This window comes from Drosophila novamexicana, unplaced genomic scaffold (genome assembly GCF_003285875.2).
Source record: "Drosophila novamexicana strain 15010-1031.04,08,12 unplaced genomic scaffold, DnovRS2.1 tig00002052-arrow-arrow-pilon, whole genome shotgun sequence".
NCBI classification, from domain to species: domain Eukaryota; kingdom Metazoa; phylum Arthropoda; class Insecta; order Diptera; family Drosophilidae; genus Drosophila; species Drosophila novamexicana.
In genome coordinates, this window is record NW_020824931.1 from 8,141 (window position 1) to 125,426 (window position 117,286).

General features: G+C 42.4%; 9 protein-coding genes and 1 long non-coding RNA gene across 15 annotated transcripts; 6 read left to right on the forward strand and 4 right to left on the reverse strand.

Moving 5' to 3' along the window:
• Positions 1-4,901: 4,901 nt before the first annotated feature.
• Positions 4,902-11,269, reverse strand: LOC115768837 (protein mab-21). Its single transcript, XM_030713534.1, has 2 exons — positions 10,095-11,269; positions 4,902-5,348 (listed from the first exon to the last, which is right to left on the reverse strand). Exons 1-2 carry the CDS (start codon positions 10,840-10,842, stop codon positions 4,999-5,001), a joined length of 1,098 nt encoding a protein of 365 aa, XP_030569394.1. The 5' UTR covers positions 10,843-11,269; the 3' UTR covers positions 4,902-4,998.
• A 14,869-nt stretch (positions 11,270-26,138) lies between these two features.
• On the forward strand, positions 26,139-26,534 carry LOC115768845. The gene is made up of 3 exons (XR_004018626.1): positions 26,139-26,239; positions 26,293-26,376; positions 26,434-26,534. It is a non-coding gene; the product is annotated as an uncharacterized LOC115768845 (long non-coding RNA).
• Positions 26,535-42,192: 15,658 nt separating this feature from the next.
• Positions 42,193-73,014, forward strand: LOC115768835 (probable G-protein coupled receptor Mth-like 1). 4 transcript variants are annotated; one of them, XR_004018623.1, is made up of 4 exons: positions 42,193-45,379; positions 50,946-51,219; positions 71,104-71,256; positions 71,331-71,351. XR_004018623.1 is itself a non-coding variant. In XM_030713531.1 (2 exons), exon 1 carries the CDS (start codon positions 43,345-43,347, stop codon positions 45,376-45,378), a length of 2,034 nt encoding a protein of 677 aa, XP_030569391.1. In that variant the 5' UTR covers positions 42,193-43,344; the 3' UTR covers position 45,379; positions 50,946-51,310. The 4 variants fall into 4 exon arrangements, 1 of the variants encoding a protein (XP_030569391.1); XR_004018624.1 differs by lacking the exons at positions 71,104-71,256; positions 71,331-71,351 and adding an exon at positions 70,239-71,029; XR_004018625.1 differs by lacking the exon at positions 42,193-45,379 and adding an exon at positions 50,824-50,852 and having other exon boundaries at positions 71,104-73,014.
• Positions 73,015-73,548: 534 nt separating this feature from the next.
• On the reverse strand, positions 73,549-75,718 carry LOC115768840 (inositol polyphosphate 5-phosphatase K). Its single transcript, XM_030713537.1, has 2 exons — positions 75,517-75,718; positions 73,549-75,438 (listed from the first exon to the last, which is right to left on the reverse strand). Exon 2 carries the CDS (start codon positions 75,435-75,437, stop codon positions 73,935-73,937), a length of 1,503 nt encoding a protein of 500 aa, XP_030569397.1. The 5' UTR covers position 75,438; positions 75,517-75,718; the 3' UTR covers positions 73,549-73,934.
• Positions 75,719-76,265: 547 nt separating this feature from the next.
• LOC115768846 (mitochondrial uncoupling protein 4) lies at positions 76,266-79,550 on the forward strand. Of its 3 annotated transcripts, none has more exons than XM_030713545.1 (5): positions 76,266-76,295; positions 76,940-77,297; positions 78,122-78,231; positions 78,409-78,897; positions 78,964-79,550. In XM_030713545.1, exons 2-5 carry the CDS (start codon positions 76,947-76,949, stop codon positions 79,136-79,138), a joined length of 1,125 nt encoding a protein of 374 aa, XP_030569405.1. In that variant the 5' UTR covers positions 76,266-76,295; positions 76,940-76,946; the 3' UTR covers positions 79,139-79,550. The 3 variants fall into 3 exon arrangements, with proteins under 3 accessions (XP_030569405.1, XP_030569403.1, XP_030569404.1); XM_030713543.1 differs by lacking the exon at positions 76,266-76,295 and adding an exon at positions 76,334-76,506; XM_030713544.1 differs by lacking the exon at positions 76,266-76,295 and adding an exon at positions 76,531-76,879.
• A 581-nt stretch (positions 79,551-80,131) lies between these two features.
• Positions 80,132-83,051, forward strand: LOC115768838 (thioredoxin domain-containing protein 5 homolog). The gene is made up of 3 exons (XM_030713535.1): positions 80,132-80,380; positions 81,801-82,212; positions 82,276-83,051. Exons 1-3 carry the CDS (start codon positions 80,193-80,195, stop codon positions 82,906-82,908), a joined length of 1,233 nt encoding a protein of 410 aa, XP_030569395.1. The 5' UTR covers positions 80,132-80,192; the 3' UTR covers positions 82,909-83,051.
• A 670-nt stretch (positions 83,052-83,721) lies between these two features.
• LOC115768839 (BTB/POZ domain-containing protein 17) lies at positions 83,722-87,851 on the forward strand. The gene is made up of 4 exons (XM_030713536.1): positions 83,722-84,220; positions 84,377-85,379; positions 85,537-85,694; positions 85,764-87,851. Exons 1-4 carry the CDS (start codon positions 83,906-83,908, stop codon positions 86,016-86,018), a joined length of 1,731 nt encoding a protein of 576 aa, XP_030569396.1. The 5' UTR covers positions 83,722-83,905; the 3' UTR covers positions 86,019-87,851.
• Positions 87,852-89,320: 1,469 nt separating this feature from the next.
• Positions 89,321-103,450, forward strand: LOC115768836 (synaptic vesicle 2-related protein). Its single transcript, XM_030713533.1, has 7 exons — positions 89,321-89,367; positions 92,821-92,834; positions 93,256-93,281; positions 98,989-98,999; positions 101,763-102,235; positions 102,330-102,983; positions 103,053-103,450. The coding sequence occupies exons 1-7, from the start codon at positions 89,321-89,323 to the stop codon at positions 103,448-103,450; spliced, it is 1,623 nt and encodes a 540-aa protein (XP_030569393.1).
• On the reverse strand, positions 90,263-95,883 carry LOC115768842. The gene is made up of 2 exons (XM_030713538.1): positions 95,658-95,883; positions 90,263-94,419 (listed from the first exon to the last, which is right to left on the reverse strand). Exons 1-2 carry the CDS (start codon positions 95,881-95,883, stop codon positions 93,557-93,559), a joined length of 1,089 nt encoding a protein of 362 aa, XP_030569398.1. The 3' UTR covers positions 90,263-93,556.
• LOC115768843 lies at positions 94,345-100,117 on the reverse strand. The gene is made up of 2 exons (XM_030713539.1): positions 99,731-100,117; positions 94,345-94,419 (listed from the first exon to the last, which is right to left on the reverse strand). The coding sequence occupies exon 1, from the start codon at positions 100,024-100,026 to the stop codon at positions 99,784-99,786; it is 243 nt and encodes an 80-aa protein (XP_030569399.1). The 5' UTR covers positions 100,027-100,117; the 3' UTR covers positions 94,345-94,419; positions 99,731-99,783.
• Positions 103,451-117,286: the final 13,836 nt, after the last annotated feature.

Consider the following 117,286-nt stretch of genomic DNA (forward strand, 5'->3'; position numbering starts at 1 on the left):
ACCGAAAACTAAATGCTCTTACCTGTACATTCATCCCATTACATGGCAGATACAATCGATTCTTATAATCTTGGTTAAAATTCGAGGTTCTTTTGATTCTCGAAAGCTGATCGATTAAGAAGAAATTTCGTGAAGACACAAACAAGCTCTAAATTCTTCAGAGAGAGAGAGAGAGAGAGAGAGAGAGATCCCTGCACTCAATTGAGAATCTACCCCTAACTACACAATCTGAAAGAAGTATTCTTATGGTCCGATTGTTTTAAAATTTGCGTATTTTTTTAGATATTTTCCACTTTTGAGTATGCACCAAAAATCTTGGCTGTAAATTCTAATTTTTATTGAATTGATGGAGGCAGGGGGGAAGTATTTAAAAAGTTCCACATGCCTTACGAGAACTCAATTTAATTGTCATGTCCTCAGTTTTCATAAGCTCTGATATCGATATTTATCGAGTTTGAGAAAATGAGTAAAGTAATCGAGCAAAGAGATAAGCATGTTCTTTGCTTGATAAACGGGAAACAACAGAAAAAAAGAAGAAAAGCGACATGAATGAGTTACAGTTTCCCCCAAACATATATATAATAATTTTCGAGATGCGTAATACGCATTACGTATCGTGGAATAACAAATTGTGTGTTCAAAATGTGATTATGAGATGGTCATAAAAATTTGCTTCTGGCCATTAAATGAATATAAATTGCATCGAATTCATTAAGACGCCAAAAACAAGGGCAACAAGAAGAAGACGAGGCAAAGCTGGCTAACAAATTGGCCCCAACTGACATCTGGTGATGATGATGCCAATGGACAGACGACAGCTCGAATGGTATTGCTGGGGCCTAAAGGAGTCAGCTGCCGAGCTGGCGAGCTGAGGGACGGGCTGTGGGCTGCCGGAATTATCATTTATTAATTGTTCTTTAATTTGTGTGGGAAGCGGCAGCAGCAGCAGCGGCCCTCTCAAAAAAGAAGCCCAAAAATCCAATAGCCAAAAAATTAAAATTAAGAAGAAAAAAAAAAGAAGCGGCGACCGCAAACAACAAATATTAAATATTTGTTGGTCATGTTTAAATGCAAATGGAATCCAATAAACAACAACTCATTAAAAAACGCAGCCAGCCGGCTGACGACCCGATCCGCCAGACGCCACCAATCTTGACGCCCCCCAACCAAAAGCGAAGCCAGGCCAAGCCAAGCCAGGCCAGGCCGAACCGCTTGCCGCATAATTGGCTAAAAACGATTGACCGCCCACAAAAATTAGTCAAGTGGCGCAAACAGGTGAAAAAAATAGTTTGTGGTTTATCCGGTTTATGGCGGAATTCAGAACACGAAAGCGACAAAGACGGAGGGACATTGTAGTACGGATATGTTGGGGTCTATTTGAAGAGGTTAGGGTTTCTACTCACAAGCAATGTGCTAAATAATACGATATGCCTGAAGTTCCGGGTTCAAGTTCCCGGTGGACAGATTGTAACTATATCCAATACTTAATATATATATAATATTCTAAGCTGCAATCCGTGCTGGAAAATGCGGCTTTAAGTGCTGGAAAACGGCATTCAAAGCTTATATAAAAAACAAGAAGAAGAACGCAGCCCTGTATGAGATTGTGCTTGGCAAACATGATGTTATGTGTCCATGTGACTCAGGTGTCTGAACGTGGGACTAATAAGCAAGAGGTCGAAGGCTCAAATTCAGTGGCGAGTCGCCGGCTCAAATTCAACTGCAAGCAAATTTGTTGATATGGGTTAGGAAAATGTCAAGATCCGGGTTGGCAATTCGAGTGGAAATGTAAACGTCAGTAAGTGTCTCAAATTCAGCGACCAGTTAATTATCTAGTATGGGAATGCGTGAAAATGTATACGCCTGTAAGTTTCCGAGCGCCGGACTAATAAACGGCAGGTCGCCGGCTCAAATTCAGTAACTTTTTCAATTCATCAGGGATATCTAATTTACCAATTTAGTTAGACAATTGTAATTGTCATTGAGCATTCGATTAGGAAGCGGAAGGTCGCTGGTTCAAACTCATAGCATTTTTTAAATTTGTTTCCTTGATTTGTTTATATGGGCTGGTTAAATTTAAGTACGGAATGGATCTGCATACGTCTAAAGTTGGCGAAACTTTCGCCAACAATTTCGACGGCCCTTGCATTTTTATCATTATTAGCTTCCGCCGGGCAACGCCGAGTAATTTGCTTCGAGTTTTTTAAGTTTTTCAAGTAAATTCATGACGCAAAGCAACTGAAATTTGTCGAGCCCGTGATCTGATTCCTCTAATCAGGCCTGATTTGAGCCCGTAATTGAGCTATAATAAATATATCCTTATGTAGATATATAAACTTAATAATTTAAGCAGCCGTACCAATATAAAAAATATTATCGGTGCAATAAGAGAATACGTGTTTCAGTTATTAACATTTCACTTGATGAACTTGTTAAACCTGCATTATTGGAGCTAACAATAGATTGAAACATTCACAACATGTATATAGATATATGTATATACTATATATTTAAGAACAATATAAATAAAAGTGCGACGTGTTATGGGTAAATTTTTGAATAATATAAAATCAAGGCTCGTACATGCATAAATCAAGAGGAAAACAATAAAAAATAATAATATATTAGAGTATGTACGAGCATGTAAAAGCAAAGAAGCGACAGTTAATGCAATAGCCCACTTTACGGATGGTAAACGAGCGTGCTCGACTAGCAGATGCCCTGTAGTTAGCCACGATCTGGGCTATAAATACATTAAAAACAAATATGGAACAATTCCTGAGCAAGTGTCAAGTAATTATGTTGAAGAAACTCGTATTTTTATCAACCGATCGCCATGAAATTGGATTGTTAAAGAGTTGACATGAAGAACTTAACTATTCCTAAGCAAGTGCCAAATAATTATGTTGATTATTATCCGATCACCCTGAAATTGAGAACTTAACGAGTTGAAATGAAGAACTGAACGTACACAAAAAATTAGAGCAATATCTGTTGAATTTTGCATAGTTTTGAATATTGTCAAATGGCACTTCATATAGACTTCATATTTAACTGCATGTTAAATATGTAAGCCACCCACTTTATAGGTACAGGGAATCATAAACATGAAGAGAATCAACGATGGAGAAGTTAAATAATTTAATTTATGAATGGCATTCAATTTAATTTGACTGTTATGTCTGTTGCCTGAGAACGAAACGCACACGTGATCCAAATGCTGTATGTGCCGTCAGTCGCCGTCAGTCTCAGTCCAATTGTCCACTTCGATGGCTGCTTGGACCGGGCTCAAAGTGGGCCGCCGCCTCTGTATATACTATATTGCATATTATGGCCATGTTGGCGATCATTTTGCGACAATTGATGTAAGGTTTATTGGGCATTTGTTTGCTTCGGACTGCGAAAATTTCTTTAATGCGCCATTAAAATGCGCAACGTGTTGACAAACGAACCTCTGACTGTCAGCCGCAGACATGTTCGACAATTGAAAACCTAGCAATATTTTTTGTTTGTTTCTTTTCTTTTTCCATATCGACCTGAAATTTATATCGATTGCCGAAATTGGCGCACGTCGCCAAACGCAGCACTTCAAAGTAGCGCCCCGGAGCCACCCGGAGCTCGATTATTATTCAAATGGCAATGTTAACTGGGCATGTTATAGTTATGAGACCAGTCACTAATATATTATGTATATTATGGCTATTACATGGATTAATACACGTTGTCTTCGCCGAGCTCTGTTTTCTGTATGCCTAATGTTAAGCAGCTGTTAAGTGCGTTGTTATTAGCATCTATATGTTAAGTAGAGCAGTGGTTAGTGCTAACTGTGATTGACATTGACAGAGTTTGTCTGGCAGCATTTATAAATATTTATGCCTCGCTTCTTAACTTGATTCGACAGCTGTCCAAAAACAGCTCACAGTTATTGCCAGCTGTGAGCTGTGCTAATCAGCTGTTAGATTAACAGACAAGTTATTACAATATGTAACATACATTATGTTAAGCACTGCATGTTATGTTAATTAGCTGTTGCCTGCAACATATGTATGTTAAGCATAGCAGTAATAGACAACATGTTTGTTTTGTTAACAGCACTGCTGTTAACCTACGCTGTTAGTTTACTACGTTAAGCAGCTGTACCCGCTAGTAAATGATCGAGTCATAGCATTAAAAATTATTTAGCTGAAAAAAAGTGAATAACATTTGTTTTAACTCAACTAACAATTAAAACTCAATTGCAGTTTGTTGAAAAAAACTTAATTTTTTATTGACTAAACTCACAAGAAAAGCAAAAAACACAAATAAATAATTTAAACAGAAAAAAAATATATGTTTTCACTTCGTCTTCTACGTCTTCATTTTACATAATTTGCAGCGCTATTTAATTGTTGCTTAGCTTAAGCTAAGTACTTTAGCTAATTTTATTTGCCGCTTGGCAAAATTATTTGCGAAAAAAAAAATATTCATATATATCTAGATATATTTAAGTGTAGTTCAGTTGATATATGTACTTAGGCTTGTGCGTATTTTTGCTGCTGTTATTTGTATTATACGATAAGATCTATTTAGGTATTATATATATATATATATATATATATATATATATGTGTCAATTAAATATAGGAAACTCTGTAAGCGGCGTATACTTTTCGAAAGCACCTAAAAACTAAACAACTTACTATCTATAAAAATATCAAATAGTATTTGGGTTAAAATTTCCGAATTATGTACCTCTCTGAGCGTATACCCCCGTGTTCGGTAGCCCCCGAACTACGACAACTACCAACTAATTGTATTGGGCCACATTGTGCGGCTTTTGTTTCTAGCTCGTTTCCCCGACAAACAAACAAAAAACGAAAAATTAAAAAAAAAAAATATAACAATAAGCAGGAAAGTAACAAAATCATAAAGAAAATAAAAAAAGAGAAAGAGAGAGAAAGAGAGAGAGAGATAGAGAGAATCGTTGTGTAAAACCATCTCACAAATTTGTTGGGATCCCTACAACTCCTCCAGGCAACGCACATTGGTCAGCATGATGCGCGTCAGGCGCCAGACCTGCTTGGCGGCATTCTCGAGAGCACCGGGAGACTTGCCCTTGAAGAGATCCATATTGGGCAGGAAGTAGTGCGGACAGCGACGGCACTGCAGGCACGAGATCAACTGTAGGAATATGCCATTGATCCGATCCGCGATGCAGTTCTCCTCCCACTCCATCTCCCTCGGATGTTTCTCGCATTCGTAGAGCAGCAAGGTTTTCAGATGGTACGATGTTACGGGATTGCCCGGCAGGTCCAAATGACGATCGCGCAGTGTCTTCAATATGCTAAGGCAACGACGGCGACTTGCACCTGCAACAATTGATATACAATTATAGAATAAATATAAGATAATTAATATTAATAGTTGCTACGTTAACTTTTAGTTAAATTATGTGCCGTTAAGTTTTATTTTAGACTTAAGATCTTAGACTTTTCATAGCTGGAAGCTATCAAATTATCATCTATATCTAAGCTTGGCAACCGCCTGATAAAGTTAGCATCCACTTTAGCATATTCGAACATAACGACTGACAAGCAGTTTAACATTTGACTGTTAGTTTCAGTTCTAATGCTAGCTTTTGCTTGCTAGTTATCAATCCAACGCCTTAGGGTTGCCAGCTTATTGACATAGCGTTGCCATACTTACAACAATTTAAACATTTGCTTGACAAGAGCTCAAAAACAAATCTGGTAACATGAACTTTGACAGACAGGATGTAGTTTCTCAAGCTTAAATATTATACCCATTTAGTAGATTAATTTTATTTTGCTTGCTAGTTATAAATCCAACGTCTTCGGGTTGCCAGCTTCTTGACAAAGCGTTGCCATACATGCAACAATTTAAACATTTGCTTGACAAGAGCTCAAAAACAAGTCTGTTAACATGAACTTTGACAGACAGGATGTAGTTTCTCAAGCTCTGGCATTATACCCATTTAGTAGGTTACTTTTGATCAAGCATGTTTATGCCCAATTACTCATTTGAATGGCACTCAAGTGTCCGAAATGTTTTGAAATGTAGAAAATATTTATCAAATTTGATAACTGAGACTTCTTCAAGTACGTGCAATAATTGTGCCGCTGACTAATTGATTTCTTAAAAGTTGTCTTTAATTTGTTGATAATTGATCGAAATAACCCCCTAACAATCAGTTTCAAGGTGCCAAATTTAGGCCTCGAACATATTGTGAGCCGGTTTGATTGATCAACCCACGCCACAGACGTCAGGCAGCACATAAATCATAGTCTTGGAGTGTCAGCACGGCTAATCTCAGACTGTGCCCGATAATCATTTATTGAGTACATTGATATGTGCACTTATTATGGGCTATATAGGTAGCGCTATACCCAATAAACATGCATGTTAGTCAGATTGCAATACTAGTAGTTTCGGAATAGGGTTATATTAAATGAATCGCAAATGGGACTGGATCTAAGGTACTACTCGGACTTATACTTCAACTGCGAATTTAAGAAAAGCTCTGTTAAATTACTCTTAAAAATTCTACTTTTTGGAGACTACAAAATTCGGATAAGATAAGGGTAAGCCCTATGAAATTGGAATCTACTAATTTAAAAAAAGAAACAACAACAAATGAAACCTTAAACGATATCGATAACGATAGAATTGTACATAGAAGTTGCGCTCATTTTTTTTTTTAATTTAAAAATATGTAGACAATAGAAGAAGAAATACTTATCGAAAGTGGAGGAACATATTAGATCACAATAAGCGATAGACGATTTCTAATTGGCAAATTATTTGTTAAATGTCTTAAGAACTTCGAGATAAGAACAAATAACAAATAAAGAAACTTACGGAATGCACAAATACAGATGTACGATGCAAAGAAGAGGCCTTTTACATAATCGATAGACGATATAAGCATATCCTTATTGTATATCTATTATATAAATGTCCTCTTTATTCGATATATACGATATATGTATATCGTTTTCGTATATCGATTATGTGAAAGCCTCTATATACGATATATATTTATATAGTTATCGTATATCTATCATGCAAAAGTCCTCTTATGTGCTTCGTACTTATATTCTAAAGTTGTCAGTTCCTGGATGGATACGATCAAAGCACAGTCGCTTCAAAGCAGAGCACGATCTTATTCGAGCCAATCGTAAGAACATCCTGAAGATGATTACATATCCGATAAGAGTAAGCGATCAACGATAACGATAAATTGATGGGCGCATGCACAATGAAAGACCGCCTCATTAATATGCTATAGAATTTCTAGAATATAGCTAACATGAATATAAGAAAGACTCATCGAATGTGACAATAGAAATCTGATAAGCGTGACAGCAGCGTAATCGATAGACGATAGCAATAACGACATTGTAATAGATACAGTCACACTGACAGTTGGTCGAAGCACGATCGCAGCTAAATTATTATGCGCCAGCGCATTAAATTAAATGTCAAGACGATCGACTAAGATCGAAGATCGAAGATCGAGAGAGTTTCGCCCGAAAGACGGAGCTGACAACAAGGCGCACGAAATGAATGTGAGCAGGGCTTGAGATTTGATTTCGATTTGGGGTCTTTGGTTATAGTTAAATATTGATTTTTATTTATTTTATATTTTCTTGTCTTTTTGGTATTCGCTTTGTCGTCTCTGGTGGCTTTTGGGTTTTTGTTTTAGTTTTTGTTTTGGGTAGCTTCTTGCGGCCGGCGCGCCGTTGTTTTATTTATTTGCTGACTTTATCTAATCGCCGAGATTTAAAATATTTATAAAATCGTTTAGAAATTTATTTATGGCTCATGCATTGCCAATGTTGATATCTACAAAACCAGTTTATTGACTAACCAACTAACCGCTGCGCCGCCTTATAGCGTCGATAGCGACTGCGCCTCCGACTCTGTCTCCGACTGCGACTCCGACTGCGACTGCGTTTATCTGACTCAGATCAGCGGATTTGTGCGCGTGGAGACATCGGCCCAAAGGCGGGCGAATGGGCTATCCAATAGGCCAGCTTTGTCCATTCGATTAGTTTCAGTCAGATTTATGATCGTTGCCGCTCTCAGGTGCCATATCTCAGTTCTTATCTCTTACGCTCCGATAAACGGATGCGTTTTGCTCTGCGAGCTGCAGTCGATTGGCTGCTTAAGCAACTCGACTTAATTGAATTTGATTGACAGCCCAGGTGATCAGTGATCGTTAGAAATATTTAACGTTTAAGCTGATCTATAGACAAATCGACACATTCATATTCAGACACTTGCGATTACCCATCCATAGATACCTGTTAACAGTGTCAAAGACTCTGTTAGAATGTTGATCATAACTAAGAGCTTATTCTGTAAAATCCACTTTAATGTATATACTTTGATCACTTGTTCCCGACTATCAACTGATGTTTGATCACAATTTGATCAGGCCCTTGTGATGTTTGCAAGCACCATTTAAAATATAAACTGATCGATAACTAAAGAATGATCGCGCATAAATAACATCTGCTTAGCCCTTGCGATCAGGTATCCCTAGAAATTTTAACAGTGCCAACTGATCTATATATCTATATAATAGATCTCAATTGGATTTGCAATCGTGCGCTTATTATCAAGCTAAATCAAAACTAAATCAGGGCATTGCGATCGCTTGCTGATCAGCTATCCAAAGATCCATTCAAACTGATCAGTGATCATTGAACAAACCATGTATGAAAAACTATGCAAATAGAGAGCTGATGAATGAGAGATTTTTTATTTGATAACTTATCGATCATGTAGTCGCGATCAGTTGCATTTAGCGAGTGCTCTTTGCAACCCAAGGGGTCGATCAGCTTTTCAAAGCAGCATTCAAACTATTATTAAGTTGACTATTCAAATTGTCAACTGATCAATGAGATACTTTCATTTAATCTTTTATCGATCATGTCGTTGCGATCAGTTGCAATTTACTCCTTGGACTTGGGATCAAACTTAACGTGAGCGTCAATTTAGGTGTTCGACTAGCATGGAGCTATCGAATGGATCTGGGAAACAAACAGCTAAGATTCACGTCGCCCAGTGGCACATATACATATCTTTTGAGTACGATCATTGCCACCTGATTGTGTGTCGTGCTGCCAGACCGAATGCTTAATTTACAAGCAATTATATCAACTACAGTCGCTGATTTGTTGAAAATAAATCAATTAAATTTAAGTGTGTCACTGATTGTAAAAACGTTAGCCGCGCCGTTGACAGGGAGTTGACTTCTTGGCTGTGACTGGCGTGGGAGAGGGGGTATGGGGGGAAGGAGGGAGAGGGCTGGGCAGTACGAGGTGCCCGAATTTGTAGTACCGATTTCTAAATTAATTTACAACCGGATAACATTTATTTTTGTGGCTTGGTCTTAAAGAGCTATTTGGTTTAATCAAAAACTTGGTATTGGGGCTTTTTTTTTATTATTATTATTTTGGGGGTACTTAGTTAGGTCTACAAGAGATACGCACAAATTGGTGTGTACTTTAGCATTGGGTAGAAATAGGTAAAGGTACATTTTATAAACAGTATGAACTCTATTCTTGAAGTATTGCGAGAATTATAAGCGAAGAAACAAGAGATACTTTGAGATTTCAAAAAAATAGAGAAGTTTAGATTGAAATGGAGTTAAAAAAAGCATTTAAGAATCGAAGAAGTATTCCCAGTTAGGATTACTAATTATTGGAAATAGTCTTAAACCAGAATAATTGAAAGTATTTTTGCGAATCGAAAATCAAAAGCAAATGAAATCTTTCCAAATAGGATTCCCAATTTTGTCTGTTTTTTAAACAAAACATTGCCCAAGGAATATTATTATGATCAATGATATTTCTAGTCTCTCTATTTATGCTATACATAGATATGATAATATTTTTACTAATGGAATTTATAAAAATACAGAATCTACATAGAAGTAATTTAATTAGTTGAAAGAACTTTGGAGCTCTTGAAATATATCTTAAGAAGAAGAACTCGTCCGATAATCGGGAGTATTAGTTGGGCTTCTTTTTTGCCGACGGCAACTTGAGTTAACTGAGAATTGGGTAAATGTCGGAAGAACTCACCTTGCAAGAGACGATTCTCGGCGTCTGTAAAGCTGAGCACCCAGGCATCGCCCTCCATGGCGGAGTTCTTGCCCTGGAGCGCAATGCACTCCTTGGAAAGCATATCGAAGCCCTCAGTCTTAACCTCTGCAACAATATTGGGATGCGGCCAGGGTATGCCGGGCAGCGGCCAGTGCGAGGCCGAGCGTGGCCAGAGGCCGGCGCACTTGAAGGCGGGCGTGATTTGCACAATGATGCGCTCCCTGATCCGCAGCTTCACCTCGGTGGTGTCGGCGATCATCTTGACGATGTCGCGGTAGGCGCACTTGTCGCACGCCTGGGCCACCAACGTCTGGAATCTGGAGCGAATCTTGCGCGCGGACAGATAGCCCGAGGCGGTGATGAACTCCACCCAGAGGGACATGGAACGCTTGCGTCCGTCGCTCAGCTTGAGCACGGCACAGCCGGGCAGGGTGCCGTCGTCCACAAAGTTGAGGACGCCCATCTGGTTGAGGTAGATGATGATTTCGAACTCTGTGGGTGAGATCACTTCCAGGCCCTCGAAGCGGCCGTTGTAGTCGTTCAGGGAGGATATGAAGCGGGGCTCCTGCACCTCCACCTCTTTGAGCACATCCTGAACGATGCGACAGACCTCCTGGATCTGTTTGTGGATCTGCGCCTTGCGCACCTGCACACGATCCGCACAATATTTGTTCATTTGATAGACCATCTTGGACTGTGCCGCGATCATGTCCGACGGCACCAGCATTATTGACCCGGGCGACGACGTCGTGACGTTTTCTTTTCCCTCTTCTTCTCTTCTCTTCTTTTTTTTATCGATTACTTTTTGTTGGGAACTGTTACTTAAATATATCTTTGCTTTATGTGGCACGGAACAGTTTTTGCATATTTTAGATACACTTTTCTGCTTCTTCTTGTTGCTTATCTTATGTTTTGTTTTCTCAGGCACACCATAAAAAAATTATAACAAAATGCAATTGTTTCGATATTTGTTTCTTAATATGGACTTAAATACAATTTTATTTTTTTTTCACGTTGCGAACGACGGCGGCGGCTTTCGGTTACTGTTACTGTTACTGTTACGGTTTCACGTGAAGTCACAGCTTTGCGTTGAGTTCGCACGCGTCGCAGTCGCAGTCACAGTCACAGTCGCAGTCAACTCGTGTCGCGTGTACTCGCGCCATCAACTCCAAGACATTGACTGATTTCGTATGGCGTGCACGCCGCAAGAAAAGTATCTTTGCCAGCCACAGCCGCAGCCACAGTCGCAGCCGCAGTCGCAGCGCTGCCCAGTCTCCATCTCGCAACTCCCCAATGAGTCGTCGGCAGCAGCAGCGAGTGTGAGCGAGGCAGCACTATCCATGGCATTCAATTGTGTGCTGCCCAGTTAGTGAGCTCTCCGTCTCTTGCTCTCTCTCTCTCTCTCGCTCTCTCTGCTGAACCGGCAGTGGTGGTGAGAGCGTGCATAATGGCTGAGCGTGCTCAGCAACTCTTACGTGTATATGCGTGTGCGTGTGCATGTGTGCGTTCGCTTTTGTGTTGGTTTCTTCTGTTTGTTTATGCTCTTTTGATTGTTTGTTTGTTTGTTTAATAAAGCGCTATAATGGCGACCACACTGCGTGAGAGCGAGAGACGAGTGAGAGTCTGCCGAGAGAGCACTAGTCTATTGTTATTGCAATTTTACTTTCACTCATTGAAACCACACACACACCCATCCACCCCTTAAATGCAACCCCGTCTAGTCCATCGTATTAGCCTAGTGCTGACGCTGCAAGTTTTCATTTGCTTCTGTTGCCGTTGCCGCTTGGCTCCGCCCCTCATGCGCTCAACCATACACACGCACACCGTTGCAGCCGGCATTCGGCGCTCACACAGATAAGCACCAATACACAGGCAAAGGATTTGCGCTCAGCAGTGTTTTATTTGTGTGGCTACTTGGAGTTGCCTTGTGGGTGGTGGCTGAGCATGGGCTGTTGTTCTTGTTGTTGCTGCTGTTGTTGACTGGCATTCGCAGTTAAACAAATATGTAGCAGCAACAGAGGCCTTACAGTGGCCATTAACATGTGTGATTTATGTTAATATGTCTGCAGGCATTGCTTAGAGCGTAAACACACGCAATAAGTGTTATATAGACATAATATAAGAACTTTAATGCTGTTTTCTTACAAAACTTAGTAAAGGCTGAAAGGGAAAAACAACTTGAAATTAGAATTGATCAAAAATTTTTCAATTCTTAAATTATTATTAAGTATGTGTATATGTTATACATTTCATTGACTTCAAGAATCAAGAGTACACTTTTAACCTTTTCGAATTCTCATTCAGCTTAAAATATAGAATTAACAATCGTTAACTTTTCACTTATTGTATTAAGGCTGAGCCCTTTTGGTAAATATAATATTTTAGCAATTGGCTCTTATTATCGAGCGACCACTGTGTATGTACTATGTACACTATATGCACATTCATAATTAAGGGCTCTCAAAAATGTGAATATTCTAAAAATTCTATAAGCAACCCTGAATTATAAATTATATAATTGCTCGATCAAATATATCTATATATTATCTAAACATTTATCATCATTCGTATATATGTTAAACATTTATAAAAATAAAGCTGAACTGTTAATACAGTATACAATATTACTTATAAATCAGAGATATGCCAAATCAAATACACATTTTATTAAAACTTAAAAACTAGATATGACAGTATCTAAGTTCATCCAAAGCTTTTTCATTATGACAAACTTTACAGAGTCTTTACATACATATGTTAATAATAAAACATAATCTCAAAGCAAGCCTTAAATATAAATTAAAAAAAGTGCTGAGTGTGAAAAAGCATAGAAAAGTCTTCATTTTAAAATTGGGGTATTTCAACTATTGCACATCTTGAGGGTCGACGTGCCATTCCATGTTTCTGCTAATGTCAGCCATTAGGAAAAGCAACATCCTCCTCAATAAGTCCTATATATATATGAGTAATATTCCTTTAGCAGTACCGTATTAATGCATAGCTAATGTGATTAATGGTCGCTTAACACGAGCTGCCAACGTGGCTCTGGCATGGACCTGGCCAGTGGGTGGCGTCTTGGGTTCAGAGGGCAGCACACGACGTGAAAGAGGGGGAGCGAAAGAGAGGTAGAGATGGCTGTCATATCTGGCTTTTTATGCATAGTCGGGCAACATTAAGTTCCACTTTAGAGAGTGGCAAACAAATTATTATGTATAATTCAGTTTGAACTGTGTGCCGGAACCTGCATTAAGATAAAGCTAATTAACACCTCAGCCCTCGGGGCACGGACCCGATGCCGTGCGGCACCCTAATAGCCACCGCCCATAAGTTCAAGACTAGACTGAGATGTTGTTTTATTTTTTTTCTTACCACATGCGTCTATCATTTTTCTTCGTCTGACTACATAGGCGATAAGCGAATGCGGAATGGAGAGCTCTGGACTTAAGCGTAGAAACTAGTTGCAGAGAGAGAGAGAGAGGGATAGGGGGAGAGGGTGAGAGGGAGAGAGATAGAGGCAGAGTAAATGGGTAAATGGAACCTGGGGATCTCTGGTCGTTGTCGTTGCATGTCATCGACTATGGAAATGAGGAGCTGATAATGTGCGAGAAAAATGCGCTGGGAATCACTTTAATGGCCGCGTAAATGTGGAAAATTATCAAAGGGACACGAACTTAATTGCGTCCATTATCGGCTTTAATGGGCATATAAATTGAAAATGAATTATGCAAACGGGCCAAACTATTCCAATAAGACGCCAAGATCTTCATTAGCCGTCGGTCTCAAGGTCGGCTCGCTTCTGGCTTAGTTTATACTCTTTTTTTTTATCGATAAGATAAACCAAATCGATGGCCAGCGATTTATGCGAGTCACGCAGAACCGATCGACCTGCTCGGGATCATTGGAGGAGATCCGAGGAGCACGGGATGTGGCGATCCGTTAAGTGGAGGCTGCACGGTAGTCGTCTCGTTTAATTAAATTGTGTATGTTTGTGTGTGTTATTCTGGCCCGTTGACGCGACGACTTCATTCGCGGCGGCTCGCCCTTATCAGCGGCACGAGATCTGCCATGATGAGCTCCTGGCTCCTGGCTCCCGCCTATGGCATTGCCACATACGCTTTATGGTTCTTGGCCAGGCCAAATGAGCAAATGGCGGAAAATTAAGTTCGCTGCGACAACTGCAGCGAGCGAGAGATTGCAATCGCTGCCAGCTCACAACATACCCTGCCCCTGCTCCTTCTCCTGCTCCTGCTCCTGCTCCGGCGATGCCGATGCCGATGACGATGCCCTCCTCATTGCTGGACACCGGCAGCTGCAGCTGCTACATGGATACAACACGTCGCCACCGCGTCCTACCGTTCCAACCTTTTCCAGCGTTTACCTTTGTGCCTCTCGGCCGTTTTTGTGTGTCCCAACAACTGCTTGGCTACATCTTTGTGGTGACACTTGGACGTCGACATGTTCATTTGTGTTCTTCGCGTCGGCGCAGAGCCGCCAGCTGTAGAGCTGTATGTGGCTGCAACATGTGCCACTCGAATACAAGAGCTTCTAAGTCGCAGCTATTCCCAGTTTTTGCCGCAATGCAACTTCTTGCAACTTCCTGGAAAAAACAAAAGCGTTTAATATATTTTTGTTTTGTCTTATTAATTATGATAAGGGAAGATACAAGAATATATACTTTACGTGTTATCGAAGATTTCATCATCGCGACACATATCCTATGAAAAGTCGAAGAGCGAGATCAAGATCAATTTTCATATCTAAACTCATGGATGATGTGTAGAAAGAGTATTAAGCATATGTATATGAAGGAAACTACTGCGAACCCAGAAATCATCCCTGATGAGGATTATGGAGAAGAGCTGGGACGAATCTACTATTTGGTTGTTCGATAACTTACACAATATCGATAAATATCGATTTTCAAATTTGTCTTTTGAGCATAACTTGAGAATTTATTTACACCAAACTTGTTATAGAGTTGTAGTGTAGACATATGGCAAATATTTCTATTCTTCGATACATTTCCACTTTCGCACCTAAAGTTAGAGTCTTGCGCTTTGATATGTGCACATATTTCATTGTCATCTTTAGGCCCTAAAAATTTCATAAGGATCCCACTATAGAGTGCGAAGGTATTCAAGAACATTCGGTAGTATGGGAAGAAGGAAAAAGTATGAGGGAATCGGCAGGTATATACAGTGTAGCGTCTAGTCCGGCGCGCCCGACTAGAACAGGCCCAACAGCTACTTGTGACACTTGTAATGCCATATTCTAATCTTCTGTTGGGGGACTCAAGAGTTCTCTGGAATCAGATGCTGAGACTGAGAGAAATACGAAAAATAAATAAATAAATACCCAAAACAGAAGCGAACCTTAATTAGGGCAGTGCCCGAAATGCCACCTAAAACCCGACTTATTGACAATATTGCAAGATGCCAGATGAGGAGGAGATGAGAAGGCGAGCGGGGAGCGGCGAGTTGTTCCAGTTGTTGCAATGTCAGTTGGAAGCGAACCCATTTCAAAGCCGGGCACAACATGCAGCACACACAAACCCACACACACACAGGCACACACTCGTACCGATCATCGATCATTTTCCAATTGAGCTGGCCGAGCTCTGATAATCTGCAGAGCTGCCAGCACGCATTGCGTTTCATTGTGCAGTCGAGTTTGTCATTTGATATGATGGCAACGCTGACAGCAGCCCAAAGATGAAGACAACGATTGCAGCGAGAGCAGGGCCAGGGGCAGAGGCAGAGGCAGGGGCAGCGATACGGGGCATGGCGCTTTTGGGCCAACTGGCCAACTGGCGACATCTGACCTCCTGCTTGTCCGAGCCGTTGCTTGTGGCATGTGCAAAGGTCAGCCGGTTGCAAGCACTCACTGCCAGCGACGGCGACAGAGACAGCGACTGAGGCAGCGGCAGAGGGCATTGGCATTAACATTTACCTGTCTGCCGCCTGGCCAAGTGGCGCCTGCATCCCGTCGCGCGTTGTCTGCATATGCGGAATATGCGTGAGCGTGGGGCACACAACCGGCCACAAGCTGCATGCAGCAGCAACAACAACAACAACAAACAGTCGCAGCATCTTTTTCGACAGCGCCAGCTTCATGTCCAGACATTCAAATCAGCGCCAGTTTCCAGCCTGGAGAATTGCGCCGGAATCGGATTCGGATTCAGAGTCGGGCGACAGCGACAGCCACAGCGACTGAGAACCACCGCAGTTGCAGCACCTGAGCCCCCCCACCTGTGATGCACACACACACACACTCGCACACACACACACGCACGCACACTAGAATTCAACGACATGCGGTTAAATATGCTTAAGTTTTTCCGCGGACAACTTGAAATTAAGTATATGCCACAGCAGCAACAACTGTTGCTGTTGCTCGAGCTGCTCGGGCTGCTCGGGCTGCTGCTGGTGATCGGGCTGCAGCTCCAGAACCAGGTGCCAGGCTCCAGTTGGCGTCCCATGCGGTTAGCTTAATTTATATATTGTTTGGCCCTTTGCAAATATCAACGCGCTTCTCTCCCTTCTCTTTTGCTGTCATGTAGTTAATGCAGCTCCTTGGCCATTATCCATTCATTATGGCCATTAGGCCTTTGTACCAGCATCAGTTCCACTCCCCCCCCCCCTCCTCCCTCCCGCTCACCCCCTCTCTTGCTCTTCCACTGTTGCTGCTCTGGTTGCACCATTTGATTAATTTGCCTTCATCCCAGATGACAACAATTGCAACCACTTGGCGTTGTGCATGTCATCGGCCTGTAATCAGTGCTCAGGGATTCTTCTCTATGCACTCTAGGCATATATACTGGCTGGCATTACCCGGCTTTGCCCGTCTCCAGACATTCCTTTCGCACAACTTTGGACTCCCTCTTCTCGCTCTGATGGGGTTTAATGTTGGTAAAAGCGAAGTATCACATAGATCCTAAAATGTGCTTTCGGATCTGATGAAACATCATACAAAGCAATTCTGCGATAAATCTAAAATTCTCCAGATATATAAAACATATATTTATGTATACTACCTTGGCTGATTGTGTTATTTAAAAATCCTTTAAAGGGGCATTGGAAAAACTACTTCAGCGAGTTTGATCGACCTTCTTTCTCATTTTGAATAGACAGAGGTTTATAAATATATAATCTGGCTTGGGTCCTGCGACAAGCACTTGACTAATTAAATGAACAGCTTTTATAGCTTTTATAGGATATCCACGCTTTAATATGGTTTGCAGTTGGCAGAGCTGATGAGAAAACCCAAAAAGAAAGAATGAGTGTCCTCCCATGCAACGCATTCTGTCTGTCGCTTATCTTGTCCCGCATTTAAATTATGGCAGCGAATCCGATGACAGCCTCCGCCAAGATGTGGCTTATTAATGCAATTCTGCGAGGCTCTCCCGATGGAACCATTTTGGGATGGATCGTGTGATAACTTAGCCAGCATCGCATACGGATCGTCTGACATGGCATGGATGAGCCATTAGCCATTAGCTGCTTGTTAAGGCGCCCCTTGCCAGAGGAGAAGGACAACGAGAGGGGGAGAGGGAGCGGCAGAGGGGGAGGGGAGAGAGAGACTGATTGTCGTTTCAGCAGGGCGCTTGCCGATAAGCTGGAAGTTGGCCATAAACATGAATATGCTATTATGGCCAGGCCGTGGAGCACTTTGGGTGTTATCCTCGCTGATTAAACGGAGCCTTAAAAACAAAAGACAAACAAGAGTGCTCGACTAGCAGATACCCTGGTGGCTGGCGTACTTCTTCTTTTTCACCCTGCCCCACACCAAGGCAAATGCGTTCTCAATTAACTTCGCTGTTTGTAGTCCATTTTCAAATCAATTTTCTGTGTGGCTCAAGGCACAAGGCTGTATCTGAAAAAAATGAGTTTCTTTTCCAATTTCGGGGGAATGGGGTAGGTCTTCAAAGAGTAAAATAATTTAATGGACTTAACGTTGACAATGTTCGATTTAAGAATAACAAAGCATGACACATAATCGAAATTTATCGATACTAAGAAAATAGGAGGATACATCGAAAAAAAATTGGAAGTTCGTATATATTTAAAATCTATAGATTTTGTAGACAGCCGGGCAGACTCAGCTCCTATCACATTTAATGGGCTATAAACATTATACCCCTTCGCCTCCTTTTCAATGGGTATAAAAAAAGATGAAGCAAGTATTTGTTTATTCAATTAAAGACTCCATTGAATATCCATCAAAATGAGCGACTGAGCGAGTGGAAGGGAGAGAGAGAGAGAGAGAGGGAGAGGAATGCTAAGCCATAATCTCAATGCCAGATCTGAGATTTCCCAACATAAACTCAACGAATTTATGGCTATAAAAACATGTCTCCGCTCGTATTCTAAAAGTGTTTATTTTGATGGCCACCACAGTCGGGGCGCTAATTAGGACGTGCTGCAAGTCTGCCAGACTGCGCTGCCCTCCACTCCGCTCCACTCCGCTCCAGACCAGACCAGACCTGTCCAGTCCAGTCCAGTTCAGTTCCATGTCCGATCTCTAAGTCCAAGTCCAAGCTCCGACGCGTATCGTTAAAATCAAAATCAAAATCATGCAAACGTTTAACAGCGCCACAAAACTTGTCGCAGCGATCAGCCCATTGATATGCCTCTTGTTATGATCAGCAGAGGGTGGAAGGGGGAAGGAGGAGAAGGAGGGGGGAGGGGGATTATGGGGGATGCTCTATTGGCTCGTAAAAACGCGCCGTTACAAGCAGTTGGCACTTGGCACTTGGCAGTTGGCAGCTGCCTCATAAACTTTATAAACTGATTGGCCAAGTTTTTTTCTTTCCTTTCCATTCAGTGGAAACTTGGCGTTCCAACAGCTTGGCCGGGTATGATGTGCCGGTGCCACATCTTGCCGTCAATTCGTCGGAGCTCTTCTCTATATATATATACGCATATATCTTATAGCAGATCAAGCTTCCGTTCATTCGACTTCTTCTCTATATTTATTTTGTATGTAGCCCATTGCATATCAAGTATCCGTGCCTTCATTCACATTCTTTAATACGTATATAGCCCATATCAGATCAAGTGTCTATATATTCATTCAAATATTGCTCTCTCTATAAATATACTTATATAGTTTATAGCAGTTCAAGTATCCGTCGATAAGATAAATATATCGGGACTTAGATATGGTCACATCGTATATGTTAGATTTATATAGATAAGATAAATATATCTACACATAGATATGCACTTATAGTATATGTAAGATTCATGTACATAGAGATAACTCGAAAAATCAGAAATAGCTCCCATATTTTATCTCAATATTAGAATAGGCAAATAGTATTTCATCTATTAGATTTACAGTCAAAAATAGTTCTTTGAACTGAAAACAGAATATCTCGCAGTCGGAAGCCCAAGTTTTTGCTATTTATTTTTGTGTACATGTGTTTTCTTCCTCTTTTTTTTTTTGTTTTTTTGTCTACAAATGGCTCACAATTTGTAATTGAATGCATGTAAATTGATTTCATCTGCCAACAGTCGTAATGTCAACGATTTTATGGCTCAAGCAAGCGCCCAAACTGACAGAGAAATGCCAGAGCAGCCAGAGCTGAGTCCAAGCATGCTGCCTGCTCGAAAGTTGGTCCAAGCGAAAACAAACTGTTGAGAACTAAGTGATGCGTATGTGCTAAATATTATCGGCAAGTACACTTTAGGCCATTAGCAGGCCATTTAGGAGACGTTCACGACTACATACTTCAACTCCAAATCCAACTCCAAGTCCAAGTCCAAGTCCAGCTCCAACTGGAGTTCGGAATGAGATAATTTTGTGAGAGCTGCGCAGGCTGCTATCTTGAATTATGTCAGTTTTGTAATTTTATGCGAATCTTGTTAAATGTGCATAAGGTTGCCGTCGTTTTAGCCTGTTCGGCTGCCCAAGCCCGAGCCGCGTCCCGCTCGCACCTTGCCGCGGACACGCACGCAACCGGCACGCAACGTATGAAACGAAAGACTTAGGCAACGAACTCGCGACAGACAGACAGCTGCATGCAATGCTGTGGCACAAATGACCATGAAATTGAAATTGAGCACTGCAACAACAAGAGACTGTCAACTCGAAAGCAACGAATTCAAAAACAACAAGAACCCGACTGCAGCGTATTGCCTATCAAAATATTGACAAAAAAAACAATTTAACTAAATTCGAAAACTTTACTCGAGAAACAACTTTGTAAAAAGTTGTTCAAGCTTTCAAGACTTGAGATAATTTAAATAATCTATTACAACTGCACTCTGGCTCATATTACCAAAGGTAAACCCTTTAAATAATTTAAATAATCTATTGCAACTGAACTCTAGCTCATATTATCAAAGCTAAGCCCTTGAATATGCCAGCCAGCCAAGTCAAAGGCAACAAGGGCCCGACTGCAGCACATTGCCTATCAAAATATTGCCAAAAAAGTATTGTAAAGTTCCCTAAATTCGAAAACTATTCAAGAGAAATGTTATTGAAAAGTTGTTCAAGTCCATAAGATTTGAGATAATTTAAGAAATATATATTAAAAGTGAACTCCAGATCATATAATTAAAGCACTTTCAATATGTGAACCAGGACTATAAACTCTTTGCCCGTTGGTTCGCCGGAACTCTCCAAGCAAGTCGCTCCAAAAGACGCTATTTATGTAGCTAGAAACGGCTAAAATTCCCAGCTGCAAACTGTAAATAAATATTTACTAGCCAGATCGCCTGACTATATGGAATTCAGAGGAAGCCGAAACTGATACAGACTTAGCTTAGCTTAATTCTTGGACTTGGTATAATAGCTTATATTAGCTGCAGCTAGTATATAGATTAGTATTAAGCAGATCGGACTAACTACATCAGTTAGCTTGCAGTGACTCAACTCATTTATTGTTTATTGATTGTTTATGAGGCAGGCTAACAATAAAAGCAAGTCAAATGAAACGTAATTGATTTCTTTTCATTGCCAGGGTATTAAAGCTTCGGCACCCGCCAGATATATGTATATATGTATATATTTATCATATTTGTGCATTGTTTGCTTTTATTATGATTATTTTTTGTTTTTATTTGATTTGTTTTTGGCGCCGCCGTCTCAAAATCGCATAAATTGCGGTTATTAACGCGCGCTTAGGCCACAACTCATGTCAAAATGTATCAATGAGGCCCATATGGAGAATATTTATATTTCTGCGCGGCTTTCGACGCGATCCTCCGCCAGCAAAAAAAAAAAAGAAAAAAACCAATTCATGTCCAGCCTGCAGCTGCAGGCAGATATCGGTGCAGTCGGCCCTGCATAGGATAAATTATTTCGGGACAAGCAAAATATCACTTCGATTAATTCAAACAAAGGCGAACGCAAAGCTGGAACCGCTTCGCCTCCAACTGTAGCTCGGCAAGACTCGGTGCTCGCCGCGCCCAATGCAAATAGAGTTGGCATTATCGAGGCACCGGGGCATTCGAAAAAGCAAACCAACAACAGCAAAAAAAAACTCACACGAAAAGAGAGAAAAACCAACACAGGCATTGCTGAAGTCCCGGCGGCCAGAAAAGGATAAAACAAACAATAAAAAAAAGTGAAGAAAAAAAGAACGCAGTCGTACGACTTGTTTATTTGGTATTGAGCTTAATTTGGACATGATAAGTTGCTCGGACGGCGTTGCCGGCATCGGTCGGCTCTGCCTTTCAAGTCTTTTCGGTCTTTACAACCCAATTGATGTTTTACTCCGCCAACTGGCAGCAAGTGCGAGCGAGAGAGCGCCGCTGATCATGCTGATCATCCCGATCATACTCAGGCTGCAATGAGTACGCCCCCAGTAGTTGTAGAGATCGCTGTCGGATTTGCTATTAGGTTCTGTGTTATATTAGTGTTAAGTTCAGCATCTGATCACTTGTAATTATTACTAACTATTTTCATAATTGGTGATCTTCATTACCCTTTCAAGAGCTGATGATGATCACTGCTGAACCCTACTGATCACCCGCAATCTATTGAACCCTTACTCGTGATAATCTGTAGCATCTGATTACTTTAAGCGATCATCAAATATTTTCATAATTGGTGATCTTCATGAGACCCAGCATAGTTCAACGAAACTGTACGACTTGCTTAAGGATCTGGAGCATCTGATTGCTTTCACTGATCACCGACTACATTAACAACTGATAACTACTCACCTCTGATCAACCATCCAGAGTATCTGGATTACTTGTACTGATCAGTTACTTTTCTCATAATTTTTTAGTGATCTTCATGAGACTTTCATCAACAACTGTTAACTCTTATAATGATCACTACTGATCACCCGTTCCCTATTTCAGTGTATGTTAAACTATACAACTTGCATACGAATCTAGAGCATCTAATTACTTTCAGTGATCACTTACTATTTTCATGTTTAATTAGACTTTCAAGAGCTGATGCTGAGCACAACTGATCACACACGCTCTGGTTGCCCTTACGTTAAGCTGATTTAGTGACAGAATCTAGAATGTCTCATCACATTCACAATAAATGGCCTTCATTCGTTTTCTATAAAGCTTATAGTTTTAAGACTCGCACTTGGGCATCAGAAGCTATCACTCTGATCACTGATCGCTTATTTGATAGTCTAGTCTATTATATTTATGCTTATTCTTTTACCCTTTTGATCAATTAAATCGAATAGCTTCTGTATTGATTGTTGTTTTCTGGAAGAGGTGTTCCACGATCAGTAGAGCTGTAATTAAATAAGTATGCACAAATATTCTAGCACCTTAGCAACTGATCGATAGAGAGGGAAGGAAGAGAAAGAAAGAGAGAAGATTGATCTATATAAGTACATATATGCATATATGATGAACGATCGTAGTTGGTTGTGATCGCATGGAGCGCCTCTTCACAGCAAAAGTGTCTTAAATTGCGTACCCGAAACACATGGAAAAAACAAAGCAATTTAGGGCAATTTCGATTAAAATCAATATTTACAAGTCACGAGCGCCATGGGAAGGCCTCTTGACGAAGCCTGGGTGGTTGAGGCACCTAGCCAGCGGACGGTGGCGACGGTGGCGACGGGGGCGACGGGTGGCGAGTTGGGTGGGGCAAACGAGGCCAAAATTACGGATTTAAACATGAAAAGTTATAAATAATGTGACGATGACAGAGACGGAGACAACACGCACACACAAGCATACAGTGGGTATAAGGCGATAGTTGGGTGTGCATGAATGGCGGATACCCTGTAAGTTAATTAATATCATTAATGGATTTTAATCAAATCGAAAGAACACGGAATGGTGAATTTAAATAGAAGTCCCTGGATTTAAAGTATAAGCCATACTTTCGATATTTTGATTAGTATTTTATTAAAGGTTCAGCAAGTATCCACAGATTAGACGGCATTGATAGCTTAAATGCAATCGATTAATTTCTTTGATTATCTTAAAAAGTTAAAATATCATACAATATATATTTTAGACGCTATCGATAGTCTGGATAATTTCGAGAGTTGGTACGTATATTTTTCAAATTTATTGCTGACAAAGTTGTTCCTGGCATCTCTTATTATTAGCCACTATCGATAGCTTAGATATTATCGATAGTAAGCGTATAATCGATATCTGGCAACTTTTTCGATTCTCTTTCAGTTGGCACATGCATGTATCGAAACATGTCCCTCTTCGCACCCACTTTACACTTACAGGGTATTTGGGGGGCGAGTCACTGCACAGCGTCTGCAGGAGACTGAGAGCCTCAGATACCGGTGACTGCTGACAAAGCCTGAGTTGAGTTTGTGTTCTGCGTCTTTCGTGCTGCGATCTGAAATAAACAAGGCGGTTGCCCCAAGGCGGCTGACGTTCAATGTTTGGGAGACAGCGACTCGGCGGGCACGTCGGGCAAGGCGGGCATGGCGGGTTATCGGTTGCGACGTCAGTCTACTAAAGAGCTGTTGATGCGTTCCGGGGCCGGCCTGGTTGCCTGCCTTCCTGCCTGCCTGCCTGCCTGCCTGCCTGTGGATGTTGGCTGGTTGGCTGCCTGGTTTGGTTGCTTGGCTTGGTTGCTTGGTGTCTGGTCTCTGGTGTTGTTGGTTTGCTTTGGTAATCACCTTTTGTTATAAACACTGTAATTAGGGCTTCATTAAAAGGGTGGTCCCCGCTTGTCTTCGCCTGGCAGGCCGAGCGGCCGGTTGAACGTTGATTGAAAACGTCCCGTTCCGTCCGGCATTGTCCGGCATCGTCCACGGTGCCGTTCAAGCTGCTGCAGCAGGGGCCGGTTGGGGTACGCTCATGTAGCGCCGATCAACAAGCGTGCCACGCCCACAGCGCACGCCTCATAAATAATAAGTGAAATGTGCGTGCGGGCCGCACGATACGTACCCACAAGTCCTCAGGCACAGTGGTACCAAGGCGCACAAAAAACAACACCAGCTACTGTTTTTTTTTTATTATTTTCTTTATCAGATGACCTTTCACAATGACCTCTCACCATATGCTGGAACATACGCTAGAGCTCATAGTAAAGCTCAAATAAAGAAATGACTTGGCTTGCTTGTGCTTGGACCCACTGTGCGATCTGGGGAAGCCAGAGTTAAACAAATAGCGAGCCCAACATAATTATAGCATGCACAAAGTGTTTTTTAAGAAAGGGCGGACAGTTGCAGCGCAGTTTATTCACCTGCCGTCCCAGAGACCCACCGCAACGTACAAATTTCACGCCTTGCAGCTATTTGCAAAAAATGAATACAACGAAGCAAAAAAAAAAAATCACAGCTCAAACTGATCTAGCTGACAAAAGGATATGCTAGGACATACCCTGTATAGGGTAACAATATTCTTTTAAGCCCAAATATTTTAGGGTCCTTGACAGTTTGTTGTCTTAGTTTAGTTTAGTTTAAGTATGCTTATAAATTAAGACGCTTCATATAGCTGAAATTTAATTTCCCGCTTTAAATAAGCTCAAATTCTTTCCATGTTTAAAGTAGACATACAACTGGGAAAAGTCGTATACCAAAAGTAATATGTCGCGCTCTTGTAGTCTCTGAGTTTACACAGATCAGAGATCTATAGCTTTTTCTTAACCAATGATATCCTGTATATCGCATTTGTACGTGGTATCACAGCACAGCTCATGAGTTCATGAGTTGCTTGTTGTTTGCGCTGATAAACGCTGCGCGCTTTATCATCATTCGCAGTCGCCATAATTAAAATGCCATCAGGTAGGTTTCTGTGACGTCAGAGCAGCTGAATTAATTTACCTGCGCCAGTTGGCAATTGGTCGCTTGATCGAGTGCATCCGATAAGGTCACAAATGAAACGAAAAAAACAACAAAAACAAAAACTGTCAGCGACATTTTTTTGTTGGGTTTTCGATGAGCAAGCATATGATTTATGCACTTGTCGTTTGTGCGGGCCAAGCTGTTCAGTCCGAAAAAAACGCATCCGCCTGGTCCTAAGATAAGATATGATACAACAGGATCAGGCTGAAGTGTGGCTGTGTCCTTAGGTAACTCTGGTCCACAAACTGATGAGCTATTCGAACTTTGCCTTAAGGTCGACTCTTGTCATCAAATTCTTTCTCATGTATGTACGTATGTCGGAAGTATTGCAAGCTGTATACGATCAGGTCTCAGTTGTTTCTCTTTCGGCTGGATTGAATCCCCAGATCATATAGCTGAACCTAGGCTGTTAATTGATCTCACTTTCGAATACATTCTTCTTGAGGTTCATCAGCTACGAGTTTGACGTAGTCTCTGTATTATTACCTTTATTTAAGCCTCACAGTTGGACACCTTCTATTAGACAAACTATAGTTTTTCTTAGAATATATCTTCCTTTAAAGACAAATGTGCTTCTTTTAAATGTCTAAATGTTCTTCTCAGTGATGTTAATATAGATTTTAAGTAACTCCAGATGACTTTCTTGTCTCAATAATACCCATAGCTATGCCCCAAAAATCGCCAAGCTAACTTTAGCCTAACTCAGTAGCCCGAGCTTATTTATTCCCCTTCAGCCAGATTTTCATGGGAAATCTAAAATGAAAATTCTTCAGTGCTTTTAATATATTTGCACGAAACACATCTGAAATATTTTTGGAAAAAGTGTAAAACACAAAAACCACATTTGTGATAAAAGTGATGCTTCTTCTATAACGTAAGTTTGCCGGACTTATTTAATTGATATACCCTGTAAACTCTTGCTTCCAGTCTCCGCCGTGGGTAGGTTAGGTCTAGGCTAGGTTAGGTCGCTTGATGAGGGTTAGCCAAGAGGCAAAATGTCACATTATGGAGGTAAGGTTTTACTGTATATTTTATTCTTTATTAATCCCAAGGTTCTTCTCTCTACAGAGTGATTACCGTGTAATATGTCGACACTGTTAAATATTGAAATTCGATTAAGTGTATCAAAATTTTGTTGTATTGTGTATGTAAGCAGAAATATATAAAAAATGATGTGAATAAGCGTTTGTATTAACTGGAATCGAGAGAAGATTAAATATATATGTATATATATAAATGGGTGAGTTGTAGATTGCAGTAGGATGTATCTGATATATATTCTTGATGGGCAACAGATCTGATCAACGGCTTGCAGATTGTTGTAGATTGCACTAGGAGATTATTATTATCCGATATATATAAAGAATCTTGATCAGTATCAGACTATATCAATAGCTAAGTCCGAACATACGCTCGTGGAGCATTATCAATTAGATTTTACCTGTTCCCAAGATTAGGTTGGCCTTTTGTCAACTCAACTCTTGAGCTCATTGTGAATGTTGCTGTTGTTGCCTCCATTGTTTGTCTTCAAACGCAGCGGGTCGTCCGCCCTGATGACCCGCCGTTATCCATTGATAAGCGACTGGCGCCTTGATTCACGAGATGATGATCTCTGGAGTTGGTATTGGAAATGGAAACGGAATTGGAACGGGCACTGAAGTTGGTAAATATGGCTAGTTGGTGTTTTGTGGCCCGCAACAAAAACAATGTGTCATTTTAATGTTGTTCAAAATGATTTTTATTGTGGACATTCGCCTGTTCTCTCTTTCCCTTAACCAGGGGCGTTGTCACGGTACTCTGCGGCCCCGCCTCCGCTGCCCGCAGGGTCATAAACATTTATTGGTTACGGCTCATTTGGAGAAGGCACAAAACAAATAAACAGTCGGAACATGAGACATGAAAAAAAAACCACCTGACGCATGCCAGCCGCATGTAAAGTTGGAATAGTTCGATCGTCCGTCCGTCCGTCCGTCGGTCCGTCGGTCCGATCTTCAGTTCATCCTTTCACTTTTAATGAACTTAATGAACAGCCGCATAAATCATCGTTCGAGAAGCCACAAATGTCGTTAGTTTGTCGCGCTCATTAATGGGCCAGCCCTCTAGGGGGCAGCACGTAGACGCCGCTCTTACCTGGCTGGGACCCTCAACTTGCCTATAGCTGCCACGCCCATATTGCAGTAGCATTAGGCCACGGTTCACGCTCACGACAACACAACAGCACAACAGGTCGACAACATTGTGAATTGTATGGCTATTAATCTATTGTTATGGGGCATTCGGAAATTAACTTGCCACATCATTTCTTAGATGCTTGGCTCAATTGCCCGAGCCCTGCTCCCGTTGTGAGCCGCAGGTGCAATCAGCTTGTTTAATTTTGTTTATACAGAGTCCGAAACGAGGGTCTGCCGTTGAGTGCTTATGTGGGGTCACAGTTAATTACCCCCTCTCTCTCTCTCTCTGTCTCTCTGTTTTGAGTAGGCATCCAAGTCCTTAAGATATCTCAAGCTGGGCTCCAGGCATACCACACGAGCTGGACATTGAGCTTTAAAGGGAATTTTATTTTAATAGAACGAAACTTCAAATTGCAGACCGTAATGGATGCCTAGCTACGATAACTCTGTTAGCTGTATGCCTAAGTTAAAGACTTCTAGTTGAATTATTCCACAGCCTGATAATTCCAATTGAACTCAAGTCAAGAAATGGATATTTTAAGCCACAAGAGCGCCAAGCATGTGTACCTGATAATTTCGACAGCTTCAGCTTTCGATTTTGACACACATTTTCCAATAGTTGCCAAGTTGCGATGGAACATATTTGCCAATGTCTTAAGTATTTCTGCTCTATTGTTAAGCTGTTCGATGCATTATGCTATTTATTGTAACAGCTGTGCCAATAACAACAGCAACGCCCCTCCCGTACGCTCCGAACAAAGCGACAAGAGAGGGCGAGAGAGAGAGAGAGAGCGAGAGAGAGAGGTACCGGAACAAAGGTCTAACAATGGTCCATTGTGGCCATTGAGGCTGCGTCAGAAAAAGTGGCAAATGCGAGTGCACGGCAATTGTTTGAGCCATTCCGCTTATCGGGCTTGTTAATCAGTTTACATCGGGCTCGCTGACTTTGCTCAATGCCTCAAGGCACAGCCCCTGCAGAGCCTGCAGACCCTGCTGCCTCACTCCCTCTATGTGTTCCAATGCGATTGCGATGCCGATTGCGATTGTCTACCCTCTGGCCGTACTCGAATTTGAACTTTGGTTTTAAGTTACCATCAAAATGATGTACAGATTTGACACGTGATTAGAAAACATCCAGTTTGACGTAGCGGTACCCTCCGACTCAACCACCCAACGCTCACATTCTATTCCTTACACAACATAGGGTGTGCACACCTTGAGGGCGTCCATTAAGCTACCCTACTTTGTTTTAGATATCTCTAAGTTAGTTGGCTTGGCATTGAGACTTAGGTGTGATATCTGCTTGTGCCCATACTTTTTATGCCATTTCAGCACTTGCTGTCCAAGCTCAGCTCAGCGACCTGGCATTCGGGTACGGCCCATATATGGTTGGGTACAATACGGACAAGGCCGCAAGTTGAGTTGTATCGGGGCGTAAAGCGACATGTTCTTGTTCCACTTAACGATACGCCACGCATACCGCACACACACACACGCACACATACCATGAGGGCTACCGGTAGGGCTACTGCAGCCGGGGTACGGCCAGTGATCCCTGATCCCTGCTCGGGCGCCTGTTACTTTTAACCATGCATTCCAGGCGCAAGTCCATTGGGGCATTGTTATTGTTATTGTTGTTGTATGTAATTGTTTTTGTAGCTCTTGTTGTTTATTTTTTGTTGATTCCGTGTGTTGTCTCATGTCGTGTTCAGTCGCCGTAATGCCGCGTGTGTGTGTGAGTGTGTGTGTTGTGAATGAGCGTGTACGAGGCGAATTTGTTTGTTTTATGGCCGCATAAAATTTAATGCCGCATAAAGTTATCGCCTAACGAGCTCAACAGCCCTTCAGCTCACGTGTGTCGCCCTGTGCGCGCCCAGTCCACCCTGTCGCATCGGGCACCCCTCCCCCCTTGAGCACACCGCGAAGCGTTTTGCTAGCAATTTTAATTTGCAATGCATTCCCATTGTTGCGCAGCTATTTTCAGGCGCTGCAACTCGACAGTTTTCTTCTTTTTTTTTCTTGTTTTTCTCGATTGGCGTCTTGTAATTTGAGCGTAATTCACGTAAACAGCGAATTCCAATGCTGCTCCGCTGCAGATGCCAGTCGCAGGCAGAGGCGTCGCTCAAGGGGATCACTTGGTGAAACAACCAAATCTTGACCAGCTGCTGCAGAAACAGGCAACTCTTGTATACCAACTCTTCGGTATTTTAAAACCTATTCGAGAACTTGAGAAAATTTTTAAGTTGGAAAAAACACTTGAAACCAAGCGATTGGCATTGTTCGATTTATCGATTTAATTAAGTCGATAGGTGTTTTGATTAAGATATTATCCTAATACCAATTACCATGGTTAACAAATTATTAATATAAATTATTATTATTATTATTAAAAAATTTTAAATTTCCATTCACAAGTTATGAAGCAATTTGACTGCTCTGATTTATCGAATTGATTAAGTCGATATGTTCTTCTTTATCAATTATCGATAACGAAAAATCGAACTGGCAAAAGCCAACTGTATAGCTGTATTTGGACACTCGATAAAGCCCCCCTTTTGCATTGCTTTGCTGCCAGGGACGCCGCTGGGCGCGTCGCTTTGCTGGGCAGACAATTTGCTTGACACCTCACGTTCATCAATGGGCAACTGAAGTAGCCGCGTGGCATGTCACTTGTATCCCAGACCAGACCAGGCCAGACCAGACCAGACCAGTCAGTCAGTCAGTCGGTTGGTCCAATGGTCCTTCATGTTGTCCTTGCCGACAAACATATCAATCTGTAGCTGTCAATGTGTGCGTAATTATTCCAGCAATTTGTTGCTGCGCCAATTGCAACTGCATTCAAGCAACTGCCACTGTTTACACTCATGCTCTGTCTCTCTCTCTATCTCTCTCTTTCTCTCCCTCTCTCCGTGTCTCTCTTTCTCCCTCTCCCTTCACGCTCTTACAGCATTTAAGTTGTTTCCTGTAAAGGCTTTCAACTGTTCCCATTTTCAGTCACCTTTCAAATTTCGGGCTTTTCTGAAACATTCTGCGTCCACTGGATGCAGTTGCTCTCAGTCTCGTATTTCTCGCTCTCAGTCTCATATCTTACCCAATTTTGTATTTATTCATTTATTTTTTGATGCTGTCGCATGACAAACTGCGCTGCGCGAGTTGGCGATTCTGAAGCGATTCTTTGAGGATCGTCGCTTAAAGTATTTCGAATCATTCTTAATTTTTGTTGTTCTCGTTTTTTTTGTTTTCGTTTTGTTCTGCGCTGAAATGTGTGAAATTTATTGCCAGCAATTTGGTTGCATGTCATTCCAGGCCAATGCGATGCGATGCGCTGCGACGCGACGCGACGCGCTGCCACATTGCAACGTTGCAATAATTAAAAGCGGAAATGCATGCCACATGCGCGGCATAGAGCTTAATGGGGGAAGGTGGGATAAGGGGTGGAATAGGGGAAGGGGAAGGGGTGGGGCATGCCTTATGTATATCATTAGCCGCTAATGGGCTAATCCATCAAATGATGCACTCGCTCAGAGTGATCCGATCCCGCCAGCCGGATCGGCATTCAGCATAATAAATGACTCGCAATCAATTTCGGGGGCCGCAAAAATCAATTGGACTGGCGATGGTTGAGTGTTGCGGCTAATTGATGGATGCGCCCCGTCGCACATATATCAAAATAGCACCTGGTCGATCAAAAAATACAGGTAGCCAGCGGTACAACGCTGCGATCAGGTAGCTCAACAGTTCAGCTAGCAGCCAACTCTCCAAGGTACTCGGCCCATGGTACTCGGCACGCGCGAGAGTCATTTATCATGCAACCGACTCCCAGCTTCAACTCCAAATCCAAGCTGCGACCCCCGAACCCAAGCCCAAGCCCAAACCCAACTCCGACCCCGACTGAGCGCCCTTGTCTTGTTTTTTTTTCTTTTCTTATTAATATTATTATTATTTTTGTGGGCGACTCGTATATTGACATTTTGGCAACGCCCTCGCTCGGAGTCAAACGGGGGTCAGTTCCGGCAAACTGAGCCAAATACACCCAACGATTCATCCAATTTTCAAACTGATTTATGCAGATTCGTATGCCCTGTAAATGCCTAATGAATGAGGCAGAGTTTAATAGTTCCGAGCAACATTAAAGCTTTTCGGCAAATGAATAATCCTTGAGGTCCGCCTGCCCAACCATATGAACTGGGGCATTAAGCGATCTAAGCAAATTTGGAAAATTTGGACTTTATGCACAAATTGCTACAAATTCATAAATTCATAAAAATATATTCCTGAGTCTTAGTGCACTTTTCTTTAAATATGGAAGATATCTTGAAATAGTCAAAATTGGCAATGAAAGATGTGGTGAGAGTGGGATGGATCTATGTGCAAATTGTGTACTTAAGTCTCCATAGAAAAATGCAGTTTAAAGTGCCCCAAACGTAATTACAGGGTATTCCCAAATCAAAACCTCACGACTCTGCACGAAATTCCCGAACAGCAGCTGATGTCTCTTTCTGCTATCAAAAAGTAGAACGGTATCTCAACGCTTTGGGGCGTTGCTAAACACTGAAACGATCCATAAAGATTACGACACACTCCCAAGCACACTCGCACACAAACTCTCACACAGTTGAAATTTCCCACACAATGAGCATGTTTTGTTTTTAGGCAAATGCTCTGCTGTGATTTTAATGCCTTTTTATGAGCCTGGCGCCAGCTAGAGAGGGCCCGAGCGGAAGAAGATTGGCTGGCTGGAGGGGGGAAACTACAAGGAGTGAAGTAGAAGAGATCACCTGGCTAGCCATAAAGTTTTTAATTATGTCCCATAAAGTTTGCCGGACACAAGATGAAGCCATAAAAAAAACAAACATGAAACATGAAAAAAAACACACACACAAATATCGAAATTAAGTTGTTTCGAAAGCGATTCGAAAATCGTTAAAACTGGCAACTATCAGGCTCGCCCGGGCAGGAGGTATGCGAGCTACCAGCTTGGAGATATGTTAGCATAATAAGCGTATAAAATCGAGTTCAAAGAATCAACCGCAAATCCTTTGATTTAATTGAATGCGTTTAGAGCAGAAACAATTGATAGCGCGATCAATGTGGAGCATCGCACAGGGTCGCATTCGGCGATCCATTGGAACAATCGATGGAAATTCAAGCGTGAAAGCGTGTTTCGGTTAGGAAAAAGGGCTGCCCAGAAGCAGGCGCAGCGCGGGACCCGAGCCAGATTCCAGTGAATCGCGCGTAGAAAACAAAAGCCAAATTCGGAATCAGAATTGCAGCCACAAGGCTTGTTATCATTTTAATCCGCAGACTGCTGCTTTAACTGGATACACCCTGTACGCCGAGTGGCATAGAGGATATATTGGCTTGTCTAACTAAAAAACCCAAACTAGACTCAATATACATGAGTTCGTATTGATAAGTGATACCAAAACTATATTTTATTACGTTCATTTTAAATAAGTTTATTTAATAGAAATGATTAAATATACTATAAAATATAATTGCCTTAATTTGTAATTGAAGACTCAAAACAGGGTATCTTTAAGTCGTGACGGCGTTTTGCAAATGGTTTTATTCCTTTGAATGAAATCTGAAACCGAAAATGCAGCAGCCGCCAGGCACTTGCCTTACCCCAAGCCAGAACCCATCCTCAGGTATTTTTATATATACATATACCCTTTCAGAGGGTAATCTAGTTTTCTCTTGAAATGTGTAACATATAGCAGGAGACAGGGCGGGCCCCATAAAGTATAATGGGCGAGATAATTCCGAGCGGAGATTTAAGTCCTGGTCTCGTCGTGGCGTATGGGGCGAAGGCGGGTTCGAATGGGGCTGCCAGTTCGAGTCCGATAACTTTTTGAATGCATTTGGTGTGGGAAAAAGATGATTCAGGGTATCCACTAGTCGGACACTCTCACTTGTTTTATGTGGACTTTGTTGCATCAAGCGTGACAATACCGCGAAATGCGCTGTCGTCTTCCACTCCCCCTCTCTCTCTCCCTTCCATTCGCCACCTCTTTCTCGCGCTCTCTGCCTCCTACTCCCTCTCTCTCTCTCTCTCTCTCTCTCTCTCTCTCTCTCTCTCTCTCTCTCTCTCTCTCTCTCTCTCTCTCTCTCTCTCTCTCTCTCTCTCTCTCTCTCTCTCTCTCTCTCTCTCTCTCTCTCTCTCTGGCTGGCTGGCTTTTTAAGCGAGAATTCAACTTCAGACTTTTTCTTATTATTTATTTTTTTCCACTCTTTCTTCTGGTTTATTATTTGTCCAAATATTATCCAAAACGTTAACAAGAGAGAGAGAGACACCGAGTGCGAGAGAGACAGAGAGAGAGAGAGAGAGAGGGAGGGAAGAGCGTTAACATGGCAACAATCGCCTCCTGCTGCGGCATTGAGTTATTGTTATTATGAATTTTAACGACACTCTTCATTTGGTCAACGTCTTGCTTTATGCTGCTGTCCCAGCTGCTGCTTCTTGCTCTGACTTAATATTATTATTATTTTTGTTGTTTTAATAACTTTTGTTGTTATTAGCTTTATTGTTATGATCCATAGCCATGGTTTGTCTATATTAAAACCAATTCAAAGGCGTCTTTTTACAAAAGAAACGTCAATTATCATTTATCAACTTTAAAATTTAACAATTTCCATTAAACTAATGCTGCTTCTTCTTCTGTTAACGAGCTAATTCCAATTTCATAGACTCCTTTCAACACTGGCTGTGCACAACTAGTGTTGATAAACGCTGTTTGTCAACCATTATCCATGATTTTCCGCATAAGCCAGGCATCCTTTGCCGTTACCCGTGACTTCTTCTTCTTACCATAAACTAGACCTTTCGCCTCATATTTGTCATATTTCAACTAGGCTAAAAAGTATTCTGGACTCACCTTTGAAAACTCATTAGGTTTATACAAGGTTTGGATCTCAGCTAATTTGAACAGAAGAATGCAATATCTTGGATCGTCTCTGAGAAGTTTTGGAAATCTCTTGCTCAACTAACTTCCAGACTTGATGGTTATCATCTATCCCCCCCCCTCCCCATCTCTACCTACCGTAAGGAAAACTATTTTGTAGTCTAAATAATGCTGATATTCCATCATGCATGCATTATTCCTAATGAATACAGGTTTGCCCGGTAACTCCATTATCTCTGGTAATACCGGAACCAAACCATCCTCTAACTGTTAAGCGTGTCAAAATGCGCAACCTCATCAGCGTCAACAGTTCCTTTTCTAATCAGAGATTAAAAAGCCGCCCCCATTGAAGCAACGCCCACTGATTGCTTCCTTCCGTACACTTAACGCTTCCTCCTGCCGCTCCCCTCATCTCACAGCCTCTCAGTCTCTCAGTCTCTCGTCTACCCGCTGAGTTGCGTAATGTTTGCGTTGTGTCAAAATGCAAAATTCAATTGTTTAGCCCTTTGTCGAGCCGTGGAAGGAGGTGGAGGTGAAGGTGGGAGAGGCTGAGCTGGATGAGAAGTGGAAGTTGCAGTAATTTAGGAAAAATTGACATAAAAATCCATTTGTCAGCCCCTTCAGATTAAAATCAAGGATTTAAAATGTAATTTGATTCATGGTTGAGTCAAGAGCTGGCCGGGAGGAAATGCGATCAAAAGAGCAAAGCGTGACCCCAGAAAAAAAAACAACACACAAGCACAGCAGCCGGTACTCGGAACCGGGAAGCATGTAGCGGGCACCGGGTAGCGGGTATCCAGGCATGATTGCAAGGACAACACCAATAAATGACAACAAACACACCCCCCCCGGTTCGAGGGATGGGTTGCCATGGCACATGGACTGGCACCCGGCTCGGGCTGGGGGTTGTTATGGCTAGAGTGATTTTTGGCGGCAGGATGCGAGGGTGTCCTGCTCGGAGTGCTCAATTCTCCCGAGTGCTATTTTATGCCGAAGTGTGCCAGACACAGACCAACTGCCTCCAGCACACCCCTTCCCATTTACCAGTTGCTGGCACTGCGACGGCGCCGCTTGGCTTGGAGTTACGGGCGAGAGCTGGTCGGCCGGGCTGTGGCTGGGTTTTTCTGCAACCGGTTGAGTCCATTAATCATTTTCTAATTTGTGGAATGCAGAGTGTGTGGCAGAGTGGAATGCCGCCGGCCCAGGAGGGTCGCTCTCTCTGCGCGCGGGTGCGTCCCCACGGGCACTGGGTTACAGTTGTCTCCTGCCTCTTCTTCTCCTACTCCTTCTTCTTGTTGTTGTTCCTCTTCTTCTTCTGGCTGCTGCTCTGACACTCGAAATGAAATTTTCACATCTGTAATTTGTTAAGTGCGTTTGTTATTTCCATCGAATTATTTCACTTTTATGGGTTAAGTGCTTTTTGAATTATGTTGCTTCTGTTTCCACCTCGGCACATCCTTGAGGGTTGCCGCGGCTGTCGGGCTATTAGGCAACTCTGGCAGGAAATATGCGCAGACAGTTTACTTAAATTAGTTGTCTGGGAATTGGCTGACAAGCAAGCCCCCTCCTAGTTCCTCTACCCGCGCCAAGAATTGCTTCACAGGACACTTTCTTCGAATATGGAAATTGCTAGACAAAATTCCGTTCAACTTAATTCCAGGCTTCGGTTAATTAAACACACATCTGAGCACTCTTAACGAAATTAAAATTAGAATTCATTTGAATCTCAAAACTCGTCTGTTTTTTTTTTTGAGTATGAAACTCCATCTTATAAAATATGGCTTACATTTAAGTAGTTCTTCAATTCGAGAAAGCAAAAACATATATTCGATCATTTACTCAAAATTATTAGTCAAAGGATGCAGAAAACGAATACATCCAATCTGAGGAAAGTCAGAAGTATAGTCAAATTTCCAATTTCGGGAATAATGGTTTTTCATCCAATTGATAATTATTATTATTACCAGTTTAAAGTAACTTTTAATCTGCCTTTGGAATATCACTAGATGATATGGCCTTTGTCCAGATCCGGGATCCAATTTCAATTTCCCAAATGGAACACTTAGTGAATCTCCTAAGGACTGAGTGAAATCTATAATCATTTGAAAGAGAGCAAAGGTCGAAAATGAATACTCATTTAAGATCTCATTAGAATCCATGTTTAACCTAAGGCAACTCTTTGTTGTAACTAAGTTTCCTGTAAAAAGAACCGAAGTCAGGTTTGAGCACGGAATAATATCAACTCCTGTCTCACTTTTTAGCTTTGGGTATATCATGTCCGAAAGAAAACGCCTTTAAATGCGGCTTCTTCTTAATGAAGTCCAAACAAAATCTTCAGATGAATTCTGCAAGCAAGTATTCAATAGGAAATTGAAATCTCTTCACGTTTCGGCTGAACTAATTGGACTTCTAGGTTAGAGCTGGAATAAATTTGAGTTTCAGCCAAATGGACTGAGGTACACAGCTCTGCAGATGTCCTGGCGCTTAGCTAAAGGCACATCTGGAGTATTTTTGGTACAACCCCAAGGCGAGTGTGGCAAGTGGCAAGTGCCTGGGCAGAAGGACATGAATCCAAACGCTTCCAGCTCATAAATTTCGACACTGAATTTTAAGTTGATTTCATTTGATTACTTCATTTGCGACAACAAACAGCAGCAACAACAACTAATGGCAAAATTATTGCCATTGATTTTGCGACAAGTGAATATTTTTGCGCATTTGTCTGGCCGGCAGAGGAGTTGCCCTCGCACAGGACGCACAATTCCCATTGTCGAGGGTGTCATTTGGTAATTGTTACAAGCTGCCGCATATTTGGACAGCCAAGCGACCCACTCAAAACAAACAAATGAGCCAAGTCGAGCCAGCATCAACCCCTGAGCACAAAGGAGCACCCACAAGAGATACACGGATACAAGGACCAGACAGGATCACACAGCCTCAGCAGCCGCTCTTGAGGGCGGCCTGTTTGGCTTGTGAATGGCAACTGGAAATGTCATTAGTTTACAGTTGTCTGATTCCATTTCAATATTGTGATCGATTATGACATACCCCCCTCTCAGCACTTCTCAGGGTTATTTAAGAGACCAACTAGCAAGTAGTTCCTTTGCAGTTCCTTTAGCTAACAGAGAGAGAATATGAATTTAAGTTTTTTGCGAAATTCCACCAGCAAACGTGAAAGAATCGTGAAAAAGAGTTGATAAAGTTTTTGTTTACCTTTCAAATACGAAATATGAAAAGTTTCCCACACTTTTCGGCAAATCCACAACTCTTTGGTGGAAATGGGAGTTAAAAAAAGCTGGGTAAAGTTTCGGCTCTACATTTATTTCCAATAATCTTATCTATATCTTAGGTGTTGCACACTTTCCTAAGAATCCACGCCGACTGCTTTGAAAATTCGAATCAAGGTTTTTGCGTTAAAATTTATGTTTCGTCCGATCGGATTTAAACTAAGCCCTGCATGAAGTTCCTAATACGACTTAACTCAAACTCACTTTCAAATAGCTGCTTAAAACATTTTGGCAGGTGTGGAGCTCAAGATTTAAAATTTTCACGAGTGGAAAATGGGTGGAAAATTGATGTCACAGACTAGGCGTGGCCGGGTAACACCAGTTAATCCGTCTATATATTGTCTCGAATTTTGTATAGATCTAGCTCGCAGAAGATAGTCTGAAATTGGTTTAAATCTAGGGTATTATTTAACTTAAACCGATAAATATCGATTTCAGTACTTCTTCTTTTAAGCATAACTCTAAAATAGGAAGAGCTAAATGCCCCAACTTGTGATTTTTATTTGTCACACGCTTCGCTATAAAACATAATGCTTAATGAATACACTCACTCGGTTGTTACATTCGCTTGTTTCATAATGAATAGACTCACTCAGATATTGCATGGGCATTTTGTGAACTTATGATCTGCCCAAAATGGGTCCCCAAATGTAATGCAAGACGTTGCAGTCGCCCCTCTTGAGCTTTTCGAATATGAAAAACCGACGACATCTGCAACTGTTGCTGCCGCTGTCAGCAACTGTTGCTGCTGCTGCTGCTGCTGTTGGGACAAGTGACGCCAGTCGATATGATTTGTGATTTACAACAGGTTTCAATTAACAAGTAGCCACTGCAAGACGCCCGACCAGCCCCCCCCCCAAAGGCAGACAGATATAAAAATATGCCCTAGCCGAGAGTATTTTCATTCTGTTGTGACTTGTGTAACAAAGCGAAAAGAAACTTTGCTTATACAGAAGTAAAACTTGAGTTAAAGTGTATTGTTGCAGTGTGGCAACGCCATAGCCGCATCTGGCAACGCCGCACTATGTGTAAATCAAATACAAATATCTCTATTGACATGATTTTCTTTTTTAAGAAGCTTTCTTCACAAGCTATCTTCAGTGCTGCCAGATGGGCCATAAATTAACAGGGTGGCAGCACTGCAAACAGATCTTTAACTTGCATGGAAACGGGCTAACTTTAAGATTAAATGTCAAAGTTGCTGTCAACTTTAGCAGGCACATTGAAATAAAAAGTTGTCAGTTTTATGTTATTTAAACAAATCAAAGAAACATAAAAACTTTAGAGAAGAGTTAGGGTATCAAGGACTTCGGCTACTCGAAGTTTGTTGTTTTGTTGTTTTTTTTTTGCGTATTGGGAAAATTGAGCAGCTGAGAGGCGTTGACAGGGACATAAATAAAGGTCGGTTAAGTATCAAGTAATGCTAGACGAATAGTTTGAAGTTTGATTTTCGTTGCGAAGAGGGCGCACATCTCGCCCGCTCGCTCTCTCCCCCGCTTCAGCTGTGAGCTGTGTAAGAAGAGAAGCCGCTGCGCTCCCGAGGGGCAGTTGCAGTTGCAGTTGCAGTTGCCGCTTGCTGCTTGCCGAGCGACTAATTGAAGACAAGGCGGCAACGATGCCGGCATAAATTAGACAACAGGCCGAACAACAAGAGTGCCATTAAGTGGATTCCGGTGAATGGGAGGGGGGTAAAAAGAGAGAGGGGGGGAAGGGGGGCTTGTAGTAGTAGCGTGCAGAGGCGAGGCATTAGATAAGGGGGGGGGGGGGGGGGGGGGGGGGGGGGGGGGGGGGGGGGGGGGGGGGGGGGGGGGGGGGGGGGGGGGGCTAAATGAGACCCGTCTGATGGATTGTTAAATGTGTATGAAATGTCGCGGCGACATATTTCAATTAAAAATGCGCCAACGTCGCGATACTTTGCCTATACCCAGAGCATAGCATATACCCTGTAAAATGGCTGTAACTGGGGCACACGCAGCCAGACGAATATACTTGATTTCACTTTTTTGCATGCACTTTTAATTCCCCCCGACTTTAAGCTAACTCAAGCCATGTCTCAAAATCTGGAGGATTCTGCAAGTTCCCGTCTTGAATTTTGGTATGCTTGCACATTTTTATATTATCCATATATATACAGACTTTCAGATAAATCAGTTCGTGAACTCCGAAGTTATGTTGGGCTAGTTTCTTTTCCAGCGAGCAGAGCAGGAAGAAGCCTTGCTTTTCGATCTGCGCCTGGGCTGAGGCTCAGATATACACATATGTAAGGTCTGTGCCTGGGTTATGCCTAGTAAATATATATATATATATATGAATATATTTCTTATAGACTCAGAAAGTCGACATTCTATTCGTTTGGGTCTGAAAGTATCGGGAATAATTCCAAAATAAAAAGTAAAGCCTTTTTCGAGCTGTAATATAACAAGCTAGGAAACAAATAAGGCATTCAGGCAGGTTTTATAGAAAAATAGACATGAAAATACCATCAAATTATTAGAGATGGGGGAATCCAACGAAGTCGAGCATTCGGGAACTCAGAAATAAAGAACAGGGCTACTTTTTAATGCAATTGTCGTTCTCAATTGGAAAAGTGACTTTTCTACACAAATTTAGCAGCGACTTTTTGGTTTTTCTCCGTGTGCTTGCTGATTCCAGGGTAACTGCTGGTCGCGCATACCCGGCCATGCCAACATCTTAATCATGTGCGTAATCTTTGGGCTCATTAAATTCAAATGGAATTCCGTAAAGCCAAACATAATCCGCTCATAAACATTTATTTGTTGCTCTGCTTGGCGGCGCCTCACACCGCACCCAACCCCCCTCTACCCCCCCCCCCCCCCCCCCCCCCCCCCCCCCCATCAAGCACCCAACCACCCACTCTGCACGGCCGCCACTCCCCTTTATTTTGTTGCATAGAGGTGCCCCGTCTCCTTGAACGGGCATATTATAAATCACATGCTCTTTTGAAGGATTTACTCGGGCTCAGCTCGCAAGCCCCAACCCGCCCTCACCCCGCCCCGCCCAGCCATTTGTCTGGGCACGTGTAGCGCACTTAAGACTCGCAACGAATGTTATGCAACACTGGCCAATTTGGCAGCAGCTCCTCAGGCCCCACCAGTCGCCGCTCGCTCAGTCAAAAATCTAATTTCAAGCACCAGAGAGCACCCAAAGCCCAAAATGCAGCTGGATAGTTGGGTGGCTGGGTGGCTGGGTGGTTGGGTGGTTGGGTGGTTAGGTGGTTGGGTGGCTGGGGCGGTTGCCAGGCTATTGTGGAGGTGTAGGTCGAGCAGCAGGTCCCAAGGCCGTGGTGAATTTGTGACCGTCGCCCGGTTCCACATCGCTTGCTTCACGATTTTAACTGCTGTCAGAGTTTCTGTTGTTTGCGCAGTTGATGTCTTAATGCCACAGCTCGCAGACGGGACCCAACCACCATCCAGCACAATGCGCAGCCCAGCCAACCCAATCCACCCCTCCCCTTCCCTACCCTCCCCTGCCCGCGCGCTACCATACACTTTTAATCAAATGGATTTGTTTCTATTTTCTATCCAATTTTCCTGCCGTGCTGCTGCACTCCCCCCAAAAATAGACACTCGTTGGGAGTCGAGAGTCACCAATCAAACCCACCCCCGACTCCCTCCACCCTCCACGCCTGCCCCTACCCCTCTCGCTTGCCATCGCAGCTTCAATATTTTCAAGAGTTTCGAGAGGTGTCAACGATTTATTAGTCTTGTTTTTTTTTTAGCTGAGCTCTCTGGGTATTAACTGGCCTAGGTGCAACAATAACTCACGATTCCCAACTAGATAAAGATTCAGATAACATGTAGATAAATATATGTAGATATATGGAAAGAAATAAAGTTTTGGCCAGGCATTAACAAAAATACACAAAAACCCGAAAAGCGAGCATCCAATTTAATTGCAATAATAAAATATTTCATTTATAGCATTAAATATTATTTTAATTTTAAGTTTTATTTTATATAAAATTTTATATTTATATGATTTTACGCATGCAAGCGGTTCAAGTCTATGCTTAGCCATAATATAGCAAACTAGAAAGGGTTCAAGTCGGTGCTAGCCCATATTATTTAACTGTACCCATAAATATAGCAAGCCTAAGCTCAAATACTGAGAACAGTATGCGCCTAAAACTTTTAGCAGTGCCAACAACCCATGACGAAAGCTTGAAAATATTTAACAATCGCCGCCTGAAAGTATGCCATGCCGTTTAAATATTATGTTCAGCCACCTTAGCTTAGCATATAACCATTTTCTACTAAATAACTACACCAGCTGTTAACATGCTAACAGTGCTGTTAAATAACAAAAACGACGCGCCAAGCTATCGATAGCCACAACAGCACTCTGTTAAGCAGCATCGATACCTGAACAGCAGCGCCGCAACAACATTAATGCACGCCTGTTAAGTTAACAGTCCGGCAGTCGGTCTTTTGCATTCGTTCGTTGCAGACGTGCAGCTCGGCATAAATATTTGTGTGTGTGAATTTTTTTTTTCGAATTATTTTTGCCTGACGCGCTTGAGATTCAATTGTGGTTCGTTCAACTGACGCCAAGAGAAAAGTAAAGGAGAAAAAAAAACATTTTAACGCGCTTATATATTAATGATAAACAAAATATAAAAACGGCATTGAGCAGCCACAGAGCAGAAAAGTGAAAAGCAACATTTTCTGCTACGCTTGAGAACCGAAACGAAACACACAACAACAGCAAGAAGAAGAAAAACAAGACAATTGTAAGACGAAGACGAAAGCGAATAGCTGAAGAGAAGTAGAGAAAAGATCATGCGTGCTTGACGACGACCACGACGACGACGACGACGCTGGCAACGCCACCACATGCATCAGACGAGGGGGGAGAGGGTGACAACAACTAGTGCCAAACACAATGCAAGGCAGACAACGAGAAACGAGCTACAACAACAACAACAACAAGTAGCACAGTATTTGTATTTCCACATAATTGACAACGAGCGCCTGCAAACGTGCGCACAAGAAGCCACACAAGAGAGCCAGAAAATTAGACGAAGAAAATAAGACAACGGCAACAACAACAACAACAACAACGCTACAGCAGAAAAAACCGCTCAGCATTGGCATCTCGAATATGTGTCTGCATGCATGTATTTGTTGTATGTACAAATCTTTGGTGTGTCTTGAAAGCTTTTCTGCATTCAACGTAGAGGCAACAGGCGTCCGTCTATAAACAAAGCTGTCTGCAGCGCAGCCGCAAAGCTTGATTGAAGTTCGTCTTAATAGCAGCAGCGGAAACAGTGTTGTGTGCGGCAGCAGCAAATTCATTTGTTTTGAGTGTCCACAAAAAAAAAAAAAAAGAAAAACAGTGCTGCGTGCAGCGCACAGGAAGCAATAAGGAGGCTCAAACGAAAACAGTGTTGTGTGCAGCAGCAGCAGCAGCGAAGAGTAGTGTTGTGTGCAGCTGCAAATGCTGCAAACATTAGCATAAATACTAATATATATAAAATATACGTAGACAGGAGTCGTATAAAGTGTTTTGTGCGGCAATTAGTGTGAGTTTATTTAAAAAGCGCTTAAATAAACGAAGTCTTGCGAAACAAATTAACACCCACACACACACACAAAGATGAAAAGCTATTGGCTGCTGTTGCTGCTGATCTGTGCAGCAAACAGTCAACAAGAAGAAGAGCTAGTCACAGGCAGCGCAGCAACGCCAACGGCAACAACAACAACAGCGCCAGCAAGCGCCTCGGGGCGACCGCCGCCCCCGCGCGTCCTGCTGAATAAGTGTTGCCACCAGGGTGAATATTTGAATGGAACGACGCTGGAGTGCATAGCGGGCTCCTCGGAGATGTGGGTGCCGCTGGTGTATCTGAAGCAGCAGCAGCGCTTCTTTGAGCCAAAGGGCGCCAAGCCCCGTTTCATCAAGTTCCAGCCAAATGTGCGGCCCAGCTGCCAGGCGCAGCGCCAGCAACAGGAGCTCTTCAGCAGCCGCCAGGCGAACGTGGTGCTCTTTCCCAATGGCACCATGTCGGTGCGGGAGCGTGGCCTGCTCGTCGAGCCGGCCAGCTACTGTGTGGATCAGGATGTGGCCCTCGTCTGCCTGGACAGCGAACCAGCGCCGGCCGCCATGGACAGAGAGCGTGTGCCCGGCTCGGATCCGGCCGGCGAGGCACTGCAGCCAGCCGCAACCACAATGTCGCCGCTGCGCCTGCGCAAATGCTGCGGCAAGTGGGGCAGCTACGACAGCGGCACCAAGGGCTGCACCCTGCAAACGGCCGCCGAGCGTGCGGACAGCGGCCAGCTGCAGCTGCATCTGGCGCCACAGCTGCTGCCGGGCAGCTATCAGACCAGCTACGGCCTGCCCGAGTGCCTGGGCAATGGCAGCGGCTATGCCATTGCCGGCGACTGGCACGAGGCGACGCTCAATCGCAGCACGGGCGATCTCCGGCTGACGCACACGAATCTGAGTGCCGCGCAGTATTGCCTGGAGCATACGGAGCGGGCGGGCGAGGTGAAAATAATTGCCTGCACCCAACACTTTGCCGGAGGGCATCACAATGTGCCGTACGGCGGTGTCGAGGGCAGCCTCCAGAAGGCTGTCCTGGACGTGGGCATTCTTATATCGATTGTGTTTCTGGCTGCCACGCTGGTCGCTGGTTATATGCTGCCCGCGGTTCATCATGCGCTGCACTGGCGTTGCCAGATCTATTATGTATTCTGCCTGCTGCTGGGCAAGATTCTGCTGGCCATCGAGGAGCTGAGCACGGCCCTGGTGCCCGGCACAGTCAGCTGCCTGCTGCTAGCGATCGGTATGCAGTTCTTCTTTCTGTCGGCGTTCTTTTGGCTGAACACGATGTGCTTCAACATCTGGTGGACATTCCGTGACTTTCGTCCCAGCTCGCTGGAACGCAATCAGGAGTCACTGCGTCTCCGGCTCTATTCGGCATACGCCTGGGGCCTGCCGCTCCTCATCTGCGCCATTGCCGCCTGCGTGGACCAGCTGCCGGAAACGGAGACTGCGCTGCTGCGTCCGGGCTTTGGCCAGCTGTACTGCTGGTTCGACAATCGCTCCTTGGCCATATTCGCCTACTTCTACGGGCCCATCGGACTGCTGCTGTGCGCCAACATAGTGCTCTTCATATCGACAACGCATCAGCTGACCTGCGGCCTGTGGAAGCGCGATGATGTCAAGTCGACGACGGAGAAATCGGCGCTGGGCCGCGTCTGTCTCAAGCTGGTCGTCGTCATGGGCGTCACCTGGATCTGGGACATAATCTCGTGGCTGGTCGGCGGCCCACATGATGTCTGGCTGCTGACGGATCTGATCAATGCGCTCCAGGGCGTCTTTATATTCATTGTTGTCGGCTGCCAGCCCCAGGTGTGGACCGCCTGCAAGCGCATCTGCTGTCCGCGTCTAAGGCACGACATCACCAATACGACCAACGGCGTACAGCACTCGAGCAGCTCCCAGGGCCTACCCTCCCTTGCCAATGGCACCGAGTTCACCCAGAACACCTCCATGAACATCACAACAACAACAACAGCAACAGCCACAGCCATGTCGCCAGCCAGCCCCGTTGCAGAGGATGCCCCACAAACTGCAGCCAGTCCGAGCGGCCAGGTTGCCGCAAAGATACCCATGGAGACCATTTGCTAAGGTAGGTGTTTGTCCAATAAACACATACAGTGGTGCTCACATAATTGGGGAAGCTTACACGCATTTATCATGTCATCAAAATCGTTAAATATCGATTTTTATTCATTATTATCATTATATTTTAAGCATGTCGATTATTTTAGGAGCCAAGTTCTAGTTTATTCTCACAGATATCTAGACGCAAATTTAATTAAATTGAACAATAGTAACTCTTTGTATATAAACGTACTTGAATCGGACAATAAACACCGAAATTTTTACGAATTAAGAACATTGGCAAGTAGCGCAATCTAATTATTTTTGTATTTTCCAACACTGCAAACTAAGCAACTAGCCAGAGTGTCACTAATTGCATGGCCAGCACTGTGCGCGCACGTTAAGCTGATAAGATTATGTGCTTTAAAAAAACAAAAACAGACGAACAGGTAAATCTTGTAATCGAGACACACCCCAAACAAATACAGCCGTAGAGCTGTCAATTACCTCACTTTCTCTCGAGCGCAAACAGAACCTAAAAGAAAACAACAAAGAAAATCCAAAGAAAATATATGTTCACTTTAACTGAAATTTAGACCTCGTCAGGTTTTACTCGCTTTTAAGCTGCGAGTTACTCATCGTGCGTCTGTAATAAAATAAAGCAGCTGTACCCAGTTTTATCAGTTGGGTTCTCTAATGGGGTAATACGATCTTGAGACTTGCTGAGAACCCAACAAAAGTCAAGCAAATTAGTCATTAGTCGAACATGAATCAAGTCTTTAGTTAGAAATAGGAAATATATTGGTATATTTAAAAACGATTCCTTTCAGAGGCCCCGATTTTAAAGGAACTTTTTCAGAAACGCACAGATTCTTCCCACTTCAACACACTTTTGATTTGCAATAGATCCCATGCCCGAACGCCCCATGTGAACTCAGTCGGGCTTGAAGCTAGACGAACGAAACTTGCTTCGGATGCTGCCATACTATATAGTCTCCATAGGAATACTAGCTTACAGATTGAGTTTTATATAGAACAACTGATCTCAGGCTCAGCAATATTACCCTGATTTGCGAGCGGCAGTTCTTAGTGTTGACTAAGCCATCGAAATTCGCAATGTGTGTTTATTTAATGAGCGTGAGCCATTTGTAACGCCCACGGGCCGCAGTAAGTGCTGCCGGCATGCGTGCCCGAGCATGTGACTTTTTCACTGGGTAAAAATCAACGGGAATTACGGTGCATATATGCCCCGAATGGGAACGGGAAATTGGGAAATTAAGGAACATATGCACACTGTGACAACTATGGGAATTAAACAACACACGCACACGCACACATGTGTGTTGGGTTAGGTTTTTGGTTTTTGTAAAATGGGAAACTTTACAACACTGGCGGACAAGGCGCCGCGGCGCCTCACGCATGTTATTAACATGTTTACCTTGTTTTTATGGCTGGGTTCTTTTGGGCCGTCCTATCCTTTCCGTTTGGCCCAAATGGTTACATTTCACATACCCTGCTTTGTGTCTGGCCCTTTTTGTTGCGCTGTTTAATTGCTTTACGGCCATGCGCCAAGTTTACAATCTCGTCCGTTTCTACTTTTGCTGCTTCAACTGTTGCGTTGCGAACCACTTGAAAGTGCCATAAAAATAACAACAACAACAACAAATAATGTTAAATGTTTTTCATAGCTTTTCACTGGAAAACACATCGCTGTCCGTCGCCGGCGTTGGCCGCTGGCTATTCGGACACTTCCTGTAGATTTCCACATGGCCATAAAATAATCAGCGCAACCCTTGACACACACAAGCTCTCTCTCTGTGTGTGTGTGTGTGTGGCATCCTCTTGAGACCATTTAAATATTACGAATATTGATAGGCAGCCAGTTCGACAAATGGACACACGTTTTACACACTCTGATAAGAAATAAGAAGAAGCCCGCCCACTGCCCCAATGCCTCCCCTCTGCCCCCGCTCCGAGTGAGTGTCTCATTGGCCTCATGGCTGACACATTGCACAACAGCCCGAATATTCATAAAAACAACAACGTATCAAGTGTGCACGACTGCCAGATACCCTGCAGGCAGCTATAACTCAATTACAACTTTAAAATTAATTCAATTTATTAAGTAAAAAATTAAATTTATTACAACTTTCTCATGATAATTATATTATCTAATATTATCTTCTTGATCAATATAAACAGCTCTCTCTCTTTCTCTTTCTCTTTCTCTCTCTCTCTCTCTCTCTCTCTCTCTCCCCCTCTCTCTCTCTTTCTTTATAAATATATCTCTCCCTCCCTCTCTACTTTACTCGCTCTCCCACTCTCTCCTTTCCCTCTATTCGTCTCTCTCTCTCTCCATGTTCTTCTATTTCCCTCTCTTTATATATTTATATATTTCTCTCTTTATATATATGTATATATCTCTTTCTCACTCTGTCTGCTCTTCGTGTCACTCACTCTGTCTCTTCTTCGTCTCTCTCTCTTTTTCTCTTTGTCTCTCGCTTTATTCCTCTCTTTCTTTTTCTCTTTGTCTCTCTCTCTCTTTATCGCTCTATCTCTTTCTCTCTCTTGCTTTTTCTCTTTCTCTCTCTCTATCTGCCTCGGTTCGTCCCTCTCTTGCTTTCTCTTTCTCTCTCTCTCTCTCTCTCTCTCTCTCTCTCTTATCTCTCACTCTATCTCCTCCTGCGCTTGTTACATACATTTACACAACCTTGTTATACCCCATTGGCCGCATTTGAACACAGGGTAAAATGCGGAAAAGCACAATGAAATTGAAATTGAAATCGAAATCGAAATGAAAATGATGCAAAATTGATTGATTTTTATTATTTGCTGTTGGTTGTTGTTAAACAAATATATGCTATATACATATATTTGACTGCGTCACAGCCTGCACAAACAGATGTTGTTGAGCTGCAAGGCCAAAGGGCGTGGTGCGGGGTACGGGGTGCGGAGGGGTGGGAAGGGGCGGCTGGCATGTTTACCAAGCTAATAATCAACGCGCTCCGAAATGACTGCGTGATGTTGTGTGTTGTGTGTGCGTGTTTATTGAGGTGGTTTTACCCGAAACGCTCTCGGTCAACACACACACACACACACACAGATATAGCAGCAGCTCCGGCTTCAACCTGCCCCATGGGCCATTATCATCGCTCTCGAGTGTTACGCAAGCAACATTTTGGGCAATGCCAGCGACGACGCATCCAAAAGAAAGAAAAACAAAAACAAGCCGGGCTTAAAACTGTGCCGGGTCACAGCCAAGTTAACGACACACACACACACACACACACACGCACACACTCGTGGATACTTAAGATCTGTTTCTTATCGAGCACATGTCGCACATTTCGGTCAAGAACTCATTCAACTTCTCGAGCAACTCTCAATTAACATGCATATCACGTAATTCATGAGATTTTAAGTGCCTGGAATATCATGTGATATCTCTTATTTGCAGTTAATAATTAAAGGGCTCTATTAAAATGGAATTTCAAAATAGCTATAGAAAGATATTCCAGATTTTTCATTTGAGAAATCTTTTTCGTGCCGCTTGTTTTCATTTAGCTCAATAATAAACCAATTTTCATACACTTTAAAAATTTAATGAGTTTCTCTTATAATTTGCCCGATTCTCAGTTGTTTACGCCAGACAATCGAATCTTGAGCAAAGTTGTATGGAAACATCTTTATATATATTACATTTGATTAGCCAAGACTAGAGAAAGCTATCCCAAAAAAAGAAATAAGAAATAATTTTCTAAGATTACAGTTAAATATTATTTATTCTATTCAAATTGCTGAGATTTTAAATAATATTAGAAAATGTTTAAGCAAAGCGTTCTTTTATTCTCGTTTCCTAAAGAAGGAAATTTTCAATTTTGTCTTGTTTACAATATTTTTATATATATGTATACTATATTTATCTCGTTGATTTAGTTTTGTGGCAAGCAAAAAGTCAATTAGCCGAGTAAATTGTACCTGTACTTGTAAGCAATTGTGATTGTCAGTTAACTTTCCAACACTGTTGTTTACTGTAATCAAATGTTGTACAATTGTTTACGATAGAGCGCTGCGACTACTTGGAATATTTGAATTGTTTGTGTGTCGCCTTTTTTTGTTGTTGTTTTCTTGTTTGAATGTTTGTAAACAATTACAACACCTCGATTTCCTCATTTGAATGTAAATATTTTGCATTTTTGTTTAGATATTTCATTTACTGAAACAAATTTAAAGCATGTCTTCCCCAACACTGGTCCCACTGTGCAGCTGCAACTGCAACTGCCACAGCGACTGCGGCTGCAATTTCTTTTGCGTTTTTGCATAATCCCGGCGCAACGTGTCACCGTCACGCTCAGCAGCCGTGCAGCAGTCGATCCGCAGATGATGTCGATTCACGTTGGAGTTGCGCTCTAAATGAGGTATAACACGGCGGGGGTTGGAGTAGGGGTCGGTGCCAGGGGAAGGGGGCATCTTTCGTCAACTGGTGCGCGCATATCAGCGTCTTTTTAATGCCAAACACACATGTATCTATCTGAGTGTGCGTTTGTATCTTATAAATACGAATGTATCTTGCGGATACGACAGCGAGTTTCAGTTCGAGCAGCCGGCGGAGTACGTGACTGTATCTTTCAGTACTTTTTGTCAAATTAGCAAATACAGCAAAAATGCGATACTTTCAGCATACACACACACACACACACACACACTCGCACACTCCGTTCATTAATCGAGTTTAGCAGCAATTTTAATTTGTACGCTCTGCAGTTTTTCAAGTAATAATTGCAATGTGGCCCATTTGGATTTTACGCTCAGCGTTTTAAATACATTCACAGAGTATATGCTAAAATATGCTAATAATGCATTATACCCTACACATACATACATATATATATGTATATACGTATACACATACATAAACTTGGCAATATGGTCAAGCTGAGACTAAGCTAGGTCATTTATTATAAAAATCCAGATCAAGCTATAATATACATACATATATATATTCTTATGTGTACACATATATAGAGCATTAGAAGTTCGTTAAAGTCCGTTTTCGATTTGCGGCTCAAGCGCGTCGTCAAAGTTGTTCTGTGTTCCGCAAGCGAGGTGGGTTTATAAACATATCAGAGGTTTTTTCAAAAACTTGTAATTGCTTTGGTTTTGTGTAAGAATAAAATATATAAACTGTAAAATATTTTGGTGCTCTCTTAAGTTGTTTTTAACACACAGGAAGCCACATTTTCACATAATGTAAACGCTTAGACAGAAGTGTGAGCTTTTCCTTTAAAATGCCAGCAAAAAAGTAGGAAAAAAATAGGAGGTAAAAGAATTTAAAGTTAAACATTCCATGTTGTTCTAACTCATTTTCGAAAATCATTGTAGTACTTCATTGACAATTGACAAAATTGTTTAATTCAAGCTGACGAAAGAAAGATATAAATATATTATTATATATTGAAACTGAACTGCATTAGTATTATAATTATGTGCAGTATTTTGTAAGTTTTCAAATAACTTTTCAAGCCACCCTCGCACGAACTTCAATATGGTTGTAATCATTTGTTGCCCTTTTGTCTCTTCGCATTTTGCAGAAAACTGAGACGAGCGACAATGCGAAAGTAAACCGAGTCCTACAACAACAACAGCAACAACAACAATGGCAATGAAGGCAGCAACAATAAAAACGGCAAGCGGCCAGACTTGCGCAATAGCTGTTACAACAACAACAACAATAACAGCTACAACAACAACAACGAAGACGGCAATAAGCACAACATTCAAGCACGCGCATTGACCGAACGGGCAACAACTGCCCAGCCCAGCCCAGCCCAGGCCCAGGCCCAGCTGGCCAAGCTTTTTCTTAATGTAAGTGTATTGAGCAAAACTGTATGTGCGCATGTGTGTGTGTATCAGTGTGTCTGTGTGTGATTTTCAAAATCAGTTTTAAGCCACAGCCGCACAAAGACGAACAAATTACTTACATAAATACACACATGTATGTATGTATGCATGTATGTACATTGTGTGCGTGTGTGTGTGTGCACTTTTATATGTATTTAACTTGAGCTTCAACACAAAAGAAATCATTTAATTTGTACAAATAACGGTGTGCAATGGCAGCAAGATAGGCGCAGAGGGTGAGAGAGAGAGAGGAGAGGAGAGGAGAGTGTGGGTGTGGGTGTGAGAGCGCAGTGATTGAGAGAAAGAGAGCAAAGGCTCCGCGGCTTGAACGTTTAACATTCTTAATTGAAAAGTCAAAGGCAGTGTTGCAAAACGTGCTGAGCCAGCCGAGTGGGCGGCAAAGGAATGTACATATGTACTAATAACAGAATGGAAGACAAAGCGTTGCCATTGTTCAAAAAATACTTTCAAATGGCAATTCACAAAAAAAAACACACACACACACACATGCACATAAACAAGCACAACAGGCATGTGCTTTCTAAGCATTTGTGCATGCATGTGTGTGTATGCATGTATGTTATGCTGGTATTTTGTTTATGCAAACGCAAGCAGCAGCAGCGACGGCAGCAGAGGCAGCGACGGCACCGCGCCAGTCGTCACAAGGAATTTATTGTTGAGGCATTTTTTCTCAGTTTGGTTTTTATTTCGTTTCTCCTATTTCCCGCCGCAGCTGCTGTGTTTGCTTTCAAGTGGCTCGCGCAGCCACAAAAATGTTTGAGTGTGAGAAAACGGCAACATTTAAATTAGCTGATTCTGATTTGGATTTGGATTGCGTTTGCGCTGCATTTCACGTCAACATCTCACGTACAAAGCGCGCACACACAGCCATAAACAAATCTATGCATGTGCATGTGCATGTGCATGTGTGCATGTGTGTGTGTGCGTGCGTGTGTGTGTCGCTGCTTTCTGTCATTTCGATTGCTCAATCGGTTTGGTATTTATTTTCTTAACGTTTTTTATGGTTTTTTAAGTAAAGTTTTGCGTTTGAAAATTCTTTTATGGTTTTTTTTTTTTTAAAAACTTCCCTTTTTGGATTCAACTCAAATATTATTTAAATTTCAGTTTGTCAATTCTTCTCGTCTAGGGTTTTTTTTATTAACCATTTTAACGACTTCTCAACACTATTTTTCTTTTTGCTGGTAAACATATAATCTATTATGTTATTAATGTTGTGTTAGTATATCAGTGTTTAGTATTTTTCAAAGAGCAATAAATAAATGCATCGGTTTGATGAGAGCCCATTTACATTGGCAAACACTCTTCGGCAAGGTGTCTTGTTCACTTGGTCCAGGGGCTTCTTGTAGGTGTTGCGTTCTGCCTTCAGTAGCTATCGTGAGTGGGCGTGGTCCATTGACTGGACACACCTGAAGCGCCTCAGCTCTCAGCATCGGTGCGTCCGTCCGTCCCTTTGCTCGATAGGAGCAGCACTTGAGAAGTTCCTGGGATTGCCTTTGCTGGTAAAAATAGAACTTCTGGTACATATATGTCCATATTAACAAATCTCATAATAAGAGATTTTACAATTTAAAGACACTGTTTAAGATCTTGGCTTATCCTTGAAGTTCTACTAATATATCGTAAAAAGAGCACTCTTTAAATGAAAAAGCCAGCATGTCAGTGCTGTTTAGTATATTGGTTCAGAAAATGAATTTATTCAGTTTTTATAATGTTCGCTTAGCCTATGGATATACATATATACTTATGCTGTTATTCGTTAACAGCTACAAAGAGAGGGAGAGTGAGTAGCTCGCATATGCCTGTATTAGTGAGCATATAAGTTATTCATTAATGTATGTTCTGCGATGTAACACAATGTTATCTTGGGTAAGTTGCGTTGATCCCGCGCTGCCCTTGATCAAAATATGTTCTCCTTGATCCAGTAATATTACGAAAGATATGTTTTATCGGCAATGCCGGAGCAGTATATTTATTTCGGCGACTTATGTGTTGCGCGCTTCATATAAAACTGAAAACTAGGGGACAAGCAAATTATACAAATACCCTAAGCCTCAATGCATCACGCCATCAAAGCATGGTCGGCAAGCCGACTCAGCATTCCATGCAGTGTCAGCTTACCGCTGCTGGCCGTTCTTAGCGCAGAGCGCTGAACTCAGTTCTGGCGCGTCAGCATTGTTAATACGAAGCTACTTAATTGCTAGGGCAATATATTTATGCTTAGTTGTTAACTACCCCCCCCTCAGGATGATGGCCGTCCTCGGGCATGTCGTATTTGTCAATCGCCTTCTGCATCTGCATGGAGGCTCGTCTTTTCCTTAGCACCAGAAAAAGGAAGAATGAGCCAATTAGTCCGACATTCAGGACCGCGCCAATCGCGAACCAGAATTTAGGCGAGCCAGCCGCAACTACCTCCTCCTTGAAATCTCGAATTGATAGCAAGTTGTTGATGTTCATACGATGCAGGAGTGGTATGCTTAGTGCCGGGTCATGTCCGATGATGTTTAGGAGCGGTGACCTCACGATGCCAGGCTGCTTGCTTAGTGATTTGCGCAGGTTTACAAATTCTGTGCCATTGATAGTTGCAGACCGTTCGAAAGTTATCAGGAAGGTTCCTGAGACGGTTACCTCTGCGTCATCATCTGTTCGGACGCGCGCTGTCGCTTCGTTGATAACCACGACGCCGTCATCTACAGGCATTATCGCTTTCAGGTGGCTAGGTTGAGTGTGGCAGTTGGCGATGTTTCCCGCGTGAAGGGAGCTAGCACAGGTTTCGCGCCGTGCTCGTTCGCAGAAGGTGTTATGCGTAGTTACGGTGCATCCAGTAACTGCAAAGGTATCCTTTTCGCATTCCGCCAACGTGTCTTCGTCGAGTCGCAGAATGGTTTGTTGGTGTGAAACGGGGTAGACGGAGACCTTTTGGCACCTAAACTCAACTTTAGGGTAGGCTATTAATATGTGGATAATATTCTCGGACTGAAGGACCTTGATCTTAGAAGCTTCTATCAAGCTAACTATTGGGGTATCTTGTTCGATAAGTGATTTTAGATCGGTATGATCAAGGATTGTAGGATTTACTATGCTTGCTTTTGCCAACGTTATGGTGAGTACTAAATTTTGAATTTCTGTGTTCAGTATTCTATTTCTTGCCAACAGGGTCTCGAATAAATGAGGAGTGTCAACCAAATCGCCTTTGCGGGAACTGATAATTTTATTGATAGTGTCCGTTAGTCTGTTTATTTGTTTTTGAGTTTCGGAGTTTATTAGTATCTGTTTGGAGTTAGCCTCCACCAACTGCGTCTCTGTAACGCGGATCCTTAAGAAATCTGAAGCATCAGGGGTGCCAGCAACAACCTTCAAGGCAGTGCCTAAGAAATCGAGGCTTCGTGCAAATCTGTGATGCACTTGAAGAACGGACAACAATGTTCTAAGGTGATCTGTATCTACGTCTAGTAGTTTGCGCATATGCGACTGTGGAAAGGAATCGGACAGTCTTTCCGTCTCGTCTATCATACTAACAAATTCGGAAATGTTACTTGAGTGCCTCAAGTAGCTACGTTGATCGAACACCAGTACTTCCCCGTCTAAGACCGGAATGTAGTTGACATGCGAGAAGTCGGTGATCCGAGCATTTACCGCTGCTAGTGCCACAAGCAAAGTGAGTGCAAACCTGAAATGGACGAACAATATAAGACGGTGTTTAAACTCTGAGTTGGCTTACTAGCTAATTGTGGAGGAAAACTTATTTCAGGTTGTCCTTATGGACCACCCTCCCCTTAATGAGGACAGACGTTCCCAGGTCTGCTTCGACCTTTTGTTCTGAGCATAAGGGAGTTAACTTGTTCCCTAGCCTCTTGTTGTTCTTCTGGAACACCTTTTCTCCTACCTCGAAAACGCGGTTTTGTCTGGATGCATTGCACCTTTTGATATTGTCTTGCTGTGCCTTAATTAGCCTGTTTTTGACGTTCCCGCGACGATCAGAAGCTGCTGCATGAACGACCTCAATTGGTTTCTCGAGGGTTACTGAGTGCAAACTTTTGTTGTACTCTATCGTAGCCTTTAAGATTAATTCTGTAGTGTCGCTGATTTTCTTGTCTAACTTGAGGCATCTCGCAATTTCGGTCAGGGTGCTATGAAAGCGCTCCACCTGGCCGTTTGAGGTGCTGTGAAGCGGAGCCGCATTCACAATGCAAATGCCGTAGGCGTTTCGGAGCATCGAAGTGATGGTCTCGGAATTGAAGGCCGCCTCGTTATCGCAATAAATTGTCTTGGTTGCGGGAAAAAGGTTAACAATTTGCAGTAGAGGGCTTGTGACATCGATTATCGTTCTGGATAATATCGGTTGGACGACTGCAAATTTTGAGAATTTGTCTATGCAGGTCAAGAACTGTTTCTTGTCTGTCGAGAAAATGTCAATATGCAACATTTCGCCAGTATAACTTGGTATAGGCGTTTCCCCGAGTTCTTGTTTCTTCGGGTGCCTATCGTATTTGGCTTTAGTGCAGACCCTGCAGTTTGCAACCACTTCTTTGGCCAGACTGGCCATATTGGGAAAATAATAGTCCCGAAGTACTTGTTTAATGTTTTCCTGAGCTGCTCTGTGCGCTCGATTGTGCTCGGCAGTGATGATTTCTAACTGCTCGTTTTTGTCCGTTATATCTTGCACAAGATTTTTGCAATGCCAGAATTGGGTAGCAGGGAAATACAAAATCAGGTCGTGTTGGAAACTTGCCAACGTGGGAAGATCGCAATGTATTGCATTAACGACTCCAGAATTCACAACTTCTTTGAGGGTTTTGAGAATTGAGCTCTTGTCAGTGTAACTGATCAAGTGGCGTGTTTTGCTGCGAAACAGCAACAAGTTTCGCTTTAGCGGAAAACGCGATTCCTCTAGGACAATCTGGTTCCTAAAGCAATTCAAAGGTTTGTCTGTTGTCTCGACCGTGTAGGTCAGGGAAAGTTCGCTGTGAACGGTTGCAGCGTCCGAACGGGGCCCATCTTGCAGAGCATTAATGTTTTGCCTTGAAAGGGCATCCGCCACCAGATTCTCTTTGCCCGGTTTATAAAACATTTTGGCATTGTGCTGGTCAATGTAAGATTTCCATCTTTTAATCTTGGAATTCGTGTTCTTGTCCGACACAGCGAACGTGAGCGGCTGGTGGTCCGTGAAAATGTTAATTTCCCTAGAACCGTACAGAAAGTTCTGCAATCTGCCTAAAGCCCACACAATGGCCAGCAATTCTCTTTCGTTAGTGGCATAGTTTTGTTCGGCCTGTTTTAAGGCGCGAGAAATCATTGTTATTGGCCTATTGCCTTGGGAAAGAACCGCGCCAATTCCACTGGCCGAAGCATCAGTGGTTAAATCGAACGGTTTCTGGAAGTTTGGATACATTAACATGACGTCTTCTGATGCCAAAATACTCCGCAGACGGTGAAATGCATCGCGTTGAACTTCATTAAATTCAACAGGGATTTTCTTTGATACGTGCCTACTAACTGAACCATTTTCCCCTTTAAGTATGTCCGATATCGGACGCGCTATAGCGGCAAAGTCCTTAATAAAGACCCTATAGTAGTTGGCTAACCCCAAGAAGGACCTAACGCTGTAGACATTCTTTGGTTCAGGGAATTCCTGAATGGCTTTAACTTTTTTGGGGTCGGATGTTGCTCCGTCTTTGGTTACAATGAAACCCAGGAATTCGATACTTTCCTTGAAGAAACGAGTCTTTTCGGGGCCTACACGCATGTTTGCGTCGATTAGACATTTTAACACAATGTTAATGTGTTGAAGGTGCTCCGTTTCGTTTTTAGAAAAAATTATGACGTCGTCTACATAGACAAAGCAAATCTTTCCTATATGTTCCCTCAGGATATCGTCTATTGCCCTTTGGAATATGCTGCTTGCATTGCGCAGGCCGAATGGTAGGCGACAGAACTCGTACTTGCCGCTGCTTACTGAAAATGAAGTCTTTTCGCGGTCATGCTCCGCAAGGTAAATTTGATGGTACCCCGACTTTAGGTCGAGGGTAGTGAAGTATTTTGCCTTTCCTAGATTTGCTAAGATCATGGGGATGCTCGGCATGGGGTAGCGGTCCGGTATGGTTTTTTCGTTCAGTTTCCTGAAGTCGATTACCAACCTTTTTTTTGGGTTACCGTATGAGTCAGTGCCTTTTTTATCAACCACCCATGTTGGGCTGTTGTAAGGCGATCTGGAGGGCCTGATTATGCCATCGTCCAGTAATTGTTTGACTTCTTTGTTTATGAAGTCAGAAACACCCATGAGACTCGGGTATCTTGAATACACAGGCTCGTTGTCTACTGTTCGGATTGTAGCGATAACAGCAGTATTAAAAGGGAGAGCTTCGTCTGCATTTGAGAAGGCTCTTTTGTTTCTGAGTATCATGTCCCTGAACTCTTTCTTTACGGAAGGGGGGACTACGATGTCGTTGACATCGGTGAAGTTCACATCAGCACATTGATAGTACTGGAGTTTTTCGGATGTACTCTGGTATTCCAGAGTGTTTTTTGCCAAGTTCAATTTGACTCCGGCTTGTGTTAGCAAGTCGAAGCCTATGATGGCGTCGAAAGAACTTAGGGTATCGAGGAGAAAAAACGGGGAGGTATGTTGGAAAATGTTCATCAAGCATTTGCGCTTGATTTCGGTAGACCCGTGGATCGAGTTTACCGAGAATGACTTGGCGACCGGCGTTATGGTCTTTAGCTCTGTTAAGGGCTTCACATAATTTTTTGCCGCGCCAGTGTCAATCAACATCTTCAGAGTTCTCCCAGCCAACCGTCGTTCAATGTACGGAAGCCGGGAGTGTTCCCTAAAAAATTAATCGAGTCGTCACCAGGTGCGTACTCGTTCTCACTCTCTAGTTCTTCAACTGCCTCTTTGGCCGCCTTCTCGAATTCTGTTACGGCTTCTTTGGAATCTGATTGTACGACATTGTTAACGCGTTGTCGTCTTTGACCTGTTGAACGGTCTGACGAATTCTTGCGTTTTGGTGCGTTGGACTCATTAGCCTGACGCTTGCTGTAGTCGGTTTTTTGTCTAAATCTGGAGGAAGAGTCAACTTCCATGGGCTGTGGAGCCTCAGTTTGATTATCTTTAGGGGCCTGGGGCTGGGGACCGCCCTTTTGGCGTTTCACAAAATGGGGATTTCTCTCCTGATTTTGCTCATCTTTGTTAAATCTGGTTTGCTTGCCTTGGGCACGGTTTTTGTTACTTTCAGCAATTTGCGCTCGGTCTTGCAAGGCTTTAGCGTAAGAGTTCGCGAACATGCTTCTCTCAATGCTAGCTTCTGCCTCTCTGGCAAGGGCCAGAGCGGATGGTAGATCTTTTGGTTGTGCAGGGAACACAACCGCTCTCAACGGCTTCCTAAGACCGGAGATAAAGGCGTGCAAGGCGTCGTCTCTGACCTCCCGGTTGAGCAAATCCGCGCCTTCTTGGTCGTGAGACATTACAATTTTGTTAGTTACGAGCGTGAGTTTCTTTTCGACGTCATCGTAGTATTGCATCAGGGACATTTCGCCCTGCGTAACTAACTCCAAACATTGTCTCAGCAAGCGCAAGGATGTTTTGTCCGAGTATGTGCAATCTAGCCTAGCTAGTATTGCATCGAAATTTAGGACAGTGTTGTGAGACACTAGTAAGGCTCCAGCTGGGCCTTTGATTTTGTTCCTAATGATCGCTACCGCTTGGTAGTGTGCAGTGCTCTTTGGATAGTTCTTGAATAGTTCGTACGCGTAGATGGCTGCTTGCCTCCACGCTACATACTCATCCTGTACGCCGGAGAAATCCGGCACAGATTTAATAATGTCCAAGGGAATATCGCATTTGGCGTTTGGATCGACGGATATTTTCTCGTATGTGACGATTTGCGGCGCCTCCACCTGCAAACTCTGTACTTGTGAAGCTAAAGCGGTTATTTGTGCTTGAAACTGATTTTGTTGTTGCGCTAAAGCTTGCCTGATGGCACCCTCAATGAGATTCTGAACTTGAGCCGGCTCCATTTCTTCAGTTACAACGGTATCTGCAGGAGTAGGATCTACTGAGCAATTGATTTCCCCCTCCCAGCTATCGTCACTATTATATTCGACTTTTATCTCCCTATAATTCCAACTCATTGGCTTATGGTTGGCACTTTTCAAACTTAGGCCGATCGAGAAAGATCGGCAGGTAACGCTGTTGGCAATAGTGGAAACTGGTGAATCTTGGGGTATGCAATATTTATTATAAAAAATTGTTAGGGGTATGCAGCAAAAAATGTAATGCTGCCGAAAGTATGCAATAATTATTCGTTTAAGGTATGCAATGCTTTATTGACAAGGAACGCTGGTAAAAGTATGCAACAGTTTTTAGTGAAAGTATGCAATGATTTAAAGGAATGAAATGCTGGCAGAAGAGAGCAGCAATATTTACTTTACTTTACAATTTTTTTTTTTTTTTTTTTTTTTTTTTTTTTTTTTTTTTTTTTTTTTAAAAAATCACACGTATCGGTACGTGGCGTTCGAGAATAATTTCTTCAAACTGAAATCACTTATGAACTTACATGGTATGGGTTCCTATTTATTGGTTGGGCGCCAGTTATTCATTAATGTATGTTCTGCGATGTAACACAATGTTATCTTGGGTAAGTTGCGTTGATCCCGCGCTGCCCTTCCCTCAGGAAGTTATTCATTAATGTATGTTCTGCGATGTAACACAATGTTATCTTGGGTAAGTTGCGTTGATCCCGCGCTGCCCTTGATCAAAATATGTTCTCCTTGATCCAGTAATATTACGAAAGATATGTTTTATCGGCAATGCCGGAGCAGTATATTTATTTCGGCGACTTATGTGTTGCGCGCTTCATATAAAACTGAAAACTAGGGGACAAGCAAATTATACAAATACCCTAAGCCTCAATGCATCACGCCATCAAAGCATGGTCGGCAAGCCGACTCAGCATTCCATGCAGTGTCAGCTTACCGCTGCTGGCCGTTCTTAGCGCAGAGCGCTGAACTCAGTTCTGGCGCGTCAGCATTGTTAATACGAAGCTACTTAATTGCTAGGGCAATATATTTATGCTTAGTTGTTAACTTATACAGTGGCTCACAGCTTATTTTATGCAGTGCATAATCACGACTTAAGAGGCATGTAGCAACAAAACTATTAGGAATTGAATAAACATTTTGGTACCATTGGAAAGTGTAATATGTCTAGTTTTATAAGGAACATCATTTATTAATAATATATTGTTACTATGTACCTTAAAAATTAAAAAACAAAAAATACTGAACATTTTAGGTCACAGCTTATTTTATGCAGGTAGTTAGGATTGGCATAACTTTACTTATTATGGTAATACTTATATTTTTTAATACTTTGTATGATAGCCTTTATTGTTTAAAACTGATTTAAGGCGATTCTGCATCGATGTCACCAACTTCTGGGTTACTTCTGGTGCAATTTGCTGCCATTCAGTCTTCAGTGCCACTTTAAGGTCGTTTTTATTGGAAATTTTATGTTTTCGAATGTTTTGTTCCAATATCGACCATAAATTTTCAATAACATTCAAGTCTGGTGACTGGGCTGGCGGAGTCATCAAGTGTGGGCAATTATAAATAAGCCACGACTGAACTATTGTAATATTGTTGTTTTATTATCAATTATGTTTCGGCACGTCAGTGCTGGTTAGGTTCTGGTAACGGAATGTTTTTATTCAAAGTCAATGTTATGTGCTTAGACTATGGATACATATATGTTCTTATGCTGTTAATGGTTAACAGCTACAAAGAGAGGGAGAGTGAGTAGCTTGCATATGCCTGTGTTAGTGAGCATATATGTTGCTCATGCAATGTGCTCAGTCGGAGCGTGGGATCTGCAGCGTAAGCATAAACGGTCAGCTAGTGAGGCTAGTAATATGAGACCGAGCCAATACATAAGCTGGCTCTGGGCTTGTTTACGTTATTATTGTTATTGTATGCAACAAAGTGCTGCATACTTTATATTTGAATACAGGGTATTCTGTACGGGCATATACGCACTACAGCATATCTTTTCTTTATGCACTTATTGTGCAACTTATATAATTTGGTTAGTACATTTGCTAACAAAAGAACAACAATTATTATAAGCATAACCGTTATTATTTTTAAATCTACTGAGACAGTTTCTACATTATTAATTACATTTGCGGTTGAATCCGCTACTTTCGATGTGTGGTCTAACATGTTTTCTACTTCTATTATATTATCTTCTTTTGAGATTGCATTCGAAAGCATGAAATTTGAATTGCGGATTAATGTTTTGTTTTTTTGTTAAAGAATATATATATATTTTGTATGATTTATAATTAAATTTTTTTTTCTATTAATATTTTTCTATTTGATCAACGCAGTGATCTCCTGTCTAATGTTTAGTATGGCTTCACAGGCCATACTCTATTACGAGCAACGCAGTTATCGCTCAGTATTACAAATATTTCTTTACATTTCATTTGTGTTTAGCTTATACTTATTATAAAAATGTTTTTTTTTTTTTTATTAACATATATATTTTTTTTTTTTATTATTAAGTTGTTCGCTCTCTCATCCCCGAAGATGATTTAGCTTGGAACGCTAAATGGTGCCGGCGCTGGTCCTCGCACAGGCTGTTGGGGCGCCGGTGCTGGTCCTCTTGAAGCATGTATAGCTGCAGTGCGGCGACTCTAATGGTCCAGGGCAGTCCGTTGGGCATTGTTTCTTCGGTTTAGTGTTTAGTTGTTTCTTCTGTGGCACTGGTTCAAATACTTCAGAGTTTATTAATTTTATATTTTTAGAAGTGATTTCATTCGTAGAATACTGTGGGCATATGCTCATTTCGCATACAACATACTACAGTTTGTTAACTGCACATGGGGAGTGGTGTCTACGACTTCTACTACGTTAACTACATTGGCAGTGTTATCATCTGCCTTTGATTGTTTTCCCCCCATATTCCTATATAAATACTCTTGCTTTTTGATTTGACTACTACCTATGGAGACGTACTAAGACAATTGTTGTCTGCCCTAGAATCGGATGCTCGTCAATAATTGTTTTTATTTTGAAGTAGGGTAGTGTAGACAAGATTATTCCGCTCTCTATTTTAGAACATGAATAGAGTGGACTTGTCACTGTGCCGAATGTTTCTATATATTCGGATTCGAACTCATATACTGATATGAATTCTCTATGCCTTTGCAAAATTTGTATGGCTCGCATACGAAAGTCTGTATAGTCGTTATATACTTTGTTAATCGTGTCCTCGATCATGCTAATTCTTGATCATAATTTTGAATTACCTAATGAGACAAACGGAGCACTTATTTCTTTCCTTCTTCTTCTTCCCTCGTAGGCATAAGCGGCGGTTTGCCTCTCATGCGTCGGTTGACTCTGCTTCCTTAATGCGGCAGGTGCCCTCGCAATGGGGGCTGTAGATGGGGCCCTCACAATCTGGTGGGCATCTGCGTGGGCGTGCTGTTATCTGTCTTGGCGGTGGACGATGATTCTTTGTTAGTGGTTTTATATTTATATCTGAGGGACAGGGCTCGCTCTTTGATTTTAATAACGACTCGAGATGTTCGAGTTCGTCATTTAGTTTCACTGCAGTCTCCCATGGGAGGGGATTTTTGCATTTATAAAGGAGTCTTACGATTTCAGACTGTCTCCGTCTGATTCGCTCCTTAATGCCACTGCGTCTTGGCTTATTTTTTGCCTTAGAACTCATGCCCTGTACTCACTCAGTATATATATTTATATATGTCCGGTTACTTCTGTGCAACTATTTACAAATTTTGATACGGCATCATTTATAGTATTGAAGGTACCAGTGTAATGTGCGAAGTTTAGTTTAAAATAAATAGATATGCACGTCAGTGCAGTTTGAGTTCATGATTTATTCTCCTTTATTCTTTCAGCATAAAGTTCAATTTTTTTTTTCATTTTGTATTTACGCCCGTGGGCGGAGAGAAATTTAATATTAATTCGGTTTTCACTGAATGTACATTTTGTCCTGCCTAGTATTTCGAATGGCTTTACGGGCCAAACGTCTTGCCGGTCGACTCAATTGTCGTCGGGCATTACAATAGTTTTACAAATATTTTAATAATAATTATAATTATAATTTTTTTTTTTTTGCTGTGCGCCCTCTGTGGCGCTGTCGGTCAGTTCACCCTTGGTGTTTTCCAGCGTTGGTACAAGGGGCGGTCTGCCCCTCGTACTTCTTCTTGTTCCAGCGTTGGTACAAGGGGCGGTTTGCCTCTCGTACTAGTTTTTACTCGTTGGTGGCCGCTGACATGTGCCCAGGCAATGTTGGCTGTACAGCGGTCCCTCGCAGTCTGCTGGGCATTCACGTTGCCTTCTCGGGATCGGTTGTGGCTGTGGTCGATGTGTGTCTGGATTAATAAGTTTTCCTCTGAGGGACAGGGGGGGCTCTTTACTTTGTTTAACGACTCAAGATGTTTGAGTTCGTCATGTAGCTTGACTGCAGTTTCCCAAGGTATTGGGTTTTGCGACTTATATAAGAGTCTTACGATCTCAGACTTTCTTTGCCTGATCCGCTCTTTAATGCCACTGCGCCTTTTTAGCTTTAAAGTATTGTTTGCGCATGCCCCCTGTACTCACTCAGTTAATTTTTGATTCGCCAGGGTGTGTGTCTCGTTCCAGATGCTTCGTTGTTTCAGTAGTTGCTGTTGTTGTTGTTGGCACTCCAGTCACATGTCACTTTTTTCCATTACGTTTTAAGTTACGCTGCGTGGTCCTGTCACGGTCGCCATGTAATGTGCGAAGTTTAGTTTAAAATAAATAGATATGCACGTCATTTATTTATTGATTTATTCTCCTTTATTCTTTCAGCATAAAGTTCGTTCTTAGCCTAATGTACCTATATGTTCTTATATAAGTAATCCCGTGTTTCGATATAAAATGTAAATATTTATTAAGCTCAACTGAGCACTTGAGTTTCCAATTTAGAACTGCTTTAAACATAGTTCAGCTCCTGACAACATAACCCATGGCTCGCGGCAGCGCCGGAGCATAGCCCATGGCTCGTGGCAGAGCCGGCAGCAGAACGCTGACTTGGCGCCTCGTGACCGTTCTTGCGGCGATCACTCGACGCAGGCATGCGGGTGTCAGGTTCCGTTGGCAACTTAGTTGCACAAGCGTCCGGTCCAATGACCTGGTCAGCACAATTTGTCTTGCGCGTGTTAACTCCTCTCGGGGCTAAGTGGGAGCCGTCCTCGGATTTCCCCAAATGTGCTGTTTGTTCTATTCGGCGTTTAAGGGCCAAGTGTCGACGAACTATCCAAATGCCGAGATAACACAAGACAAGGGCAAGAGTAAGACAGCAGCTCAACAGCGGCTTTGACATCAGCTCAGATTGGAGATCGCCGATTCGTTGAAGATTTCTCAGACTAAGGTCATGGAGGAAAGGCAAACTCAGGTGTTCTCGATGGCTGGTCACATTGATTTGTGACGTGACGGACACCGCAGGTTTTTTCCTAAGGACGCCTCTACGGTTTACGTATCGTGTGCCATTCAGGGTAATGTAGTCGTCGTAGGTTGCGAGGTGTGTGCCAGAAACCAGCTGACTGATGCCATTATTATCTTCGACCTTGATGGTTGCGTCATTGATAATAATAAGGCCCTCGTCAACCACTGTTATCGGTTCTAGATGTCCAGGGCGAGTGGCACAGTGTGCAATGGAGCCGGACACCAGTTGTTGGGCGCAAGTTGTGTTCTGCAACCTCTTGCAGAAAATGGAGCTTGTAGCGGCTTTGCACCCAGAGACGGCGAAGATTTGCACACCGCAATCGGCTACCGTGCTGTTTTCTAAATCTAAGATTCTTTTTTTACGCTGAACGGGAAAAACATTAATTTTTTTTGTGTTTATTTGTTAATTGTCACCGCGGCGTTGGCATCACGATGCAATTATTACTAATTTTCGATTTTAATCGCGGGTACGCCCCACGTTGGGCGCCAGTAACAAATCCCGTGTTTCGATATAAAATGTAAATATTTATTAAGCTCAACTGAGCACTTGAGTTTCCAATTTAGAACTGCTTTAAACATAGTTCAGCTCCTGACAACATAACCCATGGCTCGCGGCAGCGCCGGAGTATAGCCCATGGCTCGTGGCAGAGCCGGCAGCAGAACGCTGACTTGGCGCCTCGTGACCGTTCTTGCGGCGATCACTCGACGCAGGCATGCGGGTGTCAGGTTCCGTTGGCAACTTAGTTGCACAAGCGTCCGGTCCAATGACCTGGTCAGCACAATTTGTCTTGCGCGTGTTAACATTTTACAATTAGACATATATATATATATATATATATATATATAATTTTTTTTTTTACGGAAATATGTGATATAAATCTATTTTAATTTTTTAGTTTCTTTCTAAATTCATTATAGACTGATTTACGAAAGGAAAATTTGAGTTAGTTAGGGCATACGGTTGGCTGACAATTTTTATTTATACAATTAATAGTCCAACCGTATGTGTTAGTAAAAGCCTAACAGATTTTAGTATTTTTCAAGTAGCGCTTTCGCGCATCGGCTTGAATTAGAATTTATATTTAAAGGCAATTTAGGCATTGGCAGTTTTGCAGCCCTTATTGCGTTGCTTCGCACCAGTACGAAGTTGTTTCTCGATGATTTCGAGATTCTTTAATTGTTCCTTTTTCTCCTGGGGCGTTGTCGCTGTCTTGATGAGATCCTGTAGGAGTCTTCTCTGCTGAAGCAGTTTGAGTTCGTCATTTAGTTTCACTGCAGTGTCCCATGGGAGGGGATTTTTGCATTTATAAAGGAGTCTTACGATTTCAGACTTTCTCCGTCTGATTCGCTCCTTAATGCCACTGCGTCTTGGCTTATTTTTTGCCTTAGAACTCATGCCCTGTACTCACTCAGTATATAAAAGTTGCCGTCTTGCGCTATTAAGGGAAGCACAGTCGGCCGATGTAAACGATATCTTCTTACGATGATCACTTTGGGAGTTTCACTTCACTCTCGTATCGCTGGCCTTGTGGCTCAGTGATTGTATCAATAATAAGAAAGTATTTTATAACGGCAAAGCCGCAGCAATGTATGTTTGTTGTCAAACCGAATGTACAGAACTGAATTGTGGTATAAAATTAAATTGGAATTATACCTAAAACTTGGATCTATAAACTACAAAACTCATGTGTCAGTGGAATATGCTTGCTTGTAAATGGGTCAATATAAGTATTGTGCAAGTTTCTTAAACAACGTTATTTTGGTGCAATTCTTAGCCGTTAGCCGATCAGATAAAATGTTCGGGCTTACAATGTTTGCTTTTGCTAATGATATTGCAAGCATTAAATTTTGCAATTCCATCATCAGCATCCTATTTCTAGCCAATAGCGTTTCATACAAGTGTTCAGTGTTTACTTGTGTGTTTTTCGCGGCCTTGAGAACTTGGTCTTGTACTTTAGAATTAATCTCTATTTGTCTATTGTTTTCATGTATTAGTTGTTGTTCTGTAAATCTTATTCTTTCTAAATCGTTGGCAACCGGAGTGCCTGCTACTACTTTCAGCAACTCCAAACTTCTAGCCACCCTATGGTCTACGCCCAACGCTTCCAGCAGGTCCTGCAGGTGAGCTGTGTCCACCTTTAGGAGCTTCTTCATGTGAGATTGTGGGAACATGTCAAGCAAACTGACCGTTTCCTCCACCACACGTGCATATTCTGAAAGATTCGCCGAGTGTTTAATGTAGGCGAAATCCTCCCACACCAGGATTCGTCCATCCACTATCGGGATGTACCTAGCGTTTGAATAATCGGTGACGCGCGCCGAAGCCAGGGACAGGGACATGATGAGAATTAGTTCAAACCTGTGGAATGGGAATTTTAGCTATTTTTGTGTTTTAATATTGTTAAACCACCACCACCAGAACTTAAACTGAGGGCACACGCTAATATCTAAGTCATATAATTAATTGGAAGAAGCGAGCCAAGCGGCTAAACAGATTGGTATTATAAGAAAAAACTTCAAGGGCCTTATTCTCGTGGTGATTACCTCAAGTTGTCCTTGTGGACCACCCTCCCTTTAATGAGGACCTCGGTCCCCAGGTCTGCTTCAACGGCCTTCTCATCACATAAAGGTGCGAGTTTGTTCCCGAGCTTTCGGTTGGACTTGACCAAAACTTTGTCACCAACGTCGAAGACCCTATTCTGCCGTTTGGCGTTCTCCCTAGCCCTGAGCGCCGTCTGGGCGTCTCTGATCCTGTTTTGTATGTTCTCTTGTGGCTCGTCTGGGTGCGCCTGGACCACGTCAACTAGTATTTTGTCGATGACCGAATGGATCGACTTATTGTATTCACTTGTAGCCAGTAAAATGATTTCTACGCTGTCACTTATAGCTTTATCGATCTTTAGGCATCTGGCTAGCTCTAATAGAGTGCTGTGAAAGCGCTTAACCTGTCCATTCGAGATTCTATGCAATGGTGGTGCATTTAAAATGCTGACCCCATAGTTGTTTGCGAGCATAGTCACGATGGTCTCTGAATTCAATGACGGTTCATTGTCACAGTAAATGGATCTGGCTTTTGGAAAGAAATTCATTAGTTGCATTATATTTGGGGTTTGTTATTCTTAATATATACTTGGGTCCTTGATTTATATATGAACTTATAGTTTAGTTAACGCTATTCATTAACTTTATAAGGTTTGTATTTTGAGTTTATATTTGAAATTTGTTTTTTTTTTCATTTTGTATTTACGCCCGTGGGCTGAGAGAAATTTAATATTAATTCGGTTTTCACTGAATGTACATTTTGCCGGTCGACTCAATTGTCGTCGGGCATTACAATAGTTTTACAAATATTTTAATAATAATTATAATTATAATCTTTTTTTGCTGTGCGCCCTCTGTGGCGCTGTCGGTCAGTTCAACCTTGGTGTTTTACAAGGGGCGGTCTGCCTCTCGTACTTCTTCTTGTTCCAGCGTTGGTACAAGAGGGCGGTTTGCGGTCCCTCGCAGTCTGCTGGGCATTCACGTTGCCTACTCGGGATCGGTTGTGGCTGTGGTCGATGTGTGCCTGGATTAATAAGTTTTTGCTCTGAGGGACAGGGGGGGCTTGTTTGTCTTAATTGCAACAATGTGTTGCTGCTATTTGCATGCTTACATAAAATGTTATGTACAGTATGCCTTCTCTATATGTAACTCATATGTGCATACTACAGTATTTATAACTATTTGTTGTATCTTCAGTAAATTTAACTATTGCATTGCTTTGCATTTACGTTAACAAGTTTTTCTACCTATTGGCTTGTATAGCTTTACGGGCTATACTTCTAATTGAGCGGAGATTGTTCCGCACAATTTTGCAAATTTTATTATAATAATGTTAACTGTTGCTCCAAATGTCCAGTTGTCCTCCGCATCAGCTGGTCGTCGCCGGCTTGGCTACGCTGACGCTCCTCCGTAGGCGAAAGTGGCGGAGTGCCCCTTGCGCTGTTGCCTTCACTGCTGCTGATGTCCGTGGCCTATTGGCTCAGGCGGGGCCGGTGCCGGTCTTCGCACTGGTCTTTGGTCCCAAGCATGTGAATTTGCATGCTGGAGCGTATAGTGGTCCAGGGCAGTCGTTCGGGCAGACGTTAGGTTTTTTTCAGCAACGGCTTTGGAGCTGGTGGTGTTTTCATTAGTTTTTCATTTATAACTTTGATATTTGCTGAGTGAGTTGCGGTATTTGGCTTTCTTTGCTGGAGGCTTTCTCTCAGAAAATCAAGTTCGCCAGTTAATTTTAGTGCCGTTGCCCATGTGGGCGGCGTATTCGTGTATAAAAGCCACTTAATGTGTGCTATTCTTTTGTTTATTTTGTTTTTTCTGGCCTCCGCGTTTGCGGATTGCTCTCACTCAAATGGACGGATTGCCTCTCACACTTGTTGACTGCTGGCCATCACTTGTAACACTTTTCATAGTTGTTGTTGTGTGTTTTTTGTTACTGCCGTTGCTGCTGTCCTTCCATGTCCAGGTCTGTTTTGACCTTAGTCACGGTCGCCATGTAATAGTTAATATTATCGATTCCAAATAGTTCAACACACGGGCACGTCTGTGCCGTTTTTTCTTTAGCTTTTTGAATGTCCTTATTCAATATATTCTTGTGGCTAAGACCACATAGCTGCCGGTTACGCCAGCAGCGGGGCGGCTTCATACATATTTTGTCTTATCAGCATAATCGGGAGAGAGAGAGTCTTAGGTACAAATTATTATTAAGAGCGGTCTCCCACGTTGTATTGTTCGGTGAGTATGCGTGTGACTTCCGCGCTGTTCTCCTTGATATATGCAAATCAATGTGAATGTGGTTATACTACTCCTGATGTCCCACGCAGCAGTCATATACTGTGTTGCATTCAGGGAAGATTACGTTGGGTTAAGGGTTAACTGACCCTCTATTGCTAGTCTTTGGCTTAGACAGTAATAACAATGCGCTTCACATAAAATCTGAATATGACAAACAAGAGTGCTTAGCTCTAGACCCAAGTCTGGCACTCGCAACGCGCCACAATGTCATGGTCGGCAAGCCGACTCAGCATAATCATAGGCAATAAGCGGAAGACTCTTGCGACATAAACAAAAGTGTTCGATTACCGCCTCTGACCATTGCAGCTACAAAGTCCGGACAATTATGCTGACACTTGGACTTTCCGTTAGCCAGCCAAAGTATACAGAGACCGGCTCGGATTTCGGCCACTTGTTGCTGTTGCTGTTATCTAACAGTTCTGGCTAACAGTAACATCTTAACAGAACGCATGGGGTCGAGCACAGTGCCAGATCTTGCATTCTCATGTTTTCTCATCAAAAACTTCTGATAATATCTTTAAATTAAAATACATAAATTAACACAATTGGTGACAAATTTGTTTTTAAACACATAGTTATTAACCCCTAGTTGCGCACTACGCTCTCTTTTAACATACAAGTTTGGATATTTCTTTTAGTCTTCTCTTCGGCTATAACGTCTATCGACTATCGAATCCGATTGAAACGCGTGGATTCCGTTTGTTAGTCTGTTGCGTGGAACCTGTGGAGCCCGTGTCAATGCGTTGGATTCTCTGCTAGCTAAAGGCTGAGGCTGATGCTGTAACTGTAAACACTGGGATATTTTACTTTTATGTCTGCTCGTGTGCATGTGCGTGTGTGTGTGTGTGTGTTTGTGTGTTTGTGTGTGCTTCTTTTTAGGGGCGCACAAAAAGCGCTCGTTTAATTAAACAAACATTGAAAACGGTTAATAGTTCGCTTTGATATGCACACACACACACACACACACACTGAAACACAAGAATAACAAACAGACACGCTCACACACAGACACAGACACACATATAATCAAAAGTTCAACGTAATGAAAACTGATCAAGGTTAAATGGCTCAAAGCAACAACAAATATAAATAGAAGCAATAACCGAAAGCATAGACACAAAACAGACAGAGAAGATGCCAAAAGAAGAAAGCGCGTTTAATTAACCGGACGCAGCACACACAAACACACACACACGCAAACGCAATGTACAGTTAGTTAGTTAGCAAAGTGACGTTGCCAGATCTGCTCGCCAATTGGCAAGCTGCTAAACTCAACGAAAGCACACACACACACACACACACACACGCACACAAGTATGCAGCGTTGCCACACTGGCGTGCTGATCTTTGCAGCTCTAAACGACTTGCAAATGCACTTTCCCCCCACACAATGTATTTTCTTTTAATTTTACAAAAACGCAGAAACTAAAAAAAGTACAATTATCCGATTTTTTTTTTTTTTAATATATATTAATTTATTTACTTTTTTTTTTATAATTATAGTGCGTTTAACGCATGCCGTACACAAAAAGAGAAAAAAAAGCGTTTCGAAAACCAACAAAAAAAGAAATTATGGCAAAATTGTCTGAGAAAATGAATGTTTAATTAAACATCAATCATAGATGTTCAAGCACATTGTATTATGATAGCTATTATGTAAGTATAGTACTTCCAAAGTGTTCAGGCCAAAAGTAATTTTTCCCTCGAATTAATCCCCGTTTGTTATGTAGCATATGTCCTAAATTTGCATATAAGTGTATTTAATATTTAAGTGTATATGTAATTTATTATTATTATTTTATTTCTTGTTTTGTATACAACGAATATGAAATTTCAACTGACTGAGGCAAAGGCAGCGAATACATTTTTACCTATATGTTCTTTTTTTTTTTATAGAGTATTTAATCATAAGTAGCAGGCATACTATTTTTTGATACTACATACAACAACAGTCAACGTATATTTGTATATAACTATATTATATATATTTAAATATTGTAATTGAACAATTGAAATTGATGTATGACATTTCATAGCTATAGACTCTTACCACAGCTAATATACACCTTACTCGAGTAAACATATATCTTATGGATGTAACTGTTTAACGAATATTGCCCAAGTCGAATATTTAAGTGCATAGTTTGTACATAAATAGTTATATTTATATATATATATATATTTTTGAATCTTTAAGGGAACATTTTACCCAAGTATTCAAGAAACAGCTCGAACAATTGAAATTGAAAAAGTCTGCAGTTCCTTTGGCGAATTTGTTTAGTCCAAGCGAAAAATTGAGGAAAATTCATAAGATATATAATGGGAAGTAAATTGCGATTTACATATACATATGCGCATTTTTCTTCTTCTTATATTTTTTTTTCGAATATCTTTTATGAATTATTTATGGAGCGTACCCAATCATTTTTCAAGGCGTGTGCGCTGTTTTTTTATTTTCCAAATTTATTGCGCACAACATTTTTATATATAAACAGGCGGAAAAATTGTCGGAAAAGGGGCAATTAAACGAAATCGAAAACTCAAAACCGAAAACTGAAAACTCAGCAAACAATTTTTTGTGCAGCTAGCATATACATATATATAGATATATAAATTAAATAGCCGTACGTATGTGTATTATCTAGTATATTGTATTTGTGCATAAAAGTGATGACTAACTAACTAGCACAGGCAACTAACTAGCACAGGCAACTATATCATGTATTTATACTTATTATTTATATGCCTATCATTGCAAAAACCATCCAACAAATAAATGCCTATATTTAAAAAAAATAAATAAATAAATAAAATTACCCCTAAGCAAAAGGTTTTCTGTATTTCAACAATTTAGCCCAATTTCTTGTTATTTTTTTGGTGCCTTGAGCTGGAATTTGTCATCTTTTGTATGGAAATGAGCTCGGCAGGTGTGGCAATTATTGTGACGTAATTAAACTTTATGGCATGCCCGAAGTGCGGCGAGTGCAAAAACCGGTTAAAAAGCGCTTCAAATGCTTCAACAACGGACATCATTTATATAAATAAAAATCATTGCACCACATGCAAAACCCAGTTCGTTTGCACAAACTCCAAATACCCTCACCTTCTTCTATAGCTAGCTTACGATCTAAAAGTTCTTTGGATTAGGGGCCAAGTTCCGTTATCATGGCCAGTAGGTAAATCCTGGCAGGGAACACGCGGTACATCGACAACTTATAAACATTCAAATATCCATAGGCATATTTGAGTTTAAGTCGAGGTGAGTAAATCCCATCAAACAGTTTAATATTATATGTATTTAGCATGCGGCTTCTTCTTTTACAGAACCAAGTCCCAAGGAAATAGCTTCAAGGTGAGTCTCACATGGAATGTACATGAATTACATTTTCATATTAGTATATATTTAGGTATTTGTTAATAGATAAGTTCTTTAGGACTTTCAAGCTTGCCTCCAAACGTTATACAAAGTAGAGATACCCACTAAAAGTAGGGTATAGCTAGTAGCACAATCAGCGTTAAATGTACTGTGGGAATAGCAAGCTCTCCATGAAGTAACCCGATAATATATAGCTGTTACTATAAGGCTCAAACCTACGAAATCACCTCGTTCCCAGCGTATGACACAAGTGGATGCTTATTAAGAGATTACGAGTTACAAACTCTCGGTTCATTATATATATATGTATATATATATATATACCATGCAATTAAGAACTCTTTAGTTCTTACTGGATGGACTTAAAAAACTGTCGCCTTGATACCGTAATAAAATTATAAAGAAAGCTGTAGAACACAAGGGTATACCTATATGAAAACCGTCTGGCACGATAAAAATACATATACCTGGATATATCTATAACATAAAAACATAATATATGTACACACATATATATATATATATATATTCATAAACACCTTAAGGCTTCAAAAATGCTGTAATACAAAAGAAAGCAAGAGTATAAAACGATCCGTATATGTATATCTAAATGGGAACAGTCTTTCAATTGGTCTGTGTTGTTTGTCGTGTATTTGTGTATAATATACGTATATACATTTAAAAAATTAATAATCATATGCAAAGGCCACATTAAATGTAATGAAATGTATAGCAAAAGCATGCACATAAACATAAATGCATTCATATCCATACACATATATATATATATATATAGATAAAAAACAAACAAAAACAAAAAATTACACATCGATGACAGGCAATGCATCTACATAGATCAGATCGTAAGATACATAGATATATGAAATATACAACAAATAAGGCAAATTAAGGTAAAACAAGGCGACTAAAGTATATAAATGTCCAGGGCCTCCGCTAGCTAGTCGACATGGTATTCGGTGCGATGCGGCGAGCCGCTGCGCTTCTCGGCCACAAACGGACTGGAGATGCCCGAGATGCTGGTGACACCGCGCAGGCCAGTGCTGCGGAAATAGATGAGCAAATATTGTTCGCCGTGGCGCAGCTCGACATCGTCGGCAAAATCGAGACGCACCAGCTCCTCGTTGGCCTCCTGCTGGCGACGCAATCGCTGCCGATTGCGATGATGATGATGTCGACTGTGACGATGTGGCGCCGGTGCTGGCGTCTCAAAGTAATCCCGCTCCTGGTTTGTGTCGGAGGAGCTGGGCGATTCGGCCTGATTCACATACTCATAGGCCACATAGTACGCCAGACTGGCATAGTCAATGCCATAGATGGCAATCCAATCGTTGGGTCCTTCCTCAAACTCCGGCTGCTTGCGATACTCCACGGTATTCTCATCGCCAATGCGCCAAGTGGACAGCGGGCTAAAGCTGACGCCCGGCGCACGATAATTGGGATAAAGCTTGATCGTAAAATCGCTAGTAACCGGCTTGTGGTCGCTGATATTGTAGGCGGGATGCGATTTATAGGAGCACTGCTCAATGGACAGCGGCATGCCGGGCTGGCGATTGAGCGGCTGCACTGCGTACATGATGCGATCCGTCCAGGCAGGTCGTCGCTTCATGTCGTATTCGGAGGTGCCCTCCTTGAACTTAAACGTGGGCGGAAAGGCGGGCAAGCGCTCGTGCAGCACCTGAAACGCCTGCTGCGTCTGCTCACGCACCTGGTACAGCTGATCGCGCTGCAGCAGCTCCTGGTGCTTCTGCTCATCGCTCAGTGCGTCGCGCACCTCCGTTGCGCTGTCGCTACCCTCCAGCCGAAAGTTGAGATCACCAAACCAGAATACATAGTCATGATCGTAGATCTCGCGATAGCGCTTCACATGGTAATGATGATTCTCGATTATCTGCTTGTAATCCTCGATGCGCTCGTCCAGCTGATGATCGTGGGCGGCCAAATGGGAGACAACAAACGCCAGCCCGCAGCCGTATAGCGTGAAACGCACACTGACCGCACCCTTGTTGCCCCAAATGCCACCGAAACCGGTGCGCGTGAATTCCGCCTCCATGTCCTTCAGATGCTCCACATGCGGCCGACGGACAAACATCGTCAGCAACAGGCCCTGCATTTGCTCGGTTTTGACGGCCACATAGTTGTACTTGCGCAAATGATGCTTGGCCTTGTGCGTCCATGGATCCTCCTTGAACAGGCCCAGCACCTGATGCTGCGGCTGTGCGTTCACCTCCTGCAGTCCAATTGCATAGATATCGGGCAGTTCGCCAGCCGCATCCCCACTGTCATCTTCGGGCAGGCCCAGCAGCTGGCGCAGTGTGATGTTGTCCGGAAACCGACTGCCCACATTCCAGGTGACCACATAGACCCGATACGTTTCCAGTTGTTGGCGCACATTCGATTCGGCTTTGGGTGCGGCCGTTGCGCCAGCTTCCGTGTTACTCATACTATCACACGCACACACACACACGTATAGAATACTGTTAGCTTTTGATTCATGCGATTTTGGCCATATTGTTACTTACATTAACGAGTGCGTGTTGTTGTTGTTATTGTTCTTGTTGTTGCTGCTGCTGCTAACTATTTTGTGTCGCAAGTTGCTATCGTTGCGTTGCTTTTATTGTTGCAATTTCGTTTCGATTGCTGTTAGCTGTTTTGCAGAGCTATGAAGTAATCAGCGTAACGAGGCTTAGCGCATAGTAAATAAAGCACCAGCAGCAGCAGAGCCCGTTTTTTCAAAAAAAAAAAAGCAAGGCCAATTAAGTCATAAAACCAGCTGTTTGCTGTGCATCTATCGTTATCGATACCACGATAGTATCGAAAGGGCGCCGATGTGCTGCGCGCCAGTGTTGCCAAATTAGCTTTTTAAAATCAGATTTGAAAGCTATCTACGAATTTTATTTTGAAAAGAAATGTACTTAAATCATTGCGACTTCTTATTGACTTGCGAATACGGCAGACTCTGCAAAAGATATGTTGGCAGTCCTGCTTGATTTAATACTGCCTTGCATTCATCATATGGTGCCGCACCGTACCCGCCTACTTTTAGGAAGCCACTTTAATTATATACTCACTCACAAGATCGATGAATATCAAGCAAACGAATACATAGTAATGAATAAATCTGAATTCTGCTCGGTAAATACATACATAACTGAATTGAAAATTAGTTTTTTTTTTATAGTTTTGGTTATTTTAGCTATTTTTATGGCTTTTAACAGCTTTTAATAATCGTCGACAGTTTGCAGCACTAGTGCGCTGCCAGACTTTGTACAGCGATATGCAACACTGTGCTTAGTTTTGGGTTTGTTTTTGTTTTTGTGACACACATACTTTTTGTTTTATTGATGCACAATTGATAAGCGCTCATAAAAGAACAAAAAAATACATACTTATACATACGCTATATCAGTTACAAACATACAAATCAATTCTGCAATGTACAGACGATCGGGGCTGGCGTTGAATTGAATAAAAGCCGCCGATACACGGCGTCTACGGCCACGGAATAAAAGGCGAGCGCACAACATAACTAAAACTAATTTTGGTTCAGATTTTTGTTTTTTCTTTTTCTTCTTCACACTTTGACGTCGTTGGCAACCGTTGCTGCCGCCGCCGCTGCCGCTGCTGTTGTTGTCAGTGTTATGTAAAAATATATGAGAGCCAAATGTGCACACAGCATCCTTGAAAGTTGAGACGTTTAGCAAACCAGCTTCTGCAGTGTTTAACAAGTCACGCGATCTTTGCGCTTTAAATTGTTGACATTAACAACGCCGGCAGAGGCAGCAGCTACGGTCGCAGCAGCGCAGCCCACACATTGATTGGCTTGCCATCAAAAAACTCGCGCCATTGCTTGTGTTCGTGTGTGTGTGTGTGTGTTGTGCTTGGGCTCGTATCATGCTGTTAAATAATAAAATTGAATTTGTTAATAAATAAATCCAATTGCAGTTGAACCATGCCTGCGCCCCAGGTAGTCGCAGCCGCTGCCGCTGCCATAACCACGGCAAGTGTGCCCAGCACCGATGCCAGCGCCAACGCAGCAGCCGCAGCGACCAATGCAGCAGCGGCCAACAGCAGCAGCAGCAGCAGCAGCGCTGTGAATAGCGGACGCCATCAGCTGCGACCAGTTAAATATGATTATGCGGATTCATTTGCCTGCACCTATATCGTTTCGGTTGTGGCCGCCTCCATAGCGGAGCTGGTCACATACCCGCTGGATCTCACAAAGACCCGTTTGCAAATCCAAGGCGAGGCGGCCAGTGTGGCCACAATTGCCAGCAGCAGCAGCAGCAGCGCCAAGGCAAATGTGAGTAGTCTGGGTATTTTTTTGTTTTGGCATTATTTGGTATTTTGGTGTTAACCGTTTGTTGTTGTTGTTGTCGTTGTTGTTGTGTTGGTCTCATGCATGCTAGCTTTGATCCCGGCTTTGCTAATAACGATACCCTTGCAGGCGGCTACCGATAAGCGACCGATACCAAAACCCAGCCTATAACTGGCCACACACACAGCACTTGACCAGATCCGTGCGTCTGCTTTACAGTCTTGACAACCGATTCCAACTTTGTTGTTCTAACTGTCTGCAGCCTTGGGCTTAATCTCTGTTAATGTCGATACTCCTATCAAGATTACAAATATTTCCTTTGGCAAGGGTATTTGGGCGCTTCGGTATGCCGAAGTTAACTTTAGTTTTTTTGGGCAATAACAAACAACACGGCACTATTTTGGTCAGTCTTATGCATTATCAGCATGCTGATAAGCTCTAGCTGGTGCTGTTATTTATTTTGTTGATTCTTGTTCTTGTTCTTGTTCTTGGGGTGTGTCCATCTGGGCGCTAGAGATAAATGTAGACATGGAGATTGAGATCAGGTGACTGTGTTTCATGCTGTTGTAGTAGCCAAACGCCATCAACTCTCCCAGCTCGAGCCAATCCACTCACCTATCCCCCCCCTTCCACCCCCTCCCCTCTTCCACCACACAAATATGCATTATTCCATTTCTCTGTGCGTGTGTTAAATGTGCTCTATACACATAGTCCACATTTGATGTATGTATGTACATGTGTATAGATAGGTATATATACGTTCTATAATGAGCTGCATATTATGTAACTGAAAAACCCCCCATTACCAGATGCAATATCGCGGCATGGTCGCCACCGCCTTTGGCATTGTACGCGAGGAGGGCGCCATCAAATTGTGGCAGGGCGTGACGCCGGCGCTCTACAGACACGTCGTCTATAGGTGGGCAATCCAATCAACAACCTAACAAGTACAATACATATACGTATATGCTGGCACATGACCTGTGCCTCCTTAAGTAGAAGCCTAGTGTAGAGCAATACTGGACTGCGATTGCCAATCCAAAATTGCCCATTTGACAGCCAGCCAGCCGAACTAATCTCGTATCCTCCTTGACAGCGGCGTGCGCATCTGTAGCTATGATCTGATGCGCAAGGAGTTCACCAAGAACGGCAGCCAGGCGCTGCCCGTATGGAAATCGGCGCTGTGCGGTGTCACCGCCGGTGCCGTTGCCCAATGGCTGGCCTCGCCCGCGGATCTGGTCAAGGTGCAAATACAAATGGAGGGACGGCGGCGTCTGATGGGCGAGGCGCCGCGTGTGCACAGTGCGGCGCACGCATTCCGCATGATTGTGCAGCGCGGCGGCGTCAAGGGCCTCTGGAAGGGCAGCATACCGAATGTGCAGCGTGCGGCGCTGGTCAATTTGGGTGACCTAACCACATATGATACCATCAAGCATCTGATTATGCGTCGCCTGCAAATGCCCGATTGCCACACGGTGCATGTCCTGGCGTCCATATGCGCTGGATTCGTGGCGGCCATCATGGGCACACCGGCGGATGTGGTCAAGACGCGCATCATGAATCAGCCCACCGACAAGCTGGGCCGGTAAGCATGTCGTCTCTCGTCCATCTCACAGCCCTAATCTATATTCTCTTTCAATACCATTTCCAGAGGTTTGCTCTATCGCGGCTCCTTGGATTGCTTGCGCCAGACTGTGGCCAAGGAGGGTTTCGTTGCGCTCTACAAGGGCTTTCTGCCCTGCTGGATACGCATGGCGCCCTGGTCGCTCACCTTTTGGCTATCGTTTGAACAAATACGCAAAATGATTGGCGCCTCCAGTTACTGAGTCCTTTGGTCCTTAGAGTCACACCCTAAGAGTTTGGGAATGAATGAGAATCAAAAAGAATATGCAATCGATATTTAAAAATCAACAAAACTATGTTAATTCTACATTATTTTGTGTTTGTTGCTTTCTGCGGCAAGGTAAACAAGTGCTATTATAATGGTACAAATACTCTCAAGACTGTTTTTATCTATGCTTAAATCTGATTCTTATGGAACATCTAAAACTTTCACTTGATTATCCTTCGTCCCATTTACAACTTATAGAGTCTGGCTGCACAGAAGATTTATAATAGTCGAAACCTATACAAAATTCGAAAAATCAAAATAGAACTGCTAATCATGTTGAAAATTATAATCAATAGTCTGTAAGAAATCAATATGCAACTCTAGACGAATATATATTTCCATGTTTTAAGCAGTTTTTTTTTTTTTTTTTTTGAAAAAGGTATTGCTATTTTTTTATATTTTGTGAGAATATATATGTATATATATACTGATATTTTTCAATGCTTGAATCGTATTTACTTAGCTCTTACTAAAGTGTACTAAGCTCGTATATTACATTTTATAATTGCCTTGTTATAAACGGGCTTTTTAAGAAATAAACTTTCTAAAAGTGTAAGATATACATTGATTGTTATATAAATTAAAATGAACGGGATTCCTCATAATTATGTGAAAATTAATCGGCAAAAGCTAAACTTGTATTTAATATGTGTATAAAGTAAATCTCCATATACGGAATTATTTAACTGCCTTAAAACGATCAACGAACTTTAAGTTTAGATAACGAGTATTTTTTGAAAAAAAAGTCATCGTGGTATTTCTGTCTCACACGAAGGTGGCCACACTTAAGAGTTATATTATCGATATCGAGTGTTTTGTGAAAATTATCGATACCACCAAATACAACTCGTCAATTTGCGTAGGTGGTGAGTCGCTGTGGTATTTTTGTGTCACACGAAGCTGGTCACATTGCCCAACACAACCAGTATTTCATGCAGTGTATATAAGAGGTGCAAAGGCGATAGACAAACTTAATAATACACTCCGAAATGTTATTTAAATCAATTATACCACTGGCCATCTGTGCGCTCAGCATAAAACCATTTCTAGCAGCCGCAGCGGCCGACGAAGACCCAAAGCCAGCCGATGAGAAGCAATTTGCTGTCGAGCTCAATCCGGAAACATTCGACGAAGCCATCAAAGCCGGCAATGTCTTTGTGAAGTTTTTTGCGCCATGGTAAGCGAAATTGCTGAAAGGCGCTTATGTGTATTTTAATTGGGAAATTTGGCTGTTTGATTTGAATGCGGCTAAGCAAACGTTTAAACAATGAGTTAAAGTTTTAGTTGGCTAAACACACTCACACTCACACACACACACGCAGACGCACACGCACACGCATGCAGACATAGCCACGCAATCTTTAAAAACATCTGTTCATACGTATGTTCATGCATGTGTGCATACATTCAATGTGTTACGACTTGTGTGCAAACATATTAAATAATAGAAACACACATTTCCTTGTTGTTGACGCAGCCATAAGAAGCTGAAGTAGAGATGAGTGCGTGTCGCATTGTTCAAACATTTACTCGCACCACAATCAGAGTGGCCAACTTTCAAATGTTAAAAAGAGCTGAATTAGCTTTCCCAGCACGAGTTGGCCATAAAAATTGCCAAAATATGCCAATTCAGTTGAAAATTTCTAAAAACTAAAACTTTACAAAAAAAAAAGCTATTGACGACCCAAATTAGCTAGCAAATGGCTGACTTGGCAACACTGACTACAATACAAAAGCGCGCACTGTTCAAAATTGTGACGAACAGCAGCAGGACACAAGTCTTATTAAAAATACTAAAGCACATAAAATCCAGAACAAGCCAAAATACTGCAGAAGCATAAAAAGCTAAGCAAATGCACAACACACAACTATTATAAATATGTATATAATTTAATTGAACTCAAAATAGGTAACATAAATCATTGATTTGAGGAGTAGACGTCTTGCTAAGTCGTGTCACGCGCCCAACTCTAACAGTTAAAGCTCATGTTCTACAATATTTCGGAGGCAGCAACTATTTTGGTGTCATTGACGCTGCCGCAATATAAGAATTGTTGTTTTTTTTTTTTCTTAACACGTAGCTTGATAAGGGCGGTCAAAGGGGCTTTATTTATTTAGTTTTCTTTTTTGTTGAGAAGTCAAAGTAGTGCCCCATTGATTGACATATACTAAGCGCACACACACACGCACGTACGACTCGTAATTATAGAAGTATAAGTTATAGTTATAGACTCATACTTAGTTAGGCGCTGGCCGGTTATCAGCTTTTACATATAGCAACCATATATCATGCACTCTTTCTAGTCAATAACGCGAGCAACCCGGCCTGCCTCGCCCATGCCCCTAATCCTCAGACAATGCCCATTGAGTACTCGGAATAACAATTTTTGTTGAAGAGCTCGCATATACGCAGTCCAGAATTCTTATCAACAGCTCGGCCAGCTCTTGAAACAAACGATCGTGGGCGTTGATGAAACTAATTTTATGCTGGACTTGAATGCAAGAGAAATCAATCATTATTTTTATATATATCATATAATATATATTTGTCGATGTCCTTGTAGAAATCCTAATGCATATGCTCTAATCATTTGCAGGTGCGGCCATTGCAAGCGCCTGCATCCATTGTGGGAGCAGCTGGCTGAAATAATGAACATAGATGAGCCGAAGGTGACCATTGCCAAGGTGGACTGCACCAAGCATCAGACGCTCTGCGCCGATCACCAGGTGACTGGCTACCCCACGCTGCGACTCTTCAAGCAGGGCGAAAAGGAGTCGATCAAGTTTAAGGGTACACGCGACTTGCCAGCCATTACGGATTTCATTAATCAGGAGCTGAACACGCCCGCCGAGGAGGATTTGGGTGAGCAGCAGCAGCATCTGGATGGCAGCGGAATGAATCCCAACGTGGGCAAGGTCGTTGATCTCACCGAGGAGACGTTCGCCAAGCATGTGTCCAGTGGCAATCACTTTGTCAAATTCTTTGCGCCCTGGTGCAGCCATTGTCAGGTAAATAAATTCATAAATCTATCTTCTGTTTAAACACAAATGACATGCTTGAATCAACCGTAGCGTCTGGCGCCCACGTGGGAGGAGCTGGCCAAGGAGCTGATCAAGGAGCCGGAGGCAACGATATCTAAAATCGATTGCACACAATATCGCAGCATATGCCAGGACTTTGAGGTCAAGGGCTATCCCACATTGCTCTGGATAGAGGATGGCAAAAAGATTGAGAAATATGCGGGTGCACGCGACTTGTCCACATTGAAAACCTATGTGGTAAAGATGATTGGTGCCCCAAGCGGCACTCACGATCTCGAGGATGCGGCCAAGGACGCACCGGCGGAGGCTAAAAAGCAAAATGTGCTACAGCTGAACGGCAACGAGGAATTCGACAAGGCAACCGGCGATGGCATTGCTTTTGTCAAATTCTATGCACCCTGGTGTGGACATTGCCAGAAGCTGCAGCCCACCTGGGAGCAGCTGGCAACAGAGACGCAGGCCGCTGACCTGGGCATTGTGTTTGCCAAGGTTGACTGCACATCGCCGGAGAACAAACAGATCTGCATAGACCAGCAGGTCGAGGGCTATCCCACGCTCTTCATCTACAAGAATGGCCAGCGCCAGAAGGAGTACGATGGCAGTCGCTCGCTGCCAGAGCTGCAGGCGTACGTCAGGAAATTCATCGGTCACGATGAGCTCTGAGCTGATGAACTGATGAACCGAATCACACACCAATACGAATGTCATCGCCAAAGTAAACTTATTTCTGCAGCCTCTATGAGGGCATTGGTTGATAGGACCGAGTAGTCATCCATTTAGACAAACAAACAAAAAAAAAAAAAAAAGACAAAAATTGTAATAATAGTCGAAACAAAACAAACAAATTTACACTGAAAATGTGAATCAGTTTTGTGATTGTTCCTTGTGTTGTCCATTAGCGGTTTTTTCTTTTCTTTTCATTCAGTTCAGTTTTGTTCACATGTGCCAATTATCTAAGAATATATTTTTCTTGAAATTTTGATAGTAAATCTTGAATGAAGTTCATATCGAAACTTTTAGAAAAACCGAAAGTATATATATTAATATATTAGTACTGATATCTGGCATATTTGATCTCAACTTAAGACTTTCACATTGGTTTTCGTTTTAGTTTTTGAAAATATATTTTGAATAATTGTCTTAAAGAAACCAATAAACACAAATTTGGAAGTGGTATTTGTTTTAATGCTTTTTGTAATGGATTAGATAAGGTATGAAGATGCAAAATATGACTGCAAATACCAAAAATACAATATAATTATAAACTTTCGAAACAGCTAATAAATGGCACATAACTATTTTCTACGTATGGCAAAAAAAAAGCTTGCGACAGTGTACATTTATAATGTTGTTTTGAAAATATTTGAAAATCGCGGTTTTGTATAAAATACTGTTTAATGTTTTTTTTTTTTTTTTGTAATGCGAATTGTGCTTTGCGTTTTGGGTTTTACGGGCAACACGGCAAACGGTCACACTGTCACAAAAACGCAATTTGTTGTTTTTCGTTCGGTAGAAATTGATGTTTAACCTATTGGGCATGTCCTCAACGAGCCTTGCACGAGTAATGCTGTAGGCATCATCAAATCAATTGATTTGGAGTAGGAGCGTCTGCCAGGTGTTACACAGAGCTACAGAAACGCACACCGACACAAAGTTTTTTATGAACGCAAACATCAACGGAGGAGCTGGTGGTGGCGGTGCCGCTGGTGGTGGTGCTGGTGCTGGTGGTGCTGGTGCTGGTGGTGGTGGTGGTGGTGTTGGGGGTGGGGGTGGTGCTGCTGCAGCTGGTGCTTGCGCTGGCGCTAGTCCTGCGGCCGCTGGCGGTGGTGCATCAGGTGAACCCGGAGCTGGAGGCAATGCGAGCGCATCAACAGCCACAAATGGCACCGAGGGTAGCACAAATCTCAATGAGGATCAGGATGCCAAGCGGCGCAAGTGTCTGGAGACAGACGAAGCACAGGATGGCGCTAGCACCGTGAGTATGCATTTACACAGAATCCACTTGAACAGTGCACCTTACAAAGAGGCCCATTAATCTCTGATACTCATTTGTGTGTGTGTGTGTGTGTGTGTGTGTGTGTGTGTGTGTGTGTGTGTGTGTGTGTGTGTGTGTGTTTGTGTGTGTGTGTAGATGATTGATGCGAACAGCGTGCTGAACAAGATTGCCCATCTGTATGCAGAGCAGCTGATGTCGGACATTGTGCTGCTGGTGGATGGCAAGGAGTATCCGGCACACCGTGTCATACTCTGCGCCAGCAGCGATGTCTTTCAAGTGATGCTCATGAATCCGGAGTGGAACGAGTGCAGCAAGCATGTGATTGAGCTGCACGAGGAGGCCTGCTGTTCGGCGGTATTTCCACAGTTTATCAAGTACTTGTATGTGGGCCATATCGAGGTGACGCTACAGACGGTAATGCCCATGCTGGCGCTATCCGACAAGTACAATGTGCGGGATCTCATCGAGCTGTGCGTGGGCTATATGATGAAGCATGTGGCCAAGTCGGCGACCAGTGGCTATTTGGTCTCCTGGCTGCAATATACACTATCGTTTACGCCCACGCATAATGATCTCACCGAGACGCTGAAGCGTTTCCTAAAATGGAATCTGGAGATGGTGGCCGAGTCCAAGGACTTTGTAGAAATGGATCCGGCTATATTGCAGCTACTGTTGCAGCAGAACGACATTGTTGTCACCAGCGAGTACAAATTGTTTACCATATTGCAGACATGGCTGCTCCATCGTCGCGAGCTAATAGAGTCCACCGCCGACATTAGCGTCGACAAAAAGGCAGCCAGCTTCGTGGAGCTGATCGAGCAGACAGTCATGCACATACGCTTTGGCATGATGACGCCGAGTGAGCTGGCGCATCTACTAATCGTCCCATTGATCGACTACCATAAGGAGTTTCTCGTGGAGCGCATTGCCATCGGCATGAGCTATCAGTCGGGCCAGGAAGATCGCGTACGCGAGGTCCGGAGCACAGAGTACGGCGAACTGCAATTCACACCGCGGCTCTACTGGAACGACACGTGGAGCGTTGGCATCGATGTGCACAATTTTGACAAGATCGAGGACTACAAGAACTATGTCACCTGCTTCTTTTCGCAACGCCACATCGCCGAGACCGAAGACGGTGAGTACCATTCCATCATGGTCACATATCTCAAATGATTCACCCGTTTCCCATCCCGTTTTCCCATTTCGCATCCCCTTTCCTCCATTTCCCACTATACCTTTGTATTTGTCATATATGCTCTCATCTTTCTAAATCGTGTGATCATAATGTTTAGATCCCTGCATGACTTGGGAGATTGAGTTCTTTCCGCGCGGCGTTAAGTATAATAAGGCCAAAATGGTCTGTGGCGAGGATGTGCCCGGCTGTTCATTGAACACGGTGCGGCTCCGAGTCACGTGCAAGCACCAGAACATTGGCGAGGAACGATTTAAGGTGCGTATACCCTGTAATTAGGAAATGTAGTCGGCCTGCTAACACCATTTTCAATGTATTGACTGACAGATTGCCGTGCTCATCGTTGGCGTGCAGAACAAGATATCGCATATACGCACCGTTGTCGAGCGTACGGAATACTTTTCGGACATAGCACGTGTCATCAATTTGGATAACTTGCTGCCGTACGAGGAGCTGGAGCATACATCACCCTATTTGAGCCCCCATCTGACGGGCAATCAGCGCAATACGCTCTCCCTGCACGTTGTAATTACCCCCATGGGTCCGCACACCTGTCGCGACACGCCTCCGTTTCAATTTTGAGCTGATCAAACCTGAGCACATGCCCATCTTCCGAAACACACACACACACACACGATATACACTCGCAAATCTAGTTATGTGTGCGTGTTTATTGTGTGCGCTTCGGAATATGTGTTTGGATTTATGTTAGATCAATTCAAAATTCATGTAGGAGAGTGTCGCGACAGATGTGCGCATATATATATATATATATATATATAAATGAATATATATATATACATATTTATATGTATAGCGTTCGCGAAGACATTAGTTTATAGAGCCCGCTCAGCCCCTATATTATCCTAGTCGTTTGGAGCGTTGGCTCTTTGACATGCTCCCACGTGCTCGAATTGTGTGCATAAACCTAGCTTTCTCTTCCATACAATTATAAAAATCCATTGTATTAACGAAAATCATCTGAAACGCAGATCGGCGAGGTAAGCGCATCAGTTTTTCTGCTGTACAATTACCAGCTTAAGCATTATATATTTTCTAAGTACCGCTCTACGGCTCTGTATTTCTGCAATATATTCTGATTTTATTATTATTATTTTTTTTTTTATTAACTAATATGTGTTCTAGTTTTTTTTTTTTGGTTTGACTTACGACTTAAGCAAAAGGTTTAGCAAAAAGGCCATTTACTTGATAATATATTTGTAGTTGCCTTTGAAGAGCATGTTTACTGGTCGCAATGCCAATAAACATTGTAACTAGCTAGACTATTGAACGGACATTTTTCTAATAAACGTTGATTTGTATAGAAAGATTCCGAGTTTTAACTTTAAAGTTCTCACATTTGTTTTTTGTATACGAATTCTTTTTAAGACCATTTTCTTATGTTACTTTCAAAGTTAAACAGATGTAATAGTTTTAAGCTGATAAATGTTTACAAGCCATGTCAATGTATAACCAGCCCGGCGTTGCCACACTTGCGCATTTTGCTACCAAGAGGATAAATTCAGTAACAGTTAATTAACATGAACTTCGATCGTAACATGAGAGAATGGAGCTTAATAGTTTTACAACTTCCAAGCAAATACAAGTCTTTTCTTTAAGTACTATCCATTCAAGATAATGCCGAACTATGCAAGGCTGTTGCCAACTTATGTAGCTATTACCCTGGCATTAGATAATAGTGCAAATGCGTATGTGTATGTGTTTATATAGGTGTATATATGTATGTATTCCTAAGGCTTAAGCTTAACTATTTTACCTACTCTGGTTGTAGTGTAAATATCATGTATGAAGTTTTAATAACTACTTGGGTTTTGTTATAACATTATAAAGACAGCTTCATAAACCGAAAGATATATAAATTCCGACATATATATATATATAAATTAATAGGTATTGCGTCAAAGTGCCCATAGATAAGAAGAGCAAGGTACAAAATAGAGAGCGAAAGAGAGAGAGAGAGAGAGAGAGAGAGAGAGAGTGAGCGTGTAAAGAGAGAGAGAGAGAGAAGATTTGACAGAGATCGAGATATATGTGTGTATACAGAGAAAACTATTTACCCATAAAATCAAAAGTTTTTACCAATATTATATAGGAATAACAACAATGTCATTTTAAAGCAATATTCTCAAATTTGTTTGCTTGTCAATTGCTTTGAGAAAGAATTCTGTCAATTTCTGAATACGCTCATAGTCTAGTTTTTGTACCAATTAACACGGCTAGCTCTGTGCATGGAAATTGAAAAAGAAAAAAAAAAAAAAACGACAACATTAAAGAATGAAACCAAAGCTGTATAATTATGCAATCTTTATTAGTAACTGTGCTTTCATAATAATCAGATTTAATTTATCAAGCTGCAAATTCAAAAATTTACAAAAAAAAAAAACAAGAGAACTTTCGAAACTGTTGCAACTAACGAAATACATATATATATATATATATATATATATATATATATATATATAATGTTACAGATCAGAAATGTCCTAATTTAAGCATTTAAGGAATTCCGTATTGAAGCTCTTGAGATTAAATATAACTGACAATTACAAATGTTATTTTTTTTGAACTGTGAACTAGCCCTGGTATTATATTATTTGGAATATAAGTTCACAAGCCAATCTAATATTAATTGACAGAATGTATGTTTCCTACGCGATTTGAAGCTAATGATAACATATATTTGTAACGTATTACTTATCCATAATTGTTAATAAAATTCTGATCCAGACACAGCTTTATTATATTCTCAGCATACCAATATTATTCGACCAGAAAGTAAAAGCAGATGCGACCTTGAATTTACCGCCAGCCAAATGAAGAGCACAGCTTAAACTATATGTATATATATATATATATATATCTATTTTCTTTGTTGTTGATATTTTTGATATATTTTAGATGAGTAGGGAGTGTGTACTAAGTACGTAGTTCATAAGAAAGCAATTGCATATTTATTTAAGCATCTGCCGAGGCTGTTGACAAACTTTTGACTCTATATACCGCACAGCACCACCAAAAGGCCGTGCACCACCACCAAATAACCCTGAAAGACGGAGAGCGAGAGTGGGCGCTGACTTGCACAAATTGTGGATGGACGGCTATTCTTAGCGGTATCTGGGTGGGTATTTAAGTTTTATAGCACGTTCTTATTGTTGCCGTTGTCTCATATCGCAGTCTTTTGTTATTGTGCGGTGCTTGGCTTTTCGAGCACCTTGTACGCATCGCGTGCCCCGTAAAGGGTGTTCCAAATCCTCTGAAAACAATTAACAATTAACATTTGACTAAGTCGAAAATATATATTTCGATTAATCAAGTTCTTTGATCAATTGCTGGATGTTCTATACCCTAGCAACAAAATTCTATGGAAAGATTCTGTAAAGAAGTTTTTGCATATATATGTATATATATGTAATATATATACTCGAAGTATACAAATGGATTTGGATTTCTGGATAGGCGCACTTCCGTGTGGGTATCCGACAGTCGGGCATACCCAACGACAGGTTTCACTTGTATGTTTTATCGGTTTGAGTGCTTTTTAGTTTACGCACTTATCGCTATCCATCCATTGTTTTACAGAACCACCTTGTAATCGGCCCAGACGTACAGCATTATCCAAAGATAAATTATGCTTAAAGTGCGGCTCGGAGTTTTGTGGCTTCCCAGTCGAATTTTGGCAGCGACAACAGTCGCATCCGAACTTTAGCTATACCTATAAAAACTCTGGAAGCCTTCGGATTAGCCAGATACCAGTCGAGCCTCTAGCCAAGTGCAGTGTGATTTTTTTTCTGCTCGTCTTCATTCTAAAAGATTCGGATTTATTTATTTATTTATTATTTTTTTTTTTTGATAATCAAAGCTCAATGGATAATCCGGGCTATGTGATTGATTGCGAGTGCGAGTTCGGTGAGTTTTATCGTTCGAAATGGTTCCAACTGGTCAAAAATATATTTAATCGTTCGAAATGGTTCCAACTGGTTCACGTTAAGCTTATTAACGGGAACTAGTTCCGCAACATTAATGTCCTAATTGAATTGTGACAAAAACAAAACCAAAAAAAAAAAAACAAAAAACGTGCAATCCGGAAATATGATTGATAAGGGCGCGTGTTTGTTTTCCACTGATAAGTGGATCGTAATGTTTATGTTTATGTGAGCTGTAAAGTTCATAAGGTTTTAATTAGTGCAAACAGAGATTTGTTCGATACCCTGTAAACAGTGCAATGCCCCAAGCGGGTAAACTCTTGCACGGGTAAATTGTGCATATGAAAGACGGGTTTCTTTTTTAAGCACAAAACTGAGCCAATTTGCTAGAGAGTACTGGAAACACCTTTAAGGATTTATGCTCAGGATTTAAATAGTTCGAATCCTAGAAATTTCTTCTATGCCTTAGTTTAAAGGAATTGCGAACAATTTGTGCACGGATATGGCAATAACTTTTCAATATATATATATATATATACTTTTTTTTTTTGATTTAGTCAAGATTTTTCACAATCAAAATGCAAAGTTTTCTGATTTTCATATTGAGCTTCAGAGCTTTAGCAAAGCTCCAATTTGTTGAAGCATGAAAAAACGGATTTTGCAACCATATTCTTGTCTCAAAACAAAACTTCTTTTGTGTTTATTCAGCTCTGTTTCACCTGAAAGAGATTCTTAGTATTCTAGTATTTTTTACTCTAAACGGGTTTTTCTTGTTGTGCTCACAGGGTAGCCGCGCGTCGACTACTTGCGCCTTGTTTATCGCAAGTGTCATTTGTTTGACTAAAGTTGGGCAAAAGTCAGTTTAAAGTTTTGTTTTAATAGTTTGTTCTATGCTTTATTATTGCCAAAATGACTTGTTTCTCGTCTAAGTACACAACGTACATGTGTGTGTGTGTGTGTGTGTGTGTGTATGTGTGTATTTGTTATTTAATACGCAAGTACATGTTCATCAGATACAAATACATTTACAGGATACAATTCTATGTCATAAAGCCATATAGTTTTCATATATATTTATCTATAATATATATATATATATATATATATGTATATATATGTGTATAGATATATAATCATATATTCATATATTCGTCAACTCAATTCTCTTGTGTAAAATGCGTGTTATTTTCATATTTTCTTGCTTTGATTGTGGTGTGGATATGATATGGGGTCTTCCTCTTGTTGGGGTTTGCATTTGCAGCTCCTTTCCTATATGTGTGAGTGCGCCACAGCAGTTTATTGATTGGATTGGATATGCCCTATTGGGTTATATATGCAGGGTATATGTCTGTGAGAAACGAAATTATCGCCGTACACATCGGAAAACTGAATTCATATTTGAATTAATTGTTCATTACCTTAAAGTTTTTGAAACTCTTAAAAAGTCTGTCTACAACATTTCATAAAATTAATTAAATAAATTAGTTTGTCAGATGTGCGGTGGCCGGTTCGAATCCATTCCATTTGCAACTCGCACATTTACAATATTTCCGAACTACTGAAAAACTTGCATATTTTGTTGATAAACATTTCAGCTTAGGTTAAGTTCAATGCTGGTTCGAACTCAACACACCTTTGTTTTGCAAACCGTTTTCGAACTCAATTTTATGTTTTTTGTCTTTCAAAATTCGTTTGCAGCCTGTTAAAAAAATTATGTTTTCCGGATATTCGAATTTGTTTGCCAATGCGAACACTCAAAACTTGAGGGATTTTTTGCACAAATCTATCAAACTAACCGAAGTAAATATTTAAAAAACTTGAACTCTAGCATTTATCTACCAAAAAATGTAAACTCTCATTTGAATATAAAACTCGTTTGTTTCTTCTTATCAAATTTTTACGTTTGTTGCTTTTTGCATTTAAATATTGACTTTCTGATAAGTCCATATATTTGGAAATACTCTAATTTGTCGCTAATTAGAAATATATTTGGTACGAATGCCTGACTAGATGATCCTAGAATATAGATATATATTTATATATGTATATATGTATGTGTGTATATATTGTTCTTGTTTTTCTTTCTTTTTTAGGAACAAACATTGTATCAAAAACCGTTTTGATCAAATTTCACTAAAAAAGAAAAAAACGTTTTCTCTCGCTAACTTTCAACGCTACCAACTCGCAAATCTCAACTGAAAATGTTGAAGAACATTTTTGTTTTGTTGTTTTTTTTTTGTTTTTGTTTTCTTTAAAAAAAGGTATAAAAAACACACATATATATGCATTTATATATACGCTTGTACATGTACGAGCTTTAGCCAATTGCGAAGACAAACCCACGCAAATTTCCATAGCATACTTTTGAGGGCGGCAGAAACTTTGGTCTCGGTTCCGTTGGATTTGCCTCGAATATGAAACTCGGAATGTGGATAATATGTATATATGCATATATTATGGCCTCTATATAGCTATAGTGTATATACAAATACCATATAAATTGTTATCGTTATCAATTGTTGTGTTCAATCTATGAAATATTCATGCAATTTGCCAAGCTGAACCCTCTCCGATATTTTCGTTGATGCCGAATGCCGTGAGATCTATATATATATATAGATATATAGTTTTGTGAATTGTTGTGAGAGTGTGTTTGTTGGTTATACTTAATTGTTTTTGTTTCTTTTTTTAACTAGTTATTGTTGTTGCCTTAAAGCAGTGTCCTAGGTGGGGTGTCGTTGCTTGCCGCTGCGAGTGACGCTCTATTTGGAGTGGGTCCCGTCTAGGTACATATGTATACAAGTACCTAACTATCGTATTTAACTATTTCTTTTACTTTTGACTATAACTATTATTGAGTATTGCGTTCGCCGTGTTATGCCTTAGTTGTGAACGTGTGTGTGTGTGTGTTTGGTTCTAGAAAGTAGGTTAAGTAATGCCCCTCTATATAGGTTTTTTCTTTTTGTTGATATAGTTAGATATATATGTATATATATATACGTATTGAAGGTGTGTTCATTGCAATGTTTGTGGTATTTATCAAAGTCTCCAGCTTTCTTCTCTGGTTTATAAATTATTTGAGCACAAATTTTGGGGCTGGGTTCCTCAATAGAACCCGTTAGTATACCCAAAAACGATCCTATCGATTGGGTTTATCCAATTAATATCGTGTAAATAATGGCTCGTTCCCACTGGGCTTCGTTTCTAACATATTTTTCAAGCTCCTGTTAAAGTTAGTTGCCGTTTTAACATGAAGTTTAATACCAAATTTGGCATGGCAGTGTTGCCACCTTTACAAAAATTAACCATAAATTTGACTGTTAACCATCAATATGCAAAACTCTGTTTATACATAAGGATTTATGTTTATCGTGTTTTCTGCTGTCTCTTTTGGTATTTACGAGAGTCGAGCTCTAGGAGTACTTATAACATTATCTAAGCTTAGAGCCTGGTAGTTCCCCCGTTAATATATCTACTATTCGAAACGTCTACACTAAAACAATTTTTTTTAGTGTATGTATAATTGCAATTTTGCAAACAGTTCAGAGGGGAAAAAAAAGAATTTGAGTATTTCGGAGTTGCCAGCCAGTTTAAAAGGTGAAGCTAAATTTACAAGCAGCTAGATTTAGCAGCCCGCTAATCTACCTGGTAAATATTCTGCAAGTTAAATTGTACCTGCGAGTTCAAAATAAATACGCCCTCAACGCTTTGAAAACTTGTTGATAGGATCAAAGCGTTGCCAATTTGAAAACCTTCTTAATGAAAACCATTTCAACTAACATGAACTTTACAAGGCAGTTGAGAAAAGCTGCCCTTTCACTGTTCACAGTCGAGTCAAACAGCCAGAAGAGCTCTACATGGTTCCAAAGAAGAAGAAGAAAATAACCTAGTGGAAACCCCGGTCACATTCAACTCTGATATATACTTTATATATATATATATGTGTGTGTGTGTGTGTGTATAGGTATATTTGACGCATCTGCCGTCGCTTTGGGAGTATAGTACAGTAGTACTTGTGATATGAGAGTGTCCGAGTCTCAATTCCGTGCCAGAATTCCCCAGCCATCTGGTGCATGCCAGATGCTTAAAGTAAAGTATCTTTAGCTAAACTTTGGCCAACTATTTAACGCTTTGTGTGTGTGTGTGTGTTAGTTATTGGGGCAACATTTGCAGCGCTTACTTCTCGAAGATTAGCTCGCCGGTGAGGAACGGATTGAGGTAGGTCTGCGCATCGTAGCCGGACACGGTGGCCGTGGTGGTGCGTCGTCGCACCTGGGCACCACCCAGGCCGCGTCGCTCGCCATGCGCATGACTGTGGCTGTGGTGCGGCGGACGCTTCTCGCTGTTGCTCGGACTGAGGATCAGCGGTATGGGCATCGAGGTGTACAGCTGCAGCGGCTGCTGCAGTATGGTGCCGGCTGCCGGATTCAGCGGTGTGTCCATGTAGCCGTGTGGTGCCGCCGCCGTTGGCTGCTCGCCCAGCGCATATCCGGCGGAGGCTGTGCTGCTGGCCGGCAATGTGGAGCCGCTGCGTTCCGGCTGCTTTTTGGGCCCAATGCCGCCGGAGCGCCCACGATGATGCTTGTAGTGGCCAGCGCGGTGGCTCTTGCGCTTCAGATGTGCCATGCCCTCCGCCGGCGGGGATGTATCCAGCACCAGGGGCATGTGGTGCGCCGACCCGTCCACATTTGACGGCGGCTCTAGGCGATAGGCGACCGGATTGCTGCTGCTGCTGCTGCTGCTGTTGTTGTTGTTGTTGGAGTGGGCGACGGGTGGCTTCTTGAGCGGCTCACGCAAGTGCGGATGCGGATGTGGATGTGCCTGTATAATGGTGGCCGTGGCGAACACCTCCTGGAAGCGATTGCTCGCCTCCAGCTGCTGCAGCTGGAGATGTTGCTTCTGCAGGAACTGCTGGCGCTGCAATTGCAAATGGTTCAGGATGCGATACTGCTCGAGGATGTGCTTGTAGAACTGCTCTGCGGTGACTTCCGATGAGTTTATTAGGCGTATGGCAATCTTTTCGGGTATCACAATTTTGTCTGCAACGTTAAAACGGAAAGTAATCAAACTACAAATATACCAAAATGCTCCAGGCAGCAATGCCCAACTGACAGATACCCTGTGTCTGCCTATGGACAGAGCTCTACTTCCCGTCCTTTTGGCATACCCTGCATCCATTTTTAATGGATAAAAATTAGCATATTTAAGAGGCCTAAGCTACCCGACACTCTATATTATATAAATGCTTGATCGGGCTCAAGTTTTTGTTAAATGAACGATAACTCAGAGTCGGAAGAGCTCCACGAGCGAGTATACATAAAACCAGAATATTCAATTGTTTGGTTTACCCACAAGCTTTGCCCTTTAAAAAAGAATCTGATTGGTGAAGATAGCGCCTTGGACTCTGGGATATACACACGTTTGCTTGTCACATTGAAGCTCTGAAAATTTCAAAAAGATCGGACCACAAACACCGAAGTTAATCAAGACATATTGCAGGGCCTGAGTCCTAGGGAAGTAACTGGAATGTTTGTGACAGCAGCTTGTGGCTGGGTGCAGAGTATCTGTTAGTCGTGCATGCCCGACTAGAGCGCTCAAATCCTAATGGGGCTACTTTATAAAATGCATCAGTGAATATTATTTATAATATAGCCACTATTTTTGGGCTGAACCAATTTCATGGCTGGTGACAATGCGATTATTGAACCGCAAAAGCCATGCACACATGCACAGGCGCGCACACATACACACGCACAAGATAGCCCATTGACCCAATTTCGAGTTGATTTACAACACTAAAAAAAAAAGGACAAATGCAACAAATGCAAAAACACAACCATGCTAACTCGCACGCCCCTTCGGCATGTGCAAAGCCCAACGAGAACCGCAAAAGCCGACAGCGTTCCGAGCCGTTACCGTTACCGTTATTGTTTGACACACCCCCCGCCCACCGCCCGTCGTCACTCTTCATTTAACGAGAGGCGATGAATCGGTTAGGTATTGCATGGCAGGGCAGGGCAGGGCAGGGCAGGGGTAAGAGTTGGTGTGCAATTTAGCTGTAGCCTAGTTGTAAGCCTGTGTCCCAGTTTGATTTAGTGGCGCGTCCGCAGACCCAAATGAGTTCATCAATTGACCATAGTGACCCCGCCCCCTCCCCACCTACCCCTTCACCAGCTTGCTAACTGGCAAATGCAGTTAGAGTTACCGTTAAGTTTGTGATTAAACGGTCATTGGGTTGATTAGCCAGCCCTCACACTTAGCCACCTGCCGCACTTACCGCACTGATTGGCCTTGGTAACAAAAGGCCGTATGGTCGGATCCCATATGAATATATAGTATAGCGACAGCATTATGGCCGCCAGCGATACGCAGAGCACATAGACGGCCACCGTTAGGATGCGGATGACCTTACGGTTGCTCTGCTGCGGCTGATAGCAACGGCTTATTGTCTCCGTTGGCGGCAGTTTCACTTTCTCCTCGAGCGAATTGACTTTGGAATTCATATTCGCTGTTTCTAGTTGCTGTTGTTGTTTTTGTTGTTGTTGTTGTTGCTGCTCTCTTTTGATTCTCGTTGTGTTTGTTTTTCTTATTTGATTTCGTTGCCAGTTTTGATTGGGCTGTCTTGTTAATTATTTATTACTGCTGTGCACTTTCCTTTTTCTTGTTTCTCTTCTTTTCTTCTTTCTTTTTTTCTTTTTGATATGTTCAGCTTCTTTTGTGTTTGGATTTTCGCGTTTGGCAGTGCAATTGGTTAGTCTAGTTGTTGTACATAAATGCAAAGTTTTTGTAGTTTCTTGTTGTTGTTGTTGTTATTATTATTGTTGACGCGTCGCGCTGCGCTTTACAGTTACAGTTTACAGCCGCCGCCGCAGTCGCAGTCACAAAAAAAGCTGCCAACCGACGCGTCCAGCGAATGCAAGCGAAATGACGCCCCAGCACAAAAAGCTTCAGCCGTAAGCAGAGCCTTTCTGCTGCTGCTTCTGCTGCTGCTGCCTCAGTCAATGCAGGAGTCATCGGCAGCGGCATCGCCTGCTCCTCGGCTGCAGCACTTCGTGCCGCGTAGCCTTCGTGTCAGGCAGCCGCATCTCTTTCTCTCGCTCGCTCTCTCTCACTCCAACCAACAGCCCTTGCGATCCTCTACAATGTGCTGCGCTTTTTCGGCATCTTTCGCATATAATTTCATTCATAAAATGCCTGTTTACTCCACGCCAGCTGTCGCTGCTCGCTGCTTGCTGCTCATTTCGCTCATTTTCATTTACATATAAATTTCGACGCCTGCGTCGGCATCGGCGTCTGGATGCGGTCCGTTAGTTGTCGTGTTGTTGTGTTTAACTGCAACTGGCACGCGCCGCTGGCATTCCAAACAAAAACATAGCCAAGCTGCTCTGTAACTGTAACTGCGACTGCGGCAGCGGCAGCGGCAGTGGCAGAGACAGAGGCAGCACATCGGCACGTCTTGAGGCCTGCCACTGCTTTATGTGTCAAGAGCGCGACGCCCACGCCGCACGGCCCACGGTCCACGGCCGACGCGCGTTTTGGTTGTTTATTGCACGCGGAAATGCAAATGCGCGCCTGATTTTGCCCGCAAAATGAATGATTAATAAATAAATAATTGAAAGAAAAAAAACTGTTTTAACATCTATCAATTGGTCGTAAAATTGAAATGAAATCATGTTCCAAACATTTCTCGCCAATTAATTGCCATTCTTCTCTATTGCGCGGCAGCGGTCGCAGCTGCGCTGCAGTTGCCTGCAATCACATCTGCCTGCTTTATGTGTGACCATGCCCGCGCAACCTTCGCAGGCGGCGTTGCGAAGGACAACAGCGGGCAATTCGTATACACATGTACATACATATGTATGTATGTATGTATGTATGTATGTATGCACATATGTAAATAAATATGCTTGTATTTATTGTTTTTGTGCGTTTTGCTTGGGCAACTTTCGCTGTTGGTCGTCCTGCACCTGCACCTTTCGCTTCCAAGCGCCATGCGCTGCTTTATTGCTTTTTGATGCTCTGCACTACAAAGTTGGCGAATAGGGAATACCCACTTGATCTCTTAAATATCAATAGTTGCAAAGTGCTCGAAATACATACGTACAGTGGGAGCTCTCTTGAGTTCCCGTAAGAAATGTGGCCTGTCTCTTCTCTTCTACTACGAGCACTCTTATATTTTGCAACGCCAGCGCAGCTCAGCAACAACATGGCCGATAAAAAGCAAACGGATCGTAAGCTCCTCACAAAGTTGAATACATTTATATTTGTGATTATATTCTCTTCTACTACCACTCTTCTACTCTGCATACAAAACCCATCCATACTAGCTGCATTATGTATACGCCCTGTAAAACTTCTGTTGCATTATTGAAAGCTAGCATAAAGCTCTTATATAACTCTGCTATTGTACAGCTACAGGGTATTCGCCTAACGTGTCCTCTCCGCACTGCGCAAAACTTTTACTTGTTTTCCATTTCGATTCGGCAATCCGTTCGTCAGCGGTCGGTCGGTCGGTCGGTCGTTCGGTGGGTCGGTCGCCGTTGACTGGAGGTTAATAATCTGCAACTGGGTCACTAGGACAACGGCGAAACGAATGCAACTAAAGGCTGGCAGGCACAGAGCGCAAGAGAGCAAGAGAGCAAGAGAGCGAGAGCGCGATAGGGGGAGAGCGGACATCGGCTTGGACTCCGAACGATTGCAGCGTTTGGCCATTGATTTTGTTGAATAAGCGAGATTCTCTCACACACACACACACATTCATCATGTGGCTCGCCAAAATGTAGGCCACACGCCCAGTTTCAGTTTTTGCACCCACACTCAGGCAGCAACCCCCCCACACCCCCCGCACACCAGGCCAGCGACTGTAACATTGCTTGCAAATGGCCCTCAAGGATTCCTTTCAGGTGTCGCGCCACCTTGAACAGGAAACAACTCAAAACAGTGCATGATAATCTGATAAACTCTTTAACTGCCAAACTAACTGTATTCCAGTTACGTATAAGTTGGCTTATACGGCCACTCTTATACCTGCCAAAGAGCTGCAACAATAAGCTAATTTGAAGTGCGATAAATTTGTGTGTTCTGAATGAAACTTTGTCGAAAAGACGAGATGAAAGGGCGTGCTCGACTAGCTGTTACCCTGTATGCAAAGAGCTCTGATATATAATATATAAGTTAATTAAGTTTTAAAAGTTTTTTCGTTGAGAACTATTCAATTTTTACGCAATTTTAAAAAATATAGGAAATATATATGGTATATACAGAGTATATATGGAGAATATATAGATTTTATAGTATAGAATAGAATCCGCTTGAAAATAGTTTGAAATATCTGACTTATTGGGGCTTGAGGGATATATCAATTCTATCTGACTGCGAAAATCTCCCATACTACTAAATACTACAAGTTCCATCTGGTAGCCGACTATATATATATAAAGAAGAAGAAACCGTATCGCTTGGCCTTACCAACATGGGCATCTGGTCCCGGGCTGCGCAAAAGGCATTAGCCAAAAGCCGGCGGCTTCTTTGGACCCTTGAAGACGGGCGGCATGCGCGAGTCCCAGAAGAAGATGTGATAGATGGACAGTATGAAGCCGAGGCTGCAGAGGCCGCACAAGTAGATGACAAGGATAAAGTAGCGGGCGAAGCGTTCCGAGCATGTCGGCTCGGCGAACACAATCTCCTCCAGCTGCGGCGATTTGGGCACGTACGAGTAGGCGGCGCGCCGGGGCGTGCCGCTGCTGGCGAGCCGTACGCTGCGCGAGCTGCCAATGCTGGACGGTTCCTGGTCGCGCACATTGGAGCCAATGAGATTGACAATTTTGGCCAAGTTAACATTGACCGCCGGCGTCTCGGCTGACATGCTGAACCGATCTCTGGACGTGGGACTCTATCAGCTTCTGGACACTGGGCCTGGCCTGGCCTGGCTTGTTAAGCGTCGCACCGATTACTGATTTCATTTTATTGACGCTGACGTCGATTAAATCAAAATCGGACACGGATGACGCAAGCGAACGCAGACCTGACCCACTCGGTACGGCTGGCTGTCCGGGCTTTGGGGCTCTGCGATTTAGTGGAACGTGCTAAAGCGGATTAGTTTTATGCGTGTCTGTCAGCTTTTTTTTCTCTTCTCTTTTCTCTCTGCATATCAGAGGGTCCAGAGCCCGGCGGAGGCAACCTCTAGTTGGCAACCTTAGTCCGGCACCCGAGACCCTACCTTCTTTCGATTAGTTGCCCACACGCCCTCTTGCTGCCCCATTAATCCGAGTGTTTAGTCATAGCAAATGCCAGACAAAGCCGGCTAACTAAAACCCAATCCCCAATCCCCAATCCAAGCGGAACACTCACCCAAAAAAAAGGTTTCGATGATGGTTGCGGCAAGGGGTCTCCCCTATCCCGGCTTAGCCAATTGGATGCGTATGCTTGAAGACGGGCAGCGGCGGCATGCGCGAGTCCCAGATGAATAGATAGTACATGGCCAGCGTTAGGCCCATGCCGCTGACGCCGCCCATATAGAGGATTAGGGTGAGGAGCCGGAATGTTTTCGATTCGAAGAAATCATCCGATTTGGGCACGGGAATCTCCTCGTCCTTGGCCTCCTTGACCACAGCGGCCAGGTTGGTCAACATTGACGACGACGCCATACTCTCCCTCTATATATATGTATATATATAGGTGTAGATATATATTTGTAACTGTGTTTAACCCCAACGAGAAACCGTTCGAATCTGCGGTCTTCCACGGCTTGGCGTCTCTGGAGGCGAACTGAATGGCGGCGGGCGCTTGACGTTGCGCTTTGCCACATTTGCTGTGTGTTTTGCGGTTTACACTGCTGCTTCTTCTTCCTCTTCTTCTTCTTCTTCTTTTCCTGCTGCTTCTTCTTTCTGCTCTCTGCTTCTGGTCGAGCGATTTGGGCACTGCCCTCAGGTCCGAGCCGGGGCAGCGTCTTGACCGCCACGCTAATAAGATTCACACCTCCACCCGCTGCCTGTACATACCCCCTTCCTTGCCCCTCCCCCCTTCACCAACCTCTTGTGCCACCTGGTGAGCCACATAACGTGCGCTATTCTTTGGCCACTTGACCTGGTTTGATTTGTTGTCAACGTTGCGACGTCATTTATTTTGTATACCCTGTACCCAGCAAAGGCGCTTAAGTAAGGGTATATTGATCATGTGAGAGGCTATGCAACAGGCAGAAGGTGGCATCTGCGCCTTCATTAAGGACATTTCCCAGCGCTCAGAAAAACTAGACTTCAGATTTGGCATATATCTTTTCCATACTTCTCGTTTTTTTTTTTAACATGCAAACAGCAGCAAAAGCGCATGTTAAAGTGCATGTTAACTTTGATGCGAAAAACTCTACTTCAAATTTCTTACTTCTCTTTTGTTTAACAGCCGAAGCGCTTGAAAACGTGTTTGTTAACGTTGATGCGAAAAACCAGACTTCAAAGTTGGCATATATCCTTTCCTTACTTCTCTTTTTTCTAACATACGAACATAGACACATTAACCGCATGTTAAAGTGTCTGTTAACTTATATGCAAAAAGTAAATTTTAAATTGGGAATATATCCTTTCCTTGTCCCTTTTCTTTTTGTAACGGCCAAAGTGCATGTTAAAGTGCCTGTTAAATTTGATGCGATAGTCAAATCTAGCAACCCTGAGCTACGTTTTGTGTTGAAGTCTTGCATATGTTTGGAATGTTCTCTACTTTTAATTAAAGATAAGGTTTCTGGCATTTATTGAATTATTGTAGGGTATGTGCTCGTCTAGCAGCTCAGTTTGTTGTTGGCAAATCCAATTAGAAAACACGACAGTCGTAAGTTCTGTGTGTGTGCTTTTTCGCTCAAGGGTATGGGCTAATGTGTGTTTGTGTGAAATGGCGGTGGGGTAGCTCGGCTGGGACTCACCTCTTGGTACTCATGCACCTTCTGCACCGGCTGACCGCCAATTGAGACGGGAAACCTGAGATGAATGTCCGGCATGCCGGAGTCAAAGAAGATGAGATAGTATAGGGCCAGCGCCATGCCCAGGCCACTGATGCCGCTTAGATAGATGACAATGGAGATCAGGCGAAAGGTTCTCGACTCGAAGAACGCCGACGTCGGCTGCTCCTTGGGCAGACGCACATCGTCCGCCAGCGGATCGGGCGAGCCAGTGCTTGCGGCCGCGCTTGCCATCGCAACTGGGCCCGTTCCATGGCGGCGTCGCTGTACTTAAGGCGATGCCAATTATGCAAATGAGCGGGCGGATAATAGTTTAAATGCCAACTGACAGCCGGATTGACACTGACACTGACACTGATTGATCGTGATTGATGTGCGACTTATTGCAGGCACTGTGGCGAAATGCGGCAAGCCGGCCGCATGCCGGGAATACAGCTTCGAGGAGGCGATCACACTGACCGGTGTCGGACGGTTCCACCTGAAGCTGCTGCTCATCTGCGGACTGTGCTTCATGGCCGTCATGGTGGAGATAATGGGCGTCAGCCTGATCCTGCCGCTGGTCAAGTGCGATCTGATGGCCACGCTCGAACAGCAGGGCATATTGGCCTCCTCCGGTTTTCTGGGCGTGGTGCTCAGCTCGCACGCGATGGGCTTCCTGGCGGATACCTGGGGCCGTGTGGCCACGCTGCGCTACGCGATACTGTTCAGCGCCATCTGCTCGGTGGTGTCCGCCTTTTCGGTTAACATTTGGATGCTGATTGTGTTCCGCTTCCTCACGGGCTTCTTCATCTCCGGCGGACAGGCGTGCGTGTTCAGCCTGTGCGGTGAGTTCCATGGCAACAAGTCGCGTGTTCGCCACGTGACGCTCCTCTCCTGCTTCATGTGCATTGCCATGATGTTTGCACCAGGTAGGTCCACGGCTCAACAGTTCGAACAGTAGCGAAGCCTTTGCTAATCCTCCTACTCTTCCTTCTCCCTGCTTGGTCCTGCCTGCTCTCGCAGCTGTGGCCATTGGCATTCTGCCACTCCAGCTGAAGGGCTCGCTGCTGGGCTTGAGGCTCTCCTCGTGGCGTGTGTTCCTCATCGCGGATGTCTCCGTGTCTGTGCTGGCGCTGCTGGGTCTCTTCCTGCTGCCCGAGACGCCCAAGTATCTGCTCGTCCAGGGTCGTGTCGACGAGGCGCTCGCAACGCTGCGCCGCATCTACGCCTCGAACTCGGGCCGACCCTCGGCCGAGTATCCAGTGCAGCGTTTGGCCACGCAGAGCGGCGGCGCCAGCTTGTCCAGTGTGCACGGCTTCTGTGATGCAGTGCATCTCATCTGGCAGCAGACAGTGCCGCTCTTCTATCGCACCCGAGTGCTGCACACACTTAACATCTGCATTATACAGTTTCTCATCTACGGCATCGCCCAGGGCTTCTTCATGTGGTTCCCCACCATACTCAACGAGCTGGGCAAGGAGAGCGCCCAGGGCTCGCTGCTCTGCACCGTGCTCCAGGGCTTCAACGCCGCTGGCGAGACATCCGTGGACGGCAGCTGTATTATGACCGCCGACATCAATACCTACCAGGTGATGATCACCATTGGCGGCGCCTTCACCATCATCTACTTGATATTCGCCTACACCATTGATCTGATTGGCAAGCGGAATCTATTGAGTGAGTATTTTGCGCAAGACAGATCCTCGCCAGACTTGACCTCGCGCCTCTCTCTCGCTCACCTTGCAGTTGGCTGGATGCTGCTCACGATTGTCTGCCTGGCCCTGCTCCACTGGCTGCGGAACTTCGCCCTGGTGGTGATCGCCCTGACTTTGGCCATGGCCATCGGCAACTGCGGCGGCCTGGTCAGCACCATTGCGATGGACTTCTATCCGACGCAGATAAACGCGATGGGCATGTGCTTCATCATGATGGTGGGCCGCCTGGGCGCCGTCGTCGGCAGCAATCTGCTGGGCCGGCTCATGTTCAGCAGCTGCGAGGCCAGCTTCTGGGCCGTGCTCGTCCTGGTCGTGGTGCTCAGCGTGATGGCATACTTTCTGCCCGATCAGGCCAGGCCCAAGGCCAGGCGGCAATCCTCAGCTGCCGCCGCCGCCGCTGCCGACAGCCAGGAAATTAGCTCTAAGTAACTGTAGCCCCTACTATCTAACTATGTAGTTGTAAAAAAAAAAGAAAAACAACAACAAACAAAAAACTAGATGAATTCTACATGGAACGGGAACGTCAATGGGAACGGGTATGAGAATGGCACCGAGCTGGGGGAACTGGAACGGGCACGGGAACAGGAACGGGAACGGGAACGGGAACGGGAACGGGAACGGGAACGAGAGCAATTGCATTGGAAATGGATTAAGTAAATGTTTGTGCTCATTTCTACAGTTGTTGTTCTATTATACCCTGTAAGCCGAATGTGCGGCTGGATGGGGTATATTCAGTCGAGCGAAGTTTTTGTAACAAACAATCTTTTCTTCTTCAAAATCAGTTTTGAGCAGGTTTTTTATTGAAACAAATGGAACTAGAAAGTATTGCCCACAGAATTCCGACTAAATCCTATCAAAATCCTCTGCAAAACGGGGAAAACTTAAGTTGCTTGATCCTGAGTGCGGGAGGGTTTCACTTTAATCTAGTCCAAATAAATACATATATATACATAATTTTTTTAAGAGAAATGTGATGTATACTATAATGTGTTAACAGGGTATATCATGATGCATGAAAAATCTACGTATTAATTTAAAACTCTTAGTTAAGCAATGGGTATCTCGCAGTCGTGCACACAAGCCTGGAGCCTTTGCTGTTGTCGTCAAAGTTGTCATTGCCGATAGCTGCATATAGGGTATATCATGTGATATGCATATGGAAATGTTAAGAATTAAGCTCTGAACTCTTGAAGTATGCAAAACACGAGGCATGCACCATGAACCCAGAAGCTAGGTATTCATTTCAGGCTCTTACTAAAGCAATGGGTATCTCACAGTCGTGCACCCAAGCCTTGAGCTGTTGTCATTGCCGATAGCTGCTGCAGCTGCATTAACATTCTTGACATTGCCTCGCTGTCTGTGTGTGTCTGTGTGCGCTTGTGTACTTGTGTCGTGGGGAGGCAGAGTGGCAGAGTGGCTCTTGGGGCGGCACAGAGTCGCCTCTAAACGCATTCCAGCCGCATCGCCGCATCGTCGGATAGCCGCATCTGCAATCGTAAGTACGCTGTTTATTTATACAGTGAACGGTGTTTGCACCACAGTCTGAGCGATCTCTGCCGAGTTTGAAGAGTCCGAAGAGTCCGCCCCAGCTGCCAATCATAAATACAAGTACGTAACACACACGTTGTCATTGCCAGGCGGCATCTGGCATCGGGACCAGCCTAACTGCGCATTTGTCGACTTATATGGCATAGACAGATAACCAAATAACAACTGCCAGTCCCAGTCCCAGTCCCAGTCCCAGTCCCAGTCCCAGTCATAGTCCCACTGCCCGTGCCCGAGCCCGTGCCAGTTCCATTAGCCAGTTCCGTTGCACAGTGGAGCAATTCAAACAACTTGCCGGCGCACAGTGGGCCCTACAGAAAAAATTTGTTGCAGCAATGTTATCTCAATCCGAACAAAAAGGCCAAGAAAAGCTCCATATTAATTATGCCCTATAAAATGGGTCGAATGGACATCCGTTCTGTATATAAAAGCTATTTCGTCTCACTTATTGACTGCCTGATTGACTGACTGATTGTCTGATTGACTGATTAACTAGACAATCAATCCGAAAAAGGGCCAAGAAAAACTTCAAGTCAATTATTCCCTACAAAATACAAAATGGGTCGAATAGAAATCCGTTCTGTATATGTTATATAAACTATTTCTGTCTGATTGACTTACTGATTGTCTGATTGACTGATTAACTATCACCATCATTGTTCACCATCAATCAATGAGTATAATGAAATTGCTAAGCATCTCTTATATATTTTTAATTTATTCTCTATTTTTATTCTCTTTATCGTCATCAATCAGTTTTAATATCATCTCCTATAAATCTTCTATCTTCAATTCACTAATTCATCTTGTATCCATCAGCCCTTTATCATCGTCAATCAATAAATAATACCCATCCTTTATCCATCCTATATCTGACTTCTCTTTATCATCACTGAATAGCATTCACATTCTATCTTTATTCTCTTAATCGTCATCAATCAGTCTTCTAATCCTCTTCTACAAATCTTCCCCTAATCATCATCAATCATTATCAATCAATAAGTAAAGCTCACTTTCCACCAATATTCTACCCGTCTTTTATCTATCTTTAACCCATCTTATATAGTATATATTTTTTCTCTATTCTTTGTGCTCTATTTATCTTCTATCGCTTTTCGCTTTATCATCATCAATCAGTCTTCTCATTCTCTTCTTCCATCTTCAATCCATCTTTCGTTTATAATCATCAATCATCATAGATCTATAAGTAGAGCTCTATCCTTATCCATCTCATATATATTTTTCTCTAGCTCTCTTCTCTGTGTGGTCATCAATCATCATCAATCATGCTACCCAATTTCTATCTATCTATAATCGATCTTCTATCTATCTTAAATTTATCTTCTATCTTCTATGTATGGTATATTTTTACAACTTCCATCTAGCTTATATCGTGTGCTTCATCAAGCTAACCTATACCGCAATACATCTATATCTGCATCTTATAGACTGTACCACATGTCTCTGCCCCTACTTCTTTCACCTCCCCCTTCCCTCGCCACCACTCTGTTTTTTGTGGGCCATGATTGCTTTCTGTGGGGCGTGTCTGTGTGGCATGTGCATCTGTTGAGTGTGGGCCGCCAGAGCACTAATGTCGCGGCAATTAAGGAGCAGCAACTGTCGTTCATCAATCATGGCAACCAGGTAGAAGGGACTGCCGACTGGGGTTCGCGTATGTTGACCCACAATGGGCCACAAATTAGGCGGCAAGTGTGTGTGTGTGATGTGTGTGGTGCGGCTGCTATGCAAATAGAGAGACAAGTGCCAGCAATTTGGGGTACTGGGCAGAAGAAGCAGGTGGCGCTCGTCTACGTTGACTGACTGCTAACTGGGCAACAAGCACGACAGCAACAACATCTTGAAGAGGACGCCCCACAAGCGACGTGCCGTGAAATAAAATCAGAGATAAAAGTCGCACGTCCAAATGGAGCAGCATCAACTGGCTAAGAGCAACGGCAACGGCAACTGGCAAATGGCAAAAATAGCTAAATAGTCGACTTAGGCAAATTGGCACGAGGCGATCGCAATGCCAACTGGCAACTGGCAACTGGCAACTGGCAACCGGCAACTGGCAACCGGCAACTGGCCAGTGGAGCAGCAATCGGAGCAGCAACTGACGGCAGGTGAGTTGAGGAATTACAATGATGCGATGCCAGTCATAGAACGAGGCGACGTTAATAGATTTACACGCCAACTGAAACAAGCCAGAAATGAAAGACAACAACTACAGCAACAACACGGCAGCAACAACACGGCAGCAACAACACGGCAGCAACAACACGGCAGCAACTGTTGCTGATGATGCCAAATTGAAAAGTAGACTGCGCATGCGTGGAATGGCAATGAGAATGAGCACAGAATCAAACGCAGAACAACTGACAAAACACACAACGAACAACGAACAACGAACTGTGCAACTCTGCAACTCTGCAACTGTGCAACTGTTGCAGCTAAACAGTTGCCACAGCATACAGTTGCCGTTGATGAGCACAGCAGACCAACAGTTGCCCCGGGCAGCGGCAACATTGTTGCCCAGTTGCCCAGTTGCCTAGCTTGCCCCTGTGTTGCACGGCTCGCCCATGTAGAGCTAATGAAGCGAGCGGATGCGGCGCTTAGACGCAGCAATCAATTGTCTTATACTGTCTGGCAACTCTGTTCAAATGTGCTTGGATATACGCCTTATAATAGAGGCACTTTATAAAGGTAATACAAATAATAACTATGCAAAATAAATGATTATTATATACATAAATATTATGTTTATATATATATATACATATAGAATATCATATCATCAAGTATAATTATATGTCTACATACATTGGCAAGGGAATCACACATTATTTAGTTAGCATATCGATATCACATTAAAGATAATGCTTCAGCATCATATTCAGTTTATTAGTAAAGCTTTTGATAAATACTGTTATTTGTATGATGTATGGCAACCCTTTGAAATAAATAGAAAAAACCTGAAAAGTAATTTAGCCTAAGGGCACAACAAAGAAAATATCTGATAAAAAGGAACTTCCATGCAAATACTATATCGCCGTTAATCACAATTTTTCGTATACTTAATTAAGATTTTCGTTATAATTTTTCTTTTATTTTCATGAACATTTTCTAACCAACATACACCAAAAGCTATCAATTTTTGTAAATACATATTCAAAATCCGCAAAATCCATCCATAAAATAAAAACAGGAACTGTTTATGCTGCATTACAAATTCTTTAAAAAACATAATTCGGCTTACATACTATATGCAGGCCTAAGTGGAACAAAATAAGTAGACACTATGGCTTTGCAAGTGTTGCCACCTAGCCAAACATAAAGAGGAAGAAAGATCTTACAAAATGACAGTTGTTATCTGGCAGTTCATAACGGGCATTGCCTGCTGCGTACAGGGACATTGCGGTATGTGTATATCGCAAGATGAGCATGTATGTCTGTGTGTGTGAGTCGCATAAACAAGGTTGGTGACGAGGACGCAGACAAAGACGAAAGCGTAGACGCAGACGACGTCGACGCCCGCCAAGTCAAACGTTATTTAATCAGAATCGCAAAGGCAAAGGCACAGCCAGAGAGACAGACAGAGAGAAATAACTGGCCAGCAGACGTCTCAGCAGCGTCTGTAGCAAAACAGCAACAACGACAGGTGCCTGGCAGCGACGGCGACGGCGACGGCGGCAGCGACTGCTTGAAAAATGCAGCAAGAAATAAAAGCTGGCGTGTGGAGTATGCGAACGCGGCGGCCAATCAATTCTGAGAAATGAAAACGCCGTCTTCGGCATCGGCTGTTGTTCTTGTTGTTGCTGTTGTTGTTGTTGTTGCTGTTGTTGTTGTTGTTGTTGTTGCTGGCACAATTGTGCGATGGCTGCCAGTCCGCAGGCAAAGCAAAAGCCACAGCCACACATAAACATAAAAGAATGCGAAGAAATGCAAAATGCAAACACTACGAGCCACTTTCCAAATGCATTCATGATGTTTACCGTTGAAATGCGCCCAGTTGCCGCTCTGTGACTGTGTGCAAAAGAGAGGCAGCATCGCAGACTGAAGCTGAGACTGCGGCAGCGGCAGAGGCACTGGCAGCGGCTGCACTGGCTCTTGCAACGGTCGTGTTACTGCGGTCTCTAACAACAAGCGTGGAGAAAAGCACACAGACAACAACAACTTTGAATCAAGCACGCACACATGCGCACAAAGCAGCAGATGCAGCGCGCACACACACAAGTGCTGCCCGCAGGGTTGCCAATCGCGCTGATTTTAACAGGTTTAGCTAAAAGAAAATTATACCACATATTAACAACAAATAAAAAATAAATAAAAATAAGCTGCACATTAATTAAAACATATATTTTCGTACATTATTTATATTTAATGCAAATCGAGACTTGCTCAAAAATGCACTAAAATGTGATTATTAAGATATACCAAATATATATTCAAAAACCTGCTACTTTTGTGTTTACCAATTTATCGTGTGTATTTAAATAAAGATTGGCAACTCTGTTGGCCGCAGCAATAACAACATCAACAACAACAAATTAGCCGCAGCAGCCGCCTCTGCCGTTTGCTTTTAATGAACGCTGCGCGCTTTAAGTTCAAGTTCAAGTGCGCTTCGGCGTCGACTGCACTGTCACTTAACAGATCCTGCAGGAGCTTTAAATTGCTGCTGCAACCTTTTGAAACGTCCAATTACCAAATGATTCAGCAATATAAGTGCAGCTAATCAGGCGAACTGTGAAGCAAAGAGTGCTAATTGAGCCTGTTGAGTGCCAGTTATATGCTGGCGACGCGTCGGCTGCTCTGCTGTGCTCATTTGTGCAGTTGACGTCGCTGTCGACGGCGACGGCGCAACAATATATCGTTGAGAGCGTCGGCGCAGCCAGTTACAGGCGGCTGCCTCTACTCTGCCGCAGATTTTGCTATGTGCATGTGTGTGTGTCTTGTCTTGTCTTGAATTTCTTCTTCTGTTCCCGACAGTTACATTACGAGGCCAAAGAAAGTATCTTGGCTGGCTCGCGTGTATTTCGCGTTCGTCGCTCGACGAGTTCACACGTCTTTGGCTCGCTTGGCGCATCTAACACAGAATCCGAAACCGATTCTGAGTCCGAATCAAAATCCGAATCCGAATTCCGCTCGGATCGTGAACGAGTCTCGTTTTTTGTCTCGTGCTCTAGCCCCAGCCAGACGCCCAGTGCCAGTGTCAGTGTATTAAATTCTTATTTTTTTTTTGCTGTTCTGTTGTTCTTTTCGCAATTACCGTTATTCAAACACACGCACACATACACACCACAGACTTAGCGGAGATCTTACAGTGAAGTGAGTGTTATTGTTGTTGCTGCCAGACATAAGTCAGCCCTGAGTGGGTAATTAAACATAAAAAGAAAAAAAAAAAACACAAAAAGGAAACTAAAGAATCTATATATTTTTTTCTGGTGTTTACATTTTTTGTTTTTTAATTTTCTGTGCAAAAAACAAGAGAAACAAAAATTGTGTGCGCTAAAGGATGCCAATTTGATTCCAATCAGATCAAATGGGACACAAGCTAAACGAAGTGGAAGAAGAAGCTGCATTAAATACCGCTGCAATTGCACAGTGCCGGGGGGAGGGTCTGCTGTTGCGGGGCAGGTTGCAAGCGTATTCGGCATTTCATGCTTTCTAATTTTTTCCAATTAGCACAAAAGCTGTCTGTGCGCTCCCCCCACCCCTCTCGTTCTCGGTCTGCGCTCAATTGAGAATCGAAAAACTGAAATCAAAGTTTTCCGTTGCGGATGTTTTTCACATCTTTCACCGCCAAAGCAACAGAAATATTATAAAAATCATTACGCACACAAATCAAAGCGACACACAAAAAGTGGCTTGACATGATGTGCTTGCCCCCCCCCCCCCCCCCTTCCGTATACCTAGAATTATAAAAAAAAAATAAATTCCCATATACTCGTTACTTATTGACAATTTAACCAATGCCATTCACATTCCCCATTCACACACACACACACACACACACACACACATATGTTCTGTTCTTTTTGCTGTGTGTGTCCGCGGCTACCGATATGCAGGCCGAGCGAAAGAAAGAGGGAGAGACAAACTCACACACACACGCACACACACATGCTTATGTGTCAAATGGCAACTAATCACTAATCAGTTGGCATCATGATCAGCCGCTTGGACTTTTCAACTTTTCAATGTGAAAAATACTTTATGATAGCCCCCCCCCCCCCCCCCCCCCCCCCCCCCCGCACCCTTGTCAAGACACACACACACACACACACACACCCCGCATTTCACCTGAGTTGCTTGGCTGGTTACCTGGCTGCTTGGCTGGTTCTTATTTACGTTTAAGTGTTGTGCAGCGCTCTGTCGATTTCACTTCAGCTTCTTCTTCAGAGCACTTGCATGTTCTTCTTCTTCTTCTACGACTACTTTTTTTTATCGTTATTTTGTTATTTATTTTATTTACTTTTATTACCTTTTTTTTTGGTTGCTATTTTGTATGCGCTCGCTTTAGACTTTAGTCCGAAAGCTAATAAAATCTTTGACAACACACACACACACACACACACATACATATCACGCAGAAAGCTCTGATTGGGTAAAGCTTTGCAGGACCAACGGATCGAGAGCGCGCGCGCAAGAGCGTTAAAAACGAGGACATTTGCTTTTCAACGGTAAGTGCTCGATATAAGAGTAGTATATAAGAGTAGAGAGAGTATAAGAGCCAAAGCTCTACACAATTTCTATGGCATATTTGCACGTCCCTCAATAATGTGGATAAGGCAGCATAAATAGCGTTGCCAGACAGGCAGCAGTTCTTAGTAATTTATGTTGGCAGCGCTAATCATTTGAAAATGCCGCTGTCAACCGTTATTCGAGATTTGCTACCCGGCCTTTAACTGTGAACTGATCTAATTATTAACTTCAAGCCAAGTTAACTTACTCAGAATTAGCCTGCGTTGTCGAAGTCTTCGATCTCTTTATAGACAATTCGCTTTGTATATGACAAATTATTACTGGGCTTTAGTTGAAAGATGGCTTGACATATTATTATGTTTGATTTCAGATATTTTGTATAAAGTATTTTTTTCTGTCTCTATTATGCCATCATTTTTAATCGTATCTTTTCTTTTCGCCAAATATAACGAATGCAAATGCTGCTTTTACTGCTGTGCATATATTATTTATTATTTAATAAACCTGGTTCTGGCTTTTTCTTCTTGAAATATTCTTAATTTCTTTACCTTCACGCTGTCAATACAAATTATGAACTTGATCTTAATCAATTCTTTTTCAATAAAGACATATTTTTTTTGTGGCGCCTATATTTTCTCTTAGTGTATTGATGATAATTAGGTTTTAACGCGAGCCTAATGAGTTCACAAATCAATCAAATCAAATCAAATCAAAAGCAATCGAAGCGCTAAGTAAACAATGCGCGCACACACTGAGAGAAATGATCGGTGTTAAATGCATCTGATCCGTCTTGGAGCGCATTAAATACACCGTTAACTACTTCGAATTCTAATCAAGCTGATGCGACAAACCAAAGAACGCCGCGCGGTGGCACAATAAACTCAATTCCTTGCGCCAGTTTATAAAAAAGTCACACATACAAACCAGGAGAGCGAGAGAGGGGGGAGGGGGGAGGGAGGGAGGGAGAAAGAGACAGGTAAGCAACACGCGACTTGGCCATAAATGCAATGCCAAGTTGCCATTTGCCATTTGCCAGTTGTTGTTGTTGTTGTTGTTATTGTTGTTGTCGCATCTGTTGCAAGTTGGCAAACGGAGTTCAACTAACAGCTACACCTGTGTCCGTGTGTGTGTGCGTGTGTGATTCTCTGTCTTGGCCTCAAATCATTTGCTTTACAGCCTGAAACACCCTAAGCAGACGTGACACGTTCAAGTTTCTGGCATCTATTTGATCTATAATCGTGAACTATTTTCCGATACCCTTGCCTAGGGTATGCTGATATTGTCACAAATTATGTGACAACAACTGTTTCACATGCAAATAACAAATATCTTGTTTAGTTACAAACAGTATTATATTGAAACAAATATATTGTTTTATTGATCAATTTTAAAGCTTTTTTTTAGCAATCGATTTTCAACATTATGAAAACAAAGAAATGCTAGTATGATATATATTTCAAGAAAACTTAATCATAGCTGATTAAAGATTTTGGAAACGTTTCTCTGGCTAATTTATGATATCCCAGATAGATATCCGATAATTGCATCTAATAAACGTTTCCAGTTTGGATTCCATGTAAAAAAAAACTGTTACCTGATATTAGATATTTTAACTTGGAGCAAGTGTATCGAATATTCGACTAGGTCGAAAGAAACTCGGCTTCATTTTTCGTGTGATATTCCTTCTTTTGGTACTTTCTGTGAGCCCATAGATCATCTGACTGTTGACTGTCGTTTGGATTCATTTGGTATTCATTCATTGTCTTCAACTTTCGTGCGCCAACAGCTGGCAATAAACAGCATTAGCTTGTCCGGCTGCTGTTTGAATTGCTCCCCCCGCACATGCGAAGTACCTGTCCCCTCCCTGATCCATAGCCCCGTTCAGTGACTCTTGCGGTTAGCTCTTTGATAACGTATAATTTATGAGCTGCCGCCCAAGACAATTTGATTTTGGCCAGCTTCGTTTTTATTCAGGAAGAATAAGCCAACACATACAGATACGGATACAGATACACAGATACAGATACACAGATACAGATACACAGATACTCAGAGCTACAAATACACAGATACTCAGAGCTACAGCTACAGATACAGATGCAGAGATACATTTACGGCTTGGCAAACACGCGATTGGCCTTTTCTTCGTAAAATGCTAATTTGGCGCTTAACAAGTTTTCAACAATTTCTCGATATCTTTTCTGGCGTCTAACTGTTCTTTGCCTTTCTACATGCTGCAACATCGTCAGATACAAGCCATACACCCCTCCCCTACCCAACACTTCACTCGTTCTCATTTGAATGTTGTATAAATGAAATGGAAATTGTTTCGCATCTCGATAAGCCCAAATGAATGAAAAGGGAGAGTGAAGCGAGTTGAAAGAACATGCAAGCACACTAAAGATACAAATTAATCCGCATCTCAATCGAAAAGAAACTCTCAATTTCCACTGTAAATGAAGAAAGACTCGTTGCAAAACTAATGACATACTTAAATACTCTTCAAATTCTTCTGTTCGTCACATTCCACTGTCCAAAATTCGTGTGGCATTCGTGTTTGACATTCACTTGGAAGCTAAGATCCGTTTCCTTTATCTACTTCAACTTTGTATATTTTTGGTATTTTTTGCAAATATACTAACTACTTGCCAGTATTTTCACGCTCATACGAAATTATCAATATACTTAATGTCAGATGTAAGCGCTTCAAAGTTAAGATTAGTTTTTACTGAGTATTTCAACTTGGTATATTTTTGGTATTTTTCCTGAATGTGCTTACATCTACTCGTAAGTATTTTTATATTGCTACGAAATCAGCATCTCAATTATTAACTGTAGATTTTTTATAATCAGGAAAAAACACCTAAGAGATTTAAAGATTCTTCTTAAGAACGACATCATTATAATGCGCCTGTCAAATTTGACACCAGCTTTTAAGCTGTGGTAGATATCTAGATTCTTGCGACTTACTCGATCTCTGATAGACGTTGGAATAGGACCTGTTCACTTCATCCGAAAATTTGTTCGCTTTTCGAGCAGAGTATAAAAAAAAAGACATTCAAAATGTGGCCTGTGGAATTCGCTTGTCAATGCACTTGCAAAAGTAAATGTTCTGAGCTGAAGAAAATTTAGATTTGCTAAACAAATTAAACTAGTCCCAAACTCACTGAACTCCAGTGTCAAGTGTGTGTGGGAGTTTGTGTGCCTTTCAGAGCTTAGAACTCTGCGAGTCATTTGCATATTGCCATAAAATGAAATGCTTCCCTTGCACTCGCATGTGGCAGGCACTGATAAACAGCAGCTTGGGCTGCAGCGCATTCAACTGTTCCCAGCTGCAGTTGGAGTTGCCACCGCCAAGCTGTGGTAGCTGTCAAAACAAAAGCCTCTGGCCGGAGACGCTGACGGAGCGGGGCCGAGTGGCAGTTGTTGTCGCGCAATTCCCAAAGCATTTTGTGCCACCAAATTGAAAAGTTGCCGCTGCTACGATTCTTGTTGATGTTGTTGTTGTTGTTGGGCCATTTGACACGTTGTCGGTCTTTAGAACAGGCCATTTTGAACATTAGAAATGACAACGGCATGGCCTCAGAAATCTCTAACCTCCACCCCCCCCCCCCCCCCCCCCCCCCCTGGCGGAACCCACAATTTGCATCTTGTGGCAAGCACAGCTGCAGATCCGGGTGCTTGGAACTTGCCCAATTTTCGGCAACCCAAATAGGCACATTCGATGCGTTTAAATGCGATAAACCGATTCATGAAACTGTTTTTAAACGGCTTGACTCGCTTTATTAAGTGCAATTCGGCTTAAATTTAGTTAGCCCTTGAAAATATGCACAAATATCTACTAAATGTGTTTGTGTGTGAAGTTTGTGTACCTACTTAATTTCTGCCATGTAGATGGTAAATCGAAGAGAGATCTTCACATAGTTTACTTTAAAGCATTTGTATTTATAAAATTTGTTTTAAAGTGCATAATCTGCACAAATATTTCCCCAATATGTTAAACTTCATTTTAAGTATCTACTTAATATTTGACATGTAGATGGTAAATCAGTGCTGACAGCTTTACATCATTTGCAATTATAAATTATATGATTAAGTGTATAATATACACAAATAGTTGCTAAAGATGTAAAGCTCAAGTTTATGTAGCTACCTAATATTTAACATGCAGATGGTAACTTTAAAAAGTACTTTTTATAAACACGAGTTTTGTGTTCATTGGAAGCATTACAAATTTCCGTAAAATGCTTGGCCAAAAGCCAATTTCTGTAAGTTCTCTTAGAATTCAATTCAAAGAAAGTTGTGGACTAAAAAACTTATTAAAATGTTAAAGATTATACAAATATACACATTTATTAGATATCAAAACTCCTCGAAATAAATTGAATGGCTAATTATGAGGTGCAAAGAGAAATATATAAATAAAAATAAACAAATAGCTGAAATTTGAGCTAACTTTTGAGCAAATATAAACATGTTTTCATAGTGTACATATTCATGTGAACGCTGGTGTATGCGGCGCCCAATGGCGAGCAATTAACCATTACCAACTAGACCAGTTCGGGCGGCTGGTCTAGAAACCGGTTTAATTAAAATCAGGTGCAAAAGAAAGTGAACCATTTTCAGCTATATATACTATATCTTTCTCTCTCTCTCTCTCTCTCTCTATATATATATATATATATATATATATATATATATATATATATATATATATATATATATATATATATATGTCTAATAATCAACATTAATTGTGGCCATTGTGCCGCAGTTTTCATTGTTTGGCCGTCAAGAAAATAAAATGCCGGCAGAGTGTAGGAAAATATATTAGAAAAAAAAAGAGTTTCATCAAAATTTATGGGTAACTGCGTTTTGTTCGGTGATTTACCGTTTAATGCTTTATGTGCGCGTGTGTGTGTCGGTGTGTGTGTGTGAAAATGCCGCTTCGATTGGAAAGTGGTCTTTTTCCCAAGCCAAACAAACGCCCGAAAAACGCCGCTTTTGATAGCTAATTTAAAAAAGAGCTGATCGACAAAAAAAAACCGCTAAAAAAAAAAACGAGTTGTGAAAGAAAAGTGAAAACTGTGCGACAATTCGCTTTTCCATTTCATTTGTATTGGGCATCGATACGTTAATGGCTTATTAATGAAATATGTGGCACTGCCCCAAGCATATCAGGTGGCAAGTGGCACACCCGCCTCGCCCCTCGCCCCTCGCCCTGCGCTGCACAGCCAAAATGCGGCGCCGTTAATTGCAAATTGGCTGTGGCAACAACTGCTGCGGCTGCGGTTGTGGCTGCGGCTGCGGCTGCCGGCATTAACATTAATTAAGCGCTAGCGGAGCGTGCAACATGCGCTGCCACACGTTGATGCCACTTTCTATGGCTTACATATTTGGGCCTGCCGACTCTCGGCTTAAGTAGATCCCCGCCAGGCCGGCGCATTTAATTGGGTGCAGCGGCAGCGGGGGCAGCTGCCACATGCAAAACAGTTAGACGCGACGGCGTCTGCTGCGCTGCTTCTCTCTCTCCCTCTCTCTCTCCCTCTCTCTCTCTCTCTCTCTCTCTCTCTCTCTCTCTCTCTCTCTCTCTCTCTCTCTCTCTCTCTCTTTCTCATATAGACATCAATATATTGATATATGCATATATATTCCTGTTCAGAGCAACAAAAATGTTTAGATAGTGCCAATTGTTGAGCTTCATGTTCTTCATGCTTTTCCACCTGATTCCACCTGAGTTGGGCTTAAGTTGGGCGTTAGGTTTTCAAAATATATATATAATATGCCTTTAGCTTTTCTAGTTCTTCTTCGCAAGGGTATTCAAAGTTCGGCTTTTTCTTGTATTCCATTATTTGATAAGCTGCGCGTGCAACAACAACAACAACAACAACATGCGCTCAGGTGTTCTTTACAGTTAACCATATTGTAATCTGTTCTGTGCACACGGTTCCCGCGGCCAATTAGCCAAGTTAAGAGTGAAAAGCGCTGCCCAAAAAAAAAGAGAAATTAATCGGCCGC

What these genes read in the sequence shown, in the direction of transcription:
- LOC115768837 (XM_030713534.1), bottom strand. Translation starts at nt 10,842, where the DNA reads ATGCTGGTGCCGTCGGACATGATCGCGGCACAGTCCAAGATGGTCTAT. An exon ending in CGAGAATCGTCTCTTGCAAG is followed by an intron (nt 5,349 to 10,094) that starts GTGAGTTCTTCC and finishes CAATTGTTGCAG; the next exon opens with GTGCAAGTCGCCGTCGTTGC.
- LOC115768835 (XM_030713531.1), top strand. Translation starts at nt 43,345, where the DNA reads ATGAAAAGCTATTGGCTGCTGTTGCTGCTGATCTGTGCAGCAAACAGT.
- LOC115768840 (XM_030713537.1), bottom strand. Translation starts at nt 75,437, where the DNA reads ATGAGTAACACGGAAGCTGGCGCAACGGCCGCACCCAAAGCCGAATCG.
- LOC115768846 (XM_030713545.1), top strand. Translation starts at nt 76,947, where the DNA reads ATGCCTGCGCCCCAGGTAGTCGCAGCCGCTGCCGCTGCCATAACCACG. An exon ending in GCAGCAGCGCCAAGGCAAAT is followed by an intron (nt 77,298 to 78,121) that starts GTGAGTAGTCTG and finishes CCCCATTACCAG; the next exon opens with ATGCAATATCGCGGCATGGT. An exon ending in CCCACCGACAAGCTGGGCCG is followed by an intron (nt 78,898 to 78,963) that starts GTAAGCATGTCG and finishes TACCATTTCCAG; the next exon opens with AGGTTTGCTCTATCGCGGCT.
- LOC115768838 (XM_030713535.1), top strand. Translation starts at nt 80,193, where the DNA reads ATGTTATTTAAATCAATTATACCACTGGCCATCTGTGCGCTCAGCATA. An exon ending in GTGAAGTTTTTTGCGCCATG is followed by an intron (nt 80,381 to 81,800) that starts GTAAGCGAAATT and finishes AATCATTTGCAG; the next exon opens with GTGCGGCCATTGCAAGCGCC. An exon ending in CCTGGTGCAGCCATTGTCAG is followed by an intron (nt 82,213 to 82,275) that starts GTAAATAAATTC and finishes AATCAACCGTAG; the next exon opens with CGTCTGGCGCCCACGTGGGA.
- LOC115768839 (XM_030713536.1), top strand. Translation starts at nt 83,906, where the DNA reads ATGAACGCAAACATCAACGGAGGAGCTGGTGGTGGCGGTGCCGCTGGT. An exon ending in CACAGGATGGCGCTAGCACC is followed by an intron (nt 84,221 to 84,376) that starts GTGAGTATGCAT and finishes GTGTGTGTGTAG; the next exon opens with ATGATTGATGCGAACAGCGT. An exon ending in TTGGCGAGGAACGATTTAAG is followed by an intron (nt 85,695 to 85,763) that starts GTGCGTATACCC and finishes ATTGACTGACAG; the next exon opens with ATTGCCGTGCTCATCGTTGG.
- LOC115768836 (XM_030713533.1), top strand. Translation starts at nt 89,321, where the DNA reads ATGGATAATCCGGGCTATGTGATTGATTGCGAGTGCGAGTTCGGTGA. An exon ending in TGCCATGATGTTTGCACCAG is followed by an intron (nt 102,236 to 102,329) that starts GTAGGTCCACGG and finishes CTGCTCTCGCAG; the next exon opens with CTGTGGCCATTGGCATTCTG. An exon ending in TGGCAAGCGGAATCTATTGA is followed by an intron (nt 102,984 to 103,052) that starts GTGAGTATTTTG and finishes CTCACCTTGCAG; the next exon opens with TTGGCTGGATGCTGCTCACG.
- LOC115768842 (XM_030713538.1), bottom strand. Translation starts at nt 95,883, where the DNA reads ATGAATTCCAAAGTCAATTCGCTCGAGGAGAAAGTGAAACTGCCGCCA. An exon ending in TACCAAGGCCAATCAGTGCG is followed by an intron (nt 94,420 to 95,657) that starts GTAAGTGCGGCA and finishes TTAACGTTGCAG; the next exon opens with ACAAAATTGTGATACCCGAA.
- LOC115768843 (XM_030713539.1), bottom strand. Translation starts at nt 100,026, where the DNA reads ATGGCGTCGTCGTCAATGTTGACCAACCTGGCCGCTGTGGTCAAGGAG.